Source organism: Myzus persicae, unplaced genomic scaffold (genome assembly GCF_001856785.1).
Source record: "Myzus persicae strain clone G006 unplaced genomic scaffold, MPER_G0061.0, whole genome shotgun sequence".
Classification (NCBI taxonomy): domain Eukaryota; kingdom Metazoa; phylum Arthropoda; class Insecta; order Hemiptera; family Aphididae; genus Myzus; species Myzus persicae.
In genome coordinates, this window is record NW_019103890.1 from 1 (window position 1) to 102,558 (window position 102,558).

General features: G+C 28.5%; 12 protein-coding genes and 1 long non-coding RNA gene across 20 annotated transcripts in view; 6 read left to right on the forward strand and 7 right to left on the reverse strand.

Moving 5' to 3' along the window:
• Window positions 1-3,470: 3,470 nt before the first annotated feature.
• Window positions 3,471-4,156, forward strand: LOC111035988. Its single transcript, XR_002604694.1, has 2 exons — window positions 3,471-4,001; window positions 4,067-4,156. It is a non-coding gene; the product is annotated as an uncharacterized LOC111035988 (long non-coding RNA).
• Window positions 4,003-14,770, reverse strand: LOC111035986 (torsin-like protein). Of its 3 annotated transcripts, XM_022317846.1 has the most exons (7): window positions 14,366-14,478; window positions 12,660-12,787; window positions 11,379-11,650; window positions 10,641-10,786; window positions 10,241-10,389; window positions 8,764-8,908; window positions 4,003-4,238 (listed from the first exon to the last, which is right to left on the reverse strand). In XM_022317846.1, the coding sequence occupies exons 2-7, from the start codon at window positions 12,754-12,756 to the stop codon at window positions 4,130-4,132; spliced, it is 918 nt and encodes a 305-aa protein (XP_022173538.1). In that variant the 5' UTR covers window positions 12,757-12,787; window positions 14,366-14,478; the 3' UTR covers window positions 4,003-4,129. The 3 variants fall into 3 exon arrangements, with proteins under 3 accessions (XP_022173538.1, XP_022173537.1, XP_022173539.1); XM_022317845.1 differs by lacking the exon at window positions 12,660-12,787 and having other exon boundaries at window positions 14,366-14,770; XM_022317847.1 differs by lacking the exons at window positions 12,660-12,787; window positions 14,366-14,478 and adding an exon at window positions 12,071-12,311.
• A 165-nt stretch (window positions 14,771-14,935) lies between these two features.
• Window positions 14,936-19,237, forward strand: LOC111035985 (dnaJ homolog subfamily C member 16). The gene is made up of 12 exons (XM_022317844.1): window positions 14,936-15,234; window positions 15,315-15,381; window positions 15,470-15,630; window positions 15,697-15,830; window positions 15,907-16,053; window positions 16,115-16,298; window positions 16,384-16,918; window positions 16,984-17,243; window positions 17,300-17,527; window positions 17,597-17,804; window positions 18,438-18,581; window positions 18,912-19,237. The coding sequence occupies exons 1-12, from the start codon at window positions 15,086-15,088 to the stop codon at window positions 19,032-19,034; spliced, it is 2,340 nt and encodes a 779-aa protein (XP_022173536.1). The 5' UTR covers window positions 14,936-15,085; the 3' UTR covers window positions 19,035-19,237.
• An 85-nt stretch (window positions 19,238-19,322) lies between these two features.
• On the reverse strand, window positions 19,323-21,896 carry LOC111035987 (60S ribosomal protein L18). The gene is made up of 5 exons (XM_022317849.1): window positions 21,763-21,896; window positions 21,599-21,685; window positions 21,308-21,514; window positions 21,121-21,244; window positions 19,323-19,545 (listed from the first exon to the last, which is right to left on the reverse strand). The coding sequence occupies exons 1-5, from the start codon at window positions 21,763-21,765 to the stop codon at window positions 19,400-19,402; spliced, it is 567 nt and encodes a 188-aa protein (XP_022173541.1). The 5' UTR covers window positions 21,766-21,896; the 3' UTR covers window positions 19,323-19,399.
• Window positions 21,897-32,825: 10,929 nt separating this feature from the next.
• Window positions 32,826-37,648, forward strand: LOC111035976. The gene is made up of 2 exons (XM_022317832.1): window positions 32,826-33,610; window positions 36,008-37,648. Exons 1-2 carry the CDS (start codon window positions 33,116-33,118, stop codon window positions 36,770-36,772), a joined length of 1,260 nt encoding a protein of 419 aa, XP_022173524.1. The 5' UTR covers window positions 32,826-33,115; the 3' UTR covers window positions 36,773-37,648.
• A 1,271-nt stretch (window positions 37,649-38,919) lies between these two features.
• On the reverse strand, window positions 38,920-46,258 carry LOC111035975 (WD repeat-containing protein 19). 2 transcript variants are annotated; one of them, XM_022317830.1, is made up of 25 exons: window positions 46,178-46,258; window positions 46,013-46,089; window positions 45,735-45,889; window positions 45,390-45,614; window positions 45,113-45,323; window positions 44,762-45,048; window positions 44,448-44,691; window positions 44,132-44,377; window positions 43,461-43,580; window positions 42,826-42,975; window positions 42,611-42,758; window positions 42,229-42,546; window positions 42,020-42,150; window positions 41,810-41,961; window positions 41,554-41,755; window positions 41,348-41,494; window positions 41,120-41,286; window positions 40,765-41,008; window positions 40,553-40,705; window positions 40,313-40,409; window positions 39,935-40,141; window positions 39,612-39,721; window positions 39,366-39,545; window positions 39,224-39,300; window positions 38,920-39,133 (listed from the first exon to the last, which is right to left on the reverse strand). In XM_022317830.1, the coding sequence occupies exons 2-25, from the start codon at window positions 46,016-46,018 to the stop codon at window positions 39,022-39,024; spliced, it is 4,089 nt and encodes a 1,362-aa protein (XP_022173522.1). In that variant the 5' UTR covers window positions 46,019-46,089; window positions 46,178-46,258; the 3' UTR covers window positions 38,920-39,021. The 2 variants fall into 2 exon arrangements, with proteins under 2 accessions (XP_022173522.1, XP_022173523.1); XM_022317831.1 differs by lacking the exons at window positions 38,920-39,133; window positions 39,224-39,300; window positions 39,366-39,545; window positions 39,612-39,721; window positions 46,178-46,258 and having other exon boundaries at window positions 40,069-40,180; window positions 46,013-46,170.
• A 5,334-nt stretch (window positions 46,259-51,592) lies between these two features.
• LOC111035980 (inositol polyphosphate multikinase beta-like) lies at window positions 51,593-54,813 on the forward strand. Of its 3 annotated transcripts, none has more exons than XM_022317837.1 (7): window positions 51,593-51,823; window positions 51,934-52,023; window positions 52,096-52,191; window positions 52,266-52,436; window positions 52,507-52,631; window positions 53,841-53,985; window positions 54,054-54,370. In XM_022317837.1, exons 3-7 carry the CDS (start codon window positions 52,104-52,106, stop codon window positions 54,368-54,370), a joined length of 846 nt encoding a protein of 281 aa, XP_022173529.1. In that variant the 5' UTR covers window positions 51,593-51,823; window positions 51,934-52,023; window positions 52,096-52,103. The 3 variants fall into 3 exon arrangements, with proteins under 3 accessions (XP_022173529.1, XP_022173530.1, XP_022173528.1); XM_022317838.1 differs by having other exon boundaries at window positions 51,956-52,023; XM_022317836.1 differs by having other exon boundaries at window positions 51,593-52,023; window positions 54,054-54,813.
• Window positions 54,814-58,187: 3,374 nt separating this feature from the next.
• LOC111035967 (glycylpeptide N-tetradecanoyltransferase 1) lies at window positions 58,188-65,853 on the reverse strand. The gene is made up of 11 exons (XM_022317811.1): window positions 65,540-65,853; window positions 65,378-65,477; window positions 64,631-64,745; window positions 62,472-62,688; window positions 62,293-62,409; window positions 62,058-62,228; window positions 61,671-61,851; window positions 61,486-61,603; window positions 58,531-58,676; window positions 58,330-58,467; window positions 58,188-58,267 (listed from the first exon to the last, which is right to left on the reverse strand). Exons 1-11 carry the CDS (start codon window positions 65,602-65,604, stop codon window positions 58,247-58,249), a joined length of 1,389 nt encoding a protein of 462 aa, XP_022173503.1. The 5' UTR covers window positions 65,605-65,853; the 3' UTR covers window positions 58,188-58,246.
• Window positions 65,854-69,172: 3,319 nt separating this feature from the next.
• Window positions 69,173-72,513, reverse strand: LOC111035977 (serine/threonine-protein kinase RIO1). Its single transcript, XM_022317833.1, has 10 exons — window positions 72,309-72,513; window positions 71,604-71,752; window positions 71,320-71,542; window positions 70,992-71,243; window positions 70,356-70,542; window positions 70,165-70,283; window positions 70,000-70,103; window positions 69,730-69,935; window positions 69,413-69,658; window positions 69,173-69,340 (listed from the first exon to the last, which is right to left on the reverse strand). Exons 1-10 carry the CDS (start codon window positions 72,344-72,346, stop codon window positions 69,233-69,235), a joined length of 1,632 nt encoding a protein of 543 aa, XP_022173525.1. The 5' UTR covers window positions 72,347-72,513; the 3' UTR covers window positions 69,173-69,232.
• Window positions 72,514-75,563: 3,050 nt separating this feature from the next.
• LOC111035981 (probable ribosome production factor 1) lies at window positions 75,564-77,958 on the reverse strand. Its single transcript, XM_022317839.1, has 2 exons — window positions 77,742-77,958; window positions 75,564-76,530 (listed from the first exon to the last, which is right to left on the reverse strand). Exons 1-2 carry the CDS (start codon window positions 77,778-77,780, stop codon window positions 75,613-75,615), a joined length of 957 nt encoding a protein of 318 aa, XP_022173531.1. The 5' UTR covers window positions 77,781-77,958; the 3' UTR covers window positions 75,564-75,612.
• Window positions 77,959-79,786: 1,828 nt separating this feature from the next.
• Window positions 79,787-80,747, forward strand: LOC111035982. The gene is made up of 2 exons (XM_022317840.1): window positions 79,787-80,027; window positions 80,344-80,747. Exons 1-2 carry the CDS (start codon window positions 79,925-79,927, stop codon window positions 80,745-80,747), a joined length of 507 nt encoding a protein of 168 aa, XP_022173532.1. The 5' UTR covers window positions 79,787-79,924.
• A 1,770-nt stretch (window positions 80,748-82,517) lies between these two features.
• LOC111035983 lies at window positions 82,518-90,402 on the forward strand. 3 transcript variants are annotated; one of them, XM_022317842.1, is made up of 7 exons: window positions 82,518-82,677; window positions 85,329-85,525; window positions 85,593-85,756; window positions 87,495-87,578; window positions 87,793-87,918; window positions 88,760-88,823; window positions 89,887-90,400. In XM_022317842.1, the coding sequence occupies exons 2-7, from the start codon at window positions 85,420-85,422 to the stop codon at window positions 89,976-89,978; spliced, it is 636 nt and encodes a 211-aa protein (XP_022173534.1). In that variant the 5' UTR covers window positions 82,518-82,677; window positions 85,329-85,419; the 3' UTR covers window positions 89,979-90,400. The 3 variants fall into 3 exon arrangements, with proteins under 3 accessions (XP_022173534.1, XP_022173533.1, XP_022173535.1); XM_022317841.1 differs by having other exon boundaries at window positions 85,375-85,525; window positions 89,887-90,399; XM_022317843.1 differs by lacking the exon at window positions 87,793-87,918 and having other exon boundaries at window positions 85,375-85,525; window positions 89,887-90,402.
• Window positions 90,403-99,694: 9,292 nt separating this feature from the next.
• LOC111035978 overlaps window positions 99,695-102,558 on the reverse strand; it is a 6,074-nt gene continuing 3,210 nt past the window's right edge. Inside the window, exon 2 of the mRNA XM_022317834.1 lies at window positions 99,695-100,439. Coding sequence (XP_022173526.1) covers window positions 99,695-100,439 — 745 coding nt within the window. The remainder of the gene's footprint in view (window positions 100,440-102,558) is intronic.

Genomic DNA, 102,558 nt, shown 5'->3' on the forward strand with positions numbered 1-102,558 from the left:
TATCATTGTCATCATAGTTCGCCTTATCACAGTTTCATGAGATATGACGTCATGGATTCTACAAAAAAATTTTCCTGCTAAGAGCCATTCGTAAACAAGCCAACCCCGCACAGCATACCCCGCCTATGTGGCGGAAACGTTTTGATAATACGGGTGACTTTGGGTCTAACATCATATTGATAAGGGAAACGTTTCCATGTTTTTCGGAGGTTCAGACTTCAGATTATAGGGAAACAAAACTCCCATCAGCTGATCGAGTTTCGCTTCTATATTGTTCTATGGTATAATCGAGAGTTTTCAGCGCTACCAGTGGTTTTATTTGGCGTCACAATCTAAACCATGATCGCGTTTTCGCGGGCTATTTACTTAGCCCCGTAAACACTTAGAAATGGTTATTTATTTATTATTAAAACAATTTTTAATTAATAAATAAATTTGAATGATGGATTTTCGTAAGTGCAGTGTAAAAGGATGCAACAGTAAAAAAAGAAATCCCAAGATTTCTTTTTTTAGTGCACCAAAAGCCAATTACTTAGCTTGGAAATTAGCAGTGAGTAATGCTAACTGTGAGGAAACAGTTGTAAAATATGTATGTGCCGAACATTTTCGACCTGAAGATACAATAAATACCTATTTGTTACGACCTGATATTCCCGATGTAGGTATTATGTACATACCTACTTTTTTTAATTTGTTGATACATAATTATTTATTTGTTATATGTTATAGTATTTCGGAAAGTCAGATTTAGTTAGATTGAAAAAGGGGGTTGTTCCTTCCATTTTTTCTTCTGTTGACAAAACGAGTAATGATATTATATCTTCCGTCAATAATTTGATTTCTGATCACAACTCTCATAATATCCTCCCTGTAATATTTTTAAATTGCAACAAAATAATTAAAGTTTGACTAAATATTTAGTCCATTATATCTTAGTCCGTGGTCTGAAGTATTGACTCTTGATCTATTATCTAGTGACTAGTATCTATATTTTTATTTTTTATAATTGATAAACAACAAACTTATTTAACTTTCTGCAATTACTATGAAGTTAGCATCGAAAATAAAAAGCAAGCCAGAATGCCAGATTGGTACCTATTTAAAATTGAATTAACTATAATAAATAATAATTATTGTTTTTAATTTTAGTTTTTATGTAAAATCTATGATCAACCCATAGCGAGCGCCGAATGGCGCAAAAATTAAAATCATATTTTACGTAACAATTATGATGAAATATAATAGTAGTATAATAATATTGGAATTGTATAAAACACGTATTATTATGCTGCCTCTGAAAGACTGAAATTATTTCAACCGCCAAACATTAAATTATGGGCCGCAATAAATGTAACCTACATGAAATTATATTTACTCAAATTAGATAAAATTAACATTATACATAATAATTAAAAACAATTGTTATATTATATTCTTGGAAAAAGTGTAGAAACGTGTTTAGCACCCCTCTAGGCTCCTCCTCGTCAAAATGTTAGATTTGAATGGGGGTTTCAAAATAAATACTACCTATTAATATTAAAAAATTTTGAATTTACCCCCCCCCCCCAAAAAAAAAAAAAAATTCTGGATGGGCCCCTGGTGATTTATGTTATTTTGTTGTAAATTAAAAATATTATTTGTGGGTACTTGAAATTTTAAAGCTTATTATTGCTATGTACTGACGTCCCGCCATATACGCATATAATTAAAGGCTAGATAGCGAGGGGGACATAATATGAGATTATTTACATAATTCAATATATATATAATATATTTAATTATTTAATATAAATTATTCACATTGGGAAGTTGTTGACCTCAGAGATGCGTAGTTCTGCGAATTCGATAAAAAGAGTTATAACGCGAAACAGCTATAAGAATGTCAAATATAACAATATCTAATCTCCCAACCGACACGACCGGGCAACCGTCTCCTGGAAACCCACGCACACGTGCAATTAGCAAACGGGGTCAGCGCTATCTCATCACTAGGAGAAGAGTGGAGAGTAGGCCTATAAAACAGGGACCCATCCACCCGATATTCAGACGTGATTTACCAGAGCCAGTATGAGCACCTTCACGCCAGTCGCCTCTCTGACAAATTTCAGTGTATTAAAAATAATCTATCAGTTTTACATGTCAAAATAAAGTCTATGTTCATAATATTCTACAATTGACTTGGAATTATTTACACCCTGTCATCTCTTGTCTTATACACCACGATCTGTTGGGTGGATCACTACATTATTATATTTTATACACTGTATTTTTAAATGCATTTTTTTTTTTTTGGCAAAAATGAAGTTAACTTACTGTAGTACACTAGTACTAGTTCCTATTAGTAAAATAAATTACTTTAATCAGAATAATATCATCAAGTATACTTAATTACAAAGTTATATTATAAACTGAAAGAATTATTTTTCGTATACAATGATTTTAATGATTTTATGTCATTGAATTCAAATTTAACGCCATTCATTAGAGTAACCTACTTGTAACCTACTGTACAGCAGAGCGACATCCACTTACCAGCTTTTTTGGTTATAGAATTAACTACTTGTGTGAAACATAGTTTAAATTCTTGGTACTTAGATATAAAAGCTGAACAGTTTATAAATAATAACTTATAAATAAAATAACTTGTAAATTTTCAATTTGATAAATTATGTCAAAATTTGAACTTAAAAATGCTTATAAAACAAAATCTTGCCTATGTGTTTAATTTTTGAACAGATTTTGTAACAATATATCAGGAGCCTTTAATTAAATTGTCACGCTTTTGACCCAATCAATAAAATTTTATTGACATTTACAAAAAAAAACTAAAAAAATTGGAAACTGAAAACGTTTGTACATCGCTCAAAACAAGTCAAAATATTTTGATGCTGTATAAAAAGTGCGAAAACAAACATTCAGTAAAATATGTATTCAAGCATCTACAGTATTTTTTTTTGGATTTACATCGAAAACCAAAATTGAATTTAACCAAAACCAGTTTTCGTAAAAATATCCATTTCTCCTAAATTTTCTATTTGTTTTCCCTGCCGCTTTTGAAATTTTTTTAATTTGGGGTTTTGACCTTAGTTAGATTCACTTTTCTACTAGAAAAGATGCTATTGAAGAAAGTCAAAACATTTTTACTGTCTCAAAAGGTGATGACAGATACAAAAAATAAACACATCATTGTACAATCAATACATTCGTGGCTCTGCTCAGAATCTAAAATAACTGAGTTCAATTGATTCTTCTTAAAATACAATTAGTTAAGATAAAGTAAGATTGACTCCAACACATGAGTTTAAGACCTCTTCTCAATAAAAACAAGAAACTAATAAGATATCAATAATAAAAATTATTGATAGGTAATTAATTAGAGAATATAAAAATATTTATAATTATTTAAAATAAAATTATCCTTTTGTCTTCCAACTATTAAAAGTTATTTCTTTGTCTTGAAAAAATAATGTGATCAAATGTAGAATTTAAACTCTTAACATAATACATAACTGTAAAAATATTAAAATTCACAATACTCGTAACTTTATTTAAGAGGACGCCACATCTGCATGCTTTGTCTCAGTCTCACAAATGTATAACATTTAAAATGATCATTACTCGCTTTAAAATGTAAATATAAAATAAAACCTGTCATAGACTAAATTATATTCATGCTTATAAATTTGATGGTAGATTAATTTACTCTAACTCTGTTATTAAACATAACAGAATTTAATGAATCATTCGGAACATACAATTTGTTATATTACGCATTTGTAAGACAGGGATAAGGCATGCAGGTATGATGTCTTCTTCACTATTAATTTTACAGGTTGGACATCAAATTGAACGAGCCATTTTGTCAAATACTTGCCATGGCAAAATATCATTTTTCTCCCACTGAATCAAACCAGTTATTATTAAAAGAAGTATGTTCATTGAAAATTTTGATCAAAGAAGTGGATCAAAAATCATGGTAGAAAGGTTATATTGGAGACAAAGTAATTGACTTATTATATTAACATTATTTGATGATTATTAAACATACAAAAATATTTATTTTCAGATAGGTTTTTTTCCAAAAGTTTATGTACAAGAACACCCACTGTGTTCTTTAGAAATATCCAGTTTAATCAGAATATAATTTAGCTGCAACCCATTGTTTAATCCTTTTACAACCAGAAGTAGCAAATAACTTTTCAGGCTCTGGACCAAATGCAACTATCCGCAATATTTCACTGAAAGAAGATGCACTTTTATATTAGTTATAATTATATTAAGAACATAATATTACAAATAATCTTTGTCACACATGATAAATATATTTGTATCTGTAATTAATAATTTCACATGAATTTATTAATTGAAAATTCATTGGTATTTAAATTTATTAAGAAGATAATGAGAAATATTTTATTGTATGTGCTATATTAAGGAATACAGTCAAAACTCTTTATAACGAATCTGAAGGGACCAAGAGATTTCTTTCGTTATAGAGAGTTTTCGTAATAGAGAGGGTTTAAAAAAAACAAAATTTTAATTATTTATGTATAAAGGTATGCACCTATGTAATATTATATATCAAACACATCATTATTTTTACAAATAATGAAAGAATGTAATCGTTCTTGGAAATCTCGGCATTATTGCCAATTATTTTTATAGTTTATATATGTAATAGATACGATAACATGTAAATTGTATTATGAAACATAAAATATTGTTACGTTATTGAGAGTGACTAATACGTTATAGAGAATGAATTGTCTAATGGGTTATATAGCAAACCAACCATTATTATGTAATGTTTACGTTATATAGAGTTTTTCGTTGTAAAGAGTTTCGTTATAAAGAGTTTTCACTGTATATTAAATTAAATATTTTTAATTTTGTAAAGTTCGAGTGTATATTAAAATTGTGTCCATAATTTATGTTTCAACATATCAAATTTATATATATTATATATATATTTATTTATTTATTTATTTATTTATTTATTTATTTATTTATGTATGATAAAAGGGTAATAATCCTTTTGTGTGAACAGTATCAGGTTAACATTTTTAAGTATTTACCATAAGAGCAAAAAATAAAAAGTAAGACAAAAATAATGAAAATACAGTTACAAAATAATAATAATTAGACAGTGGTAAATGAATAATAGTAATACAAGACAGCATTACATTAATAATAACATAATAACGATAATTAATTTACAATTAAATTTAAAGCTAAATATACATTTCTATTAAAAACATTACATGACATATAAAAAAAATCTACATGTTCAGTAATAAGATTTGCTCGTTTTAATGCTCTAGGAAAGAAAGAAGTGGAGCTATAATTATTTTTGTAAAATGGTACATGAAATAGGTTTAAATTTCTTAAACGGTGATTTATAATATTAAACTCTATCATAGAGAGCAATTCAGGGGAAAAATATGACCGTTCAGCAAATCATAAATAAACATAATATCTGCAACTTTTCTTCTTACCTCTAAAGATATAAAGCCTAATTCAGTTATTCGCATATTACACGAGTTATTTGAAATAAATGGAACCTTTATTTTGTAACTCAATAATTTTAAGAACTTATGTTGTACATTTTCAATAAGACCAATAGAAGTGATGTAATTAGGTGATCAGGCTATCGAACCAAATTCAATGTGTGATCTGACAAGCGCAAAAAATACAATTTTCAATGCCTTAATATTTTTAAAGTTAGATTGTATTTTGGTTGATAAAACCAAGCATTTTAAAGGCTTTTTTAGTTATAGCATTTATATGAGAAATGAAAGAGAAATTGCAAATTGCAATTGATAATAATCCCTAGGTCTCTGATTGAGGTAACTCTTGTGACCGAACAACTGTCAATTTTGTATTCAAAACTAATGGGATTATCTGCACGTGAAAAAGTGATAAAATTAAATAATTGATATTTAATGATAAGTTATTTTGAAGACTCCAAGTTACAAATTTATTCAAGTTATTTTGTAATTTTATTGCATCTGATGGAGAATAAATCGTAGAAAAATTTTTTGCGTCATCAGCAAATAACAGTATATCGACCGTACTATCAAAAATTGATCATTGATAAATATTACGAATAAAAGAGGACCTAAATGGGAACCCTGTGGTACGCCAGAAGTAACTGAGAAGCTAGTGAATATGACACTTACCGTTTGAGTATGATTTATTAAATAGGACCATAACCAATTTAAAAAATTTCCATGGATTCCGAATGTAGATATTTTTTTAGTAAGTGATGTTGGACCTTATCAAAAGCTTTTTGAAAATCGGTGTAGATGGAATCTATTTGAACATGATCGTTTAAGGCTTTTAGAATTTTAGATTGGTAAAGTAGAATATCGGTAGAGATTGACATTTTTGGTCTAAACCTATGATGGTTTTTACATATGAGAGGAGAAACAATTATGGATATTTTTTTAGATATTATTGCTTTGAATTTTTTTGGAATAATAGACAGTTTAGAAATTGGTCTATAATTAGTAATATTATGTTTATCTCCTGTCTTATGAATCGGGGTCACAAACAATTTTTTCCAAGAATCCAGAAAATAGCCCAGGTTCAATGATTTATTGAAAATAAAATGTAGTGGCTTTACAAGTACAGTACAACACTGTTTTAAAAACAGTGATGGTATACCATTGGGTCCTGTCCCTACATGCGGATCTAAAGAAAATAAATAAATATAAATATATATTTGTTTTTTTTAGTCATAATGTAATAAATAGTGCTTATTGGGGCTCCAAAGATATAAAAGCTAAAAAACCAAAAATATAAATGAAAAAATGTCAAATAACCAAAAAAAGTGTAATAAAAATTCAAAATTGTTCAATATTTCAAAAAAACCAGTTTATGTTGTTATTAACATGCACTAAAATTCATGGAAAATATGGGAAAAATAACGTTATCATATTAAACTTCTCAATTGAAACTCAACTGAAACTTTCAAATATAGCTGAAAACTATTTGCCACTTTTGACATTTTATTGAAATGGAAAAATAGTTCATCAGAATATTTGATAGAGATTAAATGCACATTGCACCATTGTCATTAAATTAATAGTCGACTACGACAATAACAATAAATACCTAAAAATATTGGGTTTTATATTCAATATTATTATAAAAATACACAGCAAAAGAAAAAGATCAATTTCTTTTAGAAAATATTAGAATAATATGCATAATTTGTGAAAGAAAAATCAAAAAATATGCACTTTTTCCCTAAAATTGACAAAACATGGAAAATATGCATTTTAAATTTTTGGTTATTAAATTCACAATTATATAGCTAAGATTTCTAGCTTGATGTGCAATAAATTGAGAAAATATAGAATAATATGCCGTTTCTTCATCTTCCGAGGCCAACTTATTACTAAGCATTTTAAACTTTTATATAGCATACTTATGTTAAGAAACTTCTTATCTTTATAAGGCACTGGTCTAATGTGCGACCTACAACTCATAACTGACCTGTCCTTACCTTTGCAGGGCCAATGTGCGACCGATGTGTATAATCATTATTCAAAGGAAAACACAAATACAACCATGGTCGTCTTTGATGTGGTGATATTAGACCAAATGAGGTAACTGAAAATGAAATTGGGATACAGAAAAGATAATAATTAAGTGGGTGCAAAAAATTATGGAGTACGTGTATCTGACCTGTGGGTTTTTAGACTTTGTTACAAAAAAAATAATATTTTAGAACGATGTTTATTCATCGTAGAAAAACGTGACAATGCAACATTACTTCCCATAATTAAAAACGGAGTAGAATTAGGAAGTATAATCCATAGTGATGAATAGCTTATTCGTCATTAAACAATGAAAGGTTAACCATACACAATACTGTGAATCATCAAAAATGGTTTATTGATCCTGATACAAATGGAATGTTTGTGGAAAATACTGAAAAAGCGATATGAAATTAGAGTAAATGGTGCATCTACATTATAACCTAGACAAGGTTAGGTTCTCTTCACCCAAACAAGCAAACTATATTTGACGAATTTTTATAAAACATGAAAGATGCTTTTATGACATAAATTATGATGAGTTCTTATCAGAAAAGAAGGATAAATTTAAAGAATAAATCATAAATAATAACTATAATAACAATTAAAAATGTAGTATAGGTCAATACCTATATGTAGGTCGCACACTGGACCGAAAATGTATGTGTAGGCCACACATTGGACCGGTACCCTTAATAATACTTTATATTATAAAGTATAAACATATTGTTAGTACACAAAAAGTATATTAAATAAATTGTATATTTGTATTCATTACAGTTGCTATTGAAAGCAAGTAGAAACCAATATTTATTCCATTAATAACAAACAGTTTTAAAGTGTTATTTTTATATTTTTAACTTTCAGAGCCTTTGCCCTATTTGTGTCTTATGTTAGTAATTTGTTCAAGCCTATGAAACATTAAAATGTATAGTGAAAACAAATGTTTCCCCTAGTGTTTCTATATAGGGGAATTTTTTTTGTACATAACAATTAAATAGATGAAATATGTGTAAATGTTTAAAATATTAAGTATGTATTTATTTATTTTTTATTTATGATCATTTAGTATTTTAACAAATTAGCCAGTAGATTTAAATTCAATAAATTAGGATCATAATGTAATAAAAATCTATAAAAATAAATAAGCGATTCATTAAATTTTTGATTATCTACTGATTTTATTTTATTATATTAACTTATTATAAATATAAATTACCTTTTTAATTCAGAATCCAAATGTTTTTCTAGATTTTTCAACTCTGCCTCAATACATTGTTCCACATGAACTTTTTCGAGTGGTAAAAATGGAACAAAAAAATCAATAACATGGGAATCTATTATTGAACTTTTCTGCAACCCGCCTGTTAAAATTAACATACAAATATCTTGAGGTTTTTAAGTAAAAACAAAATTTTTAAAAGTACATACAAACACATTGAGCAGTGTGGTCATTCGCTCGTCTAGACAATTAAATACAAAAACATCCTTCAACTTGAATGTAAACCAACTCAGGGTAGTTCCTGAGGTAAGATAAGGTTAATTAAGGTTACTCTGAGACTTATCCAAGGAGGTTAAACCCAATTAAGAATCGAGGGATGTTTTCAATTAAATTGTCCAAACAAGCACAGTGAGTAAGTGACCTCTCAGGATCTATATGTACCAAAGTCAGTAGTAGTTGACAGTTGTAAACCAAAAAGTACTGCTTATTATGTAATCAATAATTTGGTTTCATAGTATATTTATTATTTTTATACTTAATAATCTTTGTTCTTAGACAACTATTATAAATATTAAATATCAACATTTTACCAAAGCTAGGCAAATTAGTAATTTTTTTTCAACTAATTAAAATGAAGTTACTTTAATACAAAAGCTAACTAAGTTAGAATATAAGTAAGTTTCTGAAATCTTCTCCTTTAGTAAGTTAGAAGTTAGTTTTTTTTATAGTTCAAAAAATAAATTTAAACTTGTTTGTTAAAAATATGTTAAGTATTACATGAATTAATTACTCGGTGTCTTGGTATCTACCTTAAATTACTGGTGGCCTAACTTGATAATTTGATCAAATGTCTCATCTTTAAAGTAAGTAGATAATAACTAATAATCCCTATTTCTTGGAAACAAATTGGATATCGGTTGTAAGAACAAAGAATGTATAATGAAATAAGAAATATACAAATAGTATCACACTATATTCGTATAATATGTATCTATTGGTCATAATAATTATAGACCTCATGGTTAACGTGTATAACAAGAAATAGGTGTATTCTTAACTAATTTAAATATTGAATAAGATATAATATGACAAGTAAAACATTTTTATCATAAAATTGAAAATACTCAATATTCATTATTAATAAATTATGATCATGGCTATAGATACTATTAGTTGGCACTCAGCAGTTTTACGGAGCAATAGGATTTTTGGAACGAAAAAAAAATAGTTACTTATTGTTTTTAACAAGATTATTTTATACATTAAATTCAACTAGTTAAGTTAAAAAGTTAATATGAAATAAAACTAACTAGTTAGTACCCAGCTTTGCACTTTACTATAGACAATACTTTAATTTTTCTAAACATAAGTAGAACAACATAAATCCATATTTGTATTAGTTGAAGTATATTAAATTTAAATTTGACTACATTTTATTAAGTCATAACAAATAATTGTCAATAATAATAAATACCATCTTCATTGAAAGCAGATTTTAGTAAAATGGTATCAAAATCTTCAACCGTCATATTCTCTCTAGAAAAACCGTTAACCCAAAGATCGAAATACTTTTCTATAATTGATGTATAACCTGTATTAGTTATAAATATAAAAATTGAATTCCTGTAAAACAATTAGTTATTCTATTTAAAATTTTAAATCAACCATTTAATTTTAATGTACTCTAGCAGTCCAATGCTATTGCCTTTTTTACTAAAAAAAATTACCTTTTTTAAATAATGAATTACTTGTAGATTCAACATTGCTCAATATTTATAGTGACAGAAACTTCATTTAAAATTTTCATTTTTGAAATTTATTAAAAAGCTAGACAAAAGCATCAGACATTATAAAATAATTCACTAATAAATTACCTAGAATCAATTGACACATCATTGTTTTCAAGAATAGGTGTTAGTATGTTGAGTATACCCATAGGCATATAATGGACTTCATCAAAAACAAATAAATTTGTATCACATGATTTTATAGCAGATTTCACAGTAGAATGAAGGTTTTCCTGAAATATTAATTAATATAAAAACAATTGAGTATTAAATAAGAGTGAAACAATTAAATATCATCAAAATTTAAACCTTTGACTTTCATGATTAATGAAAAAGTATCTAAGGCTCGACCTCTTCACTTTAAAAAAATTACTATAAGAACAACTTATGGGGAATTTGGATAATTAGTTAGAATAGTTTTATAATTAAAGCACTATTCGTTAATGAAACATCAGGTACTAAAAAAACATATAATAATGAAATAAATACATTCATTACTAAGCTCAGACTTTAAAAGGAATAAATCGTAATAGACTACTTTCAATTAATATAAAATAATAGAATATAACATACGATGAATAAAATAATGACAATGTAACTCAAATTAATTTCTTCAAATTATCTCATGAAAAATTCAAAAGTAAAGATACAAAGATGAAAAGTGAGAAGAATAAAACATTTAAATTTGATAAATACAAAGATAAAGATTACTATTCTACATTTGTATGTAATTTTTATAGGAGATAAGGTTACAATAATTAAAACAAATTATTTAACATACAAACACATTAAGAATATACCTATGCACTTAAAGAACATATTTACCTTATAATCGTTTATTTTTGTTTGCAGTAGAAATTCTGTTTGTCCTTGAATGACATGATATTGAGATTTTTTTAATTTTTCCGATTTGAACATATGACTAGCAATTAAATCTGATAAATAATTTTTACCAGTACCACTGGAACCTTGAAAACACATTACTAACGGTTTCTTGTTATTTCTGCTACGATGCAAATTACCTGCCAAAGCAGATACTACAATTTTTGATGCAATATGTTGCCCAAAAAATTTTTTTTCCATGTCACTTTTTAAATCTGTATAAAGAATAATGTAACACTATAGTATACAGTATAGATACAAAATGAATAATATTAACACCATATTTACTTAATAAATAAGCAAAAGAATCTTGATTTAAGATTAAATTTTTAAGCAAAAGAAATAGCCATATCAATTCTAACTCCCACCGAGACAAAAGAATAAAATGAAATTTAAATAATGCATATGATTGAAAAAACTAATACAATATAGACATTTATTTGGCTATGATTATAATTCCAAGTTATAGCAAACCATGAACTAAAATAACTGTGTGGGTTTAGTATGCACTGTGCAATGATATCAAAATTAATTATAAATCAGAAATTTAAATAACTACCTATACTTAGTTTAATGATTTTTCTTTACAATTATTTTGTAAGCTTTGTAATTATGAGTTTAACAGTCTAATTCACCTGGCATGATCATTCCTTTTTTCTTCAATGATGCGGTTATTTGAAATTTGACTTTTGGAATTGTTATACATACATATTTAAAGACCCTATTATTAAATTCATGAGTTTCTTTATGTTACTTAACAGTGGCTCAACTAGGGGGGTGCAAAAAGGTTTTTAGCACCCCTTGTTTTTTATATCCAACTTTTATTATTTTATTGAAATACCATGAATTTTATGTTTTTAAATCATCGAAAATTTCCTGAAAAAAATGTATAATTATTTGGCCGTAAGCCATATAATATAATCCATTATAATTCATTCCATATTCGGATATTCCTATAATTGTTTGACCATTAACAATAATGTATACATTACGGAGAAAAATATTGCTTATGAGCTATTTTTAGTCAATAGGTAATAGGTTGCATCAAAAAGCACTATAATATGTATACTATATTATACTAAATATATTATGTATACTGCGGTGGACTACAATATAACTGGTGAACTCGCATGAGTTATATAATAACGTTTTATTGGGTAAAACACTATTATATAATCTTTAATCTTTATACATTAACGATTAAAAATCCAAATTTATACAAACTTTTGCAAATTACAAATAAAATTCCGGTAAGCTCTGCTACTTGTGAGCGAAGTTCTTCGACAATGTGGGGTATAAAAAACTGGCTAAGATCAAGCATGCTTCAGCGGAGATTTCCTAATTTATCTTTGCTGAATATTGAAAAAGATTTATTAGGTAAATCAGCTAAATACCAAAAATATCTTGTATAAATACTTACTGCATGAAACCCAGGAAAATGATGCTGATTTAAAATGTATGATATCTTAGTTATTTATTAACAAGATTATGAAATTAAAATGTACCAATATGTTATTGATATTGTAGTAAAAGAGAGTATTATTAATTTCTTTTCTTTTATTTATGTGACGTGTGTTAATATGTATTTTAAAGTTTTAATTTATTGATTATTGTAGGTTTAGGTACAGGAAGCGTGGGGGGCTTTGCCCCCTAAAACTCTGTGATGCATTCACAGATTTAGCACCCCACGTTTTAGAGGTCTAGTTTCGCCACTGTTACTTAAAGAGTATCATGTGGAGCTGTGAAGGTACAAACTTCTAATATTCAAATGAGAATCCCCCTTTTAAACTGCAAACTTTGCAGTTGATAACATTTCTGAAAATTTGACATATCAGAATCAAAATTTGTACAGTAGTTATTGTGTTATTTAACTTTGTGTTCTAAGGATAAATGGTCAATGGTATCTAATGAAATATGAGAGCCATGGTGATTTGAAAATTGCAGTCATTAATATTAATTTATCAACATAAAAATTTGTAAAAATGGATACAGACCCAAATGAATTCGGTTTTTTTTTGGGGGGGGGGGGGAAGTAAAAAGTTCCCATTAGTTTCAAAAGCGGCACAAAAAACAAACATAGAATTTCGACAAAATATGTAAAAATGGACATTTATTTGGACAACTATTTTAAGTTAGAAATTCTTAAAAAATTTTCTTCTCATAACTAGGATTTGAAAAATTAATACAAAATTAATTAGAATTAATTATGTTATTTTGTTGTAAATTAAAAATATTATTCCTGGGTACATGAAATTTAAATCTTATGGTTATGTTTTCTATACACAATTTTTTGATAAAAATGAATTAAATCTACTGCATAGTACTAATACCCATTAATAAAATAAATTACTTTAATCACAATAATATTATCAAATATACTAAATTACTAAGTAATAATATTATAGACTGAAGGTCTGAATTGTTTCCCATACACAATAATTTTATATCATTGAATTCAAATTTAACACCACCCACTACAGTGATCAACTTGTAACCTACTGTACAAAAGAGCACTACTCGCTACTACTAACCCACTATTTAATGATTATTATTCTTAGAACAAACATAATATTAATAACTTAGAAACTACTCTAGCTATTTACAACAAATTTTTAAAAAAATTCACCATCAAATTTTGATTTTTGGAATTTTTAAATGATTTACTCAGACAATATTTCAAATTTTTACGGGATTTTTAGATTTTTTTGTGCTATTTATGAAGTCACAGGGTGATACAAACTTTTGTTTTTGGAATGAGAACACATTTTTCCCCATTCAAGAAACAGACATATGAAATATTATCTGAGTTTACCAATCATTTAAAAATTTAAATAAATTTATTAAGTATTCACATAAAAAGTTTATTTTATGGAAGAAGGAAAATAGTTATAGTCACAAGAAAAAATACTGTATGTTTAAACTGACCTTACCTTTAATTTCTAATTCATTAGAACATCCAAAAAAATTAGGCATTTTATCAAAAAAGTATCCTGTTATTAGAGCCCCTGCAACCAAAGCTCCTGTGATTGGATCTATTAATCCGTAGACAGTTGTAGATTTGAAAATGAATACACAACTTAAGCCACATAACAACAAATATTTTCCACATAACATATTTAAATAATTAATTGTATTACCTATAAGCAAAATACTTGTTAACTGTTGGAAAAAATAATTTTATGAAACGATTAACGTCTAATGAGTAACAAACTATCAACTAATAATCATGATTATGGTCCATATCCATAACCACGAATTAAGATATCTTAGTTCGTGCTCATAGTCATAAGTATTCTGTAGTATATGGCGCGCAGTCCATCTATATTATGTTTATGGCTGGGACAGATTTTCCGATTTTGATAACAACGACCCGTCCGTTGCGTCGATATTATCTATGGTCTGGCGGCTGCCGGTCTGTTACCCGTATCAGTTTGACCTTATCTATAAATGTAACATAATCGGATCCAACCAGTGTGGTCAGCGGTGCAATTATCGAATTTTTATCAACAATTTTTTATATACTATGCTGCCGAGTACTTCAATTTAAAAAAAAAAAATATTCGCAATGTAATGAGGCAGTTTTGAGTATCAACTATCAAGTCACAAATGTGCAAAATGTCGTGAATCGGATCCGTGCTCTCCACACAAAAATGAAATGGCGGCTGATTTCTACTGTGCTATTCGCAATCGTTCTGACTGCACAACCCGCCACCCAAGATCCGTATGCCATTCTTGGCATATCAAAGGCCGCATCATTGGCTGAAGTTAAAAATGCCTACCGAAATCTGGTGAAGATATGGTATGCTTTTTCAGTAACTGTTTACAAAATTACAGCAGCTTGTATGGATATTTATAACTTTTCATTTTTTATTTCATTAGGCACCCGGATAAGAGCAACCATCCTGAAGCTGAGACCAAATTCATTGAAATAACAACAGCTTATGAAGTACTTGAATCATTTTTATTATGCCTTTTATTTCATAAATAAATATTAATACAAAATTGTACATTGTAATATGTTTGTTGTATTTTAGGCATTGACGAACAGGGACAAGCCAGATAGTTATGCTGCACCTACCAACAGTTTTTCCAGCAATTTTAATCAGTTTTTCGACTTTGACATGGATAACTTTTTTGATAATGTGCATCATCGTTATACTTTTGAATTCTTTAGAAAATTACAAATAAATTTGGAGTAAGTTATTTTACAAATAATATTATCTGTCAAGTACCTAATAATTTTATTTTTATATTATTTCAGTGAATTCAATTCATTAATGCTAACAAAAAATAGCAAAAAGCTTACACTAATACTGTTTTATTCTGAATTTTCTCTTGCTTTTCTTAAAGCGCAGTCTGTTCTTAAAAAGGTTATTGAAGATGTCGTACCAATCGGTACGTTACCTTGTCTAAATATAGTTATAAATAATGAAAATAAACATTGAATGAAAATTAATGTTTTAATTTATAGGAGTGGATTTTAAAACAATGAATAAAGATATGGAACCTTCAGCATTTTGGAGAGCTAAAGGAGTGTTTATTCCTCATTTAGTATCAATCATAGATTCAAATCTCATAGTTTATCAAGAATCTTTTCAGAGTGCTGATAATATCATCAGTATGTTTTAAAAATACAGTTAGATCTATATACACTTTGTTTGATGATCTTTTTCATTTAGACTTTATAAGAAAGAGTTTGCCAGTAAACCTTATTCCTGAATTCAATGATGTTACTGTTGATAAATTCTTAAATACTTGGTCAGCTGATAATCATGTACGAGCATTAGTTATGCAACCTGGATCTCCTTTGAGAATACGTTATGCTTTAATCGCACTTGAGTATCGAAACCATATTAATTTTGGGTAATTTTTTGATTTATACTTTACAATAATATCTAGTATCTAACCTTTTTGTGATAAACTGGAATTAATTTATTACACTTTTTAGGTTCATGAATATTGGACTGTATGAGTGTCGATCAACAAGAGACCGATATAAAGTACCACATGATAAAGATACTCTATTAATATTGAAAGAAAATGTTAGACAACCAGCTGCACATCTCTCAATGGCTTACATACCGATGGTTGGTCTACGTGACCTAATGGAGAGCAATAAATATTTGACTTTACCTAGACTATCTTCTCAAGATGTTTTTGATACTCTTTGCCCAGTTGGTCAGAAACAGTTTTGTCTGGTATTAGTGTCTCGTAACTCTCCTAATCATGAGGCTCATAGACAATCTATCAGACGTTTCGCTCAAGAAGCTCGTTCTATTTATCCTGACGTGCGACTAGCCTTCATGTATGTGTTTAGAGAGAGACAGCCGCATTTCATTAATTCGTTAATACAGGGCAGTGAAAGTCCAAGTGAACCATTACTTCATATAGTCTTGTTGACTAGGCTCAATAAAATCATGGTCAGTTATAAATGGCTTTTGGGAGATGACTACAACGATTGGGCTAACTATGATTTGACTAAAGTAATACATATTTATTATAATAGTATTTTTAACATTTTATTAACAATAAGCATATTATTTATTAGGAGAAACTGACTGGAGTGTTGAATACACTGCTTGGTAGTGAAGCTGCTTGGACTCTGAGTAATGAAGCTCATATTGGAGTTGTGTTAGATGAACATGGTCAGAGCTTATTGGTGCGCATTGCTGCAAGAGCTCAACAGCATATCATAACCATGTTCTACACTATGATTGATATGACCATAAACCACGGGTTATTCTTTATGTACATTGTGTTTTTGATGATTGGAACGATGGTGGTCATGTATTTTGTATACATTCTAGTGTATGTAAAAAAAATTTAATATATTGCACATTTTTAATTTGTTTAAAATTTTATAGAGAAAACGAGATAAAAGAAATCAATAAAAAAGTGGATAAAACCAAAACAAAACCATCTCAAATAAGCAAACAACGTGAACTTAAACTTCATGAACTGAGAGCAGAAACATATAATGGACTAGTGCGACTTATCAAACCAGGTTGTCGTACAATTATACTGTTGATAGACAACAGCACTGCTCTTTTACTGGCTCGGCAATTTTACCATACCGTGTGGCCGTATAGAAAGTTAGCCTTATATAATTACTATCATGAGTTATAATTAATTGTTACAAATATTAACACTTGGTGTTTTAGGAATAAGTCATTAATGTTTGGATATTTAAATCTTGATCGTTCTCCATCCAGAGACTGGTACTGCGAATTATTATCATTAAGCCTTACAGACACAAATAAAAGCATACACATTAATACACGAAATTGTGTGGGTACAGTGTTATCGTTGTGTTCTCTGAAAAAATATTTTTGCATGTACCATGCTAAACATCCAGAATCCTCACGACATGTGAGTACAAATCTTTTACAATATAACTCCAATCTCATATCACGGTTGTTAGGTTACTCTAAAAATGTTCACAATATTAGATAAAATACAGTCAACATGGCTCTCTTATTTGACAGGAAATATCACATTGTCACAGGATGTTACCAATTTATAACAATTTTACTACTATGAGTATAATCTCATTCAGGTCATTTTCTCAAATATCAATGCAATTTAATAGGGTTTGAAGTTAACTAAATTAATAGTTTTAATTTAAATAATATGATAACTGAATTATTCTGTTAATACTTATTACATGTGTTCGTATTTCATGCAGCTTCAACTTTATTAGTTATAGGAAAGTTATTCAAAACAGAAAAATTAAAATTAATTATTTAGTAAAATTTTGTGATAAATAATTTCAGTTGTTTTATTCTAATGAGAAAATTTAAATGTTTTAATTCTCTGCTTTATAAAGCTTGCGCCGGTTGCATAAAGTGTGTATGAAGCTTGGTCCTATGTGTAAAGAACTACTAGCTCACTAAATGTTTAGTGATTGTTCGTGCAACCTGGCATAACGAACAACATATTTAGCAAGCAGTTTTATTGAACCTGTTTTAGAAATTTATAATTTATCCATATAATTGGTTACAGAAAAATGATAAGTGGAGAAGAGTTGGCATGAAACCACCAAAGAATGGTGGAGAATTTTGGGGTTTTAATGAAGAGTCCGATGAAGACAATTACAGTTTTGATGAAGATGAAGAAAATACTGCTGGTTTTAAACCCATTTTAAAGGCAAGAAAAAAATGACCTTGTTATTCTAACCATGGGTTATTTACACTACACTAACCACACAGGGAATGTCAATGCGTTTAAAATCATCTATCACTTATTTTGACTCACTAGTGGTGTATAGTGACAGAAGAGTAAATACTTATGTCCCATCTTGTTCTGTTACAATGCTGCACCAGTAGTGAGTTGAATTCTTCAATTAAAATAAAGAACAAAAACTGAGTGCATTGGCATTACCCGTTGTTAGTGTTATTTATGCTCCACCATATAAGTCTACTTTTTGCCTTGTGAACTGTTTTACGACTGTATAAAATATTTATGTGTTGTTTATAGGATAAAGAAGAAGAAATTCGAACAGAACATTTGCTAGATGGGTTACCTATGTGGCTTGACAGGTTGTTTGAAGGCAGTACAACAAGATACCAAATAAATTATTGGCCAGACTTCAAGGTATAAAAATGGAAAATTACAAAAGAAATATTCTCACAAAATTCAATTTTAAGTATTTCTACTAAATTGTATTAATATAATAATTGTTTTACCATATTCTAGTCTTAAAAGCATTCATTGTAATAATGCTCGCTTGTATAAGTTTGTTTTAAGCTTATTGGTTGTTTTTACTTATTTTCTTTATATTATATTTTATTGTGGTTTTCTCATTTTTTGTCAATTTTTTAAACCACCCTAAGAATCAAAATACTTTGACTTAATTTTTGTTTGTGACTATTAAAAATATTTCAAGTGTATTTGTCGACAACAATCCCTTTATTTTCACAAAATATATAATAAAAGATTTATTATTAAGTAAAAAGAAAAGATGTTTATTTCTTGAAACCACATCCACGTCTCCTACCACGAGCTCGTTCAAACTTGCGTCCCTTGGAGCGTACGTATGGCTTAGTGTGGCTGTGGGGTACACCTGGAGCTGGACCAAAGTGTCTGCATGATTCACGGGATTTGCGTTTACCTAAACAATAACAATATTTGTTAATTATACAAATATACAAAACAATGATAGTAATATTAAAAAATTTCAGCTGATTCAAATGTTAAAAAAATACATTTTATAAACCAGAAAAATTATTATCAATCTTGCATCCAAAACAAGTAAACAATTTAATTGTGTTACAATAGGACACTATTGATGGTCCAAATTGCACGATTAACTGACAAGAATCATATTTTTGGCATAAATTACATTGTATGAATATAAGAAATAGGTATTTCTGTGATGTTACAATGAAGAATGCTACATCTATATTATTCTATAGGAGAATACACTTATTGTAATATTCAATTTAGATTAGACCTAAAAATAATAATTTTACTTTTCTTTTTCAAATCAAATTTATAAATTATATTCACATCTTACTATCTGATGTTTAATGCAAAGGGTTTATAATCTATTATTTGTTACCCAAATAAGGTTTAATTATTTCCATACTAAAAAAGTGTCCTAATGTAACGACATCTTGTCACCAAGACAACCTAACCTAACCTTGTAAACTATTTAAAAAGGTGTTAAGTGATTACATTTTATCACATAAGTAACCTATATGTTTCAGGATGACTAACTGTAATTAAATATTTGTCTTTGAATCTCTAAATATTATAGAATTGGATTCTTAATTGGTTAATTTTGAAAAAAATATTGATTCTTAATTGGTTAATTTTGAAAAAATATTGATTATAATACAGATATTTTTTTAAACAAAAGACAAATCCACTGTCAAACAGAATAAAATTAAAAATCTTTTTAAGTGACTCAATTTCAAAGAGTGATATACAACAGTTAACAATTCATGGAACTATATCAACCGATCCAACTGTTGTGATCATTGCCCAAAAACTTTTTTATTTAAGTAAATTTATTGCTATAACATATAATTATTTTCAGAATTCTAACAAACCTAAACTAGCAACATATTCCTTGTTGCGCGATATGAAATTAGATATACTTCTATATGGTACAGTTAGGCCTAATACAGTGACACCTTTATCACCGGAGTTATGATGTGAGGGGTTCACAAGGATAAATGAAAACCACAGTTAATCCAAATTTCATACATACATACCTGAGACAGACATGGCCATATTATTACCGTCAAAAATGTCTAACACATTTTTTAGTAACATATAATACATAATATAAAATGTTTGTCCGGCTCTTAACTATTTATAATATGTAGTCTACAAATTGCTTATTTTATTAGTACAACATATTTCTAAATTTTCAGAAGAATGAGTACAATTAATCATGAACACGAATAGGTATAAGAAGTTTCTCTGTCTATGCAATAGTTTATTCATTCGTTAGTCCATTTTTAGTAAAAATGGTAAAATTGTTAGGTTATAAAATAAAAATTGTTAATTGAAATTATTTTCAGAATTAATGCTGTTTGAGAGTTATAGTTATTTTTTTATACAAAATAACACGGTTGTTATTTCAACTACCAGTTCTAGATTACTGAATTTAAGTAGCAATTAATACTTTAAAATCATATTACAACATTCAATATTAATAATATCTGTTAACTCTCACCTTGCAATAAAACAGTATTCTTGCCAGTTGGTGCCTTCAATGCTAGTTGATCAAAAGTAAGGATTTCTCCACCTGCTTTCAAGATGCGAGCTCTGGCTCCGGAAGTTACGCGCAATGCACAAACCTGCGAACAAAAAATAGTTATTATGAAAACTCCTGATGGCAGGGCAAGTCGGCAGGAACATACTGTGAGCTTGGGCACTTTGTACAATCTCTTGTCATCCACAATAGTGCCGACAACAACTGCAATACGTTTTTCATCGGCAATCTTGGTCATGTACTTAGAGATTGCGCTCAACGATATCGGAGGACGGTTGATACGAGACATGAACAGACGTCTCAATACGACTTTGTTGAAATGGGAACGGGTACGGCGAGCCAAGAAACGGTATAACTACAAGGCAGAGAAGGATAAATACCAACGTGTAAATTGTGTAAACGAACAGTAGACGGTGCGTTGACTGAAACCCGTACTTACCTTGACTAACAGCAACAAATATACATCTTTGGACTTGGGTGCAGTCCGTTTGGCCTTATGCCCGCGCCTGTGGTCGATGTCGATACCCTAAGGGATAAAATAAAAATATTGAATATAGTAATCAAACCACCACAAACGCGGATCAGAACAGATGAAAATCTTACCATTTTGAATTTTCAGAGTCTCGTTCCGGATGATATTGACGTAAAGAGCAGCTCAAGAGAGACACAAGGCATACGCGAGTGCCCGGATAAACAGTGGTGAGCAGTGTTGCCAACAAACGACATGCACCACGTTTATCAGTCACTGTGATAACGTCGCGGGATACACTGTGTCTGCCCACAAGATGTACCAGTGATACAATAATACAATTAATATACAATATTATATTATTATCTGTGAATGTGACTTATTATTAATATTAGCACTAAATTAGTGCTTAAATAAAAAAATATTATGCATTACCTATTTAAGCCAGTTTAAATTGTTAAATTATAATAAAAATTAATGGAATAGTGTCATGTGGCCTCGACTACCAATGTTTGAATGGACCGGTGATATATCGGCTCGAGCCGCTCGGGAAATGTATACTATATATGTAGTATTTGTAGCAATTTATTATTAAACATTGGATATCCTGTGTGATGGTCAAAATAATTGACAAGAGTTACCTATATTATTATGGTTATCTATATATATAAGAATCTAACTTGATTTTGGAGACGAAGGAAACCGGTTTTGAATCCTCATTATAATAATAATAATTAACTAATTACCAATTATTTTCATATATTCACCGATAACGATGTCTGTTTCTTTTTTCTTTTTATTTATTTATTTTTATTTTATAATCGTTGTATTATTTGTATAACCAAAAAATAGTCTTATGTTTTTAAATTAAATTATAAAAAAATAATTTCTTCCGGAGGAAGGTCGGGCAGCTAGTATTTTATATGAATACATCGACTATTAGCGACTATAGACAATAGACCCCATCACAGTGCGTAATAACTATTATAAAAGTTGACCATAATATAATACCTATATATATATAATATATATATATATGGAAGATGGAACTTGATTAAGCTAGGTCTGGAGATAACCCCCCCCCACCCAAAAAAAATTTCAAGTCACGCCGCTGGTGTCTGGCTTTCATCATCATGTATTCATGTACCACCATATAAATTTAAAAAACCGACCAAGTGCGAGTCGGACTCGCGCAAGAAGGGTTCCGTACCATTATCTTCAAGAACGGCAACAAAATCATGTCTGTTGTATGGGAGCCCCACTTAAATATTTATTTTATTATGTTTGAATATTTCAAGCGTCTACCTGTTGCTGTTATAAATATTCAGCAAAAAACGAATACAAAATCACGTTTGTTGTAATAATTTTAAACCAACATAATATAAGTTAGTATATAATATATTAGTTACGGTAAAAGTACGAATACCGGTAAAACATAGGATTTACCGGTAAAATTATTTTAAATGTTGATCATATTTATAGAGTTGTTTACTGTTCCCACACGAATGTTTTTCCTAGAGACACGTCTCGACTTCTCGAGGACTGCCAATTAGATTTATTTTCCAGTTATTAATTTTATTTATGTACAGATATTGTTGATAAGATATTATAAATACATACCACGAGGACGTCGCCACGTCGGTCACAGCGGGTGTAACACGATTGCACCCGGCTTACCTTTTTACATTCTAAGAAGGCAACACGATTGCGCTCCAATATATATATAATATATATATGTGTGTCCCGTATATTATGTATATGTCATATATATATATTCTAACAATTTTTTAGTAAACTATTTAAAAATAATTTTCCTTCCAATTTTACAGGGTTAGGACTGACAACAAAATTTAATTGTTAACTTGGTTAAAAATTTCGAGTTACATTTTTGTTTTAATACCAATAATAATAATAATAATAATATGTAAAATAATATGTAATAATAATAAGTAAATAAATATAAAAAAAAAATATCAAGTCCAAGGAAAACCAAGTCCGACTGTATTTTTAAAACGGGCCCAACAGTGCTAATTGATCGAGCGCAATCGTATTGCCTTTTTTGAATTGAAAAATCTAAGCCGGGCGCAATCGTGCTGTGGGTGCAATGGGTCACAGCAGGGCCGTATTACCGCTTAGGCTGTGTAGGCTAAAGCCTAGGGCGGCCAAATTTTTTTTTGGTGTGACCCAAAAACTACTTTGAGATATTAGTAAAATATCAATACCTATGTAAATTAGGCGGTAAATTTGTTTCAGCCTACGGGTGGCAAAAACCTTAATCCGGCCCTGGGTCACAGACATCAAAATTTCAATAAAATATATTCTTACAAATAATTTTATCTTAAAATGCATATTTTTAATGCTTACTTTGTACTTTTTGGTGATTTTTTAGAGCTACAAGTCTTCTACCCTATACATAATAATTGTAATTTGTAATACGCTACCTACTGGTAACTGTATGAGTACCTAGTTCAATAGTCAGTACTCAGTAGTACACTAGTACCTTCCTTTTAATCTTTTGTGTGGCATTTTAAATTAAAATTTTGAGTAACGTGAGAGTAACTACGTTAATTGTTTAGAAGTAACTTAGCAGAAGAACGCGTTACATTATAAATTTAACTTTTTTTGGGGGGAGCGGGATATATCGTAGTGCTACTTCACGGGGCAGTCCTTGTCCTTCCCCTCGAATCCGCATCAAAAAATGTAGTTATAATAATAATTTAAGTAGTATATAATTACAACATTTTTCCAGTGTTATCTAATTTAATTATATAAATAAATGGTTTTGTATTAATATTATTTTCAATTTAACTGATTATAAACATCGATTACAGCCTATACATCAGGCAGCAACTCTTATAGTTTATTGACTTATTTATTTTTAGATCACCTGATAAAATATGTACATCGAAATACTGACAATAGTACGGATTACTGCTAATAACTATTGGTAGGCCGGAGCTTTTTTCAACAACTCAAAATTATATTATCACTCATTTAACATAAGACTATAAGAGTAACGTCATTGTAACTAGTTGCTTTTGAGTAAAAATGTAACCTTACGCATTACTTTTGTACTTGAGTAACTAACAAGTAATCTAGTTAAATATTTTATTTTGTAACTTGTAACATAAATTAGTTACTTTTAAAAAGTAACTTACCCAGCATTTTTTCTACTGTTTTCTTAATAATTTTTTGTGCCAAACTAACAAAATCTGTAAAACTAGATGTTGGCCTTTTTAAAAAAAAATCTGATGATTGAGAGTCGTAGTTTCTACAGAAAATTAAAAATTCTTGTTAATTAAATGTATTGTCTTCATCAGATTTTAATAATATACTTAAACAGTTACTGAATTTAAATTTCTCGGTACATTTTTTAGCCAAATATTCAGCAAAGTAACTATTTGAACAATTGTCTAAGGATATTTGTGGACTTGTGATTCGAACCTTGGTTCACATTGCTTTTATATTAAATCATCAATTGATGACAATGAAAGAGAAGATGACTTGATGAGTTTAATTCTTCTTCAACAGCAGCTTATATTTAATAGAATAATTTTTTAGTATATTTAATCAATGGCTTTAGCACTCTGTTTCTCAACCAGAGATTTCACAAGTTCATTGTGGGGAAGGTCTAAACACTATAAACACACAAAAAAAAATAGACACATTTGACAGCTTTAATTTGGGTAATGTGGAGAAGCCTAAACCGGTTATATGAACAAATGTTGGTCGATGCAAAGCTAATCTAAAATAGTGGGGCTACTTAGGAAATTCTTCAACACTATAATATTATGAGTGTGGTGAAGAACAAACAACGGTATCATCTACTAAAATGTAGTAAATTCCCAAACACCTGCAATGACATAGACATCAGTACATCAAAGAAGCAAACCAGAACCCTATAACTATGGTCAAAGCAATGAAAAGTTACCAATTTATATTTAATGTATACCTACTTTATTTCTATTTTGTTTTATTTCTTCTTATTTATATATTTTTTTAATGTTAATCTTATTATTTTTTTATTTAACACAAAATAATAATAATTGAGTAATGAGTAATGACCACGGTTCGGGACTTATAGCATTTGCATATCCATCATAGGTGAAGTAAAACATAGCAGAGTTGTATGTACAAATACGTTTTATAGTAGGTACAGAGAATTCCTATATGAAATTTTATTTTGCATATTTCGTTACTAATGACATTCAATTTTCAAAAAAAATCATGCCTATAAAGTATAAGTATCTAAGTATTTAAAATTTTTTAAATTGTTATGATAGCAACAATTTATGTTTATATACTTATGTTATATTAAATGTTTCAAGTTTTTGGACCCCCAAAAAAAATTGTTTAGACATTATAGAAATAATTTTTAAAAAATGTCAAATATCTATACATCTCAAATGGTGTCAAAATATTTTGAAAATTGTCTGATGCTAGGTAGATGCTAATATAAGTATACACCAGAGGTTTTCAAACTATGATATGCGTACTTTACTGGTAAGTGGAAGACTACATGTCGATACGCGAAAGGCCACAAAGTAATAGAACAGAGAGTAAATATATTAATATTTTAAATTGCGTTTGAATATAGTCACATGGAAATAGACATTAGTGGTACGCGACAGATTAATAATACACATGAGTGGTAAGCGAAAAAAAAATTAAGATAACTACTGGTACCTACACTACACATGTAATTATAATTGGTGAAAAAGCGCATCTATGGTTATTCGTTTTTGAATTACAATAAAATATCAAAAATCGATTGAGTCGATTGAGGAAAAATAATTAATTTAAGTTTAATCTCAGAAACTTTAGGTGATCTAAGGTTCTACCACCATCTATTAGTAAAAGATACTCTCTTATACTAAGCACAGTTATTTGTGTTCCATTTTTATATAATATGATCTGACTAGTTACCCAAGGGTGGCATTCGTATCGTGCTAGTGGCGCAACCAGAATTTTTTCAAGGGAGGTGTCCGCCAGTAGCGTATACAGTTTCACCTAATTATTTTTTGTAAAGTTAATGAGTAGAAAATTTCAAACGACTAATATTTAATATTTACCTATTATATTGTTTTATTCAAACGATTTGAATCAAGCTACTACCATAATTATTTCTGAATGCACTACTGACGTCTAACGTTTTATTAAATGAACAATTTATATCATGTATGTTTAGATAAAAGTTACATATAATTTTAGCAATTTTCAAGAGTTTACAAAGTTAATAATTATTATATATATAACAATATTAAACATTTTAAATTACAAAGTCTAATCGTCTTTTTTTCTTTGCTAATTCTTTTATAACGGCATCTTTATCAACTTTAATTTCTCGGTGAATATTCAATGCTGCTAAATCATTTAATCTATTGTCTGCTGATGAATTTCTGAGGTATGTATTTATTCGCTTTAAAGTTGAAAATGACCTCTCGGCTTCACAAGATGTTACGGGTTACGTTAAAAGAATTGCCAGTAGCTTATAAATGTTGGGATATAGGGCATTATTGCAATTACTGATTACTTCAATTACAGTAACCATTTTTAAATTGGTTTCTAATCGTAGTTTGAAAACTTAATGATGCCAAATTTTTACTTCAGCTAAAACCGTTAATGAATCTTCCAGGTCATTAACATAAAATTCCATCACATTTTCTTGTTGTTTAGTAAGAGGTTCAATTGGAAAAAGCATTTGAAACCCTTGAATAATTTCTTTATGATTAATAAATCTATCATTTAACTGACTTATGAATGAATCTAAAAAAGGTATAAATAAAAAAACTTTAAAATAATCTTGAACCGTCTTACTAGGAATATTTTGTCTATAAGTCTGTCTTTTTCAGTTCGTGTTCGACTCCCGTCCGAGCAACACGTATGTTAAGTTAACATTGTTAACGTTTAGTTCGCCTTTATAGCTTCGATAGCGTAAAGACCAGTCTTCTTTGATACAGGTAATATGATTTTATTCTCCCGTTATCTTAGTCCGTAATTACCGACACACACAACAGCCGCATTACCTAATTAAACGACCGCCGACCGCTCGCGGTCGTCACCGGCCCAAGGTCGTTACCGGCCTAAGGCTTCCCGATACCTCTCACCTTATCAGTATTCGTAATGAGTTCATCGTCCAAAACTAACACCGCTTCCACAAAGCAAAACAACAAACCACCTTTATCTCCATTAATAATCGTCAAAACCAAAATACCACAAACCAGCAATAAGTCACCAGACGACTCTTCTGACATCGATGATATCTGGCAAGCAAAAAACTCAAATAAACGAATCAGATCACCGCTTACTAAATCTCCTTCATACAAAAAAGTAGACTCTAACATTTTCATCTCAAAAAACCGCTTCGCACCGCTCTCGCCTACCTCGGCAACTGAAAATGAAAATGAAACTCAACATATGGAAACCTCATCCGAACAGCCCACTGATATCAAAATAAATCTTCCACCCCCTATCTTCATTGAAGCGAACTTAAATTACAATACCTTATGTCTCAAACTTAAGGAATTGACCGACACCTCCAGTTTTGTTTGCAAAAGTACCACAAAAGGTGTCAAAATACAAACATTTAGCTCCGATTCCTACAGATCAGTAATCAAATTTCTTAAAGAGGAAGATGTCTTCTTCCACTCATATCAATCAAAAGAAAACAAACCGTTCAGAATCGTTATCCGTAACCTTCACCCTTCTACTGATAAAAACCATATCTCCAAGGAACTATCAGAAATTGGATTTCAAGTCAAAAACATAACAAACGTACTCCATAAATCCACAAAAACTCCGTTGCCCCTATTTTTCGTCGACCTAGAACAATCCGAATCAAATCAAGACATCTTTAACATAAAACTACTCTGTTACTCCAAAGTCAAAGTCGAGACTCCCCATACAAAAAAAGAAATCCCTCAATGCCAACGTTGTCAGTCTTACGGCAACACTCGCAGTTATTGTTTTCATATCCCAAGATGCGTCCGGTGTGGTAACAACCACGAATCAACTCAATGTCAAAAAGACCGTTATGAACCAGCCAAATGCGCTCTCTGCAGTGGCTCGCATCCGGCAAATTATAGAGGCTGCCAAATACACAAAGACCTACTGAAATACAGAAAACTACATCTAAACCCTTCACAAAGAAATAAAAAAGTTCATCAATTCTCCTCTGAAACAAATACCACCCAAGAGATCCCCAATTCTCAAAACTTTCCGCCTCTTTCCAAAACCCCCACCATCAGCATACCTCCGGGAAATCATAGTAACCACTGGTCCAAAAATGATATACCTGCCGAAAATAACCTAACCAATAAAAATTCTTCCTTCATTAATGAACTAAAGTCATTAATCAACCCCATGATCTCTCTACTCACGACGGTCATAGAGAAACTCTTCAAGGATGGACGCTAATCATCTGATTAAACCTATCACCATTTTACTATGGAATGCAAACGGTATACTTAACAATATAAACGAACTACAACTATCTTTAATTGAAAATCAAGTCGACATAGCCATGATTACAGAAACAAATCTTACAAATAAATCGACCTTAAAAATATTTGGATATAACATTCTGAGAGCAGACCACCCAGACGGCACCGCCCATGGTGGGGCAGCGTTAATCATCTCTAATAAAATAGCGCACACTCCATCTCATCCTTGTACATCGATCGATATGCAAATAATTGACACTTCCTTGCTTATTAACTCTATTCCAGTTTCAATTGCATCTGCTTATCTCCCCCCTGGCCGAAAATTCCCTGATAATGAACTCCTTTTATATCTAACACAGATTAATCATTCATTCCTACTCGGAGCCGATTTTAACGCTAAACACCACTGTTGGGGCTGCTCAACAATCAACACTCGAGGCCGCTCTCTTCAGAATCTCATCATAACCAAAAACGCCAAAGTACTTGCACCACGTGCACCAACCTACTGGACTTCTCACCAAAACCGCAACCCTGATTTTCTCGACTTCATCATATCTAGTCTCCCTAATCATTTTCAGTCAAAGCTAACAAACCTAAATGATCCAGCATCGGACCACACTCCAGTATTGATTCAAATAAATGCCTCAATTTCATCGCACAACAATAATAATTCTTCCAAAATAATCTGGCCAAGGTTTCGTAACATTATGTCATGCAACACTAATCTCAACAATAAGTTAAAATCCCACGCAGACATTGATAATGCCATAAGCACTTTTACAGAAACCATACTCAATGCAAAAAAAAATGCTTCCGTTCCGTTACTTGGACCGAAGTCTGACCATTTTATCACACCCGAAATCAGACAACTTGTAACTGAAAAACGCAGAGCCCGCAATCGCTGGCAACATTTCCACTACCCTGAGGACAGGCGAAAATACATTTCACTATCTAATAAACTTAAATCTCTCCTAAAGGCTCACAAAAATGAACTTTACAAATCTCACCTTGCTTCTCTATCTCCAAACAATGGTGGTTAGGCCTAACCTAACCTTTGGAAAAAAACCAAATCTCTTCTACGACATAAGGAAACACTGCCACCACTACTCCGAGATGACAACTCATTAGCAGTTGACGATCAAGACAAAGTTGATCTATTAGCTTCTCACCTTGCTGACTCATTCAAGCCACATTCTTCTCTTCTTAGTCGAAATCACATTGACTTAGTCGAAACATATCTCATCTCTCCACTACCAATGGCCCTACCAGCCAAACACACAACTCCTGCTGAAGTCTCCAACATTATCAAAAACCTGAAAAACAACAAGTCACCCGGACACGATCAAATCTCAAACAAAATCATCAAAAACCTCCCTCCTAAATCAATAATTTGGCTGACTTATATATTCAATGCCCTACTTCGCCTATCTTATTTCCCTCCCACCTGGAAGAATTCAATCATCATAACAATACTGAAGCCAGGAAAACCTTCAAACAGCACTTCCTCATAAAGGCCAATCAGTCTCCTGCCGGCATTTGGTAAAATGTTTGAAAAAATAATACTAAAAAGGCTTATGCCAATAGTTCAAAATGAAAATATTCTGCCAGACATTCAATTTGGATTCCGTTCTAGACACTCAACCAACCATCAACTCCACCGCGTAACCGATTTCATCTCCTCGGCACTCGAAACAAAAAAATACTGTGCAGGAGTTTTCCTAGACGTCGCGAAGGCTTTCGATACCGTTTGGCACCACGGACTATTGTTTAAACTTAAAAAAACATTCTCAGCCCCCTACTATCTACTCTTAAAGTCATACCTTGAAAACAGATCGTTCAGAGTCAGAATCAACACTAGACTATCAACTCACCATGAAGTTCAAGCTGGCGTTCCGCAAGGTAGCGATATCGCCCCATTTCTCTACATTTTTTACACTACTGATATCCCAGTTAGTCAGTTCACTCTCATTGGAACTTACGCCGATGACACAGCCATACTTGCCTCAAGTGTCAACCCTATCCTTGCCAGCCATCAAATCCAAACTCACCTAAACATCCTTATACCTTGGTTCAACAAATGGGGTATTAAAATCAATGAAACCAAGTCATCGCACATAACCTTTTCCTTAAGACCACATGACTGTCCACCGATCATCATGAATAATTCCACTATTCCTCATTGCACGACTGTCAAATATCTCGGTCTCACATTCGACAGAAAACTCACTTGGGGTCCTCACCTCAAGGACAAACGAAAACAATTAAATAGTAGACTTCATCTACTTAGATCCTTACTAAGATCTAACACCAACATTCAAAACAAAATCCTTATATACAAATGCCTCCTCCGACCCTTATGGACCTACGGCATCATACTATGGGGCCCAACCAAAAAATCAAATGCATACACGATCCAAGCATTCCAATCAATTTGCCTACGTATCATTGCCAAAGCTCCATGGTACGTAACGAATAAATTACTACACGATGACCTCCAAATCAAAACTGTCCAAGAAACAGCCACCAACTTCTATAAAAGATTTCATGGGAAACTCCTCATGAACCACAACCACCTCATCTCTCAACTGGCCTCAAAAACTCTTCCAGACAACCCCACAAGACGTCTCAAACGCAGCTGGTGCAGAGACCTGCTTAACCATTAAAATACATTTAAGAAAACTAAAAATTAATTAATTACTTATTTTTTTTTTTTATAAATCCTTGTCTAAGGTGACTCGACTGCGAGTCTTCCTTCATGTCACTCAAAGTCTTTATATTACTTATATCATATTTACTTATTGTATATAATGTACAGATTGTGAATTCTCAATAAACGTCAAAAAAAAAAAAAAGTCTGTCTTTTTGTAATTCTAGGCATTTTTATTTCAAAATCTAAATCATTTGATTTTCTCTGAAGTTCAACAAAATATTTTGAAAATTCGTGGTCGACATTATTCCTAACTTCATGTAATTGACGTCAACATTATCAATGTGGTCGAGAGCTTGAATTAAATCTATGTTTGGTTGTTGTAAGTATATACATAAAGATACTGTGTACTGAAATATATTTTTTGAAACAATAAGACCAATAAATATATATCTATACTGCACTATAATATATTATAGACATCTTTGGGTTTAAAATGTTCTGATAATATATTTATTTTTAGTCATGATTATTTTCCGAATTTGTCGATAAACTATGGACGAAAGACAAAGTAACATTTATAAGTTATAAATTATAACACTAGATACAAGATAACACATATGCATTCTGTTTTAATAATATTTTAAACAATACTTTCCAATGATACTTAAAAATAAATTATGATGGCAGTTAACATTATAAATTTAAAAAAAGATTGAACATTTTTTTTCAATAGTTATTGATTATAATTAAATATAAATTTCCTATTACACGGTTCAAGGGGGGTGTCCAGACACCCAAAACACCCCCCTTGGTTGCGCCACTGTAATCGTGCATCTGTGCACGATTAAAAGTACTTAGGTATATCTTCAATGTGTATCGTGTAACCACGTAAGGCAGGATAATTCCATAAAATAAATATCATTGACTGTGTATAGTACTCACTACTCTGTAGCATGATTAAAGATATATTTTTAATAAATCTGTAGCCCTGTAAGTAACATAATATGAAATTTCCCTTTTCTAAATATCTTTTTCAAGTGATGCTAAGAATATATCAACACTGTAAACACTAAACTGAATCGCGTAATCATCATTTTGGCACTATCAGTTTTCGGCATCGGCATTTTCCTGTTTCCATTTCGTCTGAATAGTAACTTGTTTATTTACAGTATTGCTACGTTATATTTATATCTTTCAAGTTTCAAGCTACCTATCTGCCTATTTTTGTTTGGATATTTGATTATTTGGCTATAATTAAATACAAAATACATAATATTGTGATTCATTTTTTAATGTAATTTTTAAATTTAATATTTTTTGTCTTTTGAAATCTACGCTGTTTAATCAAAAAGGATCTATTCGTATAAAAACACTGATCCTTGGTACAATGATGACATGTTAACCACCAACGAATTGTTTTTACTAGCACTATTAGCTAAAAACTCCTCACTTGACCGTCGTCAATGGGCCGCAATTTTATTGCTGTTAAGTCAAAATCATCTTCTATCTGAATGTAGTTCCTCATCGTTGTCATCACATCAGTCGATGGAACAACGTCCATATTTTGGCCAGCGGGACGGTCACATTAGAGATGCATTACTTGAAAAAGAGCTGGAGTGGTTGGCCAAAGAGGACCGTGGCAAAAGATTACGAGTCGATAGACAAACATTTCACAAGTTATTGGCAAAGTTGCACCCATACATGGCTAAAGTTAAAAATGGACTAAAAGTGAGTGCTGCTAGGCGTTTGACAGCAACACTTCGATTTCTCGGTACAAGCTCTACACTACAAGAAATTAAGGTTGACACCCACATATCACCTCAAATGTTAGCAAAGATCATTGTAGAAACTTGTGACTGTATTATAGAAGCACTCAAAGACTACATTAAGGTATTTTTGTATATATATTATTATTATATACTAAATATATGTTTGTATCTTATAAGTTTTCCTTAATCAAAAAAGTTTGGCATTATCCATCCTGTGTCCAAAAACTGTAGCTCAATCTCCTTGTCTTTATTTTTTCTTACCAATGTTATTTAAATATTACTTTTAGCCTTCAAGGTATTTACTATTCTTAATCCATCTTCAAATCCCTGTAAGGTTAAAACAATTATGACATTATTTACTAACTTAAAATTAAATGAGTAATTTTCCCCATGCTATGTCCTTTGGCCATCAAATTAAAAAATCATATTAGTGTTCTTTCAACACTTTTGATGCTGTTAATCTCATCTAACTTAACATGAATTATGAGAAATTCACAGCTTATTACTTGGTTGCCAAAATATTTGTCTGGTATCGGTTTTGAATTCAAATTAAAAAATGATTCATTAGCAGTCCGATTCTTATGACCTTATATAGGTGATCTTTATCCCCTGTAATATTGATTTAGTTTCAATTATATTTCTTAAGTACTTCAATTAAATTCCTGCTACTACTTTTCGGATAATTCAAAGATAATTTTTAATTATTAAGTTTGCCAACGACATTCCCTAAAATACACACATAAGTAAAAAATTATAAGTTATAATATGTTAATGACACACACACTCTAAAAAAATAGAAACTTAACTTTCCCAACACAAAAAAACTACTAGGGACTAAAAGGCAGTATAATATAGTTTTTTTTAAAAAAAATTTATTTGATTTTATTATGAAAAATTACAATCTATACATCGAGTACAATAAGTAATATAAATATTTTACAGATAAAGTTAGATATTAGTTCCCAGGTTAAATTATATACATGAAGGGGAAATCACACATTTGTGACACCCCTGAATATTTTAAGTTATCAGGTCACGGCACCAGTTTCTTTTGAGGCGTCTAGCTGGATTGCCGGGGAGTGTAAGTAAGGCTAATTCGTTTACTAGTTGATTAGGATTATCTTGTAGTTTCGAGTGGAAGCACTTGTAGAAGATAGAGGCAGTTTCATTGATGGATGGTAATTTGATGTCGTAATTTAATGACTCATTTGAGACAAACCAGGGTGCACTAGTGATTACACGTTGAAATATGTTTTGGAAGGCTTGAATAGTTCTTTTATTTGAATTCTTTGCAGAGCCCCAGATTACGATGCCATACGTCCAGATAGGTTTAAGAAGAGTTTTATATAGGATTATTTTGATAGGTATAGTTAAGTTCGAACGAAGGAGTGGTCTAAAAGGTGGAGTCTAGAATTAAGCTTTTTTCTCTTATTCTTTAGATGAGGAGACAAAGTTAAGCGTCCGTCAAGTATAAGCCCAAGGTATTTAACTTCAGTCGAGTGAGGGATGTCAATGTTGTTTATTGATACAGCTGGACAGCTATGATGTCGAAGTGTAAAAGTGACAAAGGAAGACATAGATTTGTTGATTTTTATCTTCCAATTGGTGAACCATTGTGAAAAATTATTTAGGTGAGTTTGTATTTGTTGAGATGCGATGGTATGGTCAGAAGAAACTGATAATAAAGCGGTATCATCAGCATATGTTCCAACTATAGTATCTTCAGATGTAGGCAGGTCAGACGTGTGTGGTATATAAGAATGGAGTGATATCACTGCCTTGAGGGACACCAGCAGAGATAGGAAATTGATTAGAGTGTTGTAAGTTGTGGCAGACATTAAATGAACAATTTTCTAGATATGATTTCAGCATTAGGTATAAAGCGGCAGGAAATGTTTTTTTTAATTTAAAAATAAGACCTTCGTACCAGATGGTATCAAATGCTTTCGCAACGTCTAAAAAGACTCCAGCACATATATAATATAGTTAAAATAGTTTTTTTATATTTAATTATTTAAAACTTTCAAATTTGGTTAGGAGATTATACAACAGACAAGACACTTGGTCAGTTAGATTATAGGGGGGGGGGTCCTATAGCCTATAAGATTTTGGGTAAACAACAAATATATTATTCTGAAAATGTAACTAAAAAACGTGCATGGCTAACCCCTCAGCTCCCCCTCCTCATACTACTATGATGAGGTCAGTGTATACATACTCTGAGCAGATTTTAAATTTGGCATAAAAGTGTATAACAGGAACAAATGGTAGTTCATGTCGTAGTTGAGTTCAGCTGAATCTCCATTTTTGATATTAATTTTGTATATTATAAAGAAAAGATAAATACTTTTTAGACATTTTTTTTGTGATATAGTTTCATTGGATCGATATTGTATCATTATATTTTTCATTCATATGTTTAATTTATTAGTTTCAATTGTTTGTCTGATATTGTTGCATAGAGCTAAAACTGTATATTTTTAATACTAACAAATAAATATGACTTATTTATTTTTAGTGTCCTCAAACAGAAGAAGAATGGATTCGAGTATCAACAACTTTTGAACGTACTACAAGGTTCCCGTCATGCTTAGGCGCTGCATGTGCTCGTCATATTGAACTTCGCAAGGCATCTAAAGCAGATTCTGACTATCTCAATGAACGTCGTCGACCCAGTGTCTTATTAACAGCTGTAGTAGATTCTAATTATGAGTTCCTCATAGTAGACACATGCCCAAGTGGGCATCTTTCTGAAGATAACCCACCAAATAGAATTTTAGAACGCAAATTGAAAACGACAAAGTTACCATGTCAGCTAAATTCTAATCAGTTACCTTATGTATTTGTTGCTGATGAAAGTTTTAAACTTCAGGAAAATTTTATGGTACCCTACAGAGCAGTGAATGATAAAGGTGGCGAGGCAAATAAAGTATTTAATAGGCAATTAGTCAGGGCCAATCAAAGGGCCGCAAAAACTCTGGCCATTATGGCATGGAGGTTTGGTGTACTCCAGACACCTGTTAACCTAGAAGCAAAAAAAGTACAAATCATAGTTAAGGCCTGCTGTTATCTTCACAATTTCTTTAAGCGCGAAAGTGCTTATTATATAGACAGCAACATGGAAGCTGTTATCAAAGCAGATATGGCACCGATTGTGTGGGGTCCAAATACTACAGTCATACCGCACATCAATAATTGTGATAGCGACCCACAATATGTAAGAGATAGTTTTTCAAAATATTTATATACACTATCTAAACACCAAACCCGTGTCTGTAAATAATTCGTATTAATTACCTTACAGTTGGTTTTTATAGTTGATTTGTCTATTTAGTATTAAAAATATTATGATTTCATGTTAATATCAACATAAAAACATAGTACTGAATGCTGATTATTTTATACTAGTCTATTTGAAACTATTTGTGTAATGTAGGTATACTTGGTACAATATTGAAACTTAATGTATAATGTTAAAGCCTCATCTTAATAATCTTTAATTAGTTTAATAAACTGAAATTAAGTTGGTTCAAAATTAAATTAATAAATAATAAATGTAAAAAAATATATATATATGAAAATAACAGTTTAAAACTGTGAACGGTATTGTTTGTTTAGTTGACTTTTTGTGCACAATTATAAATATGACATTAGGATTTAATGACTGAAATTATCAACTGGTTATATATATTGGAGGTCTTCCATAATTCACTCTCGCCAGTTTTTAAACTTGGTTGTACTGTTTGTACTAATAAACACTTCATGTTATTTATTTTTTTTTATTTTACCAAAAAATGTACCAATATTAATTACAGGGTGTGCTGGTTTGTCCAGTATAGTAAAATATGTGTATAAGAATAATTACTAATTACAATTATTCATTAAATATATTCAAATGTGATAAAAACAATTTAAAATCAAGTTTATTATCACATATTACACAACCTATCCCTGTATTTGATTTTAAATGTATAAATTCTGGAATTTAATTAAAGGTGGTTAAATGTTTAAATAAAATTATTCACCTAAATGTATACTTATAGCATAATATTATACTCAGTTTATGCTCTTAACATTCTTTTTTACTCAAATTAAAATCAAATCATATTATAATTACATGATATTTTACAGAATATTCTATTATTATATGATATATTTTTTTAGCAATATTTTAATATTGAACTCAACTTGATGTTTTTTTTTTATTCAAAATGTAAATTAATAAAAATTGTTTCAACAATTTCAAGAGTTTTCATTTTTAAGTAATTCTAAATATCTGTTTATATTGGCTCTTCTTTTTTGACACTTAAATTAATTAATCTCAAATGTTTAACACGGTATTAATGATGTTTAAATAATAAATATGCCAACAGGGGTTCTGAATATTTTGATTTATATCCAATCAAAATCAAATATATTTTGGTCAATTTATTCATAGTAAAAAAAACTTTTAACTCTGAAACTTTTTAAGATTATGTTGCGAAAAATTAATTTGTCTTTAGATTATGAACCATATTTTTTAATTATATTTTTTTAATATTTCTTTTGTTTAAAACTATATTTTTTTTAATGTTGTGAGTTTATTATATTTGTGGGCCTTGTGATTTAACCTAATACAATTTTACTAAGACTATAAATTATTTCGTTTTTATGTGTTAATGTAGTCATGCTTTTTATTAGATTAAAAATACATATGTATATAAATAATTATACCAATGTATTTACAATCAATTGTTTCTTGTAATTTAATAATTTATTTTTTTCATAATATTAAGAAATTATCTGTCTCTTATAAAATATCTTTCAAAACTGTCGTTAAAATAATATTATAGGCCTAATTTTAAAATTGGATAAATGTATATAGTATTTATTTAGATTTTGTATTTAAATGTACTGCAAGAAATAAAGAGACTTAAAATAATAAAACATTTTTATCACAATTTTTTGAGTTTGCCAGTTAATAATTTAAAATCTCCATTTAAATTCTATAAAATAATTATATTTTGTATTATTTTATGCAAAACTTAAATGATTATGTTAACTACAGTCTACCAGAGAAATAATGTCAAAAATCAGGCTACAGGACCAGGTCCTTCTCTTACCGGGTTATCGCTCTTCCATTGAGCCACCGACAGGCAGAGACGTAAGATGCTATTTTCCGTGGTTAACAAGTACATCTTAATGTTTTAAAAATTATGGTCATTTTTCATTCATTAAAAAATTATACCGTTAAATTAGAACTCTTTATTAATACTAATACTAAGTAGTTAATTACTCAGAACCTGGTCTTAAACCGGAACATACGAAGTACTGCTAAAGTGTTTTGTTTCATGGATTCATGACTAACATTTGTATTCTTATTTATTAGATTAAAAATTGTATCAATCTTTCTAATTTGGATTTGTAATTTTTATATTTATCAAGCATAAATTAAAGAGTTATAAATATATTATATATCCGATGTATAGAGATCTATCACATAATTGGACGGAATAGTGACACAAATGGCAAATTTAAAAATAATTATATAACTCATTTGTCTCCTTCAGTAAACAAAAATGGCTTTGGATCTTCGACAATCTGTAGATAATCAACCTTTACTGGATTTGAACACATTGGACAGTTTTCACCTGACTTCAATAATCTAAATAAAAATGTATCAATGAAATGGAGTATAATTGAAAATATAATAACTAGTTTTTAACTATCATAATTTATTGCTTTATGCCTTTACCCAGCAAATTCATTATATAATGCAGGAAATTGACAATTCGGACAAAATGTAAGATTATCTTTCGTAATGTGCCATCCCTAAAACCATACAATGAGTAATTAAAATCTTTTGTTGTATATTTTTTGAAAATATTTTCACTTACAGATGCTATACAAAAAGGTATAGTGCTTTTGCAATTTGTACAAATGAGACTGGTCAAGAGTAAGTCAAGACCACAATATGGACATGGTTCTGTTTTTGTCGTGATCTCGTCCGATAGGGAACCAGCTCTTGGAGACTTTCTAATAACACTCTCAATTTTTTTCCGATACTTTTCATCAATCTTTAATAGACATCAATGTTTTAAAATGTTGTTGACAAATAAAATATTAACAAAAACCAAAATAACCTGATGCCTGTAATCGGATTTCATTAGAATAGTTGCAAATTTAAACGCACTTTCCTTCATGTTGGATCGGTAACATTCAATGACAGTCGAAGTTAAAATTTGTACAGCATCTATAAACATAAATCAATCATCATTATTGAATGGTATCAGCATAATACTCTGGTGAATCATTATTAAGTTATGCCAGTTATTGATAATACTTGAATAGATGAGTTGCTACAATTTTTGCAATGCATCAAACCCTTTATTACCATTAACATAAGTTATTTCCCATAGCTCAAGACACTCAAATTTAACGAAATAATAATGATTAATAGACGTACGTGAGGGAAATCGATCAATATTCTCTGAAACTCTTATCAATAATGGAGCTGCCTTGCTATGGTTGTCTAAACGTACATACACTCGTACCAGGATATATGAATGGAGTAGTGCTAAATTAGCAGTCATCTCGTTGCTCACTTTTAATCGATTGTTACGTAATTCACAGATTGTATTGTATAAAACATCATGAGCTTGCCTATAATTACCTGTAACATTGTATTTATTCATTGTTTAATTTCCCAAATCTAAAAAATGAAATAAAATGTACTTAAAATTGTGTAACAAAAAACGTAATAATATATATGAATATTATTTATAAATTATATGTATTAAAAAAAAAAATAATATCCCTCCCCAGTATTTGAAACAAATGTTACCTTTAACTTGTTCATTATTTGCTAATATAATAGCTACTTTTGCAGCCTCTTTATATCGACTTCTAGCCATGTGGAGTCTGAATAAGAATTTTGGATTCTAAAATGTATAACAATATAATATGATATAGTTGAATCAGTCAAAATATTTAGATTCATTCACGACAATAAAAGATATTGCTTAAGAAAACACAAAGTTAACAAAATTCTTATACTATCGACAAATTTAAAATGTGTTCATACCCTTGCATGATCATCAATTTCACCTAACAGTAATTTTATAAATTCGTCATCAATGGAATTATTTTTCGCAGCAGCGACTACTTCAATAGCCAAAGACAAGATGTCATCATTAGTTGGATTAGCTTTACTACCTTCAATAAGATTTTTAAGAGCCTAAAAATAATTCAAAATTGTTGTATTTGTTTATATAATATCAAGTATAATAAATATACTTTTTGATAGTTCTTGGCATGAAAATAATATTTTCCTGCTAGTGCTGCACTGTTTTGAGTTTCATAATACTTAGCTAGGCTGGCAAACTCAGGGACAGACACTTCCTCATCTTCATCTAATAACACGTCACCATATAATTCTAAATGGTTATGATCACACGCTAATCTAAAAGCGTCTGTAAAACAATGAGACATTGTTAAAAATCGAATTGCTAATAAAATTTCATTGTTTTTCTGAAAATATCTGAAAAAAAATATTTGATTAATTTAATTAATTATGATGATGTAATATCAAGGATTTTTATTACAGAAATTTTAAAATAATAATACATAATCTAAACCTAATTTATTTTACCTGGCGATCATTTTGGAACCTTCAGTACTACGATGTTCTTGAACTACTGTAATAGCATGTTGTGGATCATCCAGCTTATCTAAATCCATTCTAATAACATTTTCATAGTCATGAGCTGCATTATATCCATATAATGCTTGCTTATAATTTCCCATTGCTTCCATGGCCTATTATTTTCAATATTATACTTAAATATTAAGGGAAATAATTTAATATTTAAGCTTTTACCTTGGCATATTGAGCATGAATTTTGGTTGAAGTAATGTAAGAAGCATATTCACCTACTTTAGTCCAATTTTTTAAGCGAATATAACAAGAAGCTGCTTGGTCCCAATTTTCAATTCTTTCATATAAATTAGCTGCTTCGCTCAATTTCTGTATAAAATGTATATGTGTTAGAAAGTTAAGAAAATAATCATATAGCATTCTTGTACTTTAGTATTTTCTAGGAGTTCAGCACATTCGTTCAATAATTTCTTTGAACCAATTTCTAAAGCTAAATTTATACCCATTTTAGCGTTACCATCTTTGATCAAACATCTGGCTATTCCTTCACGGCAATATCTTAGATGATCAGTATCAGTATCAGAATTAAGACCTTGTTCATATTGTAACATAGCTTCATGAGCTTTGCCACTGAAAAGTTAAAATTAGTAAAAAAAGGTTCAGTAAAATACAATTGGTACAAACATTAGTTCAAGCTGTTGACCATATTTGAAAGAAATGTATGGCATTCGTTCCGGAGCCAGTGTCTTGGCAAGATCTAAAGCAACGTCCCATTGCAATAAATCTTGTCTCATTACTAATGCTTGAATTGGGTTTGATGATTCCAAAAACAATTTCTAAAATCAATTATCTTATAATAATGCACATTAAAAATAATTTGCATTTATATATTACTTGAGCTTTATCAAATTGTTTCATATACATAGCCAAATGACCAGCAAACAAATTTTTGTCTTCTATATATTTTACAAGTTCTAATGACCAGACCATTGAAACATCACCAAGATTAGTGTATACTTGGAGAGCTTAAGAAATAATAATTAGGTACATTGAACAATTAACAATTTTAGGAAAAAAAAAATAATAAATATTTTTTAATTTACCTGTCTCAATATCAAAATAGTGTAGACAACTCATACCCAATTTTTCCCAATATTCTTTTTTATTTAATAACTGACAAGTCTTCCATGCATCACTAATCCTAATAAGAGCTAATTGCTTGTCTAAATCTTGTTCTAATCTTTCGGTCGGATGACTAAGTGTGGTAGCTGCTGGCCGCATTAATAATGCTGTATGTGTAGATAGTATAATAGTATTTAATTTTCCAGTTGAAGTCTCCAAGGTTAATTCGCCATGAGATAAAAATAGTGGTATTTGACGTTCAGGTAATTTTGTGATGCCAACGTAACGGATTTCACTACCTAAGCATGCATCAATAATAAATAAATAATAAGATACAACTATAAATTATGTGCTACATTGTACCATTTATTGAGTCTCGTATATATACAAATGTCAAAGCTGATTTATCATTACATGCTATAAGTACATGTTTCTCAGATGGCCAAAGTTCCCACAATACAGAACAAACTGAAGTTGGAAAATCTTTTATGGGGATCATTTCCTCTGAAACCTAAAAACAAACAATATCATTAAGAGTTGTAATATTAATCTATCTATTTTAAATAAAATTAACATACAGGCAAATACAAATATGCTTCATTTTTTGCATCGACTATAACACATCTTATACCTTCTTGATTAGGATAAAGATTAACAATACCAAATTGATGTTTATAAGTGAAAGCTTCATTCCAGTCTTCAAGATGAAAATAGTGAATATTACCTGCCTGTAAAAATATTTACAATAGTCATTATCTACATTAAATAAAGTTATTACTATGTAATATTATCTTCAAGTTTGAAATACAAAAATTAAAAAGTTAAATAGTATATTATATTGTTCATTGATGTTTTAATAAATAATCTTTGAAATGTTTTCCAAGTGACAGAAATTTAATTTACATGGCATATTTAAAAAACAATTTTTTTGTTGAATTTAATACCGATTTATCCATTAGTATTAATAAATATGGATAAAGTATTTTATTGGGGGATGGAGTGGCATTTTTATCTGGGCTTTCAGAAACCTAGAGTGCTTAATCGAAATTTTGCCAACAAAAACACATGTTTATAAGCCCCCCGTACCAATCATTACCACTTCTACAATAATCCTCTACTGTCCCCTCACTTACCCCAATGGCTTTTGTTACTGTACCCCCCCCCCCCAAAAAAAGTATTTTATTCAAGAAACAATGTCTTATTACATTCTTACCTCGGTACTGTAGATGAGAAAATCATTAGTTAAATACTGGTTATTAATATTCCTTCCTTTATCTATAGGAAACATTTTTGATACACTATCATTGACAGCCTTTGAAATAATAGAGTCAATCTAAATTAAACAATGATCATATTACTTACAAGTTATTACATATAATATCATGACAGTCACACCAAATAGATCAGCAGTTTTCAACCTTTTTCATTCTACGCCCCCCTTGTAAATTTACTAAAATCTTATACTCCTACACATTGTAAGATAACATAATTATTTTCGAAATTCCATCATCACTATATTCCTCCTTCCCCCCACGAGCAGGCTCTAAATTCCCCCCCCCCAGTTAAGACCTGCTGAAATAGATAGTATGTACTGTAATGACCAAAAACGTAAGAAAAAAAGCGATAAAATAGTATTATAATATTCTCTATCTAAGGATTGAGGATTTATTTTATAAATCCTTATTATTCAATATTATCATTTATAGGATATAAGTTGTTACTGTAAGTAATATAATAGCACAAAAATATATTTTTCTTTCAAATTAACATCAATAAAGTAACACATTTACATTTACATTTATTTACATTTACACATTTATTTATTTTTTTTTAATTTTGTTTTAGTAAATAGTTGCATAAAATATAGTAATTTGATACACTTACTGTATGGATTTGAAGTCTACCTTCAAATAAAACTGATATAAATTCATCATTTATGCAAACATTTTTTACAGTGCCTAAATATTCACGATCACCAAGTAAAGATGTTGATAATTTGGTTGGATCAATGATATTTATTTTATAATACCAAATTCTGTTGTTCAAACCAACAGCTAAATGATGGGGACCAACACTTAGAAAGCTTGGTTCCATTTCTGTAGTTATGGAAACCAAATCTGGTGATTGATTCTAAATTATAAAATAATTATTAATAAGAATATTATAATAAGTCAATGTTACTGATATTAAAAGAACTAACTTTGTCCGAATGGCAATAATGTATAGTAACTTGGTTTAAAGATGTTAAAAATGCAACACAGTTGTTGTATGATGATGATAACATAGGCAAGGCTTCTAAATAAAGATAAACACCACCATCTGATGTGGTAGCAGCCAAAAGCCGCCCATCTTCACTCCACGAAACATGACTAAGAACAATTCCTTCATCAACATTTAGAACTGCTGTAGTTTCTTGTAATTTACCGATCTCATGTACTTTAATTCTAAAATTGTAATATTATATTGAAGTTAATATATAAAAATAGTTAACTTGAATTAAATCTAATTACTTACGTATATTCACCACATGTAGCTACCTTTCCGGCAATTTTAGACAACCCAACATCAGATAACATTTCTTTGTGGTTTCGTATTTGAAATAATTCCTTGCCTACTTCTTTAGGGTGGGTTGATATAGATATTAAGTAACCTTCGCTAAAACCAATTAAAATATAGCCATCTCCATACCAGTGATAAGTTATTATAGAGCCATATTTTAAATTAAATGCCAGTTCAAATGGATTATCTGTGTCTTGTAAATCAATAAGATATAAAGTTTTGTTAGCAACTAAGACACTTACCTAAACAAAAAAAAAGTTATTTTAAAATTAAATCATAAAAGATTTTTAAAAAAAATTAATCTACTGTTTCTTCCGAATGTTTTCTGTGGTCAGACTTCATTTTAGAAAATGCTATTTTAGATGGTTCACCCCTAAGTGATATAATTTTTAATGTATCGCCTTCTATATTGTTTATGGATACTGTTTGATCCTGCGATCCTAAAGCTAGTATATTGTCTCTGTTCCATTCACCACATGTAATGCTCATGCTATGTTTTCCTAGTATAGGCAACCGTCTAAAATGGACTCAAATAAGTACAAAACTAATAAAAAATAAAATAAACAAAATATTGTATTCTAACTTAGTAGTAGTATAGTCATAGATTGTTAGATTCCCTTTAGCTGAAGTTACAGCAACAGTTTGACTGACTTTTGACCATAATATACATGTGAGGTTGTCTTTGAAAACTGGATTTATTTGTTGAGTCTTAGATGAATTAGCTTCCCACAACATAAAACTAGATGATCCATCACATATAATTCCTAATAAATCACCATCACGATCCCAGGCTAAACCAGTACATATTCTGAAATATAAAGATATATTTATGAATTCTAAATATTTCTATTTATATAATTTGCCAGTTAAGTCACAAATGATACATTAAATAAAAACATTATAAATTGATAGATTCAGTAATACCTACCCTGAAATTTTAATTTTTTCAATTAGTTTTCCATTGCGATTGTAAATTCCAATAAACTGGTCTACACTTGTTATAGCCAGATAAGTACCACTTCCTTTTTGCCATGCTATATGTGTTTCTCCAGTTCCACAGTGATTTTCAATTTTCAATAGTTTCTGTGGATTAGGAGTACAGCAGGTACACACAATAATTATTCATAATTATTATCAAGTAAACTTCTATGTATTTTAATTTTAAGTAAAAAATAAAAATATATATTAATAGTTATAAGTAGTTACCTTCATTGGGAAAATAAATTGCTGTCCCTTATTCTGATAACTGGCAGAATGGCATTGATGTAATGATGTACTGTCAACTGTAAATTGTACAAAAAAAACTATAGCTGTAGACTGTCGAGTTACATATTTAAAAAAATTATTATTTAATATTTTCAATTTCAATACTTATCACTGTGTTATCACACGACGGTTAATGTTTCGGTACGCGATTGATTTGTTTCCTGGGCAACTAGTGCCTCTCCGGCCTCCACACCATTGAACGGTGACGTCGTATCACCACACTACCACAGTATTGCCTAGATCCCCAAGGTCATGACCACGGTCTTAGAAGATGGATCTCTTTTGTCGTGTTTGTGGGCCATGATCATAGACCTATTACTAGTAAACTGCCTATCCCGTTCGCACGCTTATAAATAATATTATAATCGTAAACGTATATCTATAAACCTATATGAATATTGTTAAACATACACACGGACGTTCTTATGTCGCTCAAAAATCAGAATCCAATAATTATTATTATTTTTATTTATTTTTTATGCAGAAGCGGTATGTACTTAACATACCTAATTCCAATTGGGCATAAATGCAATTTATATGCCATACGAATTTTGGGATTGTTTTTTCAAAATGTGTGTTATTGCATCCTTATTTTGATGGTATTTTCAAAAAAGTCGATCAAACTTATAATGCTCGAATTTGTCAAAAAAACGTGTGTTGAGTTAAAATACCAAAAATTTAGGTGTTTATATGCCCAACATTTTGATGATATCAGAGTACTAAGTAAAAGTATGGTGCAAATGTGGGCAATGAGTAATGAGAAATAATTTTTGCCCCCAAATGTAATCTTAGTTATGTGCCACAGAATGTATCTATATAGGTAATTAATCAAGTTTAAAGATAGCAGGTAGGTAATATTATATATTAACGGTATTGAGGCTTGATATTGATAAAATGTTCAAATTATTCTTACTAGGTAGTTTTAAGTATACATTATAACTATACCTAAGACATTTTTGTTTTTTCTTATAATAGTCAAAAAACGTCCACACAATTTCGTATAAGAGTTATTTAAAAAAAAATAGTTGAGTGTAAATTTACAATAAGTTAAAAATCACTCATAAGGAATTGTCACTATACTGAAAACTTTTTTTTTTGGTTATAGGCAGAAAAATGTACTTTACATTCAAGGTGACTGTCTGAGAATTAATTATAGTTGGCTGGGTTGGTAATGACCAATGGGTATAAAATGAATATAGAATTAATTAGTATTTTAGTGATTACTACGACACATAGTTAAAAATATGATGGTAAATGCCATTATCCAGTTTAGGTTGGTGGGTGAAGTATTAGCTAGACCTGCCTTAATTTCAAGTTGAGCATTGCACCAGTATCATAAAACACCAAAATACAGTAATACCTAATACCAAACCACAAATAATAATTGAAATTGATTTTAAAATATATATATATATTTATAAATTAATTAGGGAAGACAATATTTAAGGTTTTTTAAAAGGTTTTCATTATTTATAAGTCATAACAAATAAAAAATGTATGAGATTATGAGTTTAATACTGTAATAAATTAGTCTTTTTTGTTTGTAATTTAAAATTGACTTCGGCCTGCGGGCGCCCACAATCCCCTTCCAACTATAATTTGTTTAATTTAACTATTTTTTTCAAATACATTTTTTTAATTTTTAACCCCAGGTGCACTCTGAACAATCATTCTTAAATTAACTTATTGTTGTTAGTAATTTTTGGGATTTGATATCAGACCGAAGTCTAGTTTCCATATTATATTACTTCCTATAGTTTTTGTACCATTTTGTTATTCTAGCTTATTAAAATGGATTAACTTGCAGGTACCCTAAATTTCTTTCCATTTTTTTTTTTTTTTGACACTAATTCATGTTAAGTTAGTTCATTGTTCTATTTATTTTGTTAGATTCACTTTTTTTACATTAATTCAACTAATTGATTTTTACCCTCTATACTTTATCGAATTCCCCGTAGAAACGGGAATTAAATGTAATTCCTCAAAAATTACATCATATAAGACATAAATGATAATAATTGTAAGTTTAACTTATAAGCTAAAAAAATAAATAAGATGGTAATAATTTGTTTGCGTAAATAAACTTGCGCATATAAAAAAAATAGTATTTCAAAATCATCATTTGACAGTTTTTTTGTTTAACATCCAGATTATACAACTGGAAAAGTCGTTCTACTAAATATTTAGTCATTGGTACAAGGTTATTGATGCATCACACTGACCAATAAGTCATTAACTATTAAATGTGTCGAATTCCATGAGGCATGAATAATAATAAATCATTTCATAAGAAAAAAACATAGTTTGTATAGTTTTGAATAGTTTTAACTCTGTATTTTCTTAATTAATCCTTTATATTGTATGCAATTTAAAATTGTTCTAAACAAGCGTTAACCTATGTGAATACGTCTACTTTAATAATTATAAAAAATCGTTTATTCGGTGCTTTATTTAACACTTTAATAGTATAATATTGGAATTAATGTGATGACTTTTGTACACTTTATTTTATTTTAAAAAATTCTCATAGATTTACCCCTCGTCGTCTTATGGATTTTTCTTCATGTTTAAATATTCTAGTATTTGATTGTGTATTGTTTGAGTACACAATATCTGATACATATATCATATACATTCATAACTACACTCCTTTCGCCGAGAGGAATGTGGTAACTACGCACTTACGACTGTTGCTGGAGCCGAGGAGTGTAGATTTGGGTGAGGCAGAGTACGACGCATTTTGGATTGTGTGCAACCACTTTCTCTCGGCGAACGAAGTTTATTTGAATTGAAATGTCGAAGTTACTAATATTATAAGGACAAAATTAAACATAACAGTAATGTACCTAATTTGCCTATACAGCGCGCCGGACAACACATTATATTATTTATACCTGTTATGCATAATATATTTTTGTTTTAATTTTTTTTTCTACTTAAAATGTGTTTACTTACGGGTGCTGTAGATTTTGATATGTCTTACATATTTTGTAAGACGGAAACAACAAATGTGTTGCTTCCTCTTTAAAAATGTATTAAAATATAATTAAATATCCGTTATAAAATAAAAATATTATTTTATCGTACTAAAATTATTTATTTACTATATTGTCCTTTGAAAATATATGTCGAACACCTTCACTACAAGTAATAGCTTAAAAAGGTGCTGTAACTTTGTAAATATCGTTCTACACAGAATTCAGAAACATGCGTTTCAGCTGCTACGGCGTTACTCCCTAAATTCACTGAGACGCCGTTTAAATATTACAATATAAATATAACATGTTCCGCGTTGTTGAAACTTTTAAGTAATGCCGAAACGAAAATCGATAATAATTTTGATTTATGTACCTATCGGGCATCGGCAACTATGCCTAGAGCTTCGGTATAGTGGCACCGAATATAATTCATTCAATTCAGGAATCCATTATTGTATTATACTGTGTTGCAATATATTAGGTATACCGTATATATCTGATGCGAAAGATAGAAAAAAATTTAAATGGTCCATATTAAAGAGGTTTCTGTTGTCGGGATGTGAAAACGAATGACTCTCGTGGTGAAAATATAATATTTTAACCAAGCTTAACAGGCGATAATACCTTAAAACATTCACGAAGTACGCTCACTCCCCTCTTATCTATTATAATAATGCTTTTTTTTCAATCCTGATTTTTGGAACTATCGAGAATAGGTAGCTATAGGTTGGTACTTTCAAAAAATCATGATTTTTAAATTGTATTACTTGCATTTATTTTATATCACTCAAAAAGTATCCATCTATCTATAATATTTTATAACACCCAGAACAATAATCAATCAAAAATGGGTTGTACAGTCACACGTCTCATGTCAGTGGCAATTCATCAATGAATATAAATTTGTCTATTTTCGTCGATGTCGTCATTTTATGCGAATTACAACTATAAAGAAAAATGTATACAAATTATATATGTATTTTTTTTAAATAATAAAAGTACTTTTAAGATGCTGAGAACTTTGATCATGTGTCACACTTTAAGACTAAATATTAAAAATCACAATGGGGGGTAGTCGGGTAGACATCCCCCACGCTCTACTGGAAGGACGGCTCTGAGCTCCAATCGGAGTAAACTTAAATAATTAGTTCAAACATGCATGCCATATGCCTCCATGGTGGAAATAAAATTTCTATCATGCACGCAGCACGCCTCAAGGTCCGTCACTCTGTCGTCAGGATTGTGACTTGAGGGATATGGCACTATATTGCCAAAAGCTCGTGTGGACTGAGAACACATCATTCGCGCATTGCAATAATTTCTTTTGACTTTTCACCGACTAGGCGTAACCAGTAACCACGGTTGTAATCTTGTAAAATACAGTTCCAATTTCCATGTTCTAATTATTATGCATTATTGTTCTTATTAGCCGTGGATATGAGTATAATACAAATAAATGAGTATTGACTATTGACTATAATGCGTAATGACTACGAGGCCCGTACTAAGACGATTCAAATGTGATAATTAGGGTTAGGCTTAGGACTTAGGATGTTTATGACCTTAACAGCTCAAAAAATGCATACAAATAAAAATATATATACACATGACCTTAAGTCAGTGGTTCTCAACCTTTTTGGTACTACGGACCACTATGAGAACTTTTGATACGTCACGGACCACCTCAATTGTATACCTTATTTTTCTTACAAATAAGAATCAATTTTTTTTCACATATTTTAGAATTTTGATGATTATTATATGAATAATAGGCTTTTAATAACATGGGTTTCACTATGTAATATAAATTTATAAATAAATAACGTACTATACACGATTGTCAATAATTAGTGTTATGCCTCAAAGGAAAATGAAATTATTAAAATATTTTTACATTTTGTAAGTATGGCTCGCGGACCACCTGACAATGTCTCGCGGACCACTAGTGGTCGGCGGACCATAGGTTGGGAACCTATGCCTTAAATCAATAAAATATGATATTAAATTAATAAATAAAATGTTAATTTTTTTAAATTATTTAAAAATTATTATACAAATGTGAACAAATATATATAATTTCAATTAAAATCTTTTTTTTTTTTTTGTAACTCTTCAGTTTTATCGAAATATAATGCAAAATAAATATGCAAAATATGCATGTATATCATAGAGTAATTACTCTATGATGTATATATTATTATAAATATGCAGTGTGCACTTATTCCTCAAAACTTCTAAAAATGCAAAACCATGGAAAATAAAATTGAATGTATAAGATTCAATATCATACAAAACGAATTTATAATTTGGTCTGCAAATGTGCATTGTGAGTGAATAAAGTCTAAAAGAAAAAATATGAAAAAGTCATAAACATCCTAACTATTTACTTTAGTGATAATAATAATAATAAATTGAAATATGACTAATATTGTTCAAAATTATACTCACAGATGGCGCGTCGACTCTATTTTTGATCCAACGATTGTAAATAACATCTTATCGAATGACGATTGCGATACCAGATTAGTGATTAGTTAATAGTTATCACTCTCGAAACATATGTCTCAACCACTCTCAGTGTCTGTATTTTCGTGTTCCGTCTTGCAAATCATGTCTTAAACTCTGAAGCAACAATTTGATTTAATTGGACGCTTCGACGCTTTGTCTATATGTGGTCATTTTTAAGCATGCCGCGTGTTTAAAAACGTTTTGCAATCAAAATTAATATCTATCAAGGTATTCACCACATAAGCGATTGATAATCGTGTTTTGGGTAATCATAAATCAAATTTTTTTAAATTTACAAAATTCAATTGGTTTTTTCTGTAAATGCTTTTCGAAAAATGTAAATATTGTAAAAATATAATAATTAAAATCAATTAGTACTTTTATGGTCATCATTTAGCGTAACTAAAGTCCTGCCATCAATTCATGTTAACTGAAAACACAAGGCCGTCACCAACTTCACACAAGGTTTGTGGTATTTCATACACATTTTAATTTTGGTGGACATAAATAGATTATTTTTCAATTGTCATTTCTTAGTAATAGTCATGGCTAAGTGGTTGGATTCAGACGATCTACTTCCATACGACAATCAAGTTGGAGGTCATAAATTTACCAAAGAAAAACCATTGTTGGGTTTGTATACTGTTATGAAATAACTGTTTGTTGAACTAACATAAAACAAGCTGTGTATTTGCTTTTCCATATAGGTTTATTGAAACATAAAGAAGGTTACATATTGAAATCAGTAGAAGGTGGTACCAAAGGAAAGAATGAAGTACGCTTTTATGAAGAATTATTAAAAAATGAAAGCCTAATAAATCTTAGGGAACTAGTTCCATTATATTATGGTACTGTCACTGTTCAAATTAATTCTATAGGTTGGTAGATTCATATAAGCTTCTATGTTTTATATTTATTTCCTTGTAATTGAATTTATTTATTGTTTAGATATGACATTCATTGTTTTGGATGATATAACCACAGGCATGAAAAAACCGTGTGTAATGGATGTAAAAATTGGTTCACAGACATGGGAACCAGGATGTTCAGAAAAAAAAAAAAATGATGAAAATGTAAATTGATTTTTGTTTTATTTAAATTAATGAAATTAGTACTTTAAGTAAAAATAATTGTTCAAATATTTCAAAATGATAATTTAGTTGATACTAAATACTAAATATAAACCAATAATACCAACTTTTATCAATCACATTAGAGTCAGTTCTAAAAACAGGTGACTTAAAATTTTAACAATGTTGAATTATTATCTTTTGATTCTAATTCACTGTTTTTATTCATTAAATTATGCCTGTAGTAAACCCATAAAAATAAATTTCAATTTATGGCATGATATTTACTTTATTGTTTATTATATGTTGTACAATTCAATTTTTGTTTTGGTATCTCCAAGGGTCTCATTGCTTTGTATAAGTTATCTGGAGTTTGGCATATTTCTTTGGCCTCTGAATATTTTACTGTGAATTATGATGCATTTTATTGTGATGTTTGTGTTGCATAAGTCCTACTGTTTAATAATTGTAAGCTAATAACCTTGTAATTGATGCTTCAACAACAAAAAAATAAAACAATTTTATAGGTACTGTAGAAATCAAATTTAATATTACCTTGGGGAGACCTGTAACAATACTCATTTTTATTACTCAATGACTTATATTAAATATAATTTTTATATTATTTTCACCAAGTATTTTTAAAATGTCGATCACTTTATAAACAGTCAATATTCATGTTAAATGAATTCATATTAACTGACTTTTATTTATAGTAAAAATTAAAATGGGCTGTTTATGATTGTTTGATTGTATATAAAAGCATTTAATTAAAGATTATATTGGAGAAAAAACTATTATATTTATATATCACTATCTATTGTGTATTTACTTTTTATTAAAATAAAAGGTTTAATAATTATGTATCGTTCCAATACAAAAATGGTTATCAGTCGACATATGGATTTATTTATATTATGCTTAGTGTGGACAATGCTGTTTAGCCTGGTTGATATACAGGAAAACACCTCGACCCACTTTGTATAAAAATTAATTCAAAGGGGAAATAAGATGCTCACAAAACTTATTATTTACTAAAACCTGTTTTTTTAGTAATACATAAGTTTATTTAAATTTAAAATTAGTAATATACATACTTAACAATACAATCCAACATAATATATATTGCACAACCATTTAGCTTTATTTCAATGAAGGTCACTTTTATTTATTTAACTATACTATTATTAATGTTTAAAAAATATTTTTTAGGCAAAATATACAGAATGTAAAGAACAATGGAGTTTTTGTATACCAGGTTTCCAAGTGTATGATTTATTGAATTCCGATTTGGTACAGCCACAGAAATATGATAAAGAATTTGGAAAAAGTTTAGATCCAGGGAAAGTGATCTCTGGTATATTTTTATAGTTAATTTAACTAATAATAATTTTATATTCTACTAAATAAAATTTATAATTTCAGTGTTCGAGACATTTTTAAACTTTAATAGTGGATATCTAGGTCTAGAAAATCTAGTTCAAAGCTTTACAAAACAATTGGATCACATAAGACGATACTTCCAAACTCAAAAACATTACCATTTCTATTCTAGTTCGGTTCTGTTAGCATATGATGCAGAGACATTAACAAATGATAAAAACACCTATCCTTTGTTAAGAGTATCGCTAATAGATTTTGCACATGTAACTCCAGCTGATGGTAAAATTGATTTAAACTATTTACAAGGTATTACTAATTTATGGACTTTGTTCCGAACACAATTGTTACACAACAATTAATATGAATCTCTTCAATTGTTGGTGCCCAATACTTATTAAATTAATATTTTTTTAGTTCTAATGTTTAGCTTAACTTATCGTATATTGTTTATAAACAAAATTATAAATAGATTATATTTTATTGAACATCTAAAACCAATACATAATCATACAGTAGTAATTTTACATTATTTTCTAATAGTGTATTTATTTAAGATAAAATATATCTATTATTAAATCAATAGTTTAAATACAATTTGTGTACCTTGATCTATATGTATTTTAATTCTAAAATTTTTAATTCAATAATTTTTATGAAATTTGATTTGATTATAAAATTAATTTGATGGAAGTTCTATCAACAGTTGATTGATGAATTATAATGTTGTTAATATTGTTGTGTGTTTTATGAATTAATATAAAGTTAATTAAATTTTAAATCTGTGATCTTATAGCCAATTTTAAACATTCATAATTAATAATAAAAGTAATATCATTGATATACATTTATATGTATATTTTATCAATGGTAATAAATATAATGAAAAGTCAAAATCTAAACTTTTGTTGTAAATATTACATTGTATAAACAATTTTAACATTTTATTTTGTTATTCATAATTATATTTTAAATAATTATTATGTGTTCAAGATTTATTTTTACTTGTTTTAATTCAGAATTATATTATTTTAACTGTCTAATAATAAAGGTTGAAATATTAAATACAAAAATGAAATTGTATTTTGTTTATTTAGTTATACCTAGAGAGCATAATAATATTTTAAATACCTGTATAGTTATATCTTAAGTAAATTTGTATCTTTTGACATTTGTTAATTGCATTTTGTATTAATATATTACAAGTGAAGATTTATATATTTTTTTAATTTAACAAAGAAATTAAGAGAATGTCTACTCAAAACTCAAACGTATACAAAGCTCAATAGATAGCCCTGTATGCTGTGCCTATTTCTACAATTTTTACCAAGTGTTTTTTTAGAACCAAATTTGACTTAATTGATTCTTTGAGGGCATAAAAGTTAAAATTACTTTTTTCAAAATAAATGATAGGCAATTCACAGAACAGTTTATGGGAAAATAAATCTTTCTTTTGGTTGTACAACTAAAAAATTAAATGTAGAAAGTATTTTAAATTTTTACAAAATATTTATGTTAGCCCTTTCTAGGTATGATAAAAAATGGCAGCGTCGCGGTAGTAATGCGAAAGCAGTCCCCGCTGCGCCGTCGGTTCAAATAGAAAAAAAAAAAAAGGTATGATAAAATAAATGTTCAAAGTTAAAGAACTTTTTCAAAGAGCCTTTATTTTGGCAAAATCTTCAATTAATTTGACGGCATACTGTGCCTTAATGTTTTTTTAGCCAAAGAATTAAAATTACTGTAATTCATGTAAATTCATGTTAATTGTATGTCATGTAAATGGCTATATTTGACGTCGGTTAAGATCAATATTTTTTTTAAAAATCATGTTCAATCTAAGCCTCAGTTTTAAGGTGTGATTTATTTTTATTTTTAATTTAACAGCAAATATTAATAATCCAAACGTTATTAAATTTATATTTTTGATTCGATAGCTGATTGACATAGTCATTAGTTTATTCGTGATATAAGTTTCAAAAGTATCTTAACTTTTCAAAGTGCCTGCAGTATAAATTATTTTTGAACTTGTAACAAAAAAAAATAATACCATAATATACCATTACAATAAAAGATGTATAATAAATGTGTTTATATGGTAGTTGTTTTACTAAATTATTTAACTTTAAAAACGTATTTTAGCCTCACTAAAAATGACCAAAATTAAATGTTTCAATGCGGCTTGACAACATTAAATTGTTATAGAGTTTGGGGAGGATGTATTTTCAATAGATATTTTAGTGCTATTCTGTTTAGTACTTGTGTGGAACTTAAAATTGCTACACATTACTAACATTACTACACAACATATTTCAAATGCAAGCTTATATTTTTTTGCATATTTGTATTTGTGAAGTTAAAAATGTTTTTTTTATTAATTTAGTACACATCTCACCCACATATGTTGTACCCCTAGAACACACGTACAACATAGCAAATTTCCGTTCCCTAGTTTCAATAGTATGCTGTTAGTTTTGATATAAGAATGAATAAACCAAGTATCAAACTTTTAGGTAGGTAAGAAAATTAATTCATATTGTTTTTTTCTTTTATTTTTAAGTGAGTTAAAATTATGTAAAGTATTAATATTTTAAAATGCTTATTTTTCACTTAAAAATTAAAATATTGTAAAAACCGACAATGCAACACACATAATGTTCTTACATATCAGTTTGAAAATAGGTAAATTTACTTTAATATCAATGCTAACAGCATATGATTGAAACCAGTGAACAGGAATGTCATATTTGGATGCATTTTTCAGTATTTTTAAGGTCATAAACATCATAACATTAATTATATGCAACCAAAATAAAATATTAATATATAAGTATATAACTAAAAACTTTACCAAGTTAAAAATAATAATATAGATAAGTAATAAATTAATAAGCTATAAATATTAGCTTATAATAGTTTTGATTACTAAAAAATATACCTTAAATATAGTAACTTGTATTTAAAGGTAAAAACAGAGTATCTAGAATATTTTCAACAATTTTAAATGATCTTGTATATTTTTGTATCTGTAAAGGGTGAAAAATGATGTATTTAAACATCTAGTATCTAAAACTTGTATCAAGATTCTTATTTTAAAATATGTAGCCCATCTCCGTTGTTGAGTATGTGTCTATATTGCGCACATGAGTATACGTCATCATTGAAAAGTCATTACTCAATGAACCTTCACTCTAGTTCTATGATTGATGATTAATCGAGGTTCTACTATACATTCAGACATCTATGTAAATATACTTTTTATAATAGTGTACTATAATAAAATGTATTTATGTACATCATGTCAAGTATTGTCAACATTTGCTATCTTTGTCTCTCTCGCAATATAAAATAATAGTTATACTTTTAGGAGGATGTAAAAAATATTATATTTATTATATTATATTTAATATAACGAAATATTCTCGACATTGGAGGTACTGATATTATGTATACGTTGTGACTGACTCGTGGGTGTTTATAAAACAATGTATTTTATAGCAATACAAATTTTCTTAATTAAATGTTTTCCACATAAATATAATGCAGACATGGCTAGTTCTAAAAATATTTAATGACAATAAATTATATTCAATTCTGAATGAAATATATATATTTATAATATTTGTATTTTAAGTATACTCACAAAGTCATTAATTGATAATTAAGATATAATAATAATGAGTTTAAATTATTTTAATAACTGGGAAAATAAATGATTAATTTTGTACTTAGAAATATCAAAAAAAATCAATAAGGTATATAATATAAAATTATGTATATATCATATTTAACAAATATAAGACAATTTATTAGAGTATCAAAAACCATAGTTTATTATATAAATTCACAAAATATTTTATTCGTGATCATACAATTTTAAAAAGGTATAATCAATAATAAACTACCTTTACAAAAAAAATTCCAAAACCTAATGTATATTATTATGAAAAATTGTGACAGAGAAATTTGCTATTTTTAACAACTACACAATAATATACTGTCTGTTGTTTTTTCCCTAACAAACATTCAACATTCATTAAAACTTAAGTATTTAATTTGTTTGCACTATTTTAAATTCATATTTTACCAATTAAAAAATTATTACAATGCAAAATGCTTCAAAAAAAGAAAAAATATATATTTATAAATATAACTTACATTATTAATCAATCGTTGTTGGGATTAATTATTATTCATAGATTGTACATATATTATTCAACTTTTATTTAGTGACACTTCTATTATTGAAGGATCAATCCAATCTGTAATATAGATTATTTAATTTGAATGTGTACAACTAAATAATTAAATATTTAATTATTACCTTGTTACTATTGATTTCAGGGCATTTCCAATTGTATAAATAGTATTGTAAGTTTCCATCTCCAACTCCAAATTTAAGTGGTTCTAAAAATTCCTTATTATCCATTAGGTCTAAGGCGTTGAACACATCAAAATTAGCCTAAATAACATAAATTGCATTAATATAATAGTAAATAATAATATTATTATTAGTGTAACATACATCTCTAGCTGAAATAAGAGCGTCTTGCATGAGTTCAATCCACGGTGTTTTAGTAGATACATTATAAAAAGAGTATGCTGCCTTTAATGTACGATAAGTTGGATGATGCATAATAGTTGAAGGAAGCGTATAAAAACTAACTAAATCTGTAACAATTTAATACAGAAAAATAGATATAAATAATTTGTTTAGAGCATTGGTAAGAATACATAAAAATCAGTAGAGTAAACAGACTAAAATAAGTTTAAACATGAAGGAAAATCAAACAGGGTTCCAATCTATCTTTAACCCAAAATCCCACATTAATTAATATTAAGTCAAAATCAATGTCGTTGTCACATAACTGTAAATACCTTATTCTTCATACATATTTTGTAGGCGATCAGTAATCACAAATCATTTATCAATTATAATTTCAATTAACAAGACAAATATTTTGAATAATCAATTATAAATACACAAAATTGAAATAACTCATTCAAAGAAAAATAGAATCAAAATATGTTTTAGAAATAATGATGATTATGACCATTTTTAACAAAAACAATTTTACAGTTTAGGATATGCTAACGACATTTTAATTTTGACTTTATAATTACTTTAGAGTTTTCAACATATATAATATTATGGTCTGTTCCGGTAAGTCTGCCTCGTACGCCTACGTCATCAAAACAAATATTATCCAATGCTTCAAATTCTCCTATTCACGTGGAAAAGACCAAAACTTTTACCTCGCCTAACCGTTTTGCTTCCATCAACACTGGTAATGACTCCGTATTTGATGCGGCTCTATCCTTCCTCAACGACATTGTTGTACAGACACCCCCTCCCATGGACCTCTAGGCTGAGCCCATTGCTCCACCTCTATACATCAGAAACATCAATAACTTCCCTGCATTCAAGAATGTATTAAAACCGTCGGCCCTAATGAGTATATATGTAAGTTCACTCCTTCACACTTTATTGTCTGTCCCAATGGTAATGATGATTTCAAGGCTTTGGCTAACTATTTGGTAGAAACTAATGTCAGTTCCCATACTTTTCGTCCTTGCATTCAGCGTTCTTTTAGAATTGTTACCAGAAACCTCCATCACTCTACTCTCAGTGCTGACATTTTGTTTGCATTGTTAGAAGAACACATAGTGAGACAAATCCACATGGTAAAAAAAATTAATTGTGCTCTTCCTGACCTCAAACTCAATGATAGCAATCAAATCAATGATATCACTTCATTACTACACACAAAAGTAGTAACTGAAAAACCAAATAAAACCAAGTATGGTCCACCATAATTTTTCAATTGTCAAGACTATGGTCACATGACAAATTACTATCATCGTCCATCTTGCTGTGTCAAATGTGGCGAGTCTCACGAGTCAGATAGCTGTACCAAGGATACCTCCAGTCCAGCTAAATGTTTCTACTGATACAAGGATTATACGGCCAGTTTCAAGGGGTGTTGGTTCTAACAATCCATTCTAAATCGCCACAATCAAATCCTTCAACTTTCACAAAAGTACATCTCAGACAAAAAACGTATTCACCGAGTCCTCCCCAACAACTCTCCACAATTTTTCCCGACATATGCCTCTGCTACTTCCAGTTCTAAACCGCACATTAATCCACAAAATTCAAATCTTAATTAAGCTCTTTCAAAATTCCTCTCTGACTTAATCTCCATTATTAACTCATTTCTATCTGCTATATTAATAAACAAATAATCAAGACATCAACTCCTAATTATTTTTGGTATTATAAACATTAATTAAGTTTCTCTTTTTTTTCTGTACTTATTGTCACTTATATTATTACACCATTGTGCTTAATTACTTTAACCATCTCATTAAGTGTTTATATTTTAATTGTCGGACTGCAATAATTTTTACTGGAAGTTCTAAATATGATAAAAAAAAAATATATTTCATCATAACATAACAAATTTGTATGAGTCTTCTTTACCTAACACCATTTTTTTCTCACAATACATGCTTAAGTATGCTGAATTTAAGTGTTTAACAAATTTTGAGGAAACTTACAGTTAAAAAGTTACGGTAATTAAAAGTAGTCAATAGGTTATGAGACTTATTTAAGGCAATTAAACACATGACAAATGGATAAGGGATGTTTTCGATTTTAATTGTCCGAGACTGTTTAATATTTATGTAAAATATTATTTTTACATTTGACAAATTTGAAGAAAAAGGTGCAAACGTTTATCTGTCCTTTGTCGGGTTTGAACTCTGATGTTTCACATCGAACGTCATGCATTTCCCATTGGGTATATTAGTAATATCGACGACTTTGATTTACAGTAACTTTTGAACAGTAAGTTTCCATAATTTTTTCGAACACTTGAATTTAGCATACTTCAAAACGTATTTTGAGAAAAAAAATGAAAAAAAGGCGTCTGATAAGATAAACTTGTTTCAACAATTTTAACATACAGAAAACAAAACATATTCAAATGATCTTGAAATTTGAACCAAAATTTTATACATGCATTTTATGAATAAAAACTTATCAATATGATTGTTTATTGATAAAAATGACGCACCAGGTTTGGACCTTCCCCCCCCCCTCATCATGTAATTTAGCAAATCTAAGTAAGGGGATTTTTATTAGATACACTACAGTTAATTTAAGAGTAAATAAAAAAATTGTATTATTTGTAGATTAGAATATTAACTATGGCCGAACAAAGAGTTTTATTTATGTTTAATTTTAAATTAAGTTATATGAATTTGAAAAAAATATTAATTATTAATATTATTATAACTCATTTTAAAATTAAAATATACAAATTATAAGTATATTCTTTTTTACAAATTTATTAATATGTAAATTTGCTTTAATAACAACTATAATTAAACTGTTAGAATCCAGAATGTAAATTTACTGTGTAAGACAGATACAACACACAGATATAGTGTCCTCTTAAAGTAAGTACAACAATACCTGTAATTTTGTTATTATTTACAACAACATAGGCATCAATTATTCCTTCCTGAGGCAAAAACCAATGTTTGAATTCCTCATCAGAAAACATAGGTGACAAATCAAAGGTTTTCATATACTAAAAAGTAAAATTAATAAATATTACATCTTTGGTTAACTTTTTTGTTAGTGTACTTTATGCTTACACTAGAAAGTAGTTTTCGAGCTTGCGGCAAATCTTTTTCAGTAAGTTTGCGAAATCCAGGAGTGCGTGTTGTATCAGGAAGTTTATGTAACTTCAATGTCCGCTGCATGGTCATATTGCGACTTAAGTGTGAAAACTTAACATCTATTAACTTCTTTGGATTTAAAGAACGATGCCAATATCTAAACAATACAATTTCAATTAACATGAACGAAATGTTTCATTTATAATGTTTTTAATTTTTAGTAATTATTCTTTAAGTTTATTTTGTTAAAAATACATAAATACAGTAAAATAATAACTATTAAATGTATTTGATATTAAAACGTTAATAACAGTGATTGATGGTGAACATTTCATAATATTATAAACAACCTTATTTTATTACCTGCAGGTTCCTATAGGTTTAGGTAACACAATTCCGGCTGTATAAACAGCTTGAAAAATACCCTTTTGGTTCACTCGTCTAGTTATTTCACGAATCAAAACCGGAGCAACTCTTTTACTACGTAATCTTTTATGAACACAAAGGAAATTAATTTCAACCATTTTTTGAGACCTAAGTATAAAATAATCAATATTATATTAAATAGTTAGAAAATAAAATAATAAATTATGTTTACTTGTTATAGACTTTAAGCAAAGCTGGGATGGCACTGATGAAACCAACTAATTTATTACTCTTAATGACACGCACTCCAACATGCCATTCTTTTAACCATCCAGGAGGTTGAAGAGCCCTGTTATTAATTAAATAATATACAATTTGAACAACTTACTTAATGTACGGATGTTAAAATACCATTTTAAAAAATGAGGCTGGTAATCAAATCGAAACATGCTATCCTCGTCTTCGACATAGTTTTCATTTAATAATGTGTACAATTCTTTTAAAACAAAAGGATCATCAAGACTAAGTGTATCCCATTGAAAATCATCAGGCAATGTAAACGGTTCATTTCTAATCTGATCAATTGTTTTATCCTCTTCAATTGGACCATCATTAAGTATTGTTTCAGCTATATAAATTAAGTGAAATAAGGTATAATTATTGTTATTATAAGACATAATTTTAAAAAATTCAGCTCAAAACAGGATTTAATTCTCATTAGAATAGAAGCGGGTCATACAATAATTTATTTTGTTATCACTAGGTTAGGTTAGTTTTATTTTTTTCAATTCAGAATTTCAGAGTAGGCTAAATAGTTTGGCAATGCTGCATCCGTCACAATATCTATGTAGAAATATCCCAAAAACCTCAAAAAACAATAATATAAAAAAATTTTAAAATTAAAAATGAAATGCTACAAGTGTCATGTTTAAAACCATGATATGTTATAAGTAAAAACATAGCTTTTATAAGTTAATCTTACATAAATAGAGTATAATTAATAAAGTCTCCTAGGAGAGAGTGCTGACTATTCATCCGATGTGTCAATTTTTCTGATATCACCCCCCAGAAGTAAATAGTAATAACGCAACTGAACGCCTTATGTTAGTTCAAAAATGAAAATTAGCATTCAATAACTTCTCATAACATTTAAAATTAAACCTTAGATATTTTATGGTACAATATCTAAATATTATATAATTTATAAATAATAGTATTTTTCCTATAACAATACCAGTATGATAAATTTTACAGGGAACGCTTAAGTTCTTGGCTAGATTACATTGAATGGAACAATTTCAAATTTGTAACTTTCCCAGAACGGTTAAACACAGTAACTTGTATTTTTAAAATATTTAGTGACATTTATTTACTAAATTTTATGAACATATAAAATTTATAACGGCTGTCTATTATTAAATAATAATGATGATAATTCAAACTACGTATATATGTTACCAATTTTTCTATTTTCAATATTATAATGCATCAAGGAAAATAAAATTTGTAATTAAAATTTTAATTCAGTTAATTATAGTTGTAATGCCATGGTTGATAGTTAAATGAAAATTAGGCGTTGTTATATTTTATAAGCTACAAGTCTTTTTGTACATTGCACCACGCATTGCTTTACTCTTGATAAATCAAATCAAATCTAATGAATACAACCAAAACATTTAGTGTTACATGAAAAAATATCATACAATAATATTACACAATATTTTTATCTTAAATAACCTAACCCGATTTCTTTTACATCCTTTAATTTATCCTTAAAGCAGACAATAAATTAAAGTAGCAGTTGTGATCCTCTTTTAGAGTGACTATTTTTTTGCATCAAGTTTTCAATTTGCTAATTATAAGCTCTTATTTTCATTCTACCAAATAAAAATATTTCTTTACCTAACTAACTTTTATTTGCTGATGACCTAAGTATGTACGTATTATTAAATCTCATCAAGATTCAAATCTTAAACAGAATAACTTAAATATGCTTTTCAATTGGTATAAAGTTAATGATTTATACCATATGCTAACAAATATTTAATAAAATACAATATGTCCTCCAACTGATTTCATTTAACTATTGGTTTTATTTTTAGTGCCAATGGTGTGCGGCTGAATTAAATTCAAACGATTTGGTGGCATTATTTGATAAAAATATTACTTTCAACAATCAAGGAATAATTTATTAGGAATAAAACAACTAGACTATTAGAATTCATAAAAGTTAGTTAATCTAGTAGAATAATGATATTTTTGCATTTAATTCACTACAATATTTTAAGCATCATGTGTCTTTTATTTTATTATAAAATGTTGTAACTTCCTACTTATTAGGCATTAATCTAATTTATTAAAATTGTATATTCTAACTATTACTTCGTTTTTTCTTCAAATTACGTAGTTTGTTGATTGTCATAATAATTACTATTTTGTATATTGAGCACGGCCCGTTGAATTAAATAAGGTGATTAATATGTACTGCGGTTAAAATACTCACCAATTGTTAACAGTACTATAGCTTTTAATAAATATTATTAAAATAAAAACAGGTAAACACTACATACTCATTTTAGGTACCGGTTGTGTGTACCAAAAACGATATTGTTTATGCAAAGCTTCTTCAGGAGTTTTAGCTGCTCTTTGTTGAAGTGAAAAGACTTCCATTGCTTTTTGAATATCCTGCAAAAAGTGGGAGTTGTAATAAGTAAACGCTTAGATTCAATTTTTTCCAAATAAATTGTTTGCAACTACCTGCCTTAAGAAAATAATTAAAACTGTAATTTTGCTCTTGGAGACTATTGATAATGATATAATATTTTGATTTATAAACAACCATATAAAACAATTATAATGAAGAAATGAAATCATTTGATTTAGATCATTAACAAGTTAACTGCCACGAGACCGCCAACGGTCACACGATATGTATTATTGACACGCCAATAAAATTATCTGTCATTAAAAATTTGTACAAACTATTGTATTTGAAAAAACATTTAAAAATATAAAAAAATAATAGGTAGGTATGTTTATTAGATCCAAACAATTGTACGATTCCCACTACGCCACTGTGCTTTCTACAGTAGTAATATTATAAAAACAATTTTTATATGCAGAAAATGAATAAACAAGACACAAAAACACTGATATAATCGATCATTATTTAAAATAATATCAAACAATTGTTGTTTTTTTAAAAATATTTGTAAATATAGGTGTTCTAGTCCCTAAAATAATTCTGTTATTTAATTATTGTATTCATTATATATTCACAATTTGAAATTCCAATTATTAAGACAATAGATACTAACTTGAATAGAAAGAGTATTTGGCAGAGTCGCTTCGTCATTAGATCCGTTCAAACCATTAATTTCTCTCTTGATAGGGTTTTTACGACTCCTATTCCGCTTTCTAGAAAACGAATACAACATGAAAAACAGGAGTGATTTCTATGAGCTTATATTTCTAGTTACTTTTTAGTTTTTTTGACTTCAGTGTTTGCTTGACGCTCGTCGGGAATTTTCGGTGTTTCACTCATGATGATGTTTAAGGTGTAATGGAAAGTGTAGTTTTAAGATGCCTTACCGAAATGTTTACAAGTAGGATAGAAGCTAAGAATCAATAAACTAGTAAAAATTTAGAAATAGCGAACTAAAAACTAAAATTAAAAATAATTTATTAAAATACTCGAAATGTTGGAGCTCAGAAAGAAAAAAGCATTATCGGCATTCGGCATTCGGCGTTCGGCGTTCGGCAATAAAATTAAAATAAATGTATGATTCTTTTTTAATAATCATAGGTCACGAGGTTGCATAACCTGGTTTGTGGGATTCTATTTGATAAATGATAGTAATCGATATATAATATCAACGGATTTTTAAGATCGAAATCGTAATATTTCACAATCGATATATTATACTGACATACTGTTAATAATCTGTATTTCCTTACACATTACAATGATGAATGATGATCAATTTAACATGTTTACATTACAAAGCCCCACGACTGGAATACAGATTATTACACCGTATTTTTTTAATAGTAGTAGAGAGCTTAATTATACTATATATATATATATATATATAAATTATATTATACTATTTTTATTATTAAAGCTCTCTAGGTAGTAGTAACTATGGTAATGCGTGCAAAAATAATAAAACCACAGAACTAATTGAACTAAAAGATACACAATAAATATCAATGTGTGGGAGTACGAAATACAAATTTAAATTGTAATCGTTATCAATTATGAACTAAAATAAAATAATAATAATTGATAAGCCATATTTAAAATTATTTGTGCAAATCTTAGATCATAGAGTATTTTACCTACTCTATGGTTCAAACTTCAAATACCATATAATCCATCAAGTATCGATAACATATTATTAACATGTGTAGAACTGTAGAAGCACATAGACATTGGTATAAAACAAGTAATGGCTATGGTAGAGTACGAACAATTAATTTTTATTTATTATTATAATATGAAATACAAATAAGCGCCCATGTAAACTTTTTGATTTTTTTTGGGTGGTGTGATGAAATTGGTTGCCAAAGGCTTAAGGATAGACAAATAAACAATTTAGAGAGTTAGATAACACTAGGAGCGCTGAGGTCACTCAACAAATTGAAGTAGGATATAAAGATTTCAAATTTTCAATATTTCATTATATACAAAACTTATAGCTGTATATATATACTTTATATGCTCAAGGCACCTCCAACCTGTCCTTTGTAAAATTTTTTTTGAGTTCAGAAAAAATGTAAGTTGAGTTGCATTTCATTAGGTTTTGGTGTCGCTGTAATATTGCGTTGAAACATTCGAAACCTTAAAGTTAAAATAACGCCCATTTTATGCGTAAATGCTTGATGTTATTATTCGAAGTTTTAAGTAAATTGTGTTGGCATCATGGCCCTACGATAATTAATTGCACCGAAAATAAGCATATATCATAAATATGATAAATTATTTTGCCACATTGTTCGTGCACATAGTCGGAATTTGTGTATAAGTAAAAAAAGACTGGTTGGGACGTAAAAAATCATCGATTTCTAAAATTAGTCAAGTGTATTCATTTGTATACTGCGTATCTATAGTCAATACATGTTTTACCAAAATCAATTGTATGATGGATAGTTAAGTGTAATACATCACTGAAACAAGAGCTGATAGGAGTTGATCCTTGATTGTGCGTAGTATTAAGGTTCATCACTGAAGACTACATATCTTATATTTTTATTTATTTTTAAACTTTCAGCATCAAAACAAGTTACAACTATCAGTCTTGAGACTTTTTATAATTATTTTTTTTTTCATTTTCTAAGCCACTACAATAGCATTGTGTTTAATTAGGGACGTGGTTCTCAACTGAACATTAGGCAGGACCACTATTGTAATATTTCCTTATAATTAAAAAACTATCTACCTTATCCATTCCAGGTAATCCACCTAGACGGCTTAAGCGAAGATGGTGCCGAGACCTTCTGTCTAATAACTAAAACTAGCTTACCTTAAAACTTAAGAACACAAAATTAGGTAGTACCACCAATGGGTGGTTTCTTCCATCAAAAATTCATATGTAAATACCCTTTGCACATTTGCTTATTGTTCTAGTTAAGAACAGATTGTAAATTTCTTGTAAAAATAAAAAAAAAAAAACAAACCACTACTTAACTCCACTCCCCCCATCATTAACAGTATTTTTTTATAACTTATAATTTATACATACTCAATAAAATCAGCAATACAGTAAATGCTCTTGAAACATATGCTTTTATTTATTTAAAAAAAATAATACAAGTTTAGGCTATCAATAGGTACTTAATTAGTGTAACTTATTAGCACGTTAAAAATGTTGTTTAACCACTTAAGATGACTCACAGACCAGTTGGGAACCACCGAATTAATGTAAGGTTTATAAACTATTTCCAAAAGTTTGTTTTTAAGACGTAAAATCTTGTACATGTTTCTGATTAACATAATGTAATATTAATTAATATTAATATTTGTCAGTCACTTAAATTTTTTAATTATTAAGATAGATGCTTATGTTGTTAATACAAATACACAAGGCTGGAAATTAACAAGTTAAAAAGTTAAGTTACTTTTAAGTTATAACAAATTTTTTTTTACAGATACTTCAAACTAACTGGTTAAATATTTTTTCATGTTATGCAGTAGTTTTAATGAGTTTAATTAATTTTATTGCCATAAGTTAATTTTTTTTTAAAACCAAATTAAAAATAGGTTTTCTCTACATCATACAATCAGATATAAATGTTTGCTTTTTTTTCACTCTCGTTGTGACGAATATGATATAATATATCACCTAACACCCAACTCAAGATAGTCCTAGATATGCCACTAGTTGTATATCTAATTCGTCTATTGCCATTTTTGGTCATCTATTGTAAAAAAATATATGAAATATGTTATGAATACAAATTATTATAAATTATAATTATAAACATTTTTTTCAATGGATTTTGGTGGGTTTACTTGAATAGCAATTTTAAAAAAACCTTAAAACTTAGTGATATTTTGTCTAAGACAGACTGCACATTTTAGAAGATTGTTATTGACTACAAGAGATTCAATTATTATTTTTTAAATAAGTTTTTATTTTGTGTTTGGCCATACAGAAATTAATAAACTAACTTTTTTTTTATAACAGTAGTCAAAGTCAATAACATAAAAGATTCAGTTTTAAATTGTTTTCAAACATTTAATAGTTTATAATAATTGTTCATTATCTTAATCAATTCACTAACAATCATTCAAAATGATGAGAACATTAATAAAAAATGTAAGTGTTATAACCAAAAACTCTAGAACTTATGTTATAAGTAATATGAACAGTTGTGAAAATATTGAAAAAATCAAGTCTGAAAATGAAATAAAGAAAATTATTTTTGACAAAAGAGAAGAATATATACAATTAATGATGACTCAGTCAGTTGAATGTAATGATTTGTGTAATGAAATTAATAAATTGGAATCTAAACTAAGAGCATCATACGGGTTCAGTAATGATGAAGATCTAACACGTTTTCCCGAAATCAAATTTGAAGAACCTAAAATAGAAAATCCACTTGAATAGATCGAAAATGTATAACCGTTTATTACCAAAGCATGTTTAACAATAACTAAATAATAATTATTTTTTTCTACACTGAGTTGTCTTTTCTTTTCTCTTTTTCAAATGTTTTTTCAATTTAACCTTCCGCTTATCTGCTTTTTCATCTTTTACTTGTTTTTTTCTTAACTAAAAATATACACCATACATATACAAATAGAGATATTACAGATAACTTGGTATCAAATATTAAAATCTTACTCGTTTGCTTTCAGCATCTTCATTTTTTGGTCTAGCAGAATTAGAAAATTTACTCTTTTCATCAGAATTAATACTCTCTTTTTCTGATGTACTACTATTAGTATCAGAATCATCATCTTCTAATATTGCTGGTGTATTTTGAGGTCCAGATAAATCGTCTTTAAGTCCAACAATTTTTTGATAAATCAAATCTTCACTAGTTTGACCAGATTTGACCATACTAATATCCCTTTCAAAATCAACAACCTATATTCATTGAAAAATATTTAACAAAAATTCAATTTGATAAACAATTTTAGATATATTGTATACTGTACTTCATTTAGATTTTTTGGTATATATGCATTTTTGAATACTTCTTGTTCAACCATTTCCTCATTTGTTAATGGATCTGAGTTGACCATATTTGCTTGAAGACGATCAAGACATGTTTCCATATTATCTAATGTGATGGTGGGATCAGTGAGGAAGTCAAATAAACATTTAATAGTTAATGTACCAACATCATGGTGACGGAAAAATTCTGAAAAAAATGTTCATGTATCTCAATTATCAAAAATCTATTTATTATAAGGCAAATTATTTACCTGTTATATTCGTACAATCTTTTCGAAGGAATTCCAAAGCATATGGATGTTCATGTTCAACAGCTTGAGATACATCTATCATCACTATTTCGCCATCATTATACCTATAATTGTATTTATTGTGATTGTTTATTAAGAATATTAAAAAAATATATATATATTTACAATAAATTAAACTCGCTAAGATCAGCATGTACAAGTTTACAAATGTTGTATAGTTTCCACATAATTATTAAACAATCTCTATAAAGTTGGCACGCTTTAGACGTAGTCAAACGAGCATCCTGTTAAAATAAAAATATTATAAACAGATAAGTACCCAAAGAAAATTTGTTAAATATATCCAGCATGAATACTTTTAATTTTGGAGCAGGCCAACCATCTTTACCGATAAAAGACATCATTAGAACATGTGATCTTAACAAAATTGGTTGAGGTACTGGTAGACCAGCTGCATACATTCGAGCAAGATTACGCATTTCTTTTTCAGCCCATAAACGTACCATTTTTCTTGGATTATGCCTGCAGTAACCATGTCTAAATCTATAAAAGCAAAAATACAATAAATTTATGTTACAAAAGAGAATCTTTAAGTTGATAATTTCAAATATTTTAAAATATTCAAAAATGGTAACTTATATTGTCTAAATAATTAACTTTTTCTTAAAAGAAATTCTGAACAAGTTTGGAACTGTTATAATAAGTTTCAATTTTTTTTTTAGCATAATTTAAACATTAAGTGCTTATTAATAGTGTTTTCTTCAACATACACTGGAGGGTAAAAAAAACAGGAAAATATTAAATATTAAAAATTAATGAATTCATCTTAAATTTCTAAAAATATTATTTTAAAATAATGTTCATGGCTAACAAAAACCTATTTATGTTGATAGTACATAAATATACTGTACATACATAAATATAATTTAATCATCAAATCAAGTTTTAAATCTGCAAAATAATAAACTAATTGGGTACTTTTGAATAGGTACCTGAATTCACCGGTAACATAACGATCACGATCTTTGAACACCAATATTGATGTCTTAAATACTTTAATAGCATAATGTTTTTCACTATCAGTTGAAGTTGAATGATACACATTGGCTTCCTTGCCAGTAGATATACACCCATCAATTTGTCCAATCATTCCTCTGTTAAGCAATTTAAATAGTATCATTCGAGTTCTTGGATCCATAACTTGTTCAGCTGTAGCTCTGTCGCACTTGTCTTTATTTCTAAATCTAAAAAATTAAAAAAAACATTTGACTTGTAATGTAAAGTATGTAATGTAATGTCTTAAATATTAATAAACTATACCGCATGGCATCAGCTTTTTTGTAACTTTCCATCAGTTTATTGGATGCTTCATGAGTAAGTACAGGGCCTTCATACGGATCTGTATTTACTTTGTCTAAATATTTTTTAAATAGATTGTCTGATGGTTGATAATCACTAATTTTAATGTTTTTATTCTGTTGGTTAGGAGTAGTAGATTGAATTTGAGCCTTAATTTCATTTGCACCTTTTTTACTATAACATCCTATTTAATTAAAAATGAGACATTATAAATAATAATTAACCTATTTTTTCTCACTTATTACCATTATCAAAAAGTGTTTCATCGTCACTGCTGTCGTCTGAGTAATCAGTATCATATGTATTTTGATCATTTAATAACTTACGGCCATTATTATTAAAAGTCATTTCACCAAACAATTTAGATATGTCCCCATTGTCATTAATGACCAATCTAGAAATATAAAATACATAATTACATAATACATTCAAATTTAAGTATAGTTATGCTTAGTTTTTGAATTTTATTTTTAATGATGTGGGAGGGGGAAGCTTTTACTCTATGGTTCATCTTCAACTTTTATTTTATAAAAACTCCCTAGGCTCTGTAACATGACAGAAGGATCTAAAGGATTATTCACCCCACTGGTTATTTTGAACTCAGGTTTACTAGGACTCTAGCTTCTATGCTCCTATAAATATTAAATCCTAGTAATGACCGTGACCATGATTATAGGTGTGTTACAGGTGTTGCTATTATAATACTTAGATTCATTTTTTTTTTTTTGGCAAAAGCTGGGTTATGAGTGAAATCCTAAGAAAAATATCAAATATTTGTATTAATCATTGATATTATGTTCTTCTGTCCAAACTTATGCACTAAATGTCACAGATGAAAATTAATAATGAATTGGAATATATGAAATCAACCTATTATAGATCTATATTATTATACGTTACCAAAGTTTCCAAAGTTAAATAATTGTAATCATAAAAATATAGGTACTTACGGGGAATTGTCATCTTCTGCATCACTGAACTGATGCATTTTTGACGACGGCGAAAGTGCAAAGCACGGAGGTTATTTTCAGGTACAACGTAAAAACTTTACTACTAACTTAGTAACTTACTACGTAGCACAAATGCACAACAGCACAAGACTCGAGTCTCGAATAGGCAGTATAGCACGATAGCACGTGTAATCGTATCTATTCTATAATTATTTATCAACTATCAAAATAAAAAGTATAAGCACTGTTATCAATACTGCCATAATATGATAACCAAAGATAATAAAGGGACAAGAAAGTATTGACAAATGGATCTCGCAGGAAAAAACATTTCGGAGCCGTATATAAAATTGCCTTTATAGTACCTATATAAATATACTATATAGGCCACTTTTCAACAATTATTTTCATTATAATACGTATATTAATATTAATATTATATATTTTAACAAACATAGGAGTAGGTCTATAGCCTAAAATGGGAGTATTATTTATTTATTTCTTAGTAGATAAAGTAATAATTTAATGCATATCTATAATATGATTATCATTTAAAACTAGTATAATAAGAAAATCCTTACTAAACAGTGCAAGTGATGTTTTAAGTGTCCATTCATCTGACAATCATTCTCATAGTGTCAAAAAGATGAATATCTTAGTGTTATTGTTAAAAACCTAACCTATTATTTGCATAATACATTGTGTATTTCTCAATTTTAAATAACAGACATACCCTTATACCAGTAATATACCGTATAGAACTTTGAATTACCTTAAATTATCGGAGATTGAACACAGATTATAAAACTATAATAGTATATTATCTCAATATCACCAATTTTTAAATGGGCAATGGCTTAATTTCAGAAAACATTTAAAAACCAGTCACAATATATAAGAATAATTTTAGAGTACCTAAATTAATATTTGAAGGCATGCTACCTACCCTAGTATACTTAGTAACTAGAAATAATTAAAAAATTATGTAGTTGCAATTCATAGTAAATTATAACTATCTCTAAATATCAAATTCATTTTCTAATAATATTACCTATTTTTTATTTTATACTATGTGTTTAATACAATTTTGTACTACTGTGAAGTGTATAAAACAAAACTTACATAGTCACATCCCTACTCCTGATTCCCATGTATGATGTATAACAAAATATTATATTATATTATAATGAAAATAGTGGCATCACTTACCATAATTTGTTAATTACAGAATAGATATATTCTATGCCAGCTGTGTAGTGTTGTTAAATAACAAACTGGATATAATATATTTATTATTTGTGGTGCATTATTCCAATTATTTTGTTTCATATGGATGGAATATCAGTTATTCAGTTCATAATAATATTAAAGACATAACTAAATAATTATATAATTTATAATTTTTTATTTACTTATGATTAAAGATGTATACATACAATTTTTGTCTATAAACATTTAAAATTAAAGTAAAAATGTTGATAAAATTCATCAAAATCACAAAAATTTCCAAATTATTTGTTGTTAAAATTATATAGTTATGAATTAAAAATGTAATGAAGGTTTTTGTAAGTAGTTAATATTGTAACCAAAAAAAACTTAGATTTAAATATTCTTACAGTTTATTTATAGACATCTTAAGTTCAAATTTGGATGAAATCAGACATTTAAACAGATAAATGAGAATAAAAATATTATATAGTTATTTCATGGTAATTTAAAAATATTTTTAGCGAGTACTTGAAACTTTTAAAGTAGGTATATTGTTAAATTGTGTTCACAATGTTAACAGCAAGAATTAATTTAACTTACTGTAATACTATAATTAGATATCAGCTTATTTTTCATGATAATTTAATTTAAATATTGTTAGTCAAATATTCTGTTTTTTTAGAAAAAATAATCGAGCAATAAATAAATATACAAAATTGCTATATTTAATTGTTGTATGTATTTTATGTTATATGTATCTTTCTTAGATAGTTAGATGTATATATATATAAGCTGTAAACCCTTAAGAAAATAATTGTTGAGCTAAAATGGTTTCATACCAGCAGCTAATAAAAAAAATAAATAAATAAATAAATATAGAAATTAAAATTGAATTAATTAGTTTATTCTTAATGTATATCTTTTTGTATTTAGTCCATTTTCATATATATGATGCCACTCATCTTTTGAAATTATCATCTCCCCTCCTTTGAAATTACATTAAAAATATTCTCCTTTAATATTTAGTGATACATTCTTAGAACCCAGTGATGAATGCTTCCCAAAGCTTTTATTAAAATAATCAAATGTATAACTCTTTATCAAACTTGAATTTGTTTTTTGTTTTCCAATCAGTAAATTAAATCAATCTAATTATTTGATTCAAGCAAATCCAGTAATAATATTTATATCATCAAATTCATCTGATAACATTTATTTGAAGAGTCACAAACACATAGTTTGAATCTTGGGGACTTTGTTACAACAGTTGAACAGTACAATATCATAAGAACTTAGAAGTGTCAGTGTCCAATATATTCTCTACAATGGACTATGATATGATAGATGTTACTTACATAATGTCCTCATTTCTAAGTATCAACCTAAAATTACACCTGTTGGATGTCCAATATTTTTTCTTAACCATCACCTTATTTGGCGTTTTTTCCTTTTACTGTCTAGCTTAAAAATGTTGCCTAATGTTAAAGTTAATTTATCATATTTTTCAATGCATTCACTTTCCTCTGAGCAGCACCCCATCGTATTCCTAGTTATATTTTATACTGTCTTATTTTTCTGGAGCCCGAGCTGCCCTTTTATTGAAATACTTAATACTTATTAACTATTTATATATACATTTCAGATTTTGAGTGATGAATTGATTTTACAAAAGTGTATTTTTTTATAATCTGACAGAGGCAGTAAAAATGCTTGGATTTCTACATCAGCATTTTTCTAGTAGGAAAGTGAATCCAGTATAATATATAGTTGGTACTTCTGGGGCTTAGTGGTAAAAAATTCCTAGTAGTTTTTAAAAGTGATTAATATTTTTAGATATACCAATGACAAGTAGGAGAACTATACTATTATTTTTCCTTAAAATATTCAATTTTTTTAAATTTGAATTTGATATGAGTGGCCGTGTGGGTTTAAAAAAAAAGTTATTGGATTTATGGATTTAAAACCGTTATAATGTAATAATATTGTGTAATTATAAAATACTATTGTCTTACTAACAGGAATGTTTTAAATAAAATCAGAATCATATGTAAGTATGTAGCTAATTGATACATTTTTATTTAAAAAAGAACACAAATTACAAAAAAAATCTTCTTCGACTTGTTTCAATTTTATGTCTTTTATCAGTCATTATCCACCTGTATTCACCACATTTTGGATCGTATAAACCCTCTTGAAGATATTGCAATCTCAATGTAAACTTAGGTCCCAATTCTCTGAGATATGGTTTATTTTTTAAAAACTTATATCTGTGATGCCGGAAAAATATGTAATCTCTCTGATTATGCATTGTCACAACATGTCTGCCTTTAAATTCTGCGTCTTGATGAAACACTGCACCTAACATACGAGCTACAGTTTTACCTAATCCTGTGGTAAAATTTGTAGTGATTACTTCTGGCCTATGGTCAGTAAATTCTTTGCGTTGCCTTTTGTTTGGAAATATAACATTACTTAAACGAAAATATGCTGTTGGTCCCTCAGGTAAATGTACAAGAATTAAACCATTAGGTTCATTACGGTCCTCATTTATGATTATTAAATCTGTATATCCTTTATTAATAGCAGCTTGAATTGTTTCTTTTACAGAAGCGTCACGACGAAAAATTCTAACAGAATTAGGTACAATTTCAGTTAAAATTTTACCGAATTCTCTTACCTTCCTCAGAGGTTTTTCCTTGTATGTAATCAACACTTTAGGTTTATAAAGGTCTGAATAATAATCAGCAAATTCATCATGTTCAAATTCAGCTGCTAGATCTTGTGTTTTTTGATCATAATCTTCATCATCGGAGTGGAATACTGTTGAATCTGGTTCCCTGGTGTTTTCGATTGTTCGAGGCACTTGCTTGGGATCACCACTAGCTTTTCTAAGTTTTCTATCTCTTTTTTGAATTTTTTTTTTATTTTTTAAGTCTTTTAACTTTTCTTGTCTAAGTAATCCTCTAGGTTTCTTTCGAGCTAATTTTGGTAACTCTGGTCCTGAAGGATCTTCCTAAAAAAAAAATACACACATTTGTATAAATTATTAATAAAAATGGCATACCATAAATTATGTAGATACAATATGTTATAATAACTAACGCTCAATATTTTTGGTTTTACTTTTTTGTAATACCTAAATCATTGTATATGAATTTGTGTCAACTACAATACTTAATTAATAATAATGCATATTTAGTCATTAATTGCATTTTTAAGTTGCTGTAATAGATATGTTAAATATGAATTCAATGATATAAAATCATTGTAAACAAAAAAACGGTTCAGAGCGAAGACTGTTTGTCAGTCTATAATATTATTAAGTATATTTGATGATATTGTTGTGATTAGAGTAGTTTATTTATTATTTATATATCAGACTCCTTGTTATACATTTTCAATCATTAGCCATAAAAACTGAACATTTTATAATTTTTTAAATATAAAATATATCTAACTGTAATAATCACCAGTTGACTCCACACAGAAAAAATATTATGTATACTCTGCCTCAAAAGATAAAAATCAGTTGGCCGACCGATTTACGTCAGTTCTGCGCATTTCCCACCAACTTCAGAGTGATAGAGTGATCACTAGGCTCTCAAAGAGCCAATCGCATCATTCACAATGAACAAAAAATGTTTGTTCTTTTTTTGAGACAGAGTATAGACAATACAATGCTAACATAAAAACTTGTATTAGACAAATTAATAATATTATGTTGATAATAAAAATATCTAGTAATGAAACTATAGATGTATGAGGGAGCCAGGAAAGTTGATGCACATTTTATTAAACCTAACTAGACAGACTTGGAAAAATATTTTTGTTAAACACAGAAGAGTTTGAATAAACCAACCAATTTATAATTGTAGATTGATTGACTTATTATTTGATCCTGATTTTTATTTATATTCAAATTTAACACATTACACATCCATATAGTGACCAATTAAATGAATGTACACTAGAAACCTTCAATAAATTATTATACAATAGAATTATTAATGATAACTCAATTGGCGCTAGAAAATGTTTATAAGGTAAATGTAAATAATACATATATTATATATTACTTTTAATAACATCTTTAAATTTTGACATTTTTAAGCTTTTGATGAATAAACATATTCAGAAGATTTTTATTTAAGCTATTGGTACCTACCTATTGTTAATAGTTAATGCCGCCAGAAATAAATAACTTAACAAAAAAAAATTACTTACATTGACTTCATTTTCTGGTTCTATTTCTTTTAAATCCATTTTTGACAAGCGAAATGGTTAATAATATTTTATACGTCCGACGTCAATCAGTGCACTGGTACACACCACTCAGTTCTATACTCTAAAAATAGTAGACTATATAACAGAAATTTATTAAAAACAATGCGTGAATGCCACATGCGGATGCCGATTGCCGACATCAAAAAATTAATAATTATCAATGATGTTTTCATAGATAATGAAAAATTAGAAGGCCCAGTCCGTCGTCCAGTGTTGCCGATATGTGCGTAAAGTTGGCAATTGACCCAGGCATTGAGATAAGGAATCCTCATTTCGACTTGGAAGTTAGATAATAGTTAATAAAAAACAGTTCATCTAATTTTAACAGATAATTTCTGTAATTCTGTCTATGCCACTATTCTTAATTCTTTTATGCCATTCTTACTTCCGACACAGATCCTTATATAGATTCCTCTGCCCTTAAAAATCACCTCGATTTAACTTGTACCTGAGCAACTATGAACTAGATAGCGAGTCAAAATAAACCCTGAAAAATCATTTCGTGTTCCATTCGCAGTTCGCACTCACGAAAAAAAATCTCCACCCCTTCAACTGCAAGGTGTTGATATTCCTATTACACTATAGGTAAAAAATCTAGGGTTCGTAATCGATAAAAGATTAACATGGGGCCCACACCTAAAATCCAAACGCAAATTATTAAATAATTGCCTACACATACTTCGCCCAATATTAGGTACGGTCCAAATTTTCAATAAATTCAAAATTAACAATATATAATTCTCTCTTATAAGGCCCATCTAGCCTTATGGCTCACAAATCTGGGAAAGCTCCAAACCGTCCCAAATACAAACCAAGCATTCCAGTCCATATCCTTCCGTCTCATTGCCTCTGTGGTATATCACAAATAATGCACTCCACAAGAACTTAAAAATCCAAACAATATTACATTAAATTCACAAAAAAACTACAGCGACTCCAAAATCCTCTTAGATCTCACCCATCCTCACTTACACTATCTGACAACACCCTGGTCGCCTTAAAAAGCACGTTGTCGAGATCTTTTATGATATGATAAAATTAAAAAAAAATCAATAGGCCATCTTAACAAACACGTTAAACATGTTACCACATTTACTCGTGTTTTTGTTAATACAGATTGTAAATTTTCTAATAAATAAAAAAAAAATGCTTTAATCCACAATAGCACTGAATACTAGTAAATAGTAAATTATACTCTATACGATTTTTAAAATTTCAAAGTTCTAATTTTATTATTTATTTATTATTAGGAAAAAATATCTATACAAAATATGTACACAACAAGAATGATATTATGTCATTATGGTGGTTACTGGTTAAGAAAAAAAACAGAACTTTGGTATGAGTTGATATGATGTCTGAGGGGGGGAGCACCCAGTGAAGCTATTGGTACCTACTGGCTACTTTGGTTTACGGAAGGATGGTTAGAAATTAGGGAAAGTTTAGAGAAGATATTTTCTACCCCATATTTTGTTTGAAGATAGGCGGACAAGTGGTTTATATTGAGGTTGATGTAGGAAACTAGGAACTAATTTCGTAAGTCTATTCCAAATTCTAGTGATATATGTAGAACAAAATTGGGTAATTAGTTTGTACCTACATAATAAAATATACCGGATTAATTTAAAAATTTATATCAATTATAATAAGTATTAAATGTATTATTTATTACCATAAACCTTATACTAAGTTAATATAAGACTTAGTATAAGATCTATGAATAATACACACATTTTTTATAAAAGTACCTAGGTATCCAATTGATTAGTCAATAGTCCCCTGGCCCGAAACATCAAACATACTATATTGTAAAAAGCTGGTAGTAGTGTAGTACTACGGTAGCCCTAACAAAAAAATATTGTAATGCCCCGAAAAAAAATCCTGGCTATTGCACTGAACTAAATTATTTAGTAATTGGTTTTATTGTTAAAATAAACAAACTTATATTATTATAAATAACTCAAGACAATACATTCGCAATTTCTAGGTAACAGCGCAAAACAAACAGTTTAGTCGACGGCAGTCTATTAGAGAAGACATTTTTAAATCTATTCACTCAAAGCTAGTTTTTAAAAAGTTTACATACCTTTCAAAACTCTTAATAATAATATATTATATATAAAATGGCAAAGAAAGTTGGAGGAGACTCGGCCGAACTCAACTACGACATGAACTATAATTTGTTTCTTTTGAAGACTTCTATGCAGAACTTGAAAACAGCACAGGGTAATTGTATTATATAGTATTTATAAGTATAAGGTGTCCATATTGTAATATAAGTTAAAGTATAGGTGTTATATAGGACATAAGTATACACATTTAACATTTATATTTTATTACGGTTCGGGACACAAATTCTGCAGACTGCAATTGTATGTATTCATTAATTGTTGTATTCGTAGTATTCACTGCCTCGTCACGTTATAGTCTATATAACCATACTCCATTGTACGATGCCTCTATTTATCTTACATATCAGTATAATATACGTATTTATTTAGGTATTTACTGCCTCTTTATAATAATCGTTTTCACGTCATAGAAAAACACAACGTGAACCGTTGGGTGCACAAGCTGTTGGCGAGCAATAAGACGGTCGCCGAGATGAAGCTCCGGAACGATTTCATGTTCCACCTGGTAACGGCCGTCCAGGAGGGCGAGATCAAAGCACCTTTCAACCAGTATCCGCCGTCGTTACCGCTCAGCAGTCTGACGTACCTGCTGACCGGCAGCTCACCCAGTTCTAGCGGCAAGGACGGGAAAAAAGGTGCTGGCGCTTGGGAGTGTGACCAGTCCAGCGAAGACACGGAAAAGCCCATGTTGTACAGACAATCGCCCGACGGCGGAGCCTTTTTAGCCGCACAGCCTGTGCCAAAGTGTGGCGCGTTCTGTTACTTGGCCGTTGTCAGCAAGCCACCGGCAAAAGACGACAAGCCCAAGCTATAAAAGCGGGACCTACCTACTGTGTATGGTACATATATCTATATATTGTACCTAAAATAAATATGATTTGTTAACACATTCGCTTCAGTATTGTTTTTGTTGTTGTCGTTCGAATGCGTTATACACTTTATTAAACGTACTTATTTGTGGGTTAGCAGTTAGCAGCCGTAATAAAAATGATAATGAAGAGTAATTTTGGCGATGAGTTTCCGGGCTCACGCGCTATTACGTTTGAACGGTTTTTATTGTTTTATAATTTATTTAAATTGAATACAATTTTCGACAACTTTATAATTCAATAGTCAATGGTTTTTTATAAGCGTTTGAAGTTCAATATTGTTGACTAAATTCGTAAAAACCACGAAAATGTTCCTTTTTTTTTCAAAATTTATAAAATATTCAATTTGTTTAACTAAAGCTTGGTTTAAATACAGAGTCTTTCCAAGTAGTTCACACTGAAAATATGGGTGATCACAATTTTTTTTTACAGACATTTGAAGTTCAAATTTGGACAAAATTTGATATTTAAACAAAGAATAACGATTTTAGTTATTATTCAAAAATTACATTTGTGGGTACTTAAAACTTTTCGTCATATATAATTTTTAGATTTTATACATAAAATTAATTTTTTTAAACATTTAGATTAATCTTAAGCTATTGCTAGTTTTTACGAGGCTTTTATACCATGAGACACGAACCTATTCACACCGTTAAATCGGCATCTATGACCTATATATTGACTCAAAAGTAACGATAATGTTAATATAATATGCTATTATTATGTATAATAATTAAATATTATAAATCCAATGTTTTCGTCAAAAATTAATTCAATCTGAAGTATTACCAATAGGAAAATAAATTATTATAAGGACAATATAATAGTAATTATATCATAATTCATAGAATAAACTTGATTTATAATTGAATTCAAATTTCACACACGCCTATTATATTACAGACACTTACTCAACTACGGGGTACACTTGACACCTGCTGTACAGCAAAGCCTTCTTCCCCCTTTTTTATACTTAGATCTTGGCGTCATTAAATTATAATGTGGATTGTGGAAAAACATTTACAATTTGAAACTTATTGTACATATATTATTGCAGACTTAATTATAGATTCAAATATGTGATTATAGTCATATCATAATTATAAACTAAAAGTCTAAAAACGAAAAATACCCGCAAAACGTTTTATTGACGTTTTACAGTAGCCAATAGTCAGTAGGTAGCTAACACGATAAATCAATTTGTGGACGTAATATGCATATCATTTATAATAGGCACTAAAGTAAAAGAATATTAATTGCGAGGTTACCAATTCGTACAGTTCTGCAGTATCAGGTGTTATAATAATATGTTGATATGTATTGTGCAGGATCAATATAGGTAATTGACACACGTATATAATTTATGGGTAGGTATAAATGTAGTATTTATTTGGTTATACATATTTGATATTACCAGCTGCAGGCTTATTGGTTTAGGTATTCGTTGTTAACTGTTGTTATGATGATTATGTTTATGGAACTAAAATATTAATAAAATAAAAGATGGCATACTGCGGGGACGGAAGTATATAAAAGTGTACTTTTGCAAACTGCACTTAGCAGTCTGCACCGTATTATATTCTGACATAATAATATATTTTGTACCACGTACGTTATTTTAATATTTTATTTGTGGAAGCACTGTAAATATGGCGCCAGCGGGAAAACTAGGAAAACTTACACTCAGGCGGGGAAAAGAGGCCTGGTAGAAATCGATTTTCATGTCACCAGCTGATATGGATGATAATCAGAAAGAAAAATAGTGATGTGCAAATATTTAATACTCATTTCACATTCGTTCGTTATTTCGTGTTATAGTATGCTATTTTTAGTTAATTTGTCATTTAGTTTTATTGTCGATCGTATGACAAGGTAAGAACTAGTAGTGGAGTTATAGTAAGCACCTCAATTAATCACTTATATGTTCCATTGTTGCTATAGTGGTATATAGTAAATAGTTTATATTCTTATATTATTATTGTTACGTAATATTGAATAATTTGAGTTAGCAAGACAATACTAATATTGTAAATGCTTATATAGTTTACTTAGATTTTATTATTTTACATTAATTTACTATTATTATCATTCACGCATGTGCAAAAGTCACACATTGTACATAACTACTTTTAATAATGTAGTACGCTGGAATTTAAAAAAACTATTAGAATATCCATTGACAAACAAGCTAAACCGATGATTTTATTGTTTCAACAGAGGAAATGTGTTCCGATTTTTCTTGTTAATGACCAAATTAAATAATATTGTCTAGGTAAGGTATGTGAAAACTAAACATTTATTACTACATTTAATTATCATCCAATCACACTGTGAAGTAGTTGAATATTTTCTACTATTTTTGCCATCTGGTATCTGTATAATGGTAACGTGTTAACCACACGATTTACACCGAAACGGTGACAGTGTAATAATACCTGTCAATCGCTATACGCCTATACCACTCTTCAGAAATACAGTATTACGAAAATGAAATGTTTAATTAGTTTCTAGCATGGTTGTAGATAAATTTATACTAATATACTATAGATCTACCTATAACCGTGGTTTCTAGATTATCTAATATTAGTATTATCGGCTTTATTTTCTAAATTACTGACAAAAATAATGCTTCTACTTGTTGACTGCGGATGGGAATTTAATTTAGATTTTAGGGGACAAAGGTCCATTATCCATTCCAGTGGAGTATTTTCAACCTTTTTCTGGCGGGGGGGGGGGGGGGGCTAAAAATGTTGTTGATTCTAAAATTGTATATAGGTATTTGTTATTAGAAAATTGTTATTTATTTATTGTTGTATTATTTTAACGTATATGTATAAGCACCATCTATATTATGCTAGTTATATTATAATATAATGTCAAATTCAAATTTCAATATCTTGAGTTACTTAATCTCTTTTTGGGGTTTTGGGGAGGGGTCCAGGCCTCCCGTAAATACGCCACTGATCCCTTAACTATACAACTTATGCCAATGAGCATAGAATATACATTATACATAAAATACATAAATGCATTGAGTACGTAAAAATAACAAAACATAGAATAAAGTTTTTTCTATAAATAAAAATCTATATCTACCGGCTACCAACATTCTCGAACTGCATAAATTATGATTTCAATTTTACCTGATATTTATTATTAGATTTTTCAGTTTCAGTCAAATGCAATTAACATACGCAATCCTATTGTCATACAAAATTATATTTACAATTCATAATTTTAGATAGTGGATAAATAATAATGTTATGAATGTATTTAGATTTTAACTTAAAATTTTTTTACACGGCTTGTAAATATTTTATTTTATTACCCTAATAAAAAATATACTTAAAACTTAAAAAATGAAAATGCTGAAAAAATACGAATAATATATTTATAGAATAGGTTTATATTTAGGTACTGTGTACGTTTATATAAATACTAATTGCAGAAGCTTTCAGAAGTTTATACAGGATGTCTGTATAATTTGGTACGTATAAATAATCATTTAAGTAGAGTGAAACCAGAAGTATGTCAATGTCAAAATTGTATTATAAACAATACGGGTTTGCATGTTACAAGTTTCAACTGCTTACACGTGCAGATGGAGAACATACGTGCTAACAAATGTCTAGGTTACAAATTATAAAATATGTGGTCAAGATAAAAAATAAAAGTTCTTTTATAAAAAGCTTGTTTTTATTTTGAATTAAAATCATATTTTATATATTTATAGATACATATTATATACGAATATAGGTAACTGGTAAACTGGTGTATTTTTTATCATATTAGGAAAGTTACAAAGAATTTAAAATAAAAAAGCAAAATGATATCATAGTATTATAACTATAAGGTGTTTAAAATAAATAAAACGCTACCAACTTAATGCAAAATAGTTGAAATTATAGGTAGGTAATACAATACGCATGCATGCCACTATCTCATAATTTTCGTATTACCTACTCAACTTTTTTTCCCTATTTTACCCTTTTAAGTACTCTATAATCATTTATAAGTAACCTGTAACCTGATAAACCTTTTGACTGCCTATTATATAACATAAATATAAATAGTATAAAATAATAAATGTATACAGTATACATATATTGTATTATTGTTTGTATTTATAATACTATTTATTAATAGTCAATAAAGTATTATTAATGTATTGATGTGTTATCGTGTTAATAATATCGCACTACCAGTCTAGGCTAACGTAAAAAAAACCTTTAACTTAACGTAGGTAATCTGGTAGTAGCAATAAAATATTGATTATGATTCATATGTATTATGTCGAACGCTTTTTATTGTTTAGTATTTACATACGAGTCATACGACAAAACCAATAGATACCTACCGTATAATATTATCTTTTCAAACGAATTAATATTGTTAATACATACATGTCACACATACCTACATGAATTATGAATATTATAATTATAATGTATATGATATTATCGAAGTTCTATTTCCGTTACTTATGATATATCTATAGAAGGTTTAATTCAAATTTTGCACAGTCGTGCTTGTTCTCTAGATTTACGATACGAAACGACTTATTTGCAGATAACAACATTCACTGTTTTCGTGTAATGCAGCTAATCATCAGCAATGCCTTATTTATCGGCAGCCCGGGAGAACGGCCACAGCGATAGTCGACTGAAGTTGTTCAATGGTTTGTTTCGATGGAAAAAATCAGAAAAAGAAAAACAAAAGAGTAATTTAAATTTATAATTATTATATTCTTATTAAATTAATTAACTTGAACATTATATATTATACAGCCAGACAGCTAAGTAAAAGTGAAGTTTGTATAGCAACATCAATGTCCGTGAAAACAAGAAATTCGTGTCCTGCGTCTCCTGCTCTTTCTATGCCCAGATCTAGAGACGTTTTCCAAGACATGGAGGCACTTAAAATCTCTAGACACGACAATCCATATTTACAGGTAAAAAAAATAATTTTGATGATATAAAATATATTAAAAATATATTTAAGTGTTTAAAAATAATTGTTTTTTAAGCAAAGAAATATTGTGATGACACTGTATAAGTACTTAAAATATTTTCTTTTTGTTAAAATTTTAATATGATAGAAATTAATAGGGTTTTCTTATGAATTGGAATATATAAGTTTTTACTAGCATAAATATATGTATATAGTCATTTTACATTTTATATTAGTAGGTATATGAGTAGATGGTATATGGCTATACTCGTATGAGTATATATATTATACCTATATAAGTACATAGTAATGTGTTATACCTACATTTAAATATACATAATATATGTAAGTTCTATAATTCATGGATGGTTAAAATATACATTTGTGAGCAAAAAGTTTTGAAAAATTGACAAATTATAAATTATTATGCTCTACAGTTTACGTCAATCAGAATACATTTAAAATTTTTTATCGATAGTATTATTTAGTCTTGAACATTTCAATTTTCAAAACCTTGGAAAATAGTTTTTAAAAATTGACTGAAAATTGAAATATGTGTAAAAATAGTGATCAGACCTTTACGAAAAGACCAATTTATTTCTGTAAAATAATTATTGTAATACGAGTACATAATAATATCGTAGTCAGGCTTTTATTATAACGTATTTATTTTTCATAAGTTGTTATTACTTATAATAGCAGTTCGAAAATATTAAAATATGTGAGCACTATTAGACCTTAGTAATACAGTAAGTTGAATTACATTTTTCCGAAAAAGTTGCATTTGAAAATGTCATTACGCTTATAAATTATAATAATTCTTTATAAATACCTCAAAAAGAGTCAAAATATTTTGAACATTTTATCATATATAAAAAATTGTAAAATAAACATGAAAATTTTAAGTGTTTACGGTAATTTATTTCCGAGCACTACAAAAAAATAATTTTGTCAAAAACTGGCTGTCGTAAAAATTCCCGATTTTTCGTCCATATTGAAAAGAATGACTGGAAGTTTATTATTTTACCTCTCTAAAGCACCAACTAGATCCAATTTCCTGCCAGATATCAACCACTATGTTGGAAAACGGAGCATTTTTTAAACTACTTTCGTGTACATATTATAGCACAGCAGTGTATATCATAAAAAATAAAAAAAAGAACACATACTTTAATCGAAAAACTAATACGTTCATTGCTCAGTTCACAATCTAATCTTGCAGTTTAACAATATTATTCTTAGGAATTTGAATCTTTTTTGTTTTTCTATACAATTGACCTATACTATAATTTACTATAGGTACTCAATAATATTTTCAAAATATTCTGATTAATTTTAACTTTTTAGGCTATTTATAGGCTATTTTTTTTAACCTAACCTAACGATTCCTACTTATCGAACCGTTTTCTATGGTACGATGGTATTGATTTGTAAGTTAATAGAAGCTAACAGTATAATATATTATGTTATAAGTAAATCTATTCCATGATGTTCTTATTTGACAACAATAATTTTAAGAAAAAATTAAAAATGGTTATATAACTACCTATACTATATTCTTTATGTTATATCCTATTGTATGTACATTTTTTTATAAATAATTTTATATATTATCAATCGTTATTTGTTAAGTTACTAAAAAAAAATAATGCGATCTATAAGTTATAGATTACATTGTCAGGAAAACTTTAAACAAAAAAAAAGTATATCTAATAAAATATAAAATGTTCTTTTTTTAGAAAAAAATTTTAACAAGCAGAGAGAGCTTATTAGATGATAATATTGTTGTATCAGACACGGATGACATAGACATCATGGCTCAGGTATTTTAACAAATAAATAATAATTAATATTATCATTAGTAGCGAGTAAGACTGCAGATACAACACCGCAGTTAGGTTTTGAAGACCAATTTGATTTTTACTAAATTTGAATAAAGTAAAATTAAGTTGTCCCTCTCGATTCCTCAAGTTGGGTCAGTTTCTGTCTTAAAAAAATGTTCATATTGAATAACTATAATTATTTTTATTATGAAAGGAATATTTAGCGGATATGGGTCCAGGCGCTTTAATAGAGCTTCATCAACATATGGTAAGAAGTCCGCCTCCAACTACGTGGCCACGTATACCTATATTTAAATATGACGAAAAGGACCAAACCCAAGTACTTTAATACTTTCAAATGCTTATCAGTAGAGCTAGGATTTGAATGACCTAAGAAATGCACAAAAATGCAAAAATGATCTAAAAACTCTAAAAAATGTACTTAGATGAGCGAAATAAAAATTATTAATATTTATTTAATTTTTTATATTACAGAAAAAAGGTAAAAATTTGTTTTAAGAAGTAAATTAAACAAATATATTCAGATTTGAATTGACTTGTGCGAGTATCGTATGACTACTAAAGTTTCTATTATATACCTATTTGGTTTTGGGTTCGTTCAATGTTTAATCTTATCGTATAAATCGACAATTAACTATACTACTTCTTCGATTCATACCCACTTTGCCGAATACCAATTCGCCGAAAACTCAGTTTGCCAACAGTTATATTAGTTTTAAGTTATTTTTAATATTATTTTATTAATATAGTATCAATTTTCTCGATTCACCGACAGATGACAATAATTTTATTGAAAACGGGCATAAAAGTGATAATATTATGGTATGTTGTCGATATAAGTTGAAAGGTGCTATTTTTATAAGGGTAGTGTACTATTTGAGATTAACTATTATACAATACATATTAAAAAAACTTAAAATAAACAAAAATTAGTTTCAATAGGTACTCAAAATTATTATTTGTAAAAATGAGCTTAAAAATGCAAAAAATGCAAAATAAAAATTACACATTCTAAATTGTTATATCACGAAACAAATTTAATTTTTGGTTAGAACTGTAAAGTACTTGAAGAAAAAAAATGTAAAAGTCACCAAAATTCTAGCTCTACTTATCAGTAATAAATAATACACTTTTATTGTATCAACATGTACTTATTTTAGGATCTGTATGGCGATAGATGTAAAAGTCCACAAGGCCGGACGTTCCTCCACAGCTCATGTTCAAGTATATAATATCACGTTTAATTATTTATTTACTCACTCACTTACTTACTAACTTATACTTACTTATACTTAAACTTAAACTTATACTTATTTACTTACTCACTCACTCACTCACTCACTCACTCACTCACTCACTCACTCACTCACTCACTCACTCACTCACTCACTTACTTACTTACTTACTTACTTACTTACTTACTTACTTACTTACTTACTTACTTACAGATATATTAGTAAAAAGTAATGGATAATAACCTAATAGCATATTTTTTTGTATTTAAATTTATGTCACTTAGTGTAATGTGTAATTGAAAAATCGTGTATTCGAGTCTCTTCGACATATTTCTTTTAGTATTCCCTATTTGACTCATTACGCATTTACCATTAATTTGTTTCCAATTATTTCAATCATTAAAAAAATATGATCAACTAAAATAATTGACCCTTCAGGAATCAGTGAGTTTTGTCACTGTTTTTCGATCTTTCGGATCATAATAAAATCCTTTTCAGTATTTAGTCATGTTCCGAACTACTTGCTTACTAAATTGTATGCATAGGTCCACTAGAAATGTAAAATAAAATTTAGAACAAATCCACAATGTCTGAAATGTGCGTGCATATACGAGTATAATATTAGTTATAATAATTTCGGTTGGATCATTATTTTCTATACGGAATCAAAATTTAGGGCAGAATAGTCACATGTGGGTTGTTATAATATAATCCCTCCAAGACTTTAAGTCTCTAACACATGATATTCATTGGTCTGGTTTTCAACAGACTTAATTACAAAAAAAATTATATTCTTCTCTTTGTGACAATTTCTTCTATATCATACTCTATGCACTAATAATGTCATTCTAATCAAATTCGTTCTAAATAATTGTATTATTCTTCATATAGGTTTTAAATTTAACAACTATTATGGGTAATAAACTCACAACATAAATAATATGTTTGTCATTTATAACCTTTGTTTACTCTAATGTCTAATTGTTGACATAAACTTAAAAAATAAAGATATTAAAATATTTACAAGTGGTATTTTATAAAATATTTTGTAGGTGGTTCTTCGAGCTGTGTTGTTTCACCGCGTTATAACCATCAGTCTAGATGTCACCGATCGGCTAGTGAGTCTCGAGGTAAACACGTTTAGGCCTCACATATAATACCTCGTAAACATTGTACGATTGGAATATCTTCCATAACATTGGGTGTTTGTGTAAAGTTACACAAAATCATTTTTGAACCGGAGACCGGGAAAAAAGAAGCACATAAGTTTACTCATTCACCCACCATCACTTTATTTTAATTAATTGACATGTGTTTCCTACATAACGGGTGCATATTATGAGGAAAATCAAGAAATCTTTCAATATGTACGTATATGTCTGCAGTTTTCATGTATAAAAATAAAAATTATTGGGAAGTGAAATGATAATGTGCAATGAACAATTAAGTAGGTAGTAAATTATCATGTACCTATTACATAATATTATTTGTTCTATTGATTACGAATCAGTGTCCATATAGGTATTAATTATTTATCATTATTATTTTTATAAATATTTTTTTCTACATTAAATTATATTTTCTATTTAGAAAAATTTAATTTTTAACTAGTTTTTTTTCAAAACTATATTCTATATCTTGTTTATTATATGAAAATCTATTATTTTTACAATATCATAAATTTAATATAATTGTATAAATTAAAATGTATGGAATGTATTTTTTTAAGATCCTATAATAGACCGTATGTATTTTTAATTTGGTATAGAATCAACTTCAAACAACGCATAAAATCCTGAAATTGACTATCTATTCATTATTCGTAGAGTTTATATAAATAATTAAAAAGACACGAATCAAAAATTTATTTTACTATTTAGTAAGAATTATTTATCAAATACTCAGGTCATGTGATTTGCACTTTATCTCATTTAAAATTCAAATTATTTTTAATGAATTCCATTATATTTAAAAAATTTAATTAATGATATTAAAATCATTTAATCGATTAAAATTTGTTGAAAATTAAAAATATGCATAAATATTAATTATTAAATAACATTGTCTTTATACCTACTTAAAGAATAATTATTTTAATGTTACTCGTACGTCATTGCTTAATATATATGATGGCCTTAATACATTTTACAATTATTGTATAGTTAGGCGCAATATTATTGCAAGTTGCCATTGATTTAATATATTAAATATAATTCTGCGTATATTTAATCGACACGATGTTGTGTACATTCACGTAATATCTTAAGATTCATAACAATATGTATAATGTACATTGTATACTCATATCTATTATATAGTCAATAAGTTTTATATTTTGCTTAGCGGCCTACAATAATATTTTAGTAATTTTTTTTCCTAATATGACTTGAATATTACAATTTAAATAATTAAAACTGCTTAGAATATGACGACTTTCTAAGGAAAAACTTAAAAGTAATTTATGCTAAGTAAATGTTAAATATTATAAATATTTATTTACCATGTTGATATAAGTACGAGTATATCTAAAAACTATGTAGCTGCTACTGGTTGCTTAAAATAATAATGGCCTATATACCCAGATAGTTAACTTCTGCTACAGGTGAATTATTTACAATAAGATTACACAAAACTAACCATTCATAACTTTACTAAATAATAATAGAATAAATTGATTTTTACTAGATATTATATAGGTACTAATTTAATAAATATTCATTTATTTATCTAGTCAAGATATACATTTACTTTTGACCAACGATTTATTATACAGATGAGGTATGATTTTGTTTTTTAATTCACATATAATCGTATGTCATTAATGTTATATATCGGTAATGAGCTTTTAAAACCATACATTTTTCAAATTTAATTTGTGATTATAAACATAGTAATTCGTTTTAAAACATTTCATTATGAAAATGTTTATATACTGGATCTGATGAACTCGTTAACTTGTATACCTAAGTACCTACCTATATAAGTTTACCTTAAAAACCTGTTTTCTATAGTGTTTAATGTCTATACTCTGACTATAGATCAATTAGATAAAACTATTAAAGTATATAAGTTCTATATTATGATGAAGGAATAAGAGGGTTTTTATGTATGATTTTTATTTAATTTTATTATCTATATTCTACATAGCATAACTCGTTAATTCATTATGTAGTTAGTTTAGTAAATTCACAATGACAATATATTGTCATGATTCATATTGTAATTCGATCGTTTTTTATGCATATTTTGTAATTTTTATTTTTAAGGAAATAATTTATAATGAAAGTTAAGTTCATAAGTGCTATTAAATCCTGTTCGTATTCCCTGTTATGGACTGATGAGTTACTTTGATATTAAAAAATTAGGTAAAACGTAATTCTAATTCTTTTAATAATACATTTACTACTACAATTGCTGACTCTCAATAAAAATATTCAAATGTATAATGTGATGCATATGTACCCGTGTGCGCATGATTATAACATGATTCACAATATTAGTAAGTTTAATATTTTTTTTAGAGTTAAAGAAATGTTTAATATCAGTCAAAAAATTTTATTTTATTTTCCAAATTTTAGCTATAAATATTAATTATTGACTATTTGAAAGTACATACCTACCTATAATATATAAATAATACCTAATTATATACTATATAACCATATAGGTAGGTTTTCAATGATATATCTTATTACACATTTAAGTTTTTTTTCTTCGCTATCTGATTAGAATAAAATAATAAACATCTATATTATTATATTTGTGCACAATAATGATTATCATCAAATATGTATTTGTAACATTGGCATTTTAAGTTATAACTCATTTGAAACAGTTAGGTATATTAAATATTTTTATTTATGTATTCAATTTAGGTATAGTTTTTTTTAGGTATTATAGAATCGAAATTGTTAATTGGGCTGTTAGAAATTATATTCATTTTTGTTGGTGCTTTGTTTGTTAATTGTTTCAAAATGCTTTATTCAATTGCTGGTGCTTTTAAGTTTTGTTTTAATTTTATCCATGAACATGTGATCCAATTTTAATCAACAGGTTAATAAATAAATGTTGTTACACAATATATCATTGAAAAATGTATTAGTTATTTCACATATTTAATTACATGTTTAACATACCGACTTATAAATTGTAATAATTTAAACTATTCAGTAATAATGTATTAACATTTATGGAAAAATGTTTAACCGTTATAATATGTAATAGAAACACCAATTTTAAACTACCTACTAATAATATTTGTAATATTATTTTTATTTTATATTTATATAGTCTATAAAATATAATACTTAATAGTTAAAATATATTATTTGTTTTTTTTAAGGACATGTGGTTTTATGTTACCTACCTATCATTGTCTTAAACTGGTTTCTTAATGAAGTGTGAAGTATATTTAATTTGTTCCAACATCAACACATATAATATGACGTATTAAAAATATTATTATTGTGGTAATAAAATTACGAAAATAATTAAAAATGTATCGGATTGGCGGTTTATATTTATTTGTTTTCAATAGCACACCTATCAAATTGTATTCAATACCTGGGTGATTTTTTCAAATTTCAATACAAACGAATAAACAACAACAATATTATGTAGGTTACATCTATTATATTATATTTTGTAATAAATGTTAATATGTTGTAATATTATCTCACAAAATATGGTGTTGATAAAAGGAATAATGTAGGTTTTTGTTTTCCTTTATCTGATGTATTACCAGTTACCATATTAATGGCTATCTATGATAAGATGTATAATAGTAAAAATGTTGACCAAAATTAAATTTTTTGGAAATAAACAGTAAAATATAATTTGGTAATAAATTAATAATATTATGATATCTGCAAAAATTCTTCAAACTTAGCTTAAAAATCTTATCTTCCACAATTTATTTTTCAAGAAAACTGGTCAAAACATTTTAGAAAATTCAAAAGTATGAAAGAATTATGTAGGTTGTTGTTAAAATAATACAATTAGCTATATTAAAAGCATGAAGAATAAATATAGTATAATAATATCTTTATTCTTTATGATTAGAACTTATGTTGAGAAATTGTAGTTGAGTAAAGGCAGTATAGATGAGAATATATTATTTTTGATTTTAAATAACAACAAAATTAGAAAATCATTTGAGGATTTGTTAATTTATTGATAAAACACTCGTAAAAAATTAATTTGACTTTCCGGTAAATTTTTTTTGTCCAATTTAGGGAAACATAAGGGAAGTTTTGATTGAATGCGAACAGTTTTTATGAATTTCTATAAATCAAACTAATTTGAAAATCTTATGATTTTGTCAAAATTCTAAACTCAAACGCTCATAAAAAATTATTATGGATTTCTTTTTTAATTTTCTCTAACAACAACTTATATGAGGAATCTTGTATATATTTGCAAGTTTTTTTACTAAGCAAAAATTGTTTTATTTACATCAATTTAAAAAAAAACTAATAATCGAAAATTTCATATGCATTGAAACTGTTCAACACGAGTCAAAATATTTTGAAAATTGTATGGTGCATAGTAAATGTGAATATAAACATTCAATGAAAATTGCATGTACTTATACCGTTATCTTTTTTAGAGTTATACCAAAAACCAAAATCAATTTTGTCGAAAATCAATTTGTCTTCGTTATTTGTTTGTTTGGTGCCCTTTAGATTTTTTTTGGAATTCATAAATATTCCGTATTAGTTGTTTTACATAAATATCTGTTTGAATTAGTTTTATAATATCGAGCCACATAAATTTATTTGGTTTTTCTTTATGAGGATATGGGCTACATATTATAATATTTGAAGGGAAGTAGACATAATTCAAGTCCAAAAAATGTGTGGAGGAAAGTGAAGTCTAATATTTTTTATTTTGGAAGAAAATGGATCCATTCGTCCTACATGTTTTTATTTATTTGCATATGGTTATAAGTGTTATAACGTATTTACTATTAAATAAATAAAATTAGTGCTTCTACATAAAAAAAAATATGTTTATACATATATTTAAGTGATACATACATTTCCTTTTTCATATTGTACTGTAATAGTGTAATATTTTAATAATATGGGAGACTTATAGATCATTATTTATGATATATTGCACTATTGCATAACAATGGTATCTCTAAGAGGTTACAAATATTTTAAACAAATTCAATTGTTATAAAAATTAATACAGACATTTTTTATGAATTTAAAAATGATTTTCAATGAAATATAGAGATCAAAATAATGTTAACTGATTTCGGAATGACAAAGTAATATTATATATAGGTATACATATTGCATAAATATTAAATACTACATGCCGTACATATATTATGATACCTGTCTTACTTACATTGCATATTATTCTTTTTAAATTTACAAATATATCCATATTTTAATTTATAATGATACAAAATATCCATTATATTTATTCAGATCGATTTTTTGAATAATATATTGGTAACATATTACTGTCATCATTTTATTGTTGTACATTTACCGAGTAGATATTTATATTTAAATTAATGAATTATTTATTTCCGAAAACTATACAGGGTGTAACAGAAAAAAATGATATATGAAATAGATTTTCTGGTTTTGTTATAATAAATACTTTAGAAAATATTTATGTATAATTTATATACACTTGAGCAGTTGAGCTATATTTATAGCACAACATTTTTTTATATTTTATATTGAACTTTAAATTTTATTTTATTTTTCTTGGAAAAATTCAAAACAGCCCATTTTTAAATCTATTTTTTAGAAAAATGTTGAATGTAAAAATATTTATTTAAATCTAGTAGTTTATATTTCATAATTTTTTTTAATTTCATTATTTTTGTGGAATATAAGACACTCATGTCTCATTAATTTGAAAAGTAATAACTTTAAAGAAATATTATTTTTGGGGATTTTTCAATGTAATTATTTATTAAATCTTAAATTATTTATTATCCTTATAATTTATTTATTTATATTTTTATTCTTTTAAATAGTTTCAATTTTTGATTTTTATGTAACAACCTATTATATATGTTTTAGTATTTAGAAATGTGTATAAAACAATTTTATTTATGCATGGTCACGTACAATTTTATTTTTTATTTATCCATTTTTGTTTTAATTAATGCTCTATAAAGTTACAACTCTTTTAGAGGTGTTATACTGTTATAAGAATGTATCGAAAGTAAAAAAAACCATTACTCAAAAATAAATCATATTTCGATAACCATACAACCTTCAAAAAGAAAAATATTTAGATTTTAACATATACCTGCTTAATTAAAAATGCTCATATAAAATATTTGAAAAAAGATAATAGTTACTGAATATAAAAGGTTCCATAGGATAATGCATCAGCATACAGGTACCTGTAATAAACGTTTTTAGTGTTTTTACCATCAAATTGCAACAAATTATCTACATTTGCTTTTTTGAATTTTGCTAAAAAAAAATTTAATTAAATAAAAAATTTTTTATTTTAATTATTAAAAAATGTATTAATACATTAATGCATAAATGTAGCTCTTATGTCGATAAATTAAGTATAAAAAATATAAAAATGATTAGAACAAAAGTTATTTCATTCACCAGTTCTCTGCTACACTCTGTATATTTGTGTATTATGTCTATAATGTAGATATACTAGTTGTTATACACATACATTTAGTAATGTATAAAGGTTTAACACCCTCAGTTTTTTGGCCTTGTTTGCCAAATTCTCGTCAGAATTTATTTTCGATTGTTTGACGGATAACATATTATATTTTACTTATATTCCCAACTGCAATTTAAATCTTGTAAATTGTAATTTATAAAGATATGTGTTAAAGCCAACCAAGTGTAACTATATAGATATTCTAAGATGTTTTAATGATTGTAAATGTATGAGTGGAGTTCTAACAAAAGCTAAAATGTAATAAATATAAAAATTTGTTGCTCTTCTAAATATGCAAAATTTGTTTTTATAGGATGTTTAATTTTATATAATGTATTTTCGTATGTGACTAACACAATTTTAGTTCTAGACATGTATATATTTACTTTATTAAGTATTAACCTTACTTAATTTTTGAGCTAAAATTTTTTTATGAAGGCTAATAAAAAAAAAAGTATTAACCTACCTGTAGCGGCGTATCGCGTACGTCGTATATTTAGACACAATGGGATAGCCTGTATAAAATGTTTTTGGGTTAGGTGTAACCGTATAGTATCTCAAAAGTTAAATGTTAAAACTAAAAAAAAAGATAGTTAAAATACTTATAAATATATATAATTAATATATATTATATACTGCAGGGTTAGGTTCACCATAAGCATGCTCACACCCTTTTTTTCTTTGATAATGCAGTTATTCAAAATCTGATTTTTGGAATCTTCAAAAGACCATACTTTCAAATGTTTTGAGGATTTGATTAAAAAACACAGTCTTATATAAGAAGATAAGACTGTGATAATAATTAATAAGTCACAATTGTATTGGATTAATTAATTATGAAAAAACAGGTTACAACATAATATTCAGTGGTGTATCCAAGGCCGTACCTGGGGGGGTTCAACTCCCTCCCCCCCCCCCCGAAATATTTTAGTTATATTATGTTATGGTAAAATAACTCTTTCAGTCTAGAATACAGCTGTATGGTCGTTATCTTACGCCCTCCCTCCGAAATTAATTTCTAGCTACGGCCCTTAGTGTATCCATGATTATGAATAAATTAAACTAAGTTTCTTATCGGTTCTTGTACATAAATAATACTTTTATTAGGGTGAAAAGGCAATTACTAGGGAGCAGGGGGGTTAAACACCTGAATACGCCTCTAAATTATAATATAGGTACTAGCTGATCCCGTGCACTTTGTTGCCCGTTAAAAATTCGGATTTTTTTCAATAAATTCCAACTCTATATATGAGACTCGATGGTGATAATGCGTGCAGTATATTATGCCTATACCTGCTGCGTATTATTGAAATAATATATGTTTTATATTTATTTTGATTGCGGACACACCGATGAGCGGCTATAAGTGCAACTCAGCCACCTTGGTAGGCAATATGTGAAAATTCAATTGCATATGCATCCTTATATCTGATCTGACCGATGAACCACTACAGGCAACCAATAAACAAAAAAAAATAACCATTTCTACTAAATATATTTATATTTCACCCATAACCAATAGCAACCGTATATAAACAAATATATTCTTCGTAAATCTTAAAATCTCTGTTTGAGCAACTTCCCGGGTCGGACCTATCGGGTCGAATTGTGAATCTAAACCATCCAGGATTGTGCCTTGTTAGATTAGTAAATATAGTAAAATAAAATAAAATTGTACTCATGCGGTTTTTCTGGTAACGCCAACAACGGAAAATGGAAAATTAAGTCCTAATAATCGAATACTCATATTTTATGTAGATAAAATCTAAATTTTATCTCTTCTATCGACTGTTGCATTCTATGTAAAGAGAGGGTATTTACGGCTTTAAATAAAATTATCACTTTACAAAATTTAAACTTTATACTTTATACAGTGAAACATAATATTAATACCTATAATATTCAATACACGACATATTTCTCCATGTTGATTCATTTTTTTGGTGTTGGCTGGGGGACCCATTTTAACGATTAATTATGTCATATGGACAATTTTATAAGCTAAAGCTTTCTGTAGCTTTTTTAATAAAACATTCTGGAACGTAAAAAATAAACCATCCAAAAAATTAAAAAAAAAAAATTTTTAATAAAGGCTTTTTTCAAAAAATTTTTAGTAAAAACCTTCTGCTGGCAATCACGAACAATTAAAAAAAAAATTGAGCCAAATCGGCCCAGCCGTTCCCAATTGTTGAATTGTTATACATTTTTGGCTCCATTTATATATATATATATAGATTATTATATTATAATCAGTGTTAGGATTTATCTAGATAATTATTTTTTTATCTTTTATCTTATCTAGATAAATAAATATAAGTTATCTATTATATTAATTATTATATTTATTGAGAAATAAAAATAAACCGGCCGTTTATTATAGCTATACGTTCATCTGAAATTTATGTTGATAATAAATAATATATAATTCACATTGACATACTGATATAGATATTCTGATATTCATGATAATTGATAAGTCTGACAAGCAAATACGTGAGATTCTATTTATATATTTTTTACTGTGAGTCTATAGACTATGAACTATCTGTAAATCAATTGTAATATGCTCATGATGTTTAGAAATAATAAATATTTATAATATTATATTTATATTTATATTTTTTTTATATTTATATTTTCAATATCGACGAAAGTAAACATATTATACAAATACAAGCATTCACTTACATGACAGTACAAGTATTTTTTAAATTAGTTATTTTAATTTTAGATTATAATTATCCGTAATATCTAGATGAAATATTTTTATAGTCCGATAACGTCAATATTCGTACCAATCGATCCGGGTACATGTCCCCGATAATATCCATTGATGCTAACCTCACGCCTTTAGTTATTTTATGGATAATATTAGTTAATGAACACAATTTTTCGTGAAATAATTATAATATTTAATGTAGGTAGGTTTAACAAATCTAAAGAAAGGTTGCGGAGAATAATACTACCAAGCTAAATGCGGCGAACGACGACGGGGATGATGAGGTCCGCCAGTCGAGTACCCAACTCTAACGTCTCCTTGGAAGTCATCCTGATCTCACTCGCGTTAAACTGGTTATTGTTTTGAGCATTTGGCTCCAAACGGCAATCGCAGACTGTGACGTACAGTAAAAGACCCTTATTTTTCGTATAAAAGACCAGACCTAAATACTAAATACTAACCTATGTTACCGTTTATGCGGAAAATGCCGGTCTTTTACTGTACGTCACAGTCTGCGATTGCCGTTCGGAGCCGAATGCCCAAAACAATAACCAGGTAGACGCGAGTGAGATTAGGATAACGGCCAAGGACACGTTGGAGTTGGGTACTCGACTGTCCGACCCGTCGTCACACGACCGGCGGACCTCATCATCCCGGTCGTTGTTTGCCGCATTTAACTCGGTATTATTATTTTCCGCAACCTTCCGTTTATGACGGCCACCCACAGTTGCGTCGATGGTGGCCGCCTTGGCTGCGGCTCGGACGACGCGCGTCGCCCCGGCCAGCACGGGAAACCATCTGTTGCGGTCTGCCAACAACGGTACCACCACGCTGTCCAACCAACGGTGCATGTCTGCCCGGAACTGCTGAGGCGCGGACGACGTGCAACCGACAGCCAACCGGTAGTACCTGACGAGCAACGGACGCCGGTCGTCGGCCGTCAGCCACGGCCTGTCAACGGCGAACAGCCGCTTGCCAACGACGAACGGGAACGCCAGCGACCCCGGATTCGAGTTGTCGTCGAACACCGGTAACGGTACGGCGGTAAATTCGCTGTCCGATGGTACGACGTACATCTGTAGGGCCGCACACGGGTTTTCCGTCTCCTCGAAAATGGGATGGTCTGTGTCGTCGTTTTCAGTGGTGGTGACAGCCGTGCTCCGCTGTCCTGCGTCTACGGGCATCATCCAACCACGACCGTCGGTATCCAAAATGAACCTTTGCCAAAAGACGAACGTTTGTTAAAGCAACATAATAAAGTGAAAAGTGAAAAGGTTGATTTTGGGCGAAACGGGCCGCGCCCCACTTTTCACTTTTCACTTTATTATGTTGCTTTAACAAACGTTCGTCTTTTGGCGGGCGCGGCCCGTTTCGCCCAAAATCAACCTTTCCCGTTTCGCCCAGATACCCGTTTCGACCAAAGCCATTTTAGTCGTTTTCAAATTAAGTTGGCAATGATTTTTAAATAATATAGTATTTTAGTATACCATATAATATTATGTATTATTATTAACTAATAACTATTTTTTTTTTTTTTAGAAGAAAATATACAATCTATATCTTAGACATAATAAGTATATGTGCGATAAGGGAAACAAAGAATAGGGTGATATACATAAATTTGAGGAAAGAAGCCACCCACTGATGACACTTTCGTCTAGGTTTAATCATATGCGATTTAGTTATATGTTAGTATTTATATTATATATTAAATATAATATATTTAGTTATATCTTATTATTATTAGTTAAATAAAAAATCTAAACTAATAACTTAAACTAATAATTTAAAAAAAAAAAAAGTATTTCACAATATAATAATATATTACTTACTATTTTCTACTAAAATTAAGTTATATTCAATAATCAGTTATTTATTTTTTTACATACAATACATGCATTTTCCCAATTAAAATTAATATTTAGTATAATTATTTAAAAATATATTTTTAGAGTTAAAAATTATAATACAAATTACCAGTTTTTATTTTTGTAGTCATTGCCAAAGTTTTTAAAAAATACATACTCAATATTATACATTTATACAAATATTATTGTCTACTAAAAACTATTTAACAAAAAAAGCATTACACAATATAATATATTATTATTTTTTATAAAAATTAAGTTAAGTTATTAAAATCCATTTACAAAAACTATTATTTTTTAAAATGTCTACACATGCTTTTTACAAATTCGTACCTAGTAATTTCGCCAGATCTATATAAAAGTATACGTTTTTCGTTGTATTCTTGTCTTTCCTTCGTCTTTCTGTCTTTTGTTTTTTAAGTAATTTCAAAACTATTCATTTTGATATACGTTTCAGTCTGGATCTCATTGCGTATAATATTTAACCAACTTATGATTGATGGAGAGTTAGAATAAAAGTTTTTATTGAAATATGAATGAAACGATTCACACGCATTTGTTGTGAGCTGGATGCTCGCTGAATTGCATGCCCATAATGTTGGATTAAAAACACTGTCCTCAGAAATATAATTTTCTACTAAATAATCGCAAAATTTAACCAATTTTTCGTCAGTTGGACATTCAGCCATTAAATCTTGAGTAAAGCAATCGGATACTTGATTTGGTACTAAAAATATTAAGCCAAAAGTATGTTGAATCCATTTACCTATACTCGTATTATTTTGATATTCAGTTGCTAAACCATATTTTTAAACGTTCCTATACCACGCTTGCGTCAGATGAAAACAGCAACCATTTATTTGCGATGAAGGCCAAACTTCATTGACTGCTAAATGAATTGCTTTTTCAAAGTCAATAGTAACAACTTTTGGTATAAAAACTAGTCCTAATTCTTTGCATTTATTTTGTATTGATTTAAACGTATACACATATGTTTCATATTTTTTGTCCGGAAGTAAAATAAATATTAATGGAATGTAATGGCCGTTTTTAAAACCATGTATATGTTACGGGCAAAGTGGAAAATTCGGGCAATGTATACAATGTCCGGGCATTGTACACAGTGACCGGGCATTGTATACAATGTCCGAGGTATATTGGGCAATGTAAATTGTGAAGTATTTATACAAATAATCTGCATAATATTATTTTACCTAATCAATGATATTATATACTAATAATTATTATACTCGTTTATATGGTTATTTATATATGAGTATTATAATTTTTTTTTAATCAATTAAATTTTAAATGTATTTAAAGGTAATGCAATAAAATATTATGTGCATAATGTTCAGTTATATGATATTATACATGAAGTTCATTTGTCAATTGGACATGGAGGTAGAAATAGAATGGAACACGAGATTAATAAAAAGTAAAAAAATATAACTAGAGATGTAATAATG

Excerpts from the sequence above, each read along its gene's own strand:
- LOC111035986 (XM_022317845.1), bottom strand. The coding sequence starts at position 14,549 with ATGTTATGTGGAAAATATTTGTTGTTATGTGGCTTAAGTTGTGTATTC. Across the intron at positions 10,390-10,640 it reads GATGTGTCAATTGATTCTAG|GAATTCAATTTTTATATTTA; the intron begins GTAATTTATTAG and ends ATTGTTTTACAG. Across the intron at positions 4,239-8,763 it reads TTGGATTCTGAATTAAAAAG|TGAAATATTGCGGATAGTTG; the intron begins GTAATTTATATT and ends ATCTTCTTTCAG.
- LOC111035985 (XM_022317844.1), top strand. The coding sequence starts at position 15,086 with ATGAAATGGCGGCTGATTTCTACTGTGCTATTCGCAATCGTTCTGACT. Across the intron at positions 16,919-16,983 it reads CTAACTATGATTTGACTAAA|GAGAAACTGACTGGAGTGTT; the intron begins GTAATACATATT and ends ATTATTTATTAG. Across the intron at positions 17,528-17,596 it reads ACCGTGTGGCCGTATAGAAA|GAATAAGTCATTAATGTTTG; the intron begins GTTAGCCTTATA and ends TTGGTGTTTTAG.
- LOC111035987 (XM_022317849.1), bottom strand. Across the intron at positions 21,245-21,307 it reads ACAAAGTGCCCAAGCTCACA|GTTTGTGCATTGCGCGTAAC; the intron begins GTATGTTCCTGC and ends TTTTGTTCGCAG. Across the intron at positions 19,546-21,120 it reads GAATACTGTTTTATTGCAAG|GTAAACGCAAATCCCGTGAA; the intron begins GTGAGAGTTAAC and ends GTTATTGTTTAG.
- LOC111035976 (XM_022317832.1), top strand. The coding sequence starts at position 33,116 with ATGTTAACCACCAACGAATTGTTTTTACTAGCACTATTAGCTAAAAAC. Across the intron at positions 33,611-36,007 it reads CACTCAAAGACTACATTAAG|TGTCCTCAAACAGAAGAAGA; the intron begins GTATTTTTGTAT and ends ATTTATTTTTAG.
- LOC111035975 (XM_022317830.1), bottom strand. Across the intron at positions 42,151-42,228 it reads CTATTTTGATATTGAGACAG|CTCTCCAAGTATACACTAAT; the intron begins GTAAATTAAAAA and ends TTATTTCTTAAG. Across the intron at positions 41,287-41,347 it reads TTCATGCTCAATATGCCAAG|GCCATGGAAGCAATGGGAAA; the intron begins GTAAAAGCTTAA and ends TGAAAATAATAG.
- LOC111035980 (XM_022317836.1), top strand. The coding sequence starts at position 52,104 with ATGGCTAAGTGGTTGGATTCAGACGATCTACTTCCATACGACAATCAA. Across the intron at positions 52,192-52,265 it reads CAAAGAAAAACCATTGTTGG|GTTTATTGAAACATAAAGAA; the intron begins GTTTGTATACTG and ends TTTTCCATATAG. Across the intron at positions 53,986-54,053 it reads TCCAGGGAAAGTGATCTCTG|TGTTCGAGACATTTTTAAAC; the intron begins GTATATTTTTAT and ends TTATAATTTCAG.
- LOC111035967 (XM_022317811.1), bottom strand. The coding sequence starts at position 65,604 with ATGAGTGAAACACCGAAAATTCCCGACGAGCGTCAAGCAAACACTGAA. Across the intron at positions 61,852-62,057 it reads AAACCTATAGGAACCTGCAG|ATATTGGCATCGTTCTTTAA; the intron begins GTAATAAAATAA and ends TGTATTGTTTAG. Across the intron at positions 58,468-58,530 it reads CTCTTATTTCAGCTAGAGAT|GCTAATTTTGATGTGTTCAA; the intron begins GTATGTTACACT and ends TATGTTATTTAG.
- LOC111035977 (XM_022317833.1), bottom strand. The coding sequence starts at position 72,346 with ATGCATCAGTTCAGTGATGCAGAAGATGACAATTCCCC. Across the intron at positions 71,543-71,603 it reads TGAAACACTTTTTGATAATG|GATGTTATAGTAAAAAAGGT; the intron begins GTAATAAGTGAG and ends TTAATTAAATAG. Across the intron at positions 70,543-70,991 it reads TATGTTACCGGTGAATTCAG|ATTTAGACATGGTTACTGCA; the intron begins GTACCTATTCAA and ends TTGCTTTTATAG.
- LOC111035981 (XM_022317839.1), bottom strand. The coding sequence starts at position 77,780 with ATGGATTTAAAAGAAATAGAACCAGAAAATGAAGTCAAT. Across the intron at positions 76,531-77,741 it reads AACCAGAAAATGAAGTCAAT|GAAGATCCTTCAGGACCAGA; the intron begins GTAAGTAATTTT and ends TTTTTTTTTTAG.
- LOC111035982 (XM_022317840.1), top strand. The coding sequence starts at position 79,925 with ATGGCAAAGAAAGTTGGAGGAGACTCGGCCGAACTCAACTACGACATG. Across the intron at positions 80,028-80,343 it reads GAACTTGAAAACAGCACAGG|AAAAACACAACGTGAACCGT; the intron begins GTAATTGTATTA and ends TTCACGTCATAG.
- LOC111035983 (XM_022317842.1), top strand. The coding sequence starts at position 85,420 with ATGCCTTATTTATCGGCAGCCCGGGAGAACGGCCACAGCGATAGTCGA. Across the intron at positions 85,757-87,494 it reads ACGACAATCCATATTTACAG|AAAAAAATTTTAACAAGCAG; the intron begins GTAAAAAAAATA and ends TTCTTTTTTTAG. Across the intron at positions 87,579-87,792 it reads ACATAGACATCATGGCTCAG|GAATATTTAGCGGATATGGG; the intron begins GTATTTTAACAA and ends TTATTATGAAAG.